Source organism: Hemiscyllium ocellatum, chromosome 46 (genome assembly GCF_020745735.1).
Source record: "Hemiscyllium ocellatum isolate sHemOce1 chromosome 46, sHemOce1.pat.X.cur, whole genome shotgun sequence".
Classification (NCBI taxonomy): domain Eukaryota; kingdom Metazoa; phylum Chordata; class Chondrichthyes; order Orectolobiformes; family Hemiscylliidae; genus Hemiscyllium; species Hemiscyllium ocellatum.
The window spans coordinates 11181392-11306567 of NC_083446.1; the positions used below are offsets into that span (position 1 = coordinate 11181392).

Below are 125176 nucleotides of genomic sequence, written 5' to 3' on the forward strand. Positions count from 1 at the left end.
GTGGGCACTAACAGATCCCGTGTCAGGGGGTGTGGGCACTAACAGATCCCTCGTATCAGGGGGTGTGGGCACTAACAGATCCCCGTGTCAGGGGCTGTGGGCACTAACAGATCCTCGTGTCGGGGGTGTGGGCACTAACAGATCCCCGTGTCAGGGTATGTGGGCACTAACAGATCCCCGTGTCAGGGGGTGTGGGCACTAACAGATCCCTCGTGTCAGGGGGTGTGGGCACTAACAGATCCCTCTTGTCAGGGGGTGTGGGCACTAACAGCTCCCCCGTGTCAGGGGATGTGGGGACTAACAGATCCATCGTGTCAGAGGATGTGGGCACTAACAGATCCCCGTGTCAGAGGATTTGGGCACCAACAGATCCCCGTATCAGGGGATGTGGGCACTAACGGATCCCTGTGTCACTGGATGTGGACACTAACAGATTCCTCGTGTCAGGGGGTGTGGTCACTAACAGATCCTTGTGTCAGGGGATGTGGGCACTAACGGATACCTTTATTAAGGCGGTGTAAGCACTAACAGATCACTCGTGTCAGGGGGTGTGGGCACTAACAGATCCCCGTGTCAGGGGATGTGGGCACTAACAGATCCCTAGTGTCAGGGGTGTGGGCACTAACAGATCCCCGTGTCAGGGTATGTGGGCACTAACAGATCCCTCGTGTCAGGGGGTGTGGGCACTAACAGATCCCGTGTCAGGGGGTGTGGGCACTAACAGATCCCTCGTATCAGGGGGTGTGGGCACTAACAGATCCCCGTGTCAGGGTATGTGGGCACTAACAGATCCCCGTGTCAGGGGGTGTGGGCACTAACAGATCCCTCGTGTCAGGGGATGTGGGCACTAACAGATCCCTCGTGTCAGGGGGTGTGGGCACTAACAGATCCCTCATGTCAGGGGGTGTGGGCACTAACAGCTCCCCCGTGTCAGGGGATGTGGGGACTAACAGATCCATCGTGTCAGAGGATGTGGGCACTAACAGATCCCCGTGTCAGAGGATTTGGGCACCAACAGATCCCCGTATCAGGGGATGTGGGCACTAACGGATCCCTGTGTCACTGGATGTGGACACTAACAGATTCCTCGTGTCAGGGGGTGTGGTCACTAACAGATCCTTGTGTCAGGGGATGTGGGCACTAACGGATCCCTTTATTAAGGCGGTGTAAGCACTAACAGATCACTCGTGTCAGGGGGTGTGGGCACTAACAGATCCTCGTGTCAGGGGGTGTGGGCACTAACAGATCCCCGTGTCAGGGGATGTGGGCACTAACAGATCCCTAGTGTCAGGGGTGTGGGCACTAACAGATCCCCGTGTCAGGGTATGTGGGCACTAACAGATCCCTCGTGTCAGGGGGTGTGGGCACCAACAGATCCCGTGTCAGGGGGTGTGGGCACTAACAGATCCCTCGTATCAGGGGGTGTGGGCACTAACTGATCCCCGTGTCAGGGGCTGTGGGCACTAACAGATCCTCGTGTCGGGGGTGTGGGCACTAACAGATCCCCGTGTCAGGGGATGTGGGCACTAACAGATCCCTCGTATCAGGGGGTGTGGGCACTAACTGATCCCCGTGTCAGGGGCTGTGGGCACTAACAGATCCTCGTGTCGGGGGTGTGGGCACTAACAGATCCCCGTGTCAGGGGATGTGGGCACTAACAGATCACTCGTGTCAGGGGGTGTGGGCACTAACAGATCCTCGTGTCAGGGGGTGTGGGCACTAACAGATCCCTAGTGTCAGGGGTGTGGGCACTAACAGATCCCCGTGTCAGGGGGTGTGGGCACTAACAGATCCTCGTGTCAGGGGGTGTGGGCACTAACAGATCCCTAGTGTCAGGGGTGTGGGCACTAACAGATCACTCGTGTCAGGGGGTGTGGGCACTAACAGATCCTCGTGTCAGGGGATGTGGGCACTAACAGATCCCTAGTGTCAGGGGTGTGGGCACTAACAGATCCCCGTGTCAGGGTATGTGGGCACTAACAGATCCCTCGTGTCAGGGGGTGTGGGCACTAACAGATCCCGTGTCAGGGGGTGTGGGCACTAACAGATCCCTCGTATCAGGGGGTGTGGGCACTAACAGATCCCCGTGTCAGGGTATGTGGGCACTAACAGATCCCTCATGTCAGGGGGTGTGGGCACTAACAGCTCCCCCGTGTCAGGGGATGTGGGGACTAACAGATCCATCGTGTCAGAGGATGTGGGCACTAACAGATCCCCGTGTCAGAGGATTTGGGCACCAACAGATCCCCGTATCAGGGGATGTGGGCACTAACGGATCCCTGTGTCACTGGATGTGGACACTAACAGATTCCTCGTGTCAGGGGGTGTGGTCACTAACAGATCCTTGTGTCAGGGGATGTGGGCACTAACGGATACCTTTATTAAGGCGGTGTAAGCACTAACAGATCACTCGTGTCAGGGGGTGTGGGCACTAACAGATCCTCGTGTCAGGGGGTGTGGGCACTAACAGATCCCCGTGTCAGGGGATGTGGGCACTAACAGATCCCTAGTGTCAGGGGTGTGGGCACTAACAGATCCCTGTGTCAGGGTATGTGGGCACTAACAGATCCCTCGTGTCAGGGGGTGTGGGCACTAACAGATCCCGTGTCAGGGGGTGTGGGCACTAACAGATCCCTCGTATCAGGGGGTGTGGGCACTAACAGATCCCCGTGTCAGGGGATGTGGGCACTAACAGATCCCTCGTGTCAGGAGGTGTGGGCACTAACAGATCCCCGTGTCAGGGGCTGTGGGCACTAACAGATCCTCGTGTCGGGGGTGAGGGCACTAACAGATCCCCGTGTCAGGGGATGTGGGCACTAACAGATCCCTAGTGTCAGGGGGTGTGGGCACTAACAGATCCCCGTGTCAGGGGTGTGGGGACTAACAGATCCCTAGTGTCAGGGGGTGTGGGCAGTAACAGATCCCCGTGTCAGGGTATGTGGGGTCTAACAGATCCATCGTGTCAGAGGATGTGGGCACTAACAGATCCCCGTGTCAGAGGATTTGGGCACCAACAGATCCCCGTATCAGGGGATGTGGGCACTAACGGATCCCTGTGTCACTGGATGTGGACACTAACAGATTCCTCGTGTCAGGGGGTGTGGTCACTAACAGATCCTTGTGTCAGGGGATGTGGGCACTAACGGATCCCTTTATTAAGGCGGTGTAAGCACTAACAGATCACTCGTGTCAGGGGGTGTGGGCACTAACAGATCCTCGTGTCAGGGGGTGTGGGCACTAACAGATCCCCGTGTCAGGGTATGTGGGCACTAACAGATCCCTCGTGTCAGGGGGTGTGGGCACTAACAGATCCCGTGTCAGGGGGTGTGGGCACTAACAGATCCCTCGTATCAGGGGGTGTGGGCACTAACAGATCCCCGTGTCAGGGGCTGTGGGCACTAACAGATCCTCGTGTCGGGGATGTGGGCACTAACAGATCCCCGTGTCAGGGTATGTGGGCACTAACAGATCCCCGTGTCAGGGGGTGTGGGCACTAACAGATCCCTCGTGTCAGGGGGTGTGGGCACTAACAGATCCCTCATGTCAGGGGGTGTGGGCACTAACAGCTCCCCCGTGTCAGGGGATGTGGGGACTAACAGATCCATCGTGTCAGAGGATGTGGGCACTAACAGATCCCCGTGTCAGAGGATTTGGGCACCAACAGATCCCCGTATCAGGGGATGTGGGCACTAACGGATCCCTGTGTCACTGGATGTGGACACTAACAGATTCCTCATGTCAGGGGGTGTGGTCACTAACAGATCCTTGTGTCAGGGGATGTGGGCACTAACGGATCCCTTTATTAAGGCGGTGTAAGCACTAACAGATCACTCGTGTCAGGGGGTGTGGGCACTAACAGATCCTCGTGTCAGGGGGTGTGGGCACTAACAGATCCCCGTGTCAGGGGATGTGGGCACTAACAGATCCCTAGTGTCAGGGGTGTGGGCACTAACAGATCCCCGTGTCAGGGTATGTGGGCACTAACAGATCCCTCGTGTCAGGGGGTGTGGGCACTAACAGATCCCGTGTCAGGGGGTGTGGGCACTAACAGATCCCTCGTATCAGGGGGTGTGGGCACTAACAGATCCCCGTGTCAGGGTATGTGGGCACTAACAGATCCCCGTGTCAGGGGGTGTGGGCACTAACAGATCCCTCGTGTCAGGGGATGTGGGCACTAACAGATCCCTCGTGTCAGGGGGTGTTGTCACTAACAGATCCCTCATGTCAGGGGGTGTGGGCACTAACAGCTCCCCCGTGTCAGGTGATGTGGGGACTAACAGATCCATCGTGTCAGAGGATGTGGGCACTAACAGATCCCCGTGTCAGAGGATTTGGGCACCAACAGATCCCCGTATCAGGGGATGTGGGCACTAACGGATCCCTGTGTCACTGGATGTGGACACTAACAGATTCCTCGTGTCAGGGGGTGTGGTCACTAACAGATCCTTGTGTCAGGGGATGTGGGCACTAACGGATCCCTTTATTAAGGCGGTGTAAGCACTAACAGATCACTCGTGTCAGGGGGTGTGGGCACTAACACATCCTCGTGTCAGGGGGTGTGGGCACTAACAGATCCCCGTGTCAGGGGATGTGGGCACTAACAGATCCCTAGTGTCAGGGGTGTGGGCACTAACAGATCCCCGTGTCAGGGTATGTGGGCACTAACAGATCCCTCGTGTCAGGGGGTGTGGGCACTAACAGATCCCGTGTCAGGGGGTGTGGGCACTAACAGATCCCTCGTATCAGGGGGTGTGGGCACTAACTGATCCCCGTGTCAGGGGCTGTGGGCACTAACAGATCCTCGTGTCGGGGGTGTGGGCACTAACAGATCCCCGTGTCAGGGGATGTGGGCACTAACAGATCCCTCGTATCAGGGGGTGTGGGCACTAACTGATCCCCGTGTCAGGGGCTGTGGGCACTAACAGATCCTCGTGTCGGGGGTGTGGGCACTAACAGATCCCCGTGTCAGGGGATGTGGGCACTAACAGATCACTCGTGTCAGGGGGTGTGGGCACTAACAGATCCTCGTGTCAGGGGGTGTGGGCACTAACAGATCCCCGTGTCAGGGGATGTGGGCACTAACAGATCCCTAGTGTCAGGGGTGTGGGCACTAACAGATCCCCGTGTCAGGGTATGTGGGCACTAACAGATCCCTCGTGTCAGGGGGTGTGGGCACTAACAGATCCCGTGTCAGGGGGTGTGGGCACTAACAGATCCCTCGTATCAGGGGGTGTGGGCACTAACAGATCCCCGTGTCAGGGTATGTGGGCACTAACAGATCCCCGTGTCAGGGGATGTGGGCACTAACAGATCCCTAGTGTCAGGGGTGTGGGCACTAACAGATCCCCGTGTCAGGGTATGTGGGCACTAACAGATCCCTCGTGTCAGGGGATGTGGGCACTAACAGATCCCTCGTGTCAGGGGGTGTGGGCACTAACAGATCCCTCATGTCAGGGGGTGTGGGCACTAACAGCTCCCCCGTGTCAGGGGATGTGGGGACTAACAGATCCATCGTGTCAGAGGATGTGGGCACTAACAGATCCCCGTGTCAGAGGATTTGGGCACCAACAGATCCCCGTATCAGGGGATGTGGGCACTAACGGATCCCTGTGTCACTGGATGTGGACACTAACAGATTCCTCGTGTCAGGGGGTGTGGTCACTAACAGATCCTTGTGTCAGGGGATGTGGGCACTAACGGATCCCTTTATTAAGGCGGTGTAAGCACTAACAGATCACTCGTGTCAGGGGGTGTGGGCACTAACACATCCTCGTGTCAGGGGGTGTGGGCACTAACAGATCCCCGTGTCAGGGGATGTGGGCACTAACAGATCCCTAGTGTCAGGGGTGTGGGCACTAACAGATCCCCGTGTCAGGGTATGTGGGCACTAACAGATCCCTCGTGTCAGGGGGTGTGGGCACTAACAGATCCCGTGTCAGGGGGTGTGGGCACTAACAGATCCCTTGTATCAGGGGGTGTGGGCACTAACTGATCCCCGTGTCAGGGGCTGTGGGCACTAACAGATCCCTCGTGTCAGGGGGTGTGGGCACTAACAGATCCCGTGTCAGGGGGTGTGGGCACTAACAGATCCCTCGTATCAGGGGGTGTGGGCACTAACAGATCCCCGTGTCAGGGTATGTGGGCACTAACAGATCCCCGTGTCAGGGGGTGTGGGCACTAACAGATCCCTCGTGTCAGGGGATGTGGGCACTAACAGATCCCTCGTGTCAGGGGGTGTGGGCACTAACAGATCCCTCATGTCAGGGGGTGTGGGCACTAACAGCTCCCCCGTGTCAGGGGATGTGGGGACTAACAGATCCATCGTGTCAGAGGATGTGGGCACTAACAGATCCCCGTGTCAGAGGATTTGGGCACCAACAGATCCCCGTATCAGGGGATGTGGGCACTAACGGATCCCTGTGTCACTGGATGTGGACACTAACAGATTCCTCGTGTCAGGGGGTGTGGTCACTAACAGATCCTTGTGTCAGGGGATGTGGGCACTAACGGATCCCTTTATTAAGGCGGTGTAAGCACTAACAGATCACTCGTGTCAGGGGGTGTGGGCACTAACACATCCTCGTGTCAGGGGGTGTGGGCACTAACAGATCCCCGTGTCAGGGGATGTGGGCACTAACAGATCCCTAGTGTCAGGGGTGTGGGCACTAACAGATCCCCGTGTCAGGGTATGTGGGCACTAACAGATCCCTCGTGTCAGGGGGTGTGGGCACTAACAGATCCCGTGTCAGGGGGTGTGGGCACTAACAGATCCCTCGTATCAGGGGGTGTGGGCACTAACTGATCCCCGTGTCAGGGGCTGTGGGCACTAACAGATCCTCGTGTCGGGGGTGTGGGCACTAACAGATCCCCGTGTCAGGGGATGTGGGCACTAACAGATCCCTCGTATCAGGGGGTGTGGGCACTAACTGATCCCCGTGTCAGGGGCTGTGGGCACTAACAGATCCTCGTGTCGGGGGTGTGGGCACTAACAGATCCCCGTGTCAGGGGATGTGGGCACTAACAGATCACTCGTGTCAGGGGGTGTGGGCACTAACAGATCCTCGTGTCAGGGGGTGTGGGCACTAACAGATCCCCGTGTCAGGGGATGTGGGCACTAACAGATCCCTAGTGTCAGGGGTGTGGGCACTAACAGATCCCCGTGTCAGGGTATGTGGGCACTAACAGATCCCGTGTCAGGGGATGTGGGCACTAACAGATCCCTCGTATCAGGGGGTGTGGGCACTAACAGATCCCCGTGTCAGGGTATGTGGGCACTAACAGATCCCCGTGTCAGGGGGTGTGGGCACTAACAGATCCCTCGTGTCAGGGGATGTGGGCACTAACAGATCCCTCGTGTCAGGGGGTTTGGGCACTAACAGATCCCTCATGTCAGGGGGTGTGGGCACTAACAGCTCCCCCGTGTCAGGGGATGTGGGGACTAACAGATCCATCGTGTCAGAGGATGTGGGCACTAACAGATCCCCGTGTCAGAGGATTTGGGCACCAACAGATCCCCGTATCAGGGGATGTGGGCACTAACGGATCCCTGTGTCACTGGATGTGGACACTAACAGATTCCTCGTGTCAGGGGGTGTGGTCACTAACAGATCCTTGTGTCAGGGGATGTGGGCACTAACGGATACCTTTATTAAGGCGGTGTAAGCACTAACAGATCACTCGTGTCAGGGGGTGTGGGCACTAACAGATCCTCGTGTCAGGGGGTGTGGGCACTAACAGATCCCCGTGTCAGGGGATGTGGGCACTAACAGATCCCTAGTGTCAGGGGTGTGGGCACTAACAGATCCCTCATGTCAGGGGGTGTGGGCACTAACAGCTCCCCCGTGTCAGGGGATGTGGGGACTAACAGATCCATCGTGTCAGAGGATGTGGGCACTAACAGATCCCCGTGTCAGAGGATTTGGGCACCAACAGATCCCCGTATCAGGGGATGTGGGCACTAACGGATCCCTGTGTCACTGGATGTGGACACTAACAGATTCCTCATGTCAGGGGGTGTGGTCACTAACAGATCCTTGTGTCAGGGGATGTGGGCACTAACGGATACCTTTATTAAGGCGGTGTAAGCACTAACAGATCACTCGTGTCAGGGGGTGTGGGCACTAACAGATCCTCGTGTCAGGGGGTGTGGGCACTAACAGATCCCCGTGTCAGGGGATGTGGGCACTAACAGATCCCTAGTGTCAGGGGTGTGGGCACTAACAGATCCCCGTGTCAGGGTATGTGGGCACTAACAGATCCCTCGTGTCAGGGGGTGTGGGCACTAACAGATCCCGTGTCAGGGGGTGTGGGCACTAACAGATCCCTCGTATCAGGGGGTGTGGGCACTAACAGATCCCCGTGTCAGGGTATGTGGGCACTAACAGATCCCCGTGTCAGGGGGTGTGGGCACTAACAGATCCCTCGTGTCAGGGGATGTGGGCACTAACAGATCCCTCGTGTCAGGGGGTGTTGTCACTAACAGATCCCTCATGTCAGGGGGTGTGGGCACTAACAGCTCCCCCGTGTCAGGTGATGTGGGGACTAACAGATCCATCGTGTCAGAGGATGTGGGCACTAACAGATCCCCGTGTCAGAGGATTTGGGCACCAACAGATCCCCGTATCAGGGGATGTGGGCACTAACGGATCCCTGTGTCACTGGATGTGGACACTAACAGATTCCTCGTGTCAGGGGGTGTGGTCACTAACAGATCCTTGTGTCAGGGGATGTGGGCACTAACGGATCCCTTTATTAAGGCGGTGTAAGCACTAACAGATCACTCGTGTCAGGGGGTGTGGGCACTAACAGATCCTCGTGTCAGGGGGTGTGGGCACTAACAGATCCCCGTGTCAGGGGATGTGGGCACTAACAGATCCCTAGTGTCAGGGGTGTGGGCACTAACAGATCCCCGTGTCAGGGTATGTGGGCACTAACAGATCCCTCGTGTCAGGGGGTGTGGGCACTAACAGATCCCGTGTCAGGGGGTGTGGGCACTAACAGATCCCTCGTATCAGGGGGTGTGGGCACTAACTGATCCCCGTGTCAGGGGCTGTGGGCACTAACAGATCCTCGTGTCGGGGGTGTGGGCACTAACAGATCCCCGTGTCAGGGGATGTGGGCACTAACAGATCCCTCGTATCAGGGGGTGTGGGCACTAACTGATCCCCGTGTCAGGGGCTGTGGGCACTAACAGATCCTCGTGTCGGGGGTGTGGGCACTAACAGATCCCCGTGTCAGGGGATGTGGGCACTAACAGATCACTCGTGTCAGGGGGTGTGGGCACTAACAGATCCTCGTGTCAGGGGGTGTGGGCACTAACAGATCCCCGTGTCAGGGGATGTGGGCACTAACAGATCCCTAGTGTCAGGGGTGTGGGCACTAACAGATCCCCGTGTCAGGGTATGTGGGCACTAACAGATCCCTCGTGTCAGGGGGTGTGGGCACTAACAGATCCCGTGTCAGGGGGTGTGGGCACTAACAGATCCCTCGTATCAGGGGGTGTGGGCACTAACAGATCCCCGTGTCAGGGTATGTGGGCACTAACAGATCCCCGTGTCAGGGGATGTGGGCACTAACAGATCCCTAGTGTCAGGGGTGTGGGCACTAACAGATCCCCGTGTCAGGGTATGTGGGCACTAACAGATCCCTCGTGTCAGGGGATGTGGGCACTAACAGATCCCTCGTATCAGGGGGTGTGGGCACTAACAGATCCCTCATGTCAGGGGGTGTGGGCACTAACAGCTCCCCCGTGTCAGGGGATGTGGGGACTAACAGATCCATCGTGTCAGAGGATGTGGGCACTAACAGATCCCCGTGTCAGAGGATTTGGGCACCAACAGATCCCCGTATCAGGGGATGTGGGCACTAACGGATCCCTGTGTCACTGGATGTGGACACTAACAGATTCCTCGTGTCAGGGGGTGTGGTCACTAACAGATCCTTGTGTCAGGGGATGTGGGCACTAACGGATCCCTTTATTAAGGCGGTGTAAGCACTAACAGATCACTCGTGTCAGGGGGTGTGGGCACTAACACATCCTCGTGTCAGGGGGTGTGGGCACTAACAGATCCCCGTGTCAGGGGATGTGGGCACTAACAGATCCCTAGTGTCAGGGGTGTGGGCACTAACAGATCCCCGTGTCAGGGTATGTGGGCACTAACAGATCCCTCGTGTCAGGGGGTGTGGGCACTAACAGATCCCGTGTCAGGGGGTGTGGGCACTAACAGATCCCTTGTATCAGGGGGTGTGGGCACTAACTGATCCCCGTGTCAGGGGCTGTGGGCACTAACAGATCCCTCGTGTCAGGGGGTGTGGGCACTAACAGATCCCGTGTCAGGGGGTGTGGGCACTAACAGATCCCTCGTATCAGGGGGTGTGGGCACTAACAGATCCCCGTGTCAGGGTATGTGGGCACTAACAGATCCCCGTGTCAGGGGGTGTGGGCACTAACAGATCCCTCGTGTCAGGGGATGTGGGCACTAACAGATCCCTCGTGTCAGGGGGTGTGGGCACTAACAGATCCCTCATGTCAGGGGGTGTGGGCACTAACAGCTCCCCCGTGTCAGGGGATGTGGGGACTAACAGATCCATCGTGTCAGAGGATGTGGGCACTAACAGATCCCCGTGTCAGAGGATTTGGGCACCAACAGATCCCCGTATCAGGGGATGTGGGCACTAACGGATCCCTGTGTCACTGGATGTGGACACTAACAGATTCCTCGTGTCAGGGGGTGTGGTCACTAACAGATCCTTGTGTCAGGGGATGTGGGCACTAACGGATCCCTTTATTAAGGCGGTGTAAGCACTAACAGATCACTCGTGTCAGGGGGTGTGGGCACTAACACATCCTCGTGTCAGGGGGTGTGGGCACTAACAGATCCCCGTGTCAGGGGATGTGGGCACTAACAGATCCCTAGTGTCAGGGGTGTGGGCACTAACAGATCCCCGTGTCAGGGTATGTGGGCACTAACAGATCCCTCGTGTCAGGGGGTGTGGGCACTAACAGATCCCGTGTCAGGGGGTGTGGGCACTAACAGATCCCTCGTATCAGGGGGTGTGGGCACTAACTGATCCCCGTGTCAGGGGCTGTGGGCACTAACAGATCCTCGTGTCGGGGGTGTGGGCACTAACAGATCCCCGTGTCAGGGGATGTGGGCACTAACAGATCCCTCGTATCAGGGGGTGTGGGCACTAACTGATCCCCGTGTCAGGGGCTGTGGGCACTAACAGATCCTCGTGTCGGGGGTGTGGGCACTAACAGATCCCCGTGTCAGGGGATGTGGGCACTAACAGATCACTCGTGTCAGGGGGTGTGGGCACTAACAGATCCTCGTGTCAGGGGGTGTGGGCACTAACAGATCCCCGTGTCAGGGGATGTGGGCACTAACAGATCCCTAGTGTCAGGGGTGTGGGCACTAACAGATCCCCGTGTCAGGGTATGTGGGCACTAACAGATCCCGTGTCAGGGGATGTGGGCACTAACAGATCCCTCGTATCAGGGGGTGTGGGCACTAACAGATCCCCGTGTCAGGGTATGTGGGCACTAACAGATCCCCGTGTCAGGGGGTGTGGGCACTAACAGATCCCTCGTGTCAGGGGATGTGGGCACTAACAGATCCCTCGTGTCAGGGGGTTTGGGCACTAACAGATCCCTCATGTCAGGGGGTGTGGGCACTAACAGCTCCCCCGTGTCAGGGGATGTGGGGACTAACAGATCCATCGTGTCAGAGGATGTGGGCACTAACAGATCCCCGTGTCAGAGGATTTGGGCACCAACAGATCCCCGTATCAGGGGATGTGGGCACTAACGGATCCCTGTGTCACTGGATGTGGACACTAACAGATTCCTCGTGTCAGGGGGTGTGGTCACTAACAGATCCTTGTGTCAGGGGATGTGGGCACTAACGGATACCTTTATTAAGGCGGTGTAAGCACTAACAGATCACTCGTGTCAGGGGGTGTGGGCACTAACAGATCCTCGTGTCAGGGGGTGTGGGCACTAACAGATCCCCGTGTCAGGGGATGTGGGCACTAACAGATCCCTAGTGTCAGGGGTGTGGGCACTAACAGATCCCCGTGTCAGGGTATGTGGGCACTAACAGATCCCTCGTGTCAGGGGGTGTGGGCACCAACAGATCCCGTGTCAGGGGGTGTGGGCACTAACAGATCCCTCGTATCAGGGGGTGTGGGCACTAACTGATCCCTGTGTCAGGGGCTGTGGGCACTAACAGATCCTCGTGTCGGGGGTGTGGGCACTAACAGATCCCCGTGTCAGGGGATGTGGGCACTAACAGATCCCTCGTGTCAGGAGGTGTGGGCACTAACAGATCCCCGTGTCAGGGGCTGTGGGCACTAACAGATCCTCGTGTCGGGGGTGAGGGCACTAACAGATCCCCGTGTCAGGGGATGTGGGCACTAACAGATCCCTAGTGTCAGGGGGTGTGGGCACTAACAGATCCCCGTGTCAGGGTATGTGGGAACTAACAGATCCCTAGTGTCAGGGGGTGTGGGCACTAACAGATCCCCGTGTCAGGGTATGTGGGGACTAACAGATCCATCGTGTCAGAGGATGTGGGCACTAACAGATCCCCGTGTCAGAGGATTTGGGCACCAACAGATCCCCGTATCAGGGGATGTGGGCACTAACGGATCCCTGTGTCACTGGATGTGGACACTAACAGATTCCTCGTGTCAGGGGGTGTGGTCACTAACAGATCCTTGTGTCAGGGGATGTGGGCACTAACGGATCCCTTTATTAAGGCGGTGTAAGCACTAACAGATCACTCGTGTCAGGGGGTGTGGGCACTAACAGATCCTCGTGTCAGGGGGTGTGGGCACTAACAGATCCCCGTGTCAGGGTATGTGGGCACTAACAGATCCCTAGTGTCAGGGGGTGTGGGCACTAACAGATCCCGTGTCAGGGGGTGTGGGCACTAACAGATCCCTCGTATCAGGGGGTGTGGGTACTAACAGATCCCCGTGTCAGGGGCTGTGGGCACTAACAGATCCTCGTGTCGGGGGTGTGGGCACTAACAGATCCCCGTGTCAGGGTATGTGGGCACTAACAGATCCCCGTGTCAGGGGGTGTGGGCACTAACAGATCCCTCGTGTCAGGGGGTGTGGGCACTAACAGATCCCTCATGTCAGGGGGTGTGGGCACTAACAGCTCCCCCGTGTCAGGGGATGTGGGGACTAACAGATCCATCGTGTCAGAGGATGTGGGCACTAACAGATCCCCGTGTCAGAGGATTTGGGCACCAACAGATCCCCGTATCAGGGGATGTGGGCACTAACGGATCCCTGTGTCACTGGATGTGGACACTAACAGATTCCTCGTGTCAGGGGGTGTGGTCACTAACAGATCCTTGTGTCAGGGGATGTGGGCACTAACGGATACCTTTATTAAGGCGGTGTAAGCACTAACAGATCACTCGTGTCAGGGGGTGTGGGCACTAACAGAACCTCGTGTCAGGGGGTGTGGGCACTAACAGATCCCCGTGTCAGGGGATGTGGGCACTAACAGATCCCTAGTGTCAGGGGTGTGGGCACTAACAGATCCCCGTGTCAGGGTATGTGGGCACTAACAGATCCCTCGTGTCAGGGGGTGTGGGCACTAACAGATCCCGTGTCAGGGGGTGTGGGCACTAACAGATCCCTCGTATCAGGGGGTGTGGGCACTAACAGATCCACGTGTCAGGGTATGTGGGCACTAACAGATCCCCGTGTCAGGGGGTGTGGGCACTAACAGATCCCTCGTGTCAGGGGATGTGGGCACTAACAGATCCCTCGTGTCAGGGGGTGTGGGCACTAACAGATCCCTCATGTCAGGGGGTGTGGGCACTAACAGCTCCCCCGTGTCAGGTGATGTGGGGACTAACAGATCCATCGTGTCAGAGGATGTGGGCACTAACAGATCCCCGTGTCAGAGGATTTGGGCACCAACAGATCCCCGTATCAGGGGATGTGGGCACTAACGGATCCCTGTGTCACTGGATGTGGACACTAACAGATTCCTCGTGTCAGGGGGTGTGGTCACTAACAGATCCTTGTGTCAGGGGATGTGGGCACTAACGGATCCCTTTATTAAGGCGGTGTAAGCACTAACAGATCACTCGTGTCAGGGGGTGTGGGCAATAACACATCCTCGTGTCAGGGGGTGTGGGCACTAACAGATCCCCGTGTCAGGGGATGTGGGCACTAACAGATCCCTAGTGTCAGGGGTGTGGGCACTAACAGATCCCCGTGTCAGGGTATGTGGGCACTAACAGATCCCTCGTGTCAGGGGGTGTGGGCACTAACAGATCCCGTGTCAGGGGGTGTGGGCACTAACAGATCCCTCGTATCAGGGGGTGTGGGCACTAACTGATCCCCGTGTCAGGGGCTGTGGGCACTAACAGATCCTCGTGTCGGGGGTGTGGGCACTAACAGATCCCCGTGTCAGGGGATGTGGGCACTAACAGATCCCTCGTATCAGGGGGTGTGGGCACTAACTGATCCCCGTGTCAGGGGCTGTGGGCACTAACAGATCCTCGTGTCGGGGGTGTGGGCACTAACAGATCCCCGTGTCAGGGGATGTGGGCACTAACAGATCACTCGTGTCAGGGGGTGTGGGCACTAACAGATCCTCGTGTCAGGGGGTGTGGGCACTAACAGATCCCCGTGTCAGGGGATGTGGGCACTAACAGATCCCTAGTGTCAGGGGTGTGGGCACTAACAGATCCCCGTGTCAGGGTATGTGGGCAGTAACAGATCCCTCGTGTCAGGGGGTGTGGGCACTAACAGATCCCGTGTCAGGGGGTGTGGGCACTAACAGATCCCTCGTATCAGGGGGTGTGGGCACTAACAGATCCCCGTGTCAGGGTATGTGGGCACTAACAGATCCCCGTGTCAGGGGGTGTGGGCACTAACAGATCCCTCGTGTCAGGGGATGTGGGCACTAACAGATCCCTCGTGTCAGGGGGTGTGGGCACTAACAGATCCCTCATGTCAGGGGGTGTGGGCACTAACAGCTCCCCCGTGTCAGGGGATGTGGGGACTAACAGATCCATCGTGTCAGAGGATGTGGGCACTAACAGATCCCCGTGTCAGAGGATTTGGGCACCAACAGATCCCCGTATCAGGGGATGTGGGCACTAACGGATCCCTGTGTCACTGGATGTGGACACTAACAGATTCCTCGTGTCAGGGGGTGTGGTCACTAACAGATCCTTGTGTCAGGGGATGTGGGCACTAACGGATCCCTTTATTAAGGCGGTGTAAGCACTAACAGATCACTCGTGTCAGGGGGTGTGGGCACTAACAGATCCTCGTGTCAGGGGGTGTGGGCACTAACAGATCCCCGTGTCAGGGTATGTGGGCACTAACAGATCCCTCGTGTCAGGGGGTGTGGGCACTAACAGATCCCGTGTCAGGGGGTGTGGGCACTAACAGATCCCTCGTATCAGGGGGTGTGGGCACTAACAGATCCCCGTGTCAGGGGCTGTGGGCACTAACAGATCCTCGTGTCGGGGGTGTGGGCACTAACAGATCCCCGTGTCAGGGTATGTGGGCACTAACAGATCCCTCGTGTCAGGGGGTGTGGGCACTAACAGATCCCCGTGTCAGGGGCTGTGGACACTAACAGATCCTCGTGTTGGGGGTGTGGGCACTAACAGATCCCCGTGTCAAGGGATGTGGGCACTAACAGATCCCTAGTGTCAGGGGGTGTGGGCACTAACAGATCCCCGTGTCAGGGTATGTGGGCACTAACAGATCCCTCGTGTCAGGGGGTGTGGGCACTAACAGATCCCCGTGTCAGGGTATGTGGGCACTAACAGATCCCTCGTGTCAGGGGGTGTGGTCACTAACGCATCCCTCGTGTCAGGGTATGTGGGCACTAACAGATCCCTCGTGTCAGGGGGTGTGGGCACTAACAGATCCCCGTGTCAGGGTATGTGGGCACTAACAGATCCCTCGTGTCAGGGGGTGTGGGCACTAACAGATCCCCGTGTCAGGGGATGTGGGCACTAACAGATCCCCGTGTCAGGGGATGTGGGCACTAACGGATCCCTAGTGTCAGGGGATGTGGGCACTAACGGATCCCCGTGTCAGGGGGTGTGGGCACTAACAGATCCCTCGTGTCAGGGGGTGTGGGCACTAACAGATCCCCGTGTCAGGGGCTGTGGGCACTAACAGATCCCCGTGTCAGGGGCTGTGGGCACTAACAGATCCTCGTGTCGGGGGTGTGGGCACTAACAGATCCTCGTGTCAGGGGATGTGGGCACTAACAGATCCCCGTGTCAGGGCGTGTGGGCACTAACAGATCCCTCGTGTCAGGGGGTCTGGGCACTAACAGATCCCCGTGTCAGGGGCAGTGGGCACTAACAGATCCTCGTGTCGGGGGTGTGGGCACTAACAGATCCCCGTGTCAGGGCATGTGGGCACTAACAGATCCCTCGTGTTAGGGGGTGTGGGCACTAACAGATCCCTCCTGTCAGGGGGTGTGGGCACTAACAGATCCCCATGTCTGGGGGTGTGGGCACTAACAGATCCCCCGTGTCAGGGGCTGTGGGCACTAACAGATCCCTCATGTCAGGGGGTATGGGCACTTAGAGATCCTAGTGTCAGGGGGATGTGGGCACTAACAGATCCCTCGTGTCAGGGGATGTGGGCACTAACAGATCCCCGTGTCAGGGGATGCGGGCACTAACAGATCCTTGTGTCAGGGGGTGTGGGCACTAACAGATCCCCGTGTCAGGGAATGTGGGCACTAACAGATCCTTGTGTCAGAGGATATGGGCACACTAACAGATCCTCGTGTTGGGGGTGTGGGCCATAACAGATCCCTCATGTCAGGGGGTGTGGGCACTAACAGATCCCCCGTGTCAGGGGATGTGGGGTCTAACAGATCCATCGTGTCAGAGGATGTGGGCACTAACAGATCCCTGTGTCAGAGGATTTGGGCACCAACAGAACCCCGTATCAGGAGATGTGGGCACTAACAGATCCCTCGTTTCAGGGTGTGTGGACACTAACAGATCCCCGTGTCAAGGAATGTGGGCACTAACAGATCCTTGTGTCAGGGGGTGTGGGCACTAACAGATCCCCGTGTCAGAGGATGTGGACACTAACAGATCCCCGTGTCAGGGGATTTGGGCACCAACAGATCCTCGTATCAGGGGATGTGGGCACTAACAGATCCCTCGTTTCAGGGCGTGTGGACACTAACAGATCCCTGTGTCAGGGGGTGTGGGTACTAACAGTTTCCTGAGTCAAGGGAGGTGGGCACTAACAGATCCTTGTGTCAGGGGATGTGGGCACTAACAGATCTCTCGTGTCAGGTGTTGTGGGCACTAACAGATCCCCGTATCAGGAGATGTGGGCACTAAGAGATCCCTCGTTTCAGGGTGTGTGGACACTAACAGATCCCCGTGTCAAGGAATGTGGGCACTAACAGATCATTGTGTCAGGGGGTGTGGGCACTAACAGATCCCCGTGTCAGAGGATGTGGACACTAACAGATCCCCGTGTCAGAGGATTTGGGCACCAACAGATCCTCGTATCAGGGGATGTGGGCACTAACAGATCCCTCGTTTCAGGGCGTGTGGACACTAACAGATCCCTGTGTCAGGGGGTGTGGGTACTAACAGTTTCCTGAGTCAAGGGAGGTGGGCACTAACAGATCCTTGTGTCAGGGGATGTGGGCACTAACAGATCTCTCGTGTCAGGTGTTGTGGGCACTAATAGATCCCCGTGTCAGGGGATGTGGGCACTAACAGATCCCTCGTGTCAGCGAATGTGGGCACTAACAGATCCCTCGTGTCAGGGGGTGTGGGCACTAACAGATCCCTCGTGTCAGCGAATGTGGGCACTAACAGATCCCTCGTGTCAGGGTGTGTGGGCACTAACAGATCCCCATGTCAGGGGATGTGGGGACTAACATCCATCATGTCAGATGATGTGGGCACTAACAGATCCCCGTGTCAGAGGATTTGGGCACCAACAGATCCCCGTATCAGGGGATGTGGGCACTAAGAGATCCCTCGTGTCAGGGCGTGTGGACACTAACAGATCCCTCGTGTCAGGGGATGTGGGCACTAACAGATCCCCCGTGTCAGGGGGTGTGGGCACTAACAGATCCCTCGTGTCAGGTGGTGTGGGCACTAACAGATCCCCCGTGTCGGGATGTGGGCGCTAACAGATCCTAGTGTCAGGGGGATGTGGGCACTAACAGATCCCCGTGTCAGGGAATGTGGGCACTAACAGATCCTCGTGTCAGGGGTGTGAGCACTAACAGATCCCCGTGTCAGAGGATGTGGGCACTAACAGATCCCCCGTGTCAGGGGATGTGGGCGCTAACAGATCCTAGTGTCAGGGGGATGTGGGCACTAACAGATCCCCGTGTCAGGGAGTGTGGGCACTAACAGATCATTGTGTCAGGGGGTGTGGGCACTAACAGATCCCCGTGTCAGAGGATGTGGACACTAACAGATCCCCGTGTCAGAGGATTTGGGCACCAACAGATCCTCGTATCAGGGGATGTGGGCACTAACAGATCCCTCGTTTCAGGGCGTGTGGACACTAACAGATCCCTGTGTCAGGGGGTGTGGGTACTAACAGTTTCCTGAGTCAAGGGAGGTGGGCACTAACAGATCCTTGTGTCAGGGGATGTGGGCACTAACAGATCTCTCGTGTCAGGTGTTGTGGGCACTAATAGATCCCCGTGTCAGGGGATGTGGGCACTAACAGATCCCTCGTGTCAGCGAATGTGGGCACTAACAGATCCCTCGTGTCAGGGGGTGTGGGCACTAACAGATCCCTCGTGTCAGCGAATGTGGGCACTAACAGATCCCTCGTGTCAGGGTGTGTGGGCACTAACGGATCTCTCGTGTCAGGGGATGTGGGCACTAACGGATCCCTTTATTAAGGCGGTGTAAGCACTAACAGATCACTCGTGTCAGGGGGTGTGGGCACTAACGGATCTCTCGTGTCAGGGGTTGTGGGCACTAACGGATATCCCGTGTCAGGGGATGTGGTAGTTACAAATCCCTCGTGTCAGGGGTGTGGGCATGAACAGATTCCCGTGTCAGGGGATGTGGGCACTAACGGATCCCTCGTGTCGGGGGTGTGGGCATGAACAGATCGTTGTGTCAGGGGGTGTGGGCACTAACGGATCTCTCGTGTCCGGGGACAAAGGCACAAACAGATCCCCCGTGTCAGGAGATGTGGGCAATTACAAATCCCTCTTGTCCGGGAGTGTGGGCACTAACGGTCCCTTTTGTCAGCGGGTGTGACCACTAATGGATCCCTTGTGTCAGGGAATGCGGGCACTAGCGGATCTCTTGTGCCAGGGGGTGTGGGCACTAATGGATCGCCCGTGTCAGGGGATGGGAGCACTAACAGATCCCTCGTATCGGGGTGTGTGGGCACAACCGGATCCCTGTGTCAGGGAGTTTAAGCGCTAACATTCCCTCATGTCAGGGGGTGCAGGCACTAACAGATCCCTCGTGTCGGCACTAACGGATCCCTTTTATCTGAAGGTGTAAGAACAAACAGATCCCTCATGTCAGGGGTTGTGGGCAGTAACGGATCCCTCGTGTCAGGGTGTTTGGGCACTAACGGATCCCTCGCGTCCAGGGTGTGGACACTAATGGATCCCTCATGTCAAGGGATGTGGGCACTAATAGATCCCTCGTGTCAGGTGGTGTAAGCACTAACAGATCCCTCATGTCAGGGGATGTGGCCACGTACACATCCCTCGTGTTAGGGGGTGTGGGCACTAATGGATCCCTTGCATCAGGGAGTGTGGGCTCTAACTGATCTCCCGTGTCAGGGGATGGGGGCACTAACAGATCCCCTATGTCAGGGGATGTGGGCACTAATGGATTTCTCATGTAAGGGGATGTGGGCACTAACAGACCCCTCATGTCGGGGATGTGAGAACGAACAGATCAGCATGTCAGGGCATGTGGGCACTAATGGGTGCCTGTGTCACTGGATGTGGACACTAACACGTCCCTCATGTCAGGGGATGTGGGCACTAACGGAACCCTCGTGTCAGGGGGTGAGGGCATGAACAGATTCCCGTGTCTGGGGATGTGGGCACTAACGGATCCCTTGTGTCTGGGGGTTTGGGCACTAACGGATCTCTCGGGTCAGGGGATGTGGGCAGTAACAGATCCCTCGTGGGTGTGGGCACTAACAGATCCCTCGTGAAAGGAGATGTAAGCATTAACAGATCCCTCATGTTGGCGTGCGGGCACTAACAGATCCCTCGTGTCAGGTGGTGTAAGCACTAACAGATCCCTCGTGAAAGGAGATGTAAGCATTAACAGATCCCTCGTGTTGGCATGCGGGCACTAACAGATCCCTCGTGTCAGGTGGTGTAAGCATTAACAGATCCCTCGTGTCAGGGGGTATGGGCACTAACAGATCCCAGTGTCAGGGGATGTGGGCACTAACAGATCCATGTGTCAGGGTGTGGGCACTAACATCCTTGTGTCAGGGTGTGTGGGCACTAACAGATCCCTCGTGTCAGGGTGTGTGGGCACTAACAGATCCCTCGTGTCGGGTGTGTGGACACTAATAGATCCCCGCGTCAGGGCATGTGGGGACTAACAGATCCATCATGTCAGAGGATGTGGGCACTAACAGATCCCCGTATCAGGGGATGTGGGCACTAACAGATCCCTTGTGTCAGGGGATGTGGCCCGAACTGATCCTCGTGTCAGGGTGTGTGGGCACTAACAGATCCCCCGTGTCAGGGGTTATGAGCACGAACAGATACCCCATGTCAAGGAGTGTGGGCAGTAACAGATCCCTCGTGTAATGGGGTGTGGACCCTAATGGATCCCTTGCATCAGGGAGTGTGGGCAAAACTAACTGATCTCCCGTGTCAGGGGATGTGGGCACAAACAGATCCCCCATGTCAGGGGATGTGGGCACTAATGGATTCCTCGTGTCAGGGGATGTGGGCACTAACAGACCCCTCGTGTCAGGGGATGTGAGAAGGAACAGATCAGCATGTCAGGGCATGTGGGCACTAACGGATGCCTGTGTCACTGGATGTGGACACTAACACCTCCCTCATGTCAGGGGATGTGGGCACTAATGGATGCATTGTGTCAGCGGATGTGGGCACTAACAGATCCCTCGTGTCAGGGGGTGTGGTCACTAATGGATCCCTCGTGTCGGGGATGTGGGCACTAACGGATCCCTTGTGTCTGGGGGTTTGGGCACTAACGGATCTCTCGGGTCCGGGGATGTGGGCAGTAACAGGTCCCTCGTGTCTGTGGGTGTGGGCACTAACAGATCCCTCGTGAAAGGAGATGTAAGCATTAACAGATCCCTCGTGTCGGCGTGCGGGCACTAACAGATCCCTCGTGTCAGGAGGTGTAAGCATTAACAGATCCATCGTGTCGGCGTGCGGGCACTAACAGATCCCTCGTGTCAGGAGGTGTAAGCATTAGGAGATCCCTCGTGTCAGGGGGTGTTGGCACTAACAGATCCCCGTGTCAGGGGATGTGGGCACTAACAGATCCCTCGTGTCAGGGGATGTGGGCACTAACAGATCAATGTGTCAGGGTGTGGGCACAAACATCCTTGTGTCAGGGTGTGTGGGCACTAACAGATCCCTCGTGTCAGGGAGTGCGGGCACCAATGGAAACCTCGTGTCAGGCTGTGTGGGCACTAACGGATCCCTTTGTCAGGGTGTGTGGGTACTAACTGATCCCTTTTATCAGGAGGTGTAAGCACTAACGGATCCCTCGTGTCAGGGGATGTGGTCACTAATGGATCCTTCGTGTCAGGGGATGTGGGCACTAACGGATCCCTCGTATCAGGGTGTGTGTGCACTAATGGATCCCCTGTGTCAGGGTCAGTGTGCACGAACGGACCCCTCGTGTCAGGGGGTTTGGGCACTAACGGATCTCTCGGGTCCGGGGATGTGGGCAGTAACAGATCCCTCATGTTTGTGGGTGTGGGCACTAACAGATCCCTCGTGAAAGGAGATGTAAGCATTAACAGATCCCTCGTGTCGGCGTGCGGGCACTAACAGATCCCTCGTATCAGGAGGAGTTAGCATTAACAGATCCCTCGTGTCGGGGTGCGGCCACTAACGTATCTCTCGTGTCAGGGGGTGTAAGAATTAAAAGATCCCTCGTGTCAGGGGATGTGGGCACTAACAGATCCCTCGTGTCAGGGGGTGTGGGCACCAACAGATCCCTTGTGTCAGGGGGTGTCGGCACTAACAGAGCCCTCATGTGAGGGGATGTGGGCACTAACGGATCCCTCGTGTGAGGGAGTGCGGGCATCAACGGAAACCTCGTGTCAGGCTGTGTGGGCACTAACAGATCCCTTTGTCAGGGTGTGTGGGTACTAACGGATCCCTTTTATCAGGAAGTGTAAGCACTAACGGATCCCACGTGTCAGGGGATGTGGTCACTAACGGATCCCTCGTGTCAGGGGGTGTGGGCATGAAGAGATACTCATGTCAGGGTCTGTGGGCACTAACGGATCCCTTGTGTCAGGGTGTGAGGGCACTAACGGATCTCTCGTGTCAGGATGTGTGGGCACTAATGGATCCCCTGTGTCAGGGTCTGTGTGCACAAACGGACCCCTCGTGTCAGGGCATGTGGGCACTAACAGATCCCTCGTGTAGGGGGTGTGGACACAAATGGATCCCTGTGTTAGGGGATGTAGGCACAAACGGAACATCGTATCAGGGGGTGTGGGGACTAACGGGTCCCTCGTGTCGGGGGTGTCGGCACTAACAGATCCCTCGTGTCAGGGTGTGTGGGCACTAACAGATCCCTCGTGTCAGGGTGTGTGGGCACTAACGGATCCCTCGTGTCAGGGGTTGTGGGCACTAACGGATCTCCCGTGTCAGGGGACAAAGGCACAAACAGATCCCCCATGTCAGGGGACGTGGGCACTAACAGATCCCCCATGTCAGGGGATGTGGGCACTAACAAATCCCTCATGTCCGGGAGTGTGGGCACTAATGGATCCCTGTGTTAGGGAGTGTGGGCACTAACAGATCCCTCATGTCAGAGTGTGTGGGCACTAACAGATCCCTTGTGTCAAGGGGTGTGGGCACTAACAGATTCCCAGTGTCAGGGGATGTGGTCACTAACGGATCCCTCATGTCAGGTGGTTTGGGCACTAACGGATTTCTCGTGTCATGGGATGTGGGCACTAACAGATCCCTCATGGTAGATGGTTTGGGCATTAACAGATCCCTCGTGTCAGGCTGTGTGGGCACTAACGGATCGCTTTGTCAGTGTGTGTGGGTACTAACGGATCCCTCGTGTCAGGGGATGTGGGCACTAATGGTCCCTTTTGTCAGCGGGTGTGGGCACTAACAGATCCCTCATGTCAGGGAGTGCGGGCACTAGCGGATCTCTAGTGCCAGGGGGTGTGGGCACTAACAGATCCCTCGTGTCAGGGGGTGTGGGCATGAACAGATCCTTGTGTCAGGGGTTGTGGGCACTAACGGATCTCCCATGTCAGGGGACAAAGGCACAAACAGATCCCCCATGTCAGGGAACATGGGCACTAACAGATCCCCCGTGTCAGGGGATGTGGACAATAACAAATCCCTAATGTCCGGGAGTGTGGGCACTAACGGTCCCTTTTGTCAGCGGGTGTGGGCACTAACGGATCCCTCGTGTCAGGGATTGCGGGCACTAGCGGATCCCTCGTGCCAGGGGTGTGGGCACTAATGGATCCCCCGTGTCAGGGGCTGTGTGCACTAACGGACCCCTCGTGCCAGGGGGTGTGGGCACTAACAGATCCCTCGTGTCGGGGGGTGTGGGCACAAACGGATCCCTGTGTCAGGGTTTGTGGGCACTAACAGATCCCTAGTGTCAGAGTGTGTGGGCACTAACAGATCCCTTGTGTCAAGGGGTGAGGCCCTAACAGATCCCTCGTGTCGGGATGTCGGCACTTACGGATCCCTTTTATCTGGAGGTGTGGGCACTAACAGTTCCCTCGTGTCGGGTTGTGGGCTCTAACATATCCCTGTGTCAGGAGATGTGGGCACTAACAGATCCCTCGTGTCAGGGGTTGTGGGCAGTAACAGATCCTTCGTGTCAGGGGTGCGGGCACTAACAGATCTCTAGTGTCAGGAGATGTGGGCACTAGCAAATCCCTCGTGTCAGGGGGTTTGTGCACTAATGGATCCCTCGTGTCATGGGATGTAGGCACTAACAGATCCCTGTGTCAGGGGATGTGGGCACTAACAGATCCCTCGTGTCAGGGGTTGTGGGCACTAACGGATCCCTCGTGTCCGGGGGTGTGGGCACTAACAGATCCCTCATGTCAGGGGGTGCAGGCACTAATGGATCCCGTGTCAGGTGGTGTGGGCACTAACGGATCCCTTGTGTCAGAGGGCGTGGGCACTTTAAGATCCCCGTGTCAGGGGATGCAGGCACTAACTGATCCCTCATGTCAGGGGTGCGGGCACTAACAGATCTCTAGTGTCAGGAGATGTGGGCAATAACAAATCCCTCGTGTCCGGCAGTGTGGGCACTAACGGTCCCTTTTGTCAGCGGGTGTGGGCACTAACGGATCCCTCGTGTCAGGGGTTGTGGGCACTAATGGATCTCCCGTGTCAGGGGATGTGGGCACTAATGGATCCCTCGTGTGAGCGAGTGCGGGCATCAACGGAAACCTCGTGTCAGGGTGTGTGGGTACTAACGGATCCCTTTTATCAGCGGGTGTAAGCACTAACGGATCCCTCATGTCAGGGGATGTGGTCACTAACGGATCCCTCGTGTCGGGGGTGTGGGCATGAAGAGATACCCATGTCAGGGTCTGTGGGCACTAACGGATCCCTTGTGTCAGGGAGTGAAGGCACTAACGGATCTCTCGTGTCAGGGTGTGAGGGCGCTAATGGATCCCCTGTGTCAGGGTCTGTGTGCACAAACGGACCCCTCGTAGTCAAGGCATGTGGGCACTAACAGATCCCTCGTGTCGGGGGTGTGGACACAAATGGATCCCTGTGTTAGGGGATGTAGGCACAAACGGAACATTGTATCGGGGTGTGGGGACTAACGGGTCCCTCGTGTCAGGGGTGTCGGCACTAACAGATCCCTCGTGTCAGGGTGTGTGGGCACTAAAGGATCCCTCGTGTCAGGGGTTGTGGGCACTAACGGATCTCCCGTGTCAGGGGACGAAGGCACAAACAGATCCCCCAGGTCAGGGGACGTGGACACTAACAGATCCCCTGTGTCAGGGGATGTGGGCGCTAACAGATCCTAGTGTCAGGGGGATGTGGGCACTAACAGATCCCCATGTCAGGGAATGTGGGCACTAACAGATCCTCGTGTCAGGGGGTGTGAGCACTAACAGATCCCCCGTGTCAGAGGATGTGGGCACTAACAGATCCCCCGTGTCAGGGGATGTGGGCGCTAACAGATCCTAGTGTCAGGGGCTGTGGGCACTAACAGATCCCCATGTCAGGGAATGTGGGCACTAACAGATCCTTGTGTCAGGGGGTGTGGGCACTAACAGATCCCCGTGTCAGAGAATGTGGACACTAACAGATCCCCGTGTCAGGGAATGTGGGCACTAACAGATCCTCGTGTCTGGGGGTGTGAGCATTAACAGATTCCTTGTGTCAGGGGATGTGTGCACTAACGGATCCCTCGTGTCAGGCTGTGTGGGCACTAATGGATCCCTTTGTCAGTGTGTGTGGGTACTAACGGATCCCTCGTGTCAGGGGATGTGGGCACTAATGGTCCCTTTTGTCAGCGGGTGTGGGCACTAACAGATCCCTCATGTCAGGGAGTGCGGGCACTAGCGGATCTCTAGTGCCAGGGGGTGTGGGCACTAACAGATCCTCGTGTCAGGGGGTGTGGGCACTAACAGATCCTCGTGTCAGGGGATGCGGGCACTAACAGATCCTTGTGTCAGGGGGTGTGGGCACTAACAGATCCCCGTGTCAGGGAATGTGGGCACTAACAGATCCACGTGTCAGAGGATATGGGCACTAATAGATCCTCGTGTCAGGGGTGTGGGCCGTAACAGATCCCTCATGTCAGCGGGTGTGGGCACTAACAGATCCCCCGTGTCAGGGGTTATGGGCACAAACAGATCCCCCATGTCAAGGGGTGTGGGCAGTAACAGATCCCTCGTGTAAGGGGGTGTGGGCACTAATGGATCCCTTGCATTAGGGAGTGTGGGCTCTAACTGATCTCCCGTGTCAGGGGATGTGGGCACTAACAGATCCCTTGTGTCAGGGTGTGTGGTCACTAACAGATCCCTGTGTCCGGCGGTGCGGTCACTAACAGATGCCTGTGTCAGGGGGTGCGGACACTAACAGATCCCCATGTCAGGGGATATGGGCACTAATGGATTCCTTGTGTCAGGGGATGTGGGCACTAACAGATCCCTCGTGTTAGTGTCAAGGTGTGTGCGCACTATCAGATCCCCGTGTCAGGGGTAGTGGTTACTAACGGATCCCTCGTGTCAGGGTGTGTGCGCACTATCAGTCCCCGTGTCAGCTGTTTTGGGCACTAACGGATTCCTCGTGTCAGGTGTTGTGGGCACTAACGGATCCCTCGTGTCAGGGAGTGTGGGCACTAACAGATCCCTTTTATCAGGAGGTGTAAGCACTAACAAATCCCTCGTGTCAGGGGGTGTGGGCAGTAACATCCCTCGTGTCGGGTTGTGAGCACTAACGGATCCCTGTGTCGGGATGTGGGCACTAACAGATCCCTCGTGTCAGGGGTTGCGGGCACTCACGGATCCCTGTGTCAAGGGGTGTGGGTATTAGCAGATCCCTCGTGTCAGGGTGTGTGGGCATGAACAGATCCTTGTGTCAGGGGTTGTGGGCACTAACGGATCTCCCGTGTCAGGGGACAAAGGCACAAACAGATCCCCCATGTCAGGGGACATGGGCACTAACAGATCCCCCGTGTCAGGGAATGTGGGCAATAACAAATCCCTCATGTCCGGGCACTAACGGTCCCTTTTGTCAGCGGGTGTGGGCACTAACGGATCCCTCGTGTCAGGGAGTGCGGGCACTAGCAGATCTCTCATGCCAGGGGCTGTGGGCACTAATGGATCCCCCGTGTCAGGGTGTGTGGGCACTAACAGATCCCTCGTGTCTGGGGGTGTGGGCACTAACAGATCCCTCGTGTCAGGGGGTGTGGGCACTAACGGATCCCTGTGTCAGGGAGTGTAAGCGCTAACAATCCCTCATGTCAGGGGGTGCAGGCACTAACAGATCCCTCGTGTCGGGATGTCGGCACTAACGGATCCCTTTTATCTGAAGGTGTAAGAACTAACAGATCCCTCGTGTCAGGGGTTGTGGGCACTAACAGATCCCTCATGTCAGAGGATGTGGGCATGTACACATCCCTCATGTTAGGGGGTGTGGACGCTAACAGATCCTTCGTGTCAGGGGGTGTGGGCGCTAACAGATCCCCTTGTCAGGAGATGTGGGCACTAACAGATCCTTCATGTTAGGGGGTGCAGGCACTAATGGATCCCTGTGTCAGGTGGTGTGGGCACTAACGGATCCCTTGTCTCAGAGGGCGTAGGCACTTTAAGATCCCCGTGTCAGCGGATGCAGGCACTAACTGACCCCTCATGTCAGGGGTGCGGGCACTAACAGATCTCTAGTGTCAGGAGATGTGGGCACTAGCAAATCCCTCGTGTCAGGGGGATTGTGGACTAACGGATCCCTCGTGTCATGGGATGTGGGCACTAACAGATCCCTCGTATCAGGGAGTTTGGACACTAACGGATCACTCGTGTCTTGGGATGTGGGCACTAACAGATCCCTCGTGTCAGGGGATGTGGGAACAAACAGATCAGCATGTCAAGGGTTGCGGACACTAACGGATCCCTGTGTCACTGGATGTGGACACTAACAGATTCCTCATGTCAGGGGGTGTGGTCACTAACGCATCCCTCGTGTCAGGGGGTGCGGGCACTAACGGATCCCTTTATTAAGGAGGTGTAAGCACTAACGGATCTCTCGTGTCAGGGGGTGTGGGCACTAACGGATCTCTCGTGTCAGGGGTTGTGGGCACTAACGGATCTCCCGTGTCAGGGGATGTGGGTAATAACAAATCCCTCGTGTCAGGGGTTGTGGGCATGAACAGATTCCCGTGTCAGGGGATGTGGGCACTAACAGATTCCTTGTGTCTGGGGGTTTGGGCACTAACGGATCTCTCGGGTCAGGGGATGTGGTCACTAACGGATCCCTCGTGTTGGGAGTGTGGGCATGAACAGATCCTTGTGTCAGGGGATGTGGGCACTAACGGATCCCTTAATTAAGGAGGTGTAAGCACTAACAGATCCCTTGTGTCAGGGGGTGTGGGCACTAACGGATCTCTCGTGTCCGGGGACAAAGGCACTAACAGATCCCTCGTGTCAGGAGATGTGGGCAATAACAAATCCCTCGTGTCAGGGAGTGTGGGCACTAACGGTCCCTTTTGTCAGCGGGTGTGACCACTAACGGATCCCTTGTGTCAGGGAATGCGGGCACTAGCGGATCTCTTGTGCCGGGGGTGTGGGCACTAATGGATCACCTGTGTCAGGGGCTGTGTGCACTAACGGACCCCTCGTGTCAGGGGATGTGGGCACTAACAGATCCCTCGTGTCGGGGTGTGTGGGCACTAACAGATCCCTGTGTCAGGGAGTTTAAGCGCTAACATTCCCTCATGTCAGGGGGTGCAGGCACTAACAGATCCCTCGTGTCGGGATGACGGCACTAACGGATCCCTTTTATCTGGAGGTGTAAGAACAAACAGATCCCTCGAGTCAGGGGTTGTGGGCTCTAACAGATCCCCGTGTCAGGGAATGTGGGCACTAACAGATCCCTCGTGTCAGGGGTTGTGGGCAGTAACGGATCCCTCGTGTCAGGGTGTTTGGGCACTAACGGATCCCTCGCGTCCAGGGGTGTGGACACTAACAGATCCCTCATGTCAGGGGTGTGGGCACTAATGGATCCCTTGCATCAGGGAGTGTGGGCACTAACTGATCTCCCGTGTCAGGGGATGTGGGCACTAACAGATCCCCCATGTCAGGGGATGTGGGCACTGATGGATTCCTCGTGTAAGGGGATGTGGGCACTAACAGACCCCTCGTGTCGGGGATGTGAGAACGAACAGATCAGCATGTCAGGGCATGTGGTCACTGGATGTGGACACTAACACCTCCCTCGTGTCAGGGGGTGTGGGCACTAACAGATCCCCCGTATCTGGGGATGTGGTCACTAACATATCCCTCGTGTCAGGGGATGTGGTCACTAATGGATCCCTTGTGTCAGGGGATGTGGGCACTAACGGATCCCTTGTGTCTGGGGGTTTGGGCACTAACAGATCTCTCGTGTCAAGGGATGTGGGCACTAACAGATCCCTCGTGTCTGTGGGTGTGGGCACTAGCAGATCGCTCGTGTCAGGAGGGGTAAGCATTAACAGATCCCTCTTGTCAGGGTGCGGCCACTAACGGATTTCTCGTGTCAGGGGGTGTATGCATTAAAAGATCCCTCATGTCGGGGATGTGGGCACTAACAGATCCCTCGTGTCAAGAGGTGTGGGCACTAACAGATCCCCGTGTCAGGGGCTGTGTGCACTAACAGATCTCCCGTGTCATGGGGTGTGGGCACCAACTGATCCCTCAAGTGAGGGGATGTGGTCACTAACGGATCCCGCGTGTCAGAGGTTGTGGGCACTAACGGATCCCTCGTGTCAAGGAATGCGGGCACCAACAGAAACCTCGTGTCAGGCTTTGTGGGCACTAACGGATCCCTTTGTCAGGGTGTGTGGGTACTAACGGATCCCTTTTATCAGAAGGTGTAAGCACTAACGGATCCCTCATGTCAGGGGATGTGGTCACAAATGGATCCCTCGTGTCAGGGGATGTGGGCACTAACGGATCCCTCGTGTCAGGGTGTGTGTGCACTAATGGACCCCTGTGTCAGGGTCAGTGTGCACGAACGGACCCCTCGTGTCAGGGGATGTGGGCACTAACAGATCCCCCATGTCAGGGGATGTGGTCACAAATGGATCCCTCGTGTCAGGGGATGTGGGCACTAACGGATCCCTCGTGTCAGGGTGTGTGTGCACTAATGGATCCCCTGTGTCAGGGTCAGTGTGCACGAACGGACCCCTCGTGTCAGGGGATGTGGGCACTAACAGATCCCCCATGTCAGGGGATGTGGGCACTAATGGATTCCTCGTGTCAGGGAATGTTGGCCCTAACAGACCCCTCGTGTCAGGGGATGTGAGAACGAACAGATCAGCATGTCAGGGCATGTGGGCACTAACGGATGCCTGTGTCACTGGATGTGGACACTAACACCTCCCTCGTGTCAGGGGATGTGGGCACTAACGGATCCCTTGTGTCAGCGGGTGTGGGCACTAACAGATCCCTCGTGTCAGGGGATGTGGTCGCTAACATATCCCTCGTGTCAGGGGATGTAGTCACTAACGGATCCCTCGTGTCAGGGGATGTGGGCATGAACAGATCCGCGTGTCAGGGGATGTGGGCATTAACGGATCCCTTGTGTCTGGGGGTTTGGGCACTAACGGATCTCTCGGGTCCGGGGATGTGGGCAGTAACAGATCCCTCGTGTCTGTGGGTGTGGGCACTAACAGATCCCTCGTGAAAGGAGATGTAAGCATTAACAGATCCCTCGTGTCGGCGTGCGGGCACTAACAGATCCCTCGTGTCAGGAGGAGTAAGCATTAACAGATCCCTCGTGTCGGGGTGCGGCCACTAACGTATCTCTCGTGTCAGGGGGTGTAAGCATTAAAAGATCCCTCGTGTCAGGGGATGTGGCACTAACAGATCCCTCGTGTCAGGGGGTGTGGGCACCAACAGATCCCTCGTGTCAGGGGGTGTCGGCACTAACAGAGCACTCATGTGAGGAGATGTGGTCACTAACGGATCCCTCGTGTCAGAGGTTGTGGGCACTAATGGATCTCCCGTGTCAGGGGATGTGGGCACTAACGGATCCCTCGTGTGAGGGAGTGCGGTCATCAACGGAAACCTCGTGTCAGGCTGTGTGGGCACTAACGGATCCCTTTGTCAGGGTGTGTGGGTACTAACGGATACCTCGTGTCAGGGGATGTGGGCACTAATGGTCCCTTTTGTCAGCGGGTGTGGGCACTAACAGATCCCTCATGTCAGGGAGTGCGGCACTAGCGGATCTCTCGTGCCAGGGGTTGTGGGCACTAACAGATCCCTCATGTCAGGGAGTGTGGTCACTAACAGATCCCTCGTGTCAGGGGGTGTGGGCATGAACAGATCCTTGTGTCAGGGGTTGTGGGCACTAACGGATCTCCCGTGTCAGGGGACAAAGGCACAAACAGATCCCCCATGTCAGGGGACATGGGCACTAACAGATCCCCCGTGTCAGGGGATGTGGGCAATAACAAATCCCTCATGTCCGGGAGTGTGGGCACTAACGGTCCCTTTTGTCAGTGGGTGTGGGCATTAACGGATCCCTCGTGTCAGGGAGTGCGGGCACTAGCGGAACCCTCGTGCCAGGGGGTGTGGGCACTAATGGATCCCTAGTGTCAGGGGGTGTGGGCACTAACAGATCCCTCGTGTCAGGGGGTGTGGGCACAAACGGATCCCTGTGTCAGGGTTTGTGGGCACTGACAGATCCCTCGTGTCAGAGTGTGTGGGCACTAACAGATCCCTTGTGTCAAGGGGTGTGGCCACTAACAGATCCCTCGTGTCGGGATGTCGGCACTTACGGATCCCTTTTGTCAGAGTGTGTGGGCACTAACAGATCCCTGTGTCAGGAGATGTGGGCACTAACAGATCCCTCGTGTCAGGGGTTGTGGGCAGTAACTGATCCCTCGTGTCAGGGGGTTTGTGCACTAACGGATCCCTCGTGTCATGGGATGTGGGCACTAACAGATCCCTGTGTCAGGGGTTGTGGGCACTAATGGATCCTTCGTGTCCGGGAGTGTGGGCACTAACGGATCCCTCATGTCAGGGGATGTGGGCACGTACACATCCCTCGTGCTAGGGGGTGTGGGCGCTAACAGATCCTTCGTGTCAGGGGGTGTGGGCGCTAACAGATCCCCTTGTCAGGAGATGTGGGCACTAACAGATCCCTCATGTTAGGGGGTGCAGGCACTAATGGATCCCTGTGTCAGGTGGTGTGGGCACTAACGGATCCCTTGTGTCAGAGGGCGTGGGCACTTTAAGATCCCCGTGTCAGGGGATGCAGGCACTAACTGATCCCTCATGTCAGGGGTGCGGGCACTAACAGATCTCTAGTGTCAAGAGATGTGGGCACTAGCAAATCCCTCATGTCAGGGGGTTTGTGGACTAACGGATCCCTCGTGTCATGGGATGTGGGCATAACAGATCCCTCGTATCAGGGGGTTTGGACACTAACGGATCACTCGTGTCTTGGGATGTGGGCACTAACAGATCCATCGTGTCAGGGGGTGTGGGCACTAACAGATCCCTCGTGTCAGGGGGTGTGGGCATGAACAGATCCTTGTGTCAGGGGTTGTGGGCACTAACGGATCTCCCGTGTCAGGGGACAAAGGCACAAACAGATCCCCCATATTAGGGGACATGGGCACTAACAGATCCCCCGTGTCAGGGGATGTGGGCAATAACAAATCCCTCATGTCCGTGAGTGTGGGCAGTAACGGTCCCTTTTGTCAGCGGGTGTGACCACTAATGGATCCCTCGTGTCAGGGAGTGTGGGCACTAGCGGATCTCTCGTGCCAGTGGGTGTGGGCACTAATGGATCCCCCGTGTCAGGGGCTGTGTGCACTAACGGACCCCTCGTGTCAGGGGATGTGGGCACTAACAGATCCCTCGTGTCAGGGGGTGTGGGCACAAACGGATCCCTGTGTCAGGGAGTTTAAGCGCTAACGATCCCTCATGTCAGGGGGTGCAGGCACTAACAGATTCCTTGTGTTGGGTTGTCGGCACTAACGGATCCCTTTTATCTGGAGGTGTAAGAACAAACAGATCCCTCGTGTCAGGGGTTGTGGGCTCTAAAGATCCCTGTGTCAGGGGTTGTGGGCAGTAACGGATCCCTCGTGTCAGGGTGTTTGGGCACTAACGGATCCCTCGTGTCCAGGGGTGTGGGCACTAATGGTCCCTTTTGTCAGCGGGTGTGGGCACTAATGAATCCCTCGTGTCAGGGAGTGCGGGCACTAGCGGATCCCTCGTGCCAGGGCTTGTGGGCACTAACAGATCCCTCGTGTCAGGGGTGTGCTCACTAACAGATTCTTCGTGTCGGGGGTGTGGGCATGAACAGATCCTTGTGTCAGGGGTTGTGGGCACTAACGGATCCCTTTATTAAGGAGGTGTAAGCACTAACAAATCCCTCGTGTCAGGGGGTGTGGGCACTAACGGATCCCTCGTGTCAGGGGATGTGGGCACTAACGGATCCCTTGTGTCTGGGGGTTTGGGCACTAACAGATCTCTCGTGTCAAGGGATGTGGGCACTAACAGATCCCTCGTGTCTGTGGGTGTGGGCACTAGCAGATCCCTCGTGTCAGGAGGTGTAAGCATTAACAGATCCCTCTTGTCAGGGTGCGGCCACTAACGGATCCCTCGTGTCAGGAAGTGTGGGCACTAGTTGATCTCTCGTGCCAGGGAGTGTGGGCACTAATGGATCCCCCGTGTCAGGGGGTGTGGGCACTAACGGACCCCTCGTGCCAGGAGATGTGGGCACTAACAGATCCCTCGTGTCAGGGGGTGTGGGCACAAACAGATCCCTGTGTCAGGGAGTGTAAGCACTAACAATCCCTCATGTCAGGGGGTGCAGGCACTAACAGATCCCTTGTGTCGGGATGTCGGCACTAACGGATCCCTTTTATCTGGAGGTGTAAGAACTAACAGATCCCTCGTGTCAGGGGTTGTGGGCTCTAACAGATCCCTGTGTCAGGGGATGTGGGCAATAACAGATCCATCGTGTCAGGGGTTGTGGGCAGTAACGGATCCCCCGTGTCAGGGTATTTGGGCACTAACGGATCCCTCGTGTCCAGGGGTGTGGGCACCAACAGATCCCTCATGTCAGGGGATGTGGGCACTAATAGATCCCTCATGTCAGGGGTTGTGGGCACTAACGGATCCTTGTGTCGGGGGTGTGGCACTAACAGATCCCTTGTGTCAGGGGATGTGGGCACTAACGGATCCCTCATGTCAGAGCATGTGGGCACTAACAGATCCTCGTGTCAGCGGGTGTGGGCACTAACAGATCCCCCGTGTCACGAGTTATGGGCACTAACAGATCCCCCGTGTCAGGGGATGTGGGCAGTAACGGATCCCTCGTGTCGGGGGTGTGGGCACTAACAGATCCCTTGTGTCAGGGGATGTGGGCACTAATGGATCCCTCGTGTCGGGGGTGTAGGCACTAACAGATCCTCGTGTCAGGGGGTGTGGGCACTAACAGATCCCTTCTATCAGGTGGAGTAAGCACTAACAGATCTCTCGTGTCAGGGAATGTGGGCACTAACAGATCCCTTGTGTCAGGGGGTGTGGGCACTAATGGATCCCTCGTGTCAGGGGATGTGGGCACTAACAGATCCCTCATCTCGGGATGTGGGCACTAACAGATCCCTCATGTCAGGAGTGTGGGCACTAACAGATCCCTCATGTCAGGGGGTGCAGGCACTAACAGATCCCTCGTGTCAGGGGAGGTGGGCACTAACAGATCCCTCGTCTCAGGGGATGTGGGCACGAACAGATCCCTTGTGTTAGGAAGTGTGGGCACTAACAGATCCCTCGTGTCAGGAGTGTGGGCACTAACAGATCCCTTGTGTTAGGAAGTGTGGGCACTAACAGATCCCCTGTGTCAGGAGTGTGGGCACTAACTGATCCCTCCTGTCAGGGGATTTGGGCGCTAACAGATCCCTCATGCCAGGGGGTGCTGGCACTAACAGAACCCTCGTGTCTGCCAGGAAAAGGTGGTTTAAAAGGTCTACAGTGGTGGTTGGTACTGATGGTTCCCAATTTAATTTAGACTGTGGGACACTGAATGAATCTGGATTCCTGCTGCCATCTTCACGCTGTGGCTAAGGGTTAAATAATGCCCCACGGCATCGAGTGCAGGGCACCATCACCCTCCCTCCCCTTTCTCACATTTTCTCTTTGAAAAGTCTGTCCAAGATCCCCCCCCTGGCTTTTCTATTGCTCTCATTTTATCCAATTTACTTCGGTAGGTCACGGTTGAACCTGTTTCCGATGCCCTTTCACCTCTGACTTCCTCGCTGTGCAACTTGGTGGGGTTGGTCGCACACCTCACCCCCAAATACATAGCACCATGTCGCATCGCTGGGTTTGAGGGGGCACAATTCCAGGCCGGCACCCCTCAGGGGCAGGACTGAGGGAATGCTGAACTGTTAGAGGTGCTGCCTTTCAGGCGAGGTGGTCAACCCTGGCTCCGTCTGCCCTTGCCCATCCTCCATGGTGCCCTCAGCCCAGTGTTTATCCCTCAGCCGGCCGAAGCAAATTATCCTTCGCCGTTGCTGGGAGGTGACTGTGCACAAATTATATGAAGCCATGGTTCTCTCCAAGACAACAGTGACTGCTTTTTCAGGTGTAGGGGCCCACCAGCTCAGTTCTCTAGTTTGTGCCGCTAACTGCGTGGGTTCAGTTCCTGCACCAGCTGAGTTTACCATGAACAGTTCTCCTTCTCAACCTCTCCCCTTACCTGGGGTGTAGTGACCCTCAGGTTAAATCACCAGTCATCTGTCTCTCTCCCTCCCCTTCCACTCTCTCTGCCCCCCCATCTCTATCTCCTCCCTGCCCCCTCTCTATCTCTCTCTATCCCCCCTCTCTCTCTCTTTCCTCTCTGCCCCAATCTCTATCTCTCCCTCCCTCTTCTCTCCCCGCCTCTCTCTCTCCCCCTTCTATCTCTCTCTCCCCCCTCCCCCCCTTCCCACTCTCTCTTCCCCCTCCCCACTCTCTTTCCCTCCTCTCACCCCACTCTCTCTCCCCCTGCTCTCTCTGTCTCTCTCCCTCCCACTCTCTCCCCCTCCCTTTCTCTCCCCTCTCTTCCCCCCCACTCTCTCCCTCTCTACTCTCTCTCCCCTCTCCCTCTCCCCTCCTCTCTCTCACCTCCTCTCCCCACCCCCCCGCACCGCTCCTCCCCCCTCTCTCTCCACCCTCGCCCCCTCTTTCTCCCCCTCCCGCCTCTCACCCCCCCCCTCTCTCTCACCTCCTCTCCCCCCCCACCCCACCCCACACCCCTCCTCCCCTCTCTCCCCCCGCTCTAATGAGAGAGCAGCCCGATGATCCTCTAGGGCAAGGCTGGCTTTTATACACTTCAAATAGTACTTAATTTACTGTGAAGCACTTTGAAATGCCCAGAAGTCATGAAAATGGCCGTATAAATCTTTCTCAATTCCCCTCTGCTGCATTTGTTATTTGCCTTACATCTGCATCTTCTGTTTATCACCCTCCTGCTGCTACTCTGTTGCAGAATTAAGTTTCAAAAATGTTATTAAATTTTCTCTCTGTCTTTTCTACCCTTAATCGCCCCCTTCTCCCTTCTCCCCACTTATCTCTGGTTTGTCATTCCACCAAAGCCCTTGGCGTTCTTCCTAAAGGTTGACTCTTGCTTTATTCTTGTAGAATTCCTGCAGTGTTCCCAATGCCGCTGAAAGCATTCACCTATCCGCTACCCGCGACCAGGTTTGTCCATGCAGGAAGGACCGTCTACAAACTGAAGATGCGTTACAGCTACCACATCAAGTAAGTTAAGGACTTTGTACCAACGTTCTCATGGTTTGGCTGCCTCAGTGATTCAGCCAGGAGATTCTCACATCGCAGACCGAGGCTCAGACAATGGTGAGGATATTCAAAATGCTGGGCCACTTGTGAGCTTCATAAAGGACTTCACCTCTGGCTCAGCTAATCTGCTGAATGAAAACCAAAAGAACTGCAGAACTGCAAAATAAAAACAGGAATTGCTGGAAAAGCTCAGCATCTGTGAAGAGAAATAGTTAAAGAGTTAACGTTTCAGCTCCAATGACTCTTGCTCAGAAAGGCCTGGACAGAGTGGACGTTGGGAAGATGTTTGCATTGACTGGAGAGCTGAAGACACAAGGGCATAGCTTAAGAGTAAAGGGAAGACCCTTTAGAACGGAGATATGGAGAAACTTCTTCAGCCAGAGAGTGGGGAAACGATGGAATTCACTGCCACAGAAGGCTGTGGAGGCCAGATCATCGAGTATATTTAAAGCAGAGATAGAAAAGTTCTTGGTTGCCAAGAGGTTAGAGGGGAGAAAGCGGGAAAATGGGGTTGAAAACCTTATCAGGAGAAAGTGAGGGCTGCAGATGCTGGAGATCAGAGTCGAGAGGGTGGTGCTGGAAAAGCCCAGCAGGTCAGGCAGCATCCGAGGAGCAGAAAAATCGACGTTTCGGGCATAAGCCCTTCATCAGGAATCCATTCTTGATGAAGGGCTTTTGCCCAAAATGTCGATTCTCCTGCTCCTCGGGTGCTGCCTGACCTGCTGTGCTTTTCCAGCACCACCCTCTCGACTCTGAAAACCTTATCAACCATGATTAAATGGCAGAGCAGACTCGATAGGCCGAATGGCCTAATTTCTGCTCCTATCTCTTGTGGTCTTATGATCCTTGTGGAACACCGTTGGTCGCAGGCCTCCAGTCTGAAAAGCAACCCTTCACCACCACCCTCTGTCTTCTATCTTTGAGCCAGTTCTGCATCTAAATACCTAGTTCTCCCTGTATTCTGTGTGATCTCACCTTGCTAAGCAGTTTGCCGTGAGGAACCTTTGACGTGACAATGGCAGGTTTTCCTAAAGGACAATCGTGAACCATTGGCTTTTTACAAGAATCAGTGATTGTGTGACAGTTATTATTTCCTGAGACTGGCTTTATATTCTAAATGCCAAGGTGAGATTGAACCCAGGTCCAGGGAGCATTGAGCTGAGCTGGATTACTGGTCCAGTGTCATTCCATTGTGGTGCCATATCATGTGAAGCACCATTGCAGGGTTTATAAGGTAACAGGTGCTAAATAGATATAGGTTGTTGCATATGATCATATACCTACTGTGTTCCATGCTGGGTTTGCTGGCTTAGAATATAGAACAGAGAACAGCACAGCACAGGAACAGACACTTTGCTGCGCAATGTTGTGCCAAACATGACGCCATGTTAAAGTAATCCCTTCTGCCTGTCCATATCCCACCATTCCTTGCTTATTCACATGCTTATCTAAAAGCCCCTTACATTGTGTCTGTCTCCAGCACTACCCCAAACAGCATGTTCCGGGCACCTTCTGTGTAAAAAGACTTGCCTCTTACATGTCCCTTTGAACTTTTCCCCTCTTACCTTAAATGAATGCCCTCTAGTATTACACATTTCAACCCTGAAAACAGATTCTTGCTGTCAACCTGATCAATGCCACTCATAATTTTATAAACTTATATTGGGTCTCCCCTCACCTGCTTTTCCTGAGGAAACAGCTCTACTTTGTCCACTCTCTCCTTCTAGCTCACACCGTCTAATCCAGGCAGCTTCCTGAGAAACTTCTTCTGCACCTCTCCAAAGCCTCCACATCCTTCCTGTAGTGTGGCAACCAGAATTGAATGCAATATTCTAAAAGGGCGGCCTAACTACACTTTTATAAGCTCACTTCCTGTCTCTTGTACTCAGTGTCTTGACCAATAAAGGCAAGCTTCCCATCCACTTTTCTTACAGCCCTATCTATGTAGCCACTTTGGACGATGGAGCTATGGACTAGAACCCCAAGATCCCTCTGTATATCAATGCTGTTAAGTGTCCTGCCATTAACTGTATTCTTTTCCTTAACATTATCACCTCACACTCGCTCGGATTAAACTCCATCTGCCTTTTCTCTGCCCATATTTGCAACTGATCTATATCCTGCTGTATCCCTTGACAATCTTCTACATTATCCATGACTCCATGTGTCATCTGCAAAATTACTAACCCATAGACCTTAAGACAAGGAGCAGAAATTAGGCCATTCAACCCATCAAGTCTGCTGCACCATTCAGTCATGGCTGATAAGTTTTTCAACCCCATTTTCTCACTTTCTGTCAGTAACCTTTGATCCCCTTGGCAATCAAGAACTTATCTATCTCAGTTTTAAACGTACTCAATGACCTGGCCTCTGCAGCCTTCTCTGGCAGTGAATTCCACAGATTCCCCGCTTTCTGGCTGAAGAAGTTTCTCCATATCTTCGTTCTAAATTCTTCCCTTTATTCTTAAGCTGTGCCGCAAGGTCCTCATCTCTCCTACCAATGGAAGCATCTTCCCAACATCCACTCTGTCTAGGCCACTCAGTTTTCTGTAGGTTTCATCGGATTCCCCCCACCCCCTATCCTTCTAAACTCCATCGAGTATAGTCCCAGAGTCCTCAAACATTCCTCATATGTTAAGCCTTGCATTCCTGGGACCGTTCTTGTGGACGTCCTCTGGACCGCTCCAGGACCAATGCATCCTTCCTGATGTAAGGGGTCCAAAATTGCTCACAGTACTCTAAATGTGGTTTGACCAGAACCTTATAAGCCTCAGAAGTACATTCCTGCTTTTATGTTTTGGACTTCTCGAGATGAATGACAACATTGTGTTTGCTTTCCTAACGACTAACCCAACCTGCCTTCTTCCAGACAGCTAATCTTCTATCCATGCTATTTCCTTGCCGCTAACACCATGGGCCCCACCTTACTCAGCAGCCTCTTGTGTGGCACCATATCAAAGGCCTACTGGAAATCTAGACAGATAATATCCATTGGCTCGCCTTGGTCTAACCTGCTCATTACCACCTCAAAGAATTCATGGCTTGGTCTGGTTAGCATCACTCTCTCTCCCCACTGATATGGAGGTGTCAGTGTTGGATTGGGGTGGACAAGGTCAGAGGTCACATGACACCAGGTTATTGTCATAGCATGGAAACAGGCCCTTTGGTCAAAACTGGTCCCTGATACCCACTCAGCCAGTTCCAATTGCCTGCATTTGGTCCAGATCCCTCTAAATCCTTCCCATTCGTGTACCTATTCAAACGTTTTTTAAATGATGCTATTGTACCTGCCTCAATCACTCTCTCTGGCAGTCCATTCCATTTACATTCACTGTGTGAATAAGTTGCCCCTCAGGTCTTCTTAAACATTTCCCCTCTCACCTTAAACCTACACTCTCTAATTTTCAATTCCCCCGTCCCTGGGAAAAAGACTATATACATTCATCCTGTCTATACCCCTCATGATTTTATACACATTAGTAAGATCACTCCTCATTCCAAGGAATGAAGTCCAACCTCTCCCTATAACTCAGGCCTACTAGTCCTGGCAACATCCTCGTAAATCTTTGTGCTCTTTCCGGTTTAACTATGTCTTTCCTATAACATTGTGACCAAAACTGTATGCAGCACTCCAAGTGTGGCCTCACCAACAACTTATACAGCTATAACATAGCATCCCAACTCCTATACTCAGTGCCTAGACCCATGAAGGCCAGCAAGCTAAATGCCTTATTCACCACCCTGTCTCCCTATGACGCTGCTTTCAAAGAATTAAGTACTCCTAAGTCCCTCTGTTCCACAACAATAGTCCACCTGGTTTATTTGGAGTCACAAGCTTTCGGAATGCTGCCCATTGTTAGGTGAAACGAGGAGAAGCATACAGGCACAAAACTTATAATCAGAGACCTCAAACAAATGGTGTGAGTGGAGTGTCCAGGCTGAGTAATAGATCTCTGCAGGTAATCTAGAGTGTCAGACAGTCTGAGTAAAGTGTTAACAGCCGAATAGCATACAAAGACATAATCTACAGTATAATCTGATGAATTGAGGCAGAGAGATAATTACAAAAAATTAAAAATAAAGTGATGCTGGAGACAAATTGAGTGACTAGAATAACCTGATAGGTATAAGAATTGTATGCCAAGGATCTAACCAAAGTAAAAGTACCCATCTTAATTAGTTTACACACTTTTGGATTGATTTGGGGATGCCGGTGTTGGACTGGGACGTACAAAGTGACAAATCACACAACACCGTTATAGTCCGACAGGTTTACCTGGAAGCACACTAGCTTTCGGAGCGACCCTCCTAGTGCTCCCGGTTAAACCTGTTGGACTATAACTTGGTATCGTGTGATTTGTCACTTTTGGATGAGTTGTTACTTTGGTATGCAATGTCACTCTTACACGTATCATATTATTCCAGTCACTCGGTTTGTCTCCAGCACCATCTTATTTCTAATTTTCTCTAATTATCTGTCTGCCTGAATTAATCGGATTATAGGTCATCCCTTTGCATGCTGTTCGGCTGTTGACACTTTACTCAGATTGCCTGATACTCTTGAATACCTGCAGAGATCTATTATTCAGCCTGTCAATACTGCATTCACACCATTTGTTTGAGGTCTCTGATTATAAATTCTGTGTGCTTCTCCTCATTTCACCTGACAAAGGGGCAGCGCTCTGAACACTTGTGATCTCAAATAAACCTGTCGGACCATAACCTGATGTTGTGTGACTTCTGACCTTGTCTCCACTGAGACAGGGATTCGAGTCCCAATCTCAAGAGTTGATGGCCAAGGAGCTTACATACATAATGCAGCCAGACAGCTGGAGAATCCACCTTTAAGTCCTAACAACAGAGGCCCATTGGCAGGTTGTAAATCCAGATATTGCCAGTCAGCCATTTGACGGAAAGAAATCAGTGCTTCTACTATCAGTGTCCATAGCTGCGGGATGCAGCATGCATGTAATGGTGTGCACTGCTACAGCAATGCAGCAGGGTGATGGTTCAGTTGGCCTGGATGGCTGGTGGAGATCGGTTTGGTGTCACCAGCTCCGGATTCGATCCCTGATCCAGCTGTGGTGAATTCAGGACCTACCTTCTCGGCCTACCCATGATGGCAATAACTGCACCATGATTTGGACCAGCAATTGGGGAGAGAACTCAAGAAGCGTGAGAGAGAAAAAAAAACGACCATTTCTGGAGCCTTTATTCTGTCATGTTATGTAGTCAGATTGTGCTTTTTTGCCGCCTTGTGACTCCATTTGCATAGCATTTCTATAAATCCCGGTACAAACCTTACCCACCTCCAACTCCCTAACAGTGGTGTATCCACAACACATAGAGTCATACAGCATGGAAAAGACCCTTCGGTCCAGTCAGTCCATGGCGACCATAATCCCAAACTAAACTATTCCCATCAACCAACACTTGCCCAAATATTTCATATTAATTTACTTACCTAAATGTCTTTTAAATGTTGTAACTGTACCTGCATCCACCACTTCCTCAGGAAGTTCATTCCACACACAAACCACTCTCTGTGTAAAAACAAAAAAAAACCCTCATGACTTTTTTGAATCTTTCTCCTCTCACTTTAAAAATAGATCCCGTGGTCTTGAAATCCCCATCCTAGGGAAAGGACACCGGCCATTCGCCTTATCTATACCCCTCATGATTATAAATCTCAATAAGGTCACCTCTCAACCTCCTACACTCCAGTGAAAAAAAATCCCAACCTATTCAGCCTCTCCTTATAGCTCAAACCCTCCATTCCCAGCAACATCCTGGTAAATCTTTCCTGAACCCTCTCCAGCTTGATAATACCTTTCCTATAACAGGGCGACCAGAACTGGACCCAGTACTCCAGAAGAATGCCCTGTACAACCTCAACGTGACATCCCAACAGGACTAGAGTGAGGGGTTGCAGAAGGCAGTTCACCACCACCGGGGACAATTAATGAGTGTCAGCCCAGCCAGAAAAGTCTACATCCCACAAACGAATAAAAAAAAAACTCCCAAGTCCCACAACTGTTTGACTCTTTCCTCCTCCGAATGCAAATTACTTGACTGGAACTATCTGCAGCAGTCTCTCTCCAACTTGAAAGACATTTGCACAAAATGCAAATCCAAGCTGGTGAGTTTTGGGTGAGTGGGCGATCCTAGTCACTCTTGTGTTATGAAGCACTTTATTATTTAAATTCTTTTTAACAATGCGTTTTTTATTCTGTCACACAAACTAGCACTGCTGCCCTTGCATGTGGGGAGACACAGAAAAATGTGGAAACTCACAGTTCAATCTGATAAATTGCTTTCTTTATCCCCAGGGCTCAGTAATTCTGCACCTAGTTGTTCAAACAGATGTGCAAAACCATTGCTGTTAATCCTGACTGTTTACCGTGTTACTCTTTCCATTGGTTTTTCCAGGGAGGACATGGGGATTGACAGAGAGCAAGTCAGGCAAGAATTGGAGGTAGGGAATTCATGTTCCACTACTTCAGAATACAGGTACAGGAAATTAGAAGGGAAGGATGTTTGACTCATTTCAAATGTACTACCAGAATAAAATGGGAAAGGTGGTATCTTTGAAAAGGTGGATTTCACAGATCATGACCTGGAGATGATTTCCCCTGAATTTGAGTGGAATTCACAGTAGAAGTTGGGTTTTCTGGCCACACTGACGAACCAGGTCAAATCAACGGTTCCTGGCCAGACGGGGAGAAGGGTGGGCTGTATGGATAAGATAAAAGACAAGAAACAATAAAGCACACTCTCTGATCCGGCTGACCTGTTGGACCACTCTTCTAACTGAAAGCAAAACCAAAAGCCTTCCTGGGTCTTTGTGAGTCCTCATCCTGCCCACTCATGAATCCTCTGTATCATTTTTTTAAATACAAAAACCACCCAGGGAGAACTCAAAGCTCTTTCCCAACTCCCTGTCTGAAGGAGATATTTCGGCGCCACCACATCTGCAAGAGAAACAGCACAGAACCACTCTTAAGATCAGGCTTATCACGCTTTCAAATTTCGTTACTATCCCTTTGCTCTCCCATCTAAGTATATATATTGTAAGAAGCTGAGGTTGCAGCACAGACTTCACATTGTCACATCCTGCCAATCTGAAATAGACCAATTTAAGGATACTGTTTCTTTTCTGCCAGCCAACCAATCTTACTTAGAATCCCTACAGTGTGGAAACAGGCTCTTTGGCCCAACAAGTCCACACCGAGCCTCCAAAAAGTCACCCACCCAGACCCATTCCCTTATTTCCTCTGCATTTCCCCTGACTAATGCACCTAACAGGCAATTTAGCGCGGCCAATTCACCTAACTTGCACATCTTTGGATTGTGGGAAAAAACTGGAGCACCCGGACGAAACCCACACAGACATGGGGATAACGTGCAAACTCCACACTGTCGCCCGAGGCTGGATTCAGACCCAGGTCCCTGGTTCTGTGAGGCTGCAGTGTTGACCACTGTGCCACCCCACTTCTGTCCATGCGAATATGCTGTCCCCTATACCATGAGCTGCTACTTTGTTCAGTAACATTTTATGCAATGCCTTGTCAAATGCCTTCTGAAAATCCAAGAACATTATGTCTACAGGCGTCCTGTATGTTACTCCTTGATAAAGCTTCAATAAATTAGTTAAACACGTTTTCCCTTCACAAAATCACGGTGGCTGTTCCCAAAAACCTTGGGTTATTCTAAGTGCCCAGTTACAAACTCCTATTGATCAATTCTGACAACATCCCCAAGATGGACATTAAGTAACTGGCATATAGTTTCCGTGTTTCCTGCCTTCCACACCCTTTTCAAACAGATGAGTTAGGTTTGCTGCTTTCAAATCAGATGGAAGCTTTCTGGAATCTAGCAAATAGAAAAATCAATACTAACCCACCAGTACCTCATTAAACATCACTTTTAAGACCCCGGAATAAAGTCCATCAGGACGTGGGGACTTGTCAGCTACAGCACCACCAGCTTGCCTAGAGATTGTAATTTCATTAGGTTTGACACTGCCTTTCATCTCTTGATTTGCAAATATAATTAGAATGTCTCTGTATCCTCAATAGTGAAGACAAATGCAAAATATTTGTTAAATTTGTCTGCTGTTTCTTTATTATCTACAATGACCTCTTCATCTCATTCTCATTCTCTGGCGAAGCAACACTCAATTGACATTTTTATTTTTACATGTAGATAAAACATCTTGCTATCTGTTTTTCTAGCTAGCTACCTCTCAGACTCTAATGTATTTATCCTTATTAATAATGAGACATTCTCTGCTGTGATGTATATTCTGTACCGTTATCTGATAGCCATTCAACTTTGTGCAATTATACACTTTTTTCGTAAGTTTAATGCTTTTCTTAGCTGCTTTCTGTAAACCTAGATGGTGGCTTTTCCCCTTATAAATATAATTGTTCTGACTATTTTGAAATGCCCCATTAAATGCCCTCAGTTGATCAATTCCGTAGCCAGGGTGCCAGGTCACTTTAGTTAACTCAGCTTTCCTGCACACATAATTGCATTTTATTTAAGTCTAAAATAACAGTCTTCTGCACTTCCCTGCATCTGTAACATTGTATTCTGCATTCTGTTCTGCCACCGTAATGCACTTCGTCCGCTTCAATCTCTCGATATAGGATACTTTTCACTGTATCTCGGCACATGTGACAACAACAAATCAAACTCAAACACTGTCTCCCTTTCAAACTGAGTGTGAATTCAGTTAGAGGTCTGAGGTCTTGAAATAATCCTGTCATATTACACAGTCCACCAAGTCTAGTATAATTTGCTGTCTAGCTGGTTCCAGAACATTCTGACTATTCCTAACGTCAACCCAAACCAATTCCATATCCCGATCTCCTGAACCAAGATCATGTCTAATTAATGCATTAGTTCCATCCTCGATTGACAATGCTTTCCTTCCACCTTTACCCAGCTTCCTATTCTTCTTGAATGTCATATACCCCACAATATTCAGGACCCAACCCCTGTCATCATTCAGCCAACTCTCACAGAAATGCGATCATATTTATTTTCTTCAGTGTGCATTATTGTTATGATCCCAGCTGAAGTTAAGTCTGGACATATCAGATCTCAGGGTGATAGATCGTACGTTTTAAATAATGGTTACCATGGTGGTCAGTCACTAAACAGTCACTAAACATAGTCAAGTGAGTCTGTCAGTGTCCTTTTAACAAAAGTACACAAAATAAAAAGCAAAGCACTGTATAAGATAATTTAGAAAGATCTTAGGCATAAACAAATCAAAAATCAACCCTTTTCCCAGTAATATTCTTTACAGTACATCAATCCAGTGAAGTCTCATTCCTATTGAATCTCTTTCATTTCTTATTTAATTGATGAGGTTATAAGCATTTCCTTTCAATTACTTTCTAAATATTCACCAGTTATGATTCTGGCATTTCCACCTTTTTCACTGACATTTACTAACTAAACTGGAAGGAAAACCTTGATTACTTAAACTGCAAAAATTATTTTAAGATTTCTTTCTAGCTTCGAAAGCATTGCTTTCCCCAAACTAAGCTGCCTTCCTGCTAGTGTGAGACTGCTCTCCTGAGCTCAGTCTACTAGTGGCCCCTGATATCAAACTTAACTACAAAATTCATCAATTAACTCCCAAGTAGTTGATATAGTCATTTAACGTAAGTCACAAATTTCCTTTGAAGAAGCTGTCTGAATGCATTGTTAAAAGATGACTTTCTAACCTACGTCAAGTCACTTTTACAGAACTGCAAGCTAAAATGCATTTTTCCCCCTCTTTCAAATCCAAGTTTCCAAATCATAACAACATCCTGCAAATAGTGGCTCAGAGGTTAGCACTGTTGCCTCATAGCACCAGGGACTCAGTTTTGATTCCAACCTCGGGCGACTGTATGTGTGGAGTTTGTACATTCTCCCTGTGTCTGCTCTTCCGGTTTCCTCCCACAGTATAAAGACGTGCAGGTTAGTTGAATAGCTATGCTAAAATTTTGCCCATAGTGTTCAGGGGCGTAAAGGTGAGATGCACTTCTCAGGATTAAATGCAGAGTAGTAGGGGGATGGGTCTGGCTGGGTTACCAGTCGGGCCTGTTGGGCCTGTTTCTACTTTGTAGGAATTCTAAAAAAAACTGCATCGTACTATCATTTTGTTTAATTTGCTATGAATGCTACGTGCATTCAGATACAGAGCCTTTACTTTTGTCTTTTTGTTGTTTTTGTAATATCTAGTATTGTATATTCTCAGGTTGGTTGTGTCTATCTCTTCCTAACCTTCATTTGCTGGATTATTATTTTGCATTCCTGCTTTTATGATACAGGGGGTCCCTGAGTTACAAACATCCAACTTACGAATGCTTGTACTTCCAAATGTGATCCCGTGTACAAGGGTGTAATTTTAAAGGCCCAACATTTCCTGTACCTCCTGTTGTGGGGAAAATCACCAGCCTTGCAGTCAGAGTCTGGGTTCAATGTCAGAGTTTGTTGTACAGGAGACAACCGGAGCTCCGGGGAGAGAAAGACACCAGCAGCACAGTGGTCAGTTGCGAGACTTCTCTCGACCCGGAGCACATGTCAAGATACTTCTATACATTTTGTGATAGAATAGATCAGTGATGAGGTTATTGCCTCTGTAACATAGTTTGTTTGTTGCAAACAATGCAGAAGCGTTGATAGTTTCATGTTAGTTCCAGCACAGCCTTTGTTAATTTCAGCACGGTTGTTGTCAGTTTCAGTGCAGACGTTGTAAGTTTCAATGTATGTGCGGACGTCCGTTGCTCTAGAAATGCAAGCCAATCACACTTCCTGAGAAGGACGAGTACTGCAGCCCTGGTTATTAGCACTTTGTATTGAGTCTGTATCAGACTGTTAGCATTTCTATCAAAGGTGTTGGCTGGACCCAGACACTTCGACAGGCAGTATACGCTACTCATGTGTAATCTCTCCCCTAACTGCCTTAAACTAATCAACTAGGTTGTGAGTGATTGTGCTGGCATTCTGGTAGCCCCAGACAGTGTGTGTGTTTGTTCTGCTGTCTCTCTCCATATTGTGGTCCGGTGGCCATCTTGTGTGTCAAGTGGCCAACTTATGTCTCAGCGGCCATCTTGTATGTCCATGTGCATAGTGTCACCCTGCCCCGTGCCATCTCCCACTTCACTATGAATAGCTGCTTTATATTGTCCTGCATTGTGTTCAGACTTCCGTACAAATGGACTCAAGACTGGAACCCGTTTGCAACCATTCCAGAGGGACTGCTTGGACCTTTGATTTCCCACATCAATCCAAACCTGATCCTTCACTCCTATTGTTTAATCTAAAGCCCTCTCTACTTCCCTAATATATTGCTTGCTGGATCATTGGTTCCAGCACAATTCAGGCACAGACCATCCCAATGGTGTAGCGCCAACTCTCTCCACTATAGATGCCAGTTTTCCATAAACCAGAACCCACTTCTTCCACAGCAGTCTTTGATGCATTTCTTGCAATACCTTATGCTCCCTCTGTAATTAGTACATTCTTCAAGTAATAATAGTACAAAGATTATTGCTTAGGAGTTTTTGTGACTTAGTTTAATGCCTAGCTCCTCATTGTATTTAAGCTGGATCTCTTTTAAAGTCCAGCCAATGTTGATGGTACTTACATGAATATGGCAACTGCATCCTCTCCCTCTCACTCCAAGTTCCCATCCAGCCCCTGTGCAGATGTCCTAAACCCCTAGCACTATGTAGCCTTCTGGACTCACTCAACTGAATGCACTAGATCAGTGTTTGTCCCACTCACTATGCGATCTCCTACTGCCACTACATTCCTTATTGTTCCTCCCAGTTAAAACCCTGAACCAAAGCGCCCTCTTATTCTTAAAACTGGAATATGCTACAATGTTCCATGAATATCATTCACAAAGAAATAGGGAAGTGTTTCAGCTTTTTCCATTAAAAAATGAACACTGCCAAGCACTGAATAGATTTGTTCTCTAATGTCTGTGCCATTAAGTTCACAGCTGGTAAACTCAGGTTACACTGCTGGCTGTGCACTGTATTTATTGAGCTCTGATGAAACAGATCCACTCAATGCATGCTTGACTTCATCAGTTTCTGCATCTGATTTCAACGTTCTGTGCAAGTATTGTTCCTCCCACACATTAAAACCATCTTTCGTCTGGGTGTTCAGCATCTGATTTTAATATTTTTTTGTGAGTATCCTTTCTCCTCTGATATTAAACCCACTTGTTTTACCATGTCTATGGGATTTGATTCCATTTAGTTTCCCTTGCTTAAGACCAAGGAATCTTCTGAAAGAACTCTTTACTCACAGCTTAATCCCTGTGCATTGGCTGAAAATTTCCCCTCCCTGCTAAGGTGACATGATAGGGTGAAAATGTTTTTTATAAGTTAGGTTCTCAACATTGAGAAAAGTTTTCCCAATTTTCCCCTCTTTGCCCTTAGCAATAACCAACTTATTTCCAAGTTATTTGCAACTCATTGAAGTTTCAACTTGCCCTATTTACTTTCCACCTGCAGTTCCTCTCTCCTTAATCGAGAAACTATACAATGCAAACTCCCAACATGTAAATCAGACAGGTACCCGGAAGCTGCAGTTTGCCAAGTGTCTGTCCCGGCCATTGTATTGCCACTCCCTAAGTGCAACATCCCAACATAGTCCATGACCAATGTCATCCATCGCCTTCCATCCACATCAGCAAACTGTCAGCCTCTCAAAAATCATCGAGCATGCTCACAGATCAATTCAGACACCCCTTCAGGCCTTCAACAATTTACACTGGAGCTAATGGACTTGCTTTGTGCTCAGGGGTTGCTGGGTTGCTTTGTGCTGGGTTGCTTCGTGCTCAGGGGCACCTCCGTCGCAGAGCTCTAAGCACTGACTCCCTTTAGTGTTTATTTAGAGGCTGCCGGCCTCTGTTTGCTTGTCACTAATTTCTTAGAACTCACTGACCTTACAGGCTGTCAGCCTCTGCTTGCTTCTGAGTGTCAGGGGACAGCTTGTGGTGGACCTACTGAGAGTTGTAGTCCATACGCCTTAGGGGTAGAGTTAGAGGGAATGCTCTGTCTGTAAGCGTAATGCAGCAGAGAGAAGATGGTGGTACTCACCCATAGAGAGTGCAGAAGATCATGGACCTACTTGTGGCATTACTGGGCATCCCGTCTGGCAATGGAGAGTTAGCTTGCCTTTCCTGTGAAAGATAAACATGGTCAAGAACTGTAGTTTGGGAAGTGGTTCCTGGCTTACAATGTTATGGACCAGGTCAGACCCCCTCAAAATATTTCAAGAAGTTAGCCTAGACCCTAACTGTTTCTTATTATAAAGGCTGATGTGAAGGAATATTCTAGGTTTGATGCAGCTGGCCAAACCACTCTGCTTTAAGCAAAACAGACTTTCTTTAAAGACTGCAGTTGAAACATGAACAAAAGAAAACGGAATTTAGAATAACTTAACTATTTGAAAACTCAACCGACACGATGTTGCAACTTACTAAGCAGCTGTTCCAACTCCCATAACATCCCATAAATGCACCCCTTGGCAGAAGATAAATTCAGACACAGGTTCTTACAGGCCAGAGATTTCAGAGAGAAAAGTCAGCCAGGGATCATCTGCTGAAGCATGGAGCTTTTCCTCGGCAGCAGCTTCTGCAGTACAACTAAACCAAACTAGGAAAAACCTGAACCAGGAGAACCGTTCACTCCCCTGACATTGTTAAAGTAGGCTCGCTTCCGAGACATTTCGGCACCTCTGCCTTTACGACCTCTCTTGATAAAAAGCCCAAGCCTAAAGTGACTTTGTTAAAGTGACAGTGTCGTCATGACAGCCTCTGGACTGCTGTGTTGCTGGATTTTAAAAATGCAGCCAGAGGAACCACAAGGTCTTGCCAGTGACGAGCACTTCCCCCTGTCTGCCAAGGCTATTCCCTGAGAAAACAGAGCCCCATAGCTCAGTTACATAATTAAAGAGGGAAAGCGTGGAAGCTTGCCTGAGGAAATCTGCCCTATGTCATAGAGTACTGGACAGAATGAAACCTCAGCAACACATTTTAGAGGTAAATAGTTTTCTTCGGACCCTGGTGGAGTTATTACTCCATAATAGTTCTCTCCAGACAGGCATTTGAGATGGACATCATCATTCTGCCATCAAGATCATTGCACATAATGTTACTGCTGACGCCATGATTTGACATCTCTTCATAAGTCTTTCGCCCCCTTGTCAGCACAACATGCATACCTCTACAGGAAGGAGAAAGTGAGGCCTACAGGTACTGGAGATCAGAGTCGAGAGTGTGGTGCTGGAAAAGCTCAGCGGGTCAGGCAGTAACCGAGGAGCAGGAGAATCGACATTTCGGCCATAAGCCCTTCATCAGGAATTAAACTTGTGCGTCAGGGCGGTTTCTCTATCTTTATGCCTATCTTTGGGTCAGACATTGAGCCCTGTCTCTGGGCCAGACACACAAACACTGAGCCCTGTCTCTCAGCTTATTCCTGATGAAGGGCTTATGCCTGAAACATCGATTTTCTTGCTCCTCGGATGCTGCCTGACCTGCTGTGTTTTTCCAGCAACACACTCTGGACTCTACCTCAACAAAAAGTCTCCATTGTTTCAGACATACAAACACAGAGCCCTCTCCCTGTGGACCAGAGAAATGCACACACACAAAAAGCGCCCTCTCTCTGAGATAGAATACACAGACACAGAGCCCTGTCTCTGGGCCAGACAGACAAAAACAAAGCCCTCTCTCTGGGCCACACACACAGACACAGAGCACTCTGACTCTGGACCAGACACACAAACACAGAGTCCTCTTTCTCTGGATGAGAAACACAGACACACAGCCCATTGTCTCTGGATCTGACACACACACACACACACACACACACACACACCACTCTCTTTCTGAACTAGACACAGAGCCCTCTTGACCAGGGAACACAGATACACAGTTTAGATCAGAGTGGTGCTGGAAAAGCACAGCAGGTCAGGCAGCATCCGAGCAGCAGGAAAATCGACATTTCAGGCATAAGCTGATGTGCATAGTGGTTAGCACTGCTATCTCATGGTGCCTGGGACCCAAGTTCGATTCCAGCCTCAGGCGACTGTCTGTGTGGGTTTGCTCTAGGTTTATCCCACAATCCAAAGATATACGGGTTAGGTGAATTAGATTCCCTACAGTGTGGAAACAGGCCCTTTGGCACTACCAGTCTACACTGACCCTCCAAAGAGTAACCCACCCAGACCCATTTCCCTCTGACTATTGCACCTAACATTTTGGGCAATTTAGCATGGCCACCAATTCACCTAACCTGCACATCTCTGGAATTATGGGAGGAAACCCACGCAGACACGGGGAGAATGTGCAAACTCCACACGGACAGTTGCCCAAGGCTGGAATCAAACCTGGGACCTTGGTGCTGTGAGGCAGCAGTGCTAACCACTGAGCCACCGTGCCGCCCTGCTAAATCACCCATAGTGTACAGGGATATGTAGGTCAGGGGAAGTGTGGGGGAGTAGGTCTGAGTGGATTACTGTTTGGAGGGCCGGTGTAGACCTGTTGGGCCTAGTGGCTTGTTTCCACACTGTAGAGATTCTATAATTCAAATACACAGACGCAGATTCCCTATCTGTGCTCTGGGTCAGATGCATAGACACAGAGCCCTCTCTCTGGGCCATGGTATGCAGACACTTGACAATCTCTCTCGCCCAAATTCGTTATTGCTGCAACTTGGCACAGACTCATGAGTATGAAAGGGAGTCTGCTCAGCCAACTTGAATCTCCAGTCGGAAATTATCTCTTGGTGACGGGCTCCCAGCTTGCATCTTTAGGATACTCCAGTGATGTCTGGGCCTGACTCCTAACTTACCTTCCTACTTTTGCATCGGTGTACCTTTATAGTTTCTTCACACTAATGGGAAACAGTGGCCAGGCTAATGAATCAAATTATGGTTAACAGGGAGTTGTTTCGGTGAACTGTGATAAGATAATTTTTTTTTGTAAAAGTGAATTTTATTTCAACACAGCTTCATCTGCTGTGACACTGAAATTTGATATTTCTGTCACATTTCTCACCTTTTGAAGACTATAGCTCCTGTCAGTGCTGAAATCAGGTACTGCAGCAGTTACTGTACTCAGCGATCCAGTGATAAACTCTGATACCAACCCTGGATGTAACAAGTCTCTTAAGACTTAGTTCCTGCCCACCTCCAAGATAACATACACTGTGCTTTTAATAGTTTTAAACGATATGGGATGTGTGCTCTCCTGAAAGTCAGGCCCTTGATTCATTATCCTGCGCTATTTCCTTGTCAGTGCTGGTTTTTCATTGCCTTCAATTCTCGAGGGCAGGGGAAGAAGTCTACGCAGCCAGAATGGGTATTGAACCTGTGATGTTGGCATCAATTCCGAAGCATAGTCCAAAGCCAAAAAGCCAACTTAATGAACCAACCTCAACGTCATTCATATAATTCATAATCATACTCAAATAATAAAACCACTCGTCCTGATGAAGAAAAAGATACAGTACCAGTAAGGATAATTATAATGCAATCAGTGTGGATGCTGTGAATTGAGAATCTGCCACCTTGTGCTATAATACGTTGATATTGGTTTGTTGCAGGATGCTATCCGTGCAGTACTTGGAAATCTGGACAGGTTAAAACCATTTACCACAGAGCACTTCACCATCTTCCCATGTATCCTTTGCAGCTTGATCAAAAGGGCCGTATCGAACTTAAGAGGGCGCTTCCACCCACTTACGAGTTAGAGAAAGAACATTACTAAGGTTATGAACAGCGTGATGCTCCACAACCTGGTTACCAGTAGCCACCACATTGGTAAATTATGTTAAACACTAGTAAAATTGTTTGGCTGTAACATACAATTGAGTGCTGCTGGTGCATGTCTTTATACAGCGAGGATTCAAAGGGAAACCTAGGACCTAGCATTGCTGAGGCAGAAGCAGGAAAATACGTTTCTGATGAAAGGAAGATAACTAGTGATATGCTCTTGGACAGAATGAGAGGAGGGGATCTATTTAAACCTTTCAAGGGTTTTGAGACCGATTAACTTCACTGGTTGAATGTCAAGAATAATATGTACATTTAGCATTAGCACTTAAAACAGAGAGAGGCAGGTCAGAAAGGAAATTTTCATCAAAATGTTATTAGAACGAGGGGTGCTCTGGTTATTGAAGCTTAACCAATCATGTATTCAAGAGGGAATTAGATAAAGACTGGAGGAAAATAGTCCGAGTTGTATGGTTAAAGCAGAGGAATAGAATTGGAGCAGCAGTAACTGGGAATTCGCTGCCTACAAGGATAGTACAAACAGAAACAAACTGTGATTTCAATTGGTTGAGCGTTTGAAGGAAGTAAGTGTACAGGGTATACAATGTGTGTGATTAACTGGATTACTCTACAGAGAGCTAGCATGGACACAATGGGTCAAATAGCCTCTTTGTGTGCTGTAATTGGTCATTGAGTGAGGGACGAGCACTCCTGTATGAGTCTGATGGAGCCAATGGTGTTTGTGTGGTAGACTACTGGACTAATGACCTGGAGGCCTCAATTAATGATTCAGATTTGAGTTCAAATCCCACATTTGAACTCAGTTCATTAATATCCTTAGAATTAAAGAGTTAGTTTCAGTAATGGTGACATTGAAACCATTGGATTGTCATAAAAAAACCCATCCAATTCACCACTGTCCTTCAGGGAGGGAAATCTGCCATCCTTCCCCATTCCAGACTGTATGTAACTCTTGACTGCCATCTGAAATGATCTGATAAACCAGTCAGTTATTTTCAAACGGGCAGCTCAACAGCAATTTCCTGAGGACAATGATTCCTGTCCTTGCAAATGATGCCCATGCTCTGTGAATCATTAAAAGAAGAGACACTGACAATGCGGGGTATTCAATGATTCTACGGAATCAGAAGTACAGAGGTGAGCCCATCTCCAGCTAGGAAAACTGAGGAAACGATCCATCTCAGCCTTCCCTGGAAGTCCCCAACATTACAGATACCAGTTTTCACCCCAATTCACTCCACATGATATCAAGAAACATCTAATGCCAAAAAAGCTATGAACCCAGAAGTGTATTGCCAGCAATTGTCTTTCAGAAGTTGACAGCTCCTTAGGCAAGTTGTTCTAGTACAACAACACAGGTATTTACCCACTAATGTGGAAAATTCCCCTGATATGAAAAGCAGGACAAACTCAGCGAGTTACTGCCCATCAGCAAACTCATAGTAATCAGTAAATTGATGGAGGGGTCATAAACAGAGTTATCAAGCATCAGTTGCCGAATAATAACCTGTTCCATGGCATCCAGTTTGGGTTCCGCAGAGCCACTCAGCCCCCGACCTTATTATAAACTTGGTTCAAACATGAACGAAATAGTTAAACTGTAGAGGTGAGTTAAGAGTGACTGCCCTTGACATCAAGGCTGCATTTGACTGAGTCTGGCATCAAGGAGGCCTAGAAACACTGCAGTCAATGGGAATTTTAAAAAATTCACTCACGGGATGTGCAACACCTCCAGCTAGGCCAGCATTTATTGCCCATCCCTAATTGCCCAGAGGGCAGTTAAGAGTCAACCACATTGCTGAGGGTCTAGAGTCACGTGTAGGCCAGGCCAGGTAAGGGTGGCAGTTTCATTCCCTAAAGGACATTATTAAACCAGGTAGGTTTTTCCCAACGGTTGGCAGTCATTACTAGACTACTAATTCCAGAGTATTTTTTTTGCTGAGTTCAAATTCCATCTGACATGATGAGATTTCAACTCAGGTTCCCAGAATATTAACTGAGTCTTTGGATTAGTAGTCTACCATTAGACCATTATCTCTCCATTCTTTAGAGTCATTCATAGCACAAAAGAAGGTAGTTGTGGTTGTTGGAGGTCATTTATTTCAGTGTCAGGATATCTCAACAGGAGTTCTTCAGAGTAATACTCCTTCCATCTCAATGCACTTTGTCAGGTCTTTTTGGCCAGCCATGCCTTCTTTTCCCATGTCGGGTGTCCATTCGGACTGCCCCTCCAACAGGGCGGATGGCCCTTGAGGTGGAATGCGTACCCGCTAGTTAGTGTCTGTTGTCACTCTGTGCCAGTGCCTTGTGTAACACTTCAACATTGGTGACGTTGTCTCTTCAAGTAATGCCCAGGACTTTACATAGGCAACACGAGTGGAAGGTAGGCGGTTTATACGGTACCTTTGCTACTCTCTTCCATGTCTTGTTGGCATTAGATGGGCAGTTTCAATGAATCTTTCAACGAGGGCACCATGGCCCAGTGGTTAGCACTGCAGCCTTACAGTACCAGGGACCCAGCTTTGGGTGACTGTTTGTACATTCTCCCTGTGTCTGTGTGGGTTTCCTCCCACAGTCCAAAAATGTGCAGGTTAGGTGAATTGGCCATGCTAAATTGCCCGTAGTGTTCAGGGGTGTGTAGGTAAGGTGCAGTAGCCAGGGGTAAATGTAGAATAATAGGGTAGGGGGATGGGTGTGGGTGGGACACCCTTTGGAGTGTCAGTATGGATTTGTTGGCCAAAGGGCCTGTTTCCACACCAAAAAAAAAGGGGTGGCTCAGTGGTTAGCACTGCTGCCTCACAACACCAGGGAACCAGGTTCGATTCCAGCCTTGGGTGATTGTCTGTGTGCAGTTTGCACATTCTCTCCGTGTCTGCGTGGGTTTCCAAAGATGTGCAGGTTAGGTGAATTTGCCATTCTAAATTGCTTGTAGCGTTAGGTGCTTTAGACAGCGGGAAATGGGTCTGGGTGTGTTTCTAGTCAGTGTGGACTTGTTGGGCCGAAGGGCCTGTTTCCACACTGTAGGGAATCTAATCTTCTAGCCCTGACGAGATGGGCCACGATGACAAAGTAGGTGAAGTCACATGACCAGTGAAAGGTTTCTTGCTGTCAATAGTAAAAAGTCCCATTTTTCAACCAAGTTTTGAACAGACAAACTTCTTGCTTGTGAAAGGCTAGAGGCTTATTTATATGTATTAGCATGTATTGACAGTTTGTATTATCCAAGCTTGCCTCATTAATAAGCACTTGAGCTGAGTCCTTGATTGGAGGCTATCACGGAGAAGCGAGTCCCTGGGATGGAGGTAAGACATGGATTGGAGGCTGTCACGGAGAAGTGAGTCCCTGGGCTGGAGGTAAGACATGGATTGGAGGCTGTCACGGAGAAGTGAGTCCCTGGGCTGGAGGTAAGACATGGATTGGAGGCTGTCACGGAGAAGTGAGTCCCTGGGCTGGAGGTAAGACATGGATTGGAGGCTGTTGTGGAGAAGTGAGTCCCTGGGATGGAGGTAAGACATGGATTGGAGGCTGTCACGGAGAAGTGAGTCCCTGGGCTGGAGGTAAGACATGGATTGGAGGCTGTCACGGAGAAGCGAGTCCCTGGGATGGAGGTAAGACATGGATTGGAGGCTGTTGTGGAGAAATGAGTCCCTGGGCTGGAGGTAAGACATGGATTGGAGGCTGTTGTGGAGAAATGAGTCCCTGGGCTGGAGGTAAGACATGGATTGGAGGCTGTTGTGGAGAAGTGAGTCCCTGGGCTGGAGGTAAGACATGGATTGGAGGCTGTCACGGAGAAATGAGTCCCTGGGCTGGAGGTAAGACATGGATTGGAGGCTGTTGTGGAGAAGCGAGTCCCTGGGCTGGAGGTAAGACATGGATTGGAGGCTGTTGTGGAGAAGTGAGTCCCTGGGCTGGAGGTAAGACATGGATTGGAGGCTGTCACGGAGAAGTGAGTCCCTGGGCTGGAGGTAAGACATGGATTGGAGGCTGTTGCGGAGAAGCGAGTCCCTGGGCTGGAGGTAAGACATGGATTGGAGGCTGTTGTGGAGAAGTGAGTCCCTGGGCTGGAGGTAAGACATGGATTGGAGGCTGTTGTGGAGAAGTGAGTCCCTGGGCTGGAGGTAAGACATGGATTGGAGGCTGTTGCGGAGAAGTGAGTCCCTGGGCTGGAGGTAAGACATGGATTGGAGGCTGTTGTGGAGAAGTGAGTCCCTGGGCTGGAGGTAAGACATGGATTGGAGGCTGTTGCGGAGAAGCGAGTCCCTGGGCTGGAGGTAAGACATGGATTGGAGGCTGTCACGGAGAAGTGAGTCCCTGGGCTGGAGGTAAGACATGGATTGGAGGCTGTTGCGGAGAAGCGAGTCCCTGGGCTGGAGGTAAGACATGGATTGGAGGCTGTTGTGGAGAAGCGAGTCCCTGGGCTGGAGGTAAGACATGGATTGGAGGCTGTTGCGGGAAGGCGAGTCACCAGCGTGAACTGGAGGCAAATGCCCGGACTGGAGGCAAAGCTTCACGTTTCAGAGTTTGGCATGGTCTGGAGACTTGGCCCGATCTGGTCTGGAGACTAGATGGGCTGGGGTGGAAGGACTGTGAATTATATACTTTTATTTTTTACTTTTCCTTTTTATACTTACGATAGAATTTGTACTTATTATGTTTCCTTTTTTGTATCAAGTATTTAAGTATCTGTCCTTTCCTGAAGAAGGGCTCATGCCCGAAACGTCAATTCTCCTGCTCCTTGGATGCTGCCTAACCTGCTGCGCTTTTCCAGCAACACATTTTCAGCTGTGAACTCCAGCATCTGCAGTCCTCACTTTCTCCTATTTAAGTTTCTGTACCTAGATATCTTGCACCTAAGATGGTGCCATAAGTAGCGACTTGTAAACTTTTCGCTGTACCCATTCAAGTACATGTGACAATAAAGCTAATTCAATTCTCCAACCCGCTAGATAGGAACTAGACTTCTCAGCACGAAAGGATAGGTCGGCTTCAGATTGAGGGCCGAAGGGCCTGTACTGCGATGGAATGTTCTATGTTGTATGAAGGTCAGAACGGTATCCTGGTTACTACAGCTCACTGCTTACTCCTCCAAGCCTCCACCTTGAATACCAAGCATCAACATCTCAGCCTTTGAAAGTCAATGGTGGGGGGAATGGTGGCGATATTATCAGGAAATACTGCCGTACTAGGGATGTTGGGGGAAATTGGTGCTTTGGATTGGAAGTGGCCGCCTAGGATGCAGAGGAGACAAGAATGAGGAAGGGGGAAAATTGGACATTTAAGAGGTTTAACAGTAACACATGGGAGGACATGCCATATTGTGGGAGCAGAGGTTAAGTGATCACCACAGCAGTGGCATAAATGTGGGAGCTGTGCTGCAGGATATTGAGTAAATCTATGCTACAGGGCAGAGATTCAGTGGGTCACAGTGAAATGTAATTCCAGGCATTAACATCTCAGGGTACATTCCACGGACAGCTATCACACACATTACCCATCCATGGACCTTGGAATCAGATACATATCAGCCTCACCACATCGTTGTAACCTCCAGTCCACTTATGATACAGTTATGCATTTTAAGTGGTCCACTTTGGATCACACATATGTTTTTCATTGCAATGCTGCTGCCAGGGCACTTTGCATGCAGAGATAGACCCCAATTGAACCAGGCTGCATCTCAAGGCTGCTCACTCACTCACTTTGTGCTTGCTTAAATACTCACAGCATCCTGCTTTTGTGCCAACTTGAATACTCACTATGTCCCTGCCTTTGGTGCTAGCTCCCTCACCAGAGCTTAAAGGCTCAAAGAATTTTGATCCTACCTTGCTATTTAGCTCAGACATAAAGATTGATGTAGTTTTCAGCATTGGTCAGATCAGACATGTTGCATGGCACCATGTTTTGCCAGTCTCAGATATACAGCATGTGCCAGCAGGCTAGGTAGCAAACGTGATTCATGTGCATAGTGCATAGCCCTGTCTCAAAGTTTAAGCAGAGTGGACCCAAGTCAAGTCAAGTCAAGGAGGCCTGCTGTCATTCAGATGTTCTGGCACAGAAAATCTTGCGCGTAGTCTAATCTCAGTCCAGGGGATGAAGAAAGTCAGTCTACCGCTGGACTGGACACAGTTAAGGGTTGTGTAGCACTTTAGTCTGTTGCTGTTTGAAGAGGCAAACACAGCTTCTATTCCTTTATTGTTCACTTCTGCTGTTGTTGAGTGAAAATGAATGTTTTGAACCGTTCGAAGGCTTCCCTGTATGTAATGGCCCCACATTAAGTAGTGGGAAGATTTTGAGTTACATTGGGCATTGGCGAAAGAGCAGCTGTCATTTAGGTAGGGTGTTGAGATGGGATAGGGCTACCTATGGATAACTGTGGCTTGCATCCTCAATAGCAATTGATGTGAAACTGTGGACTTGTGTGTGCAATGAAATGTCAGCTGAGCCTCTTATGTGTCCAGGGGAGTGTTGATTTGTGGTCGCTTTCCTGTTACATCCATGGTGAATAACAACTCAGGACTGCCAATGCTTGACTGACATTGGTGATGCCTCTTCTGGAGTTCTGGTCAGCCTGTTATAGGAAGGATATTATCAAGGGTTCGGAAAATATTAACCAGGATATTGCCAGGAATGGAAGGGAGAGGCTAAATAGGCTTGGGCGTTTTTCACTAGAGTGTAGGATGTAGAGGGGTGGCTTTATAGAGATTTTTTTAAATCATGAGGGGTATGGATAAGGTGAACGGCAGGTGTCTTTTCCCAGTGGTGAGGGATTTCAAGACTAGGGCGGCATATTTTTAAAGTGAGAGCAGAAAGGACATGAAGGACTACATTTTTACAAGAGAGTGGTTCATGTGTGGAATGGACATCCAGAGGAAGTGGTGGATGTGGATACAATTCGAATGTCCAAAAAACATTTGAATAAGTGGATGAATACTAAATGTTTGGAGGGATGTAGACCAAGCCTAGGCAGGTGGGACTAGTTTAGTTTGGGATTATGGTCGGCATGGACTGATTGGATTGAAGAATCCGTTTCTGTGCTGTCTGACTCTATGACTTGATATACGGCTGGGCTTCAAACAAGGTGCAAGCATCAGGGCCCGGCCACGTCCTGACAAGTGGCAGAATAGGATGTGCAGGTCACCATTGGGAGCATGGTGCATAAGGCAATGAGATGGGTATGAAACATTTGCGCTAGAAACCTGCTGGCCTCACAAAGAGAAATATACCGTGAGACTCATCAAAGTGGCACATGGTGGATTTCTGATACAGTTCAGCCATCAAGAGTTGCAGTTACACGTCTGTTTCAATGTTGTTGGGTGTCCACAGTGCATGGAGTTCTTTCTTTTTTACAACTGACACCTGAATGATTCTTTAGTGAAAAAAAACTTAGCTTCTACCTTTGAATCTTCAGTTTGATATAGTTTTGTATTAATTAGATTAGATTCTCTACAGTATGGGAACAGGACTTCAGCCCAACAAGTCCACACCGAGCAGTAACCGACCCAGACCATTCCCCCACTCTATATTTACCCCAGACTAATGCACCTAACATTATGTGCAAGTTAGCATGGCTAGTTCACCCTAACCTACACATCTTTGGACTGTGGGAGGAAACCAGAGCACCCGGAGGAAACCCTCGCAGACATGGGGAGAACGTGCAAACTCCACACAAACCCGAGGGTGGAATCAAACCTGGGTCCCTGGTGCTGTGAGGTAGCAGTGCTAACCACTTAGCCACCATGCTGCCCCAAATCAGTGGGGAAAAAAGTGCTTACCCCAATTTATCACATCTACCCTCTTAGTGCTTCTCTGTATTTCCATTTGCCCTTTTAAATAACTATTCTTTTCTGCACTGATTATTCCCATTCTTCTAATGTCTGTGACTCTTATTGTCTCTGCCTTCCTACATCCTTTAGGTGCCCTTCCTCAACTAACTACTATGAGTTATCTGTCATTTATTTCAGTGCTGCCTGGGGTCTTCAATGCGTGCATATCATTTGCCGTGTTTCCCTACGATACATTAGTAACTGGACTTCGGAAGTGACTCATTCCTGGAGTAAAAGGAAGTCCTTTTAGAAATTTCTTCAGCCGGAGAGTGATGAATCTATCATTGCCACAGAAGGCTGTGGAGGCCAGGTCATTGAGTATACTTAAGTCTGAGATGGACAGGTTCTTGAGTGTCAAGGGGATCTCCTTGGGGGAGAAAGTGAGAGACTGCAGTTGAGAAACCTATCAGCCATGATTGAATGGTGGAGCTATCCCGATGGGCTGAATGGCCTAATTTCTGCTCCCACGTCATGTGGTCTTATGGTCCAATTTTTTTGGAATACCCTGAGGTCGTAAAAGGTCTAATATAAATGCACCAAATCCTTTCTTTCATAAATGTGTGCTGTGTAATGTCTGTGTAGTTTTGCTGGAATGCCTTTTATTGAATTTCAGTATAACTGATGCCAAAGGGACAGCTTGCAACAGATTATGGCTTTCACTTTAACAGTGTACAAGATAAAAATGAATGGGAAAGATTTTCAGAACTTCAGTTTAAACAAGGTGACAAAATCCTCATCTCTTACCCGTACGTCTGTACCTTGTATATTGAATTAAGGTCAGATCCCCAGCATTCGTTAGCAGGTAAATGCATTTCTTTAAAATAAATGTTTAGAGTGTATGACTACAGGATTAAACAATATTACATGTATTCCCTTTTACTTAGCTTTCAATGCTTCCTTTCTAACTTTCATTTTCCTCTCCCTTTGTTACTCGTTGTCCATCCAAGAGATTATTTGGCAGACCGGAGCCAAGCCTCATCACTTCCTGTGGAAGCTCATTCCACACACTCACCACCCTCTGTGTGAAAACAAAATTGCCCCGTAGGTCCCTTTTAAAGCTGCTGTATAGGGCAAGCAAGGAGGCACACTGAGCTCTTAGAGCTGTACAGCATGGAAACAGACCCTTCCTTCCAACTTATCCATGCCGATCAGATATCCTAAATTAATCTAGTCCCATTTGCCAGCACCCGGCCCATATCCCTCTAAACCCTTCCTATTCATATACCCATCCAGATGCCCTTTAAATGTTGTAATTGCATCACTTCCCCTGTCAGCTCATTCCATACATGCACCACCCTCTGTGTGATAAGGTTGCCCCTTAGGTCCCTTTTAAATCTTTCCCTTCTCACTTTAAACCCATGCCCTCTAGTTTTGTACTCCCCCACCCCAGGGAAAAGATTTTGTCCATTTACCCTATGCATGTCCCCCATGATTTTATAAACTTCTAAAAGATCATTCCTCCGACGCTCCAGGGAAAACAGCCCCAGCCGATTGTTGATTGAACCATTACACCTTTACCCCCACTCCTCTGCTTCTGATCGGGTGGATCAGGATTTTGTTGTGGAAGGACCTATATGATTGTTTGGGTAACATTTAATTTTAAAATACCTTGTGCTTTATCCATTTTCTCCAATTCCCCAGCCCTTCACTCCTGATTGTTCTGCCTTTAGTCCCTTGATCAATTGGTCTGGAATTCTCTCTGTAAATCCCTCTGCCTGTTGGTTTAAGACCTCTCTCTTTTGAACCAAGCCATTCATCAGTCCAACTGTTCTTACCAGTTGTTTTCCTCCTAGGGATTAACACGTCTATCAACTCAGCACAGACTGAGAATTGAAATTGGACCCTCTGGTTACTTTAAATAGTAATGTAACCCTCAATAATTGAGAGACTTCTGCTAATTCTTTATTGTAATTTTTGAGAGCATGACATTTGTCAGTTAATACATTTCAAAATCAGACAGGGTATTGAGTACAAGAGTTGGCAGGTCATGTTACCTTATCACACAGAAGGTGGTGCGTGTGTGGAATGAGCTGCCAGAGGAAGTGGTGGAGGCTGGTACAATTGCAACATTTAAAAGGCATCTGGATGGGTATAAGACTTTGGTTCGGGCACATTTGGAATACTGCGTACAGTTCTGGTCACCACGTTACCAAAAGGATGTGGATGCTTTGGTGAGGGTGCAGAGGGGGTTCACTAAGATGTTGCCTGATATGGAGGGTGCTAACTATGAAGAGTGGTTGAGTAGATTAGGATTGTTTTCATTAGAAAGATGGAGGTTGAGGGGGGAACCTGATTGAGGGCTACAAAATCATGAGGTCTACACTATGGACAGGGTGGATTGCAAGAAGCTTTACCCCAGAGGGTGGGACTCTTACTAGGAGTCACGAGTTCAAAGTGAGAGAGGAAAAGTTTTGGGGAGATCTGTGTGGAAAGTTCTTTACGCAGAGGGTGGTAGGTGCCTGGAACACATTGCCAGTAGAGGATAGAGGATCAGGATCAGCACAGGCTTGTAGGGCCGAAGGGTCTGTCCCTGTGTTATAATTTTCTTTGTTCTTCGAAACAATGACAACAGCATGTTAAACTGTACATGTTGCAATTTTTGAAATCTTATGCTGTTGGAATTAAGTGAGATGACACTTTATTTTTGCAACATGAGTTCGACTGGGACAACACTATTATTATAGAACAAGCCAAACAGAGAACAGCCAGGGAATTCCTAGAGGCATGGCACTCATCCACAGATTCAATCAATAAGCACATCGACCTGGACCCAATATACCGACCACTGCAGCGGACAGCTGGAACTGACAACTGGAAGCGGCAGGTACAAACCACTACAAATGCTGGAGGAAACAACATAGAAGCGCCTCACAGGAGGCTCCCAAGCACTGAGGATGTCACCTAGACAGGGGATGAAACGTTGTTAGGTCATCTTCACAACATGAGCTATAGGGAGAGGTTGAATAGGCTAGGGCTGTTTTCCCTGGAGCGTCGGAGGCTGAGGGGTGACCTTATAGAGGTTTATAATATCATGAGGGGCATGGATAGGGTAAATAGACAAAGTCTTTTCCCTGGGGTGGGGGAAGTCCAGAACTAGAGGGCATAGGTTTAGGGTGAGAGGGGAAAGATATAAAAGAGACCCAAGAGGCAACCTTTTCACTCAGAGGGAGGTATGTGTATGGAATGAGCTGCCAGAGGAAGTGGTGGAGGTTAGTACAATTGCAACATTTAAAAGGCATCTGGATGACTAAATGAATAGAAAGGGTTTGGAGGGATATGGGCTGGGTACTGGCAGGTAGGACTAAATTAGGTTCGGATAGCTGGTCGGCATGGACGAGTTGGACCGAAGGGTCTGTTTCCGTGCTGTACATCTGTATGACTCTATGAAAACAAGACCCTGCCATTCTATCATTGTTGCTCATTTGATAAGTTGGAACTCTGAACCTAACTCTCTACCTACCTGCACCATGCAGAAGTTCAAGAAGGAATCTCAGACCACTTTCTCAAGCCAACTAGGATTGGGCAGTTAATGCCACTTCACCAATGACCCCCTACAATTTTTATTAAAGTTCAAAGGATGTGCTGAAATCTTTAAAGTTTGAGGATAGGTGGATTGCGTGTGAACACACTTAAAAACTGTTGAGGGTGTTCTGATGATGTGAAGGGCATTACTTAACTGTGCAAGTCCTTCTTTACTCTGTTTGCTTCAACGGCTTTTGTGAAAGTGCTGTCTAGAGTCCAGACCTGGTGACTGTTGTCATAACAAAACTGAGTGAAAGATGTTGACAGAAAAGTGTGACCAGAAATCACGCTATGGATAGAAGGAAAGTACCTTCATGCAGGTTTTAATTAAATGATGTGCGATGATGGTGGTCATTGTGGAGTGGAATGGTGCTCCAATCGATTTAATGTTATACAACCAGCTTCCTAGTTCGATTGGACAGCTCCTGCTCAATTTGGTTTCCATTTATGTGTTTTTCAAAAGTCTTACAAACTCACCTTTTCAAGTCTTAAAGTCCAAATTGAAAGCCATTTATCTCCTTGACTTTGAACAGGGATGAGTGACTTTTTGACTGATTTGTGTTTCCTTTGTTTCAGCTGCAAATGAATGCCATTTCGCTGATTGTGTAAGTAATCGTAATTGTAAGTAAAAATGATTGTAATTTTGCAACACGATCCTTGATATTCGCTGACAAGAAGCCACACCATTCCAAATAGTACTTTGTAGTGTGATGGGCTTGGAGCTGCTTCTGTGTAAAAGAGACTATAAAAATACAAGGTTAATTGCAGAAAAATGCCTGGCCTTCCCTTTCAGAAGGAAGAAATATAGAAATTAGGGGTTGGAAGAAGCCATTCACCCCTATGATCCTGCTCCATAATTCAGCAAGATCACGGCTAGTCTTCTACCTCAACCATCTATTCACACTATCTCCATATCCTTCATTCGCTGTGTCCCCAAAGATCTATTGACCCTGGTCTTGAATGTATCTAGCAACAGGTCTCTGGTATAGAGAGTTCCAGAGATTCACCACCTCTCACATCACAGGCCAAAATGGCTGGCCCCTCAGTCTGAGACTGTGGCACCGCATCCCAGACTTACAAGCCCAGGGAGACGTTGTGTTGGAAAAACACCGCAGGTCAGGCAGCATCTGAGGAACAGGAGAATCGTGGTTTCAGGCGTAAGCCCTTCATCAGGAATGTTCAGGCTTATGTCCAAAACGTCGCTTCTCCTGCTCCTCGAATGCTGCCTGACCTGCTGTGCTTTTCCAGCACCACACTCTCGACTCTGATCTCCAGCATCTGCAGTCCTCACTTTCTCCCAAAAATCAGATGGTAGTCCAACAGGTTTGTTTGAAATTGCAAGCTTTCGGAACTCAGCTCCTTCCTCAGGCATGGTATGATAGAGAGAAGGAAGACACAGTATTTATAAGCAAAATGTTAACAAGCTGAGGTCAGGTATTTTTTGACAGAAAAGAATCATGAATGAAATAATTCCGTGTGTGTGTGTGTGTCTGTGTGAATGTGTGTGTCAGAGAGAGAGAGAGTGTGTCACAGAGAGAGTGTGTGTGTCAGAGAGACAGAGAGAGTGTATGAGTGTGTGAGAGAGAGAGATAATGTATTAATGTGTGAGAGAGAGAGAGTGTGAATATGTGTGTCTGTGTCTGTGTCCGTGCCTGTATGTGTGTGTGTATTTGAGAAAGTGCAAGTGTGTTTCCCTTTTGAGACAATCTCTTCATTTCAGGGAACCAGTCAAATTAACTTTGGAAGAACTTCCTCAAAGGCAAGTAGTTCTTCCTTAGTGCGTGGGTTTCCTCCGGGTGCTCCGGGTGCTCCTCCCACAATCCAAAGATGTGCAGGTCAGCTGAATTGGCTCCGCTAAATTGCTCACTAGTGTTAGGAGGGAAATGGTTCTCGGTGGGTTACTCTTCGGAGGGTTGGTGTGGACTGGTTGGTCCAAAGTGCCTGTTTTCAAACTGTAAGGAATCTAATGTAATCTAATCTAAAGAGACCAAAACTGCATACATTAAACCATATGGCTTTATCAACATCCTGTATAATTGTTGTAAGACTCCTTTTGTACTTCAAACCCTTTCTAACTCAAGCTAACATAAGTTATTGTTGTGTTAAGTGTTGCACACTTTCTGTGATTCACATACAAGGATGCTCACATCCATCTGCAAGGGGAACTTGTCACCATTCAAAAGAATTCTACCTTTATTCCTAGCCAAGTAGAAAACTTCTTAATTCATTACATTCTATTCCATCTGTTATGCTCATTCCCACCTTTTCCAACTTAGTATTGTCAGCAAACTTGTAAGATGTTCCCCTCTTCCAAGTCATTGAATATAAAATTTATTATAAATAGCTCAGGCCCAAATGCTGATCCTTGCAGCAGTCTGCTAGCTTTAGCCTGTTAATTAATTCTCAATCTATGTTATTAAATTATCCGTAGTCCCAAGGCCTGTTTTTCTGCAATAGCCTCTTGTGTAATACCTTCTTAAGTGTCATTTTTAAAATCTAGCCTCACTACATGCACTGCTTACCCCCATAGGAGAATTGGTTGAGGACTCTGGATCTACACTCAGTGGAGTTTAGAAGGTTGGGGGGGAGGGGAGGGGGAATCTGATTGAAACTTACAGAATACTGATAGAGTAGCCTGGATAGAGTGGAAATGCAGGAGATGTTTTCACTAATAGGAGAGACTCGGACCTGAGGGCACAGTCTCAGAGTGAAGGGCCCTTCCTTTAGAACTGAGATGAGGAGAAATTTCTTCGGCCTGAGGGTCACAAATCTGTGGAACTCCTTACTGCAAAAGGCTGTGGGGGACATGTCATTGAGTATATTTAAGATAGATAAGTTCTTGATTAGTAAGGAGATCAAGGGTTACCGAGAGAAGGCCGGGGTTGAAAACTATCAGCTATGATCGAATGGCAGAGCAGACTCAATGGGCTGAATGGCCTAATTCTGCCCCTGTATCATATGGTGTTTTGATCTTATCTATCATACTAGCTACATCCTCAGAAAAAACGAATAGATTTGCATACACAATTTCCCTTTGATAAATCTGTGTTGACTTTGTCTAATCATATGATTTTCAGGTGCCTTGTTGCCACATTATTAATAGGCAATTCTTAACATTAATAGACAAGCTTTGCCTGCTACTAATAGTGGGCTAACTGCCCTGTAGTTTCTGTTTTCTCTGTCCCTGTTCCCTTAAATAATGAGGTTACTTTTGCGAGCTCCCAATCCGTCAGTCTTAGAATCTAATTCTGGAAGGTCAAAGTCAAAGATCAATGCATCCTCTATTTCTGCAACCACTTGTTGGAAAGCCACTGATTTCACCAGTGCTGTACGTTTACTTGGACAGGTTTCTTTGAGTTCCTTATTCTTGCTAGACACTTGGTTCACATTAATTCACCAGACTCAGAGCTATCTTACACTTGCTTTCTCCGTTTTCCCTTTGTCAAGTTCTTGCTCCGCTTTCCTGAATTGTAAACTCCCGTAGCCCTTCAGCATTACTAATCTTTCTGGTAACATCTTGGATCAATAATATCTTATGGCCTCACTTTTACTGTGAGGTCTTTGTGTGGCTCAGACGGAAGCATATTTGTTACAAATCATGAATGAATTCCGTAAATATTAAGGAATGTGGCTTGTCTAACTGCGTGTATTCCAATATGGTTTTCTAATCTACCTCAGTCAACTCACCCTCAAACCGACTAGATGGCATTGTGTGAATTTAAATCCCCAGTCACTTTTAAGCTGAACGTAACTGCTGTTATATTATAATCACTATTGGAGGTCAAATCTGCTAGCCCTTTCACAATAAACTATGCTGGTAACAAAATAGTCTGCTTTCTATTTGGTTCTCCAAATTACCGAACTAAAAAAACTATCTTGGTTTCTCATGTTCCTCTTGTTGGTCTTTTTGTTAAATACCCTCTAAATTACCAACCCTCTTGCCACTGGAATAGTTTCTCCTTATTTATAGTATCAAAGCCCTTTATAATTTTTGCCACCGACACCGAGGCTCCCAAAATATCCCTCCGCTCTCAGAAGAGTTCCATGTAACTGAACTCCCTGATTCCTCATCACATCCAGGAAATCTCTTCTGTACCCACCCCAAGGCCTTGTCATCATTCGTAACGTGTGTGGTGAGGAGAATTTAAATTGTCCCATCGTTTTTCCTCTCTCTACTTCTTTTAATAAAGCCACTGTTCTCACATGCTTCTTCTAAATGTGTCTTTCTGCCTTCATTTGTAAATGAGCAACTTTGTTCATTCAGCATCTTGGAAGTTGTATCATTTAGTTAATCTTGTCTTTTTGTGTTCTTCCTGTTGTTTGCACAGTCTCCCCGTGTCTGCGTGGGTTTTCTCCGGCAGCTCCGGTTTCCTCCCACAGTCCGAAAATGTGCAGATTAGGTGAATTGGCCGGGCTAAATTGCCCGTAGTGTTAGGTGAAGGGGTAAATGTGGGGGAATGGACCTGGGTGGGTTGCTCTTCGGAGGGTCGGTGTGGACTTGTTGGGCCGAAGGGCCTGTTTCCACACTATAGGTAATCTAATCTTTAAAAAATGTAAGTAATCTAATTTAAACTAATCATGTCGAATGCTGTCTTTGCTTACTACATTTTCAAGTTTCATCTCATCTGCAAACTTCTAAATTATGCCTTGTATTCTCAAGTCCAGATCGCTTAACTGATGTTAAAATGTGGAGTAGTCCTCGTGCCAACTGTGTGGATCATCACTGTACTTTCTGGAATAAAAATCAGCTGTTCACCATCATTTTCTGTCCTGTTGACAAATTTGTATCCATGGAAATGTCATGGGCTTTGTTCCAATAATGAATCTATTGTCCTACCTATTAGGAGTGTTCTACAACACCACTATTCTGCTCCTTGTGTCTGTGCTGGGATTTTCAAAGAACTAGTCAATTAGTTCCACATCATAATGACTCACTTCCTAATAGAATTCACATCTGCCTTCTGACTCCAATGTCAATTACATGAATTCCTGTCTTCTGGGTTACCAACGCTCCTACCAGTACAAACAGCTCCTTATTTACCAATTGCTTCACAGATTTGAACATCACTATCAAATCTTTCAGCACTGCTGCCTCACAGCACCAGGACTCAGGTTTGATTCCAGCCTCGGGCAAATGTCTTTGTGGAGTTTGCACATTCTCCCCGTGTCTGCGTGGGTTTCCTCCGGGTGTTCCAGTTTCCCCCCACCATCCAAAGATGTGTAGGTTCAGTGAATTGGCCGTGCTAAATTGCCCCATTAGCCCAGGGATGTGCAGGTGAAGGTGGATTGGCCATGCTAAATTGTCCCATAGTGTCCAGGGATGTGCAGGTTAGGGTGGATTGGCCGTGCTAAATTGCCCCATAGTGCCCAGGGATGTGCAGGTTAAGGTGGATTGGCCGTCCTAAATTATCCCATAGTTTTCAGAGGTGCATTAGTCAGGGGAAATGTAGAGTAATGGGGTTAGGGAATGGGTCTGGGTGGGTTACTCTTCGAAGGGTTGGTGTGGACTGGTTGAGCCAAAGGGCCTGTTTCTACACTGTAGGGATTCTTTCTTTAATCTTCCTGTTCAAGGACAGCAAAGGCCAATTCTCCAGATTTAATTAGGTAGACATACAGAGCATGTTCCCAGCAAAAAAAAAATCTAGGGCCTGTAAGTATAAGATTTACTAATAAATGCACTGTGGAATTCAGGAGAAATCCTTTTACACAGAGAGTGTGGAGCTCACTACCATGAGAAGTGGCAGAATAAAATAGCATGATTGCATTAGAAGGGAGTCAAGGCAAACACACGCAGGAGAAGGGAACAGAAGGACATATTATCAGGTTGGATGGAAAGGATTTGGAAGAGGCTAATATAGAGCATAAAAACAGCAATGATCAGTTGTGCTGAAAAGGACTTTATGTGGCATTTTGCCAACCAGAGCATTATCTGCATTACCTGTATCGACTTCTTCCATTATTTCATCAAAAACGTCGATCAACCTAATCAAAAATGCTAGGTGCAGACTTTTATTATTTGCCCACCCTTTGACAAATTTACGATTGTGTTCCATGTACCGGAGCCCTCCAAATCGTAAATACTAAACTATGAGCGTGGTTTTTTTTAAGTGTGGGGAATCTTTTTTTTTAGGTGGTGATGAACATGCAGAGATAACTCACCAGATTTTCCCATCGCTCAGCTCATTCGGAGCTGACAGGCAGAACAGAGACAAGTGTCTCACCCTAACGCAGGAAGAAGTTGGTAGAAGCTTACATCTCAGGGGATTCATCAGAAAAAAATGTACCCCTTTTATTTTCCCTTCAGAGGGGTCGAGGGTTGCAGGCTGAGGGGGCCAGGACAATTGGAAGCAAGATCAAGCAGATGCACCTTTCTGAGGTCATCCTCTTGGTCATCACTCGGGCCTCAATTCCCCCCATATTGGAGCAGTTAGAATCCCCCAACCCCACCCCATTCCCCAGATGGATCATCCTGCCTTCTTAACCAGGAAACTATCTACCTCTCATCTTGCTTGGGGAGGCATGTGAGGAGCGAGTTGGGGAGTTGAGGCCCTGACCTGATTGGGAATTGACCTCTTAAAGGCCTTAACGGCTGGTAGATTGGGAAAGTCTCCAGTGGACCCCCATTGGTGAGTTGCTCCCTAAGGCCAACGTGTTCCGTCATTTCAAAACTGAAAGAACGATGGATGCTGTAAATCAGAAACAAAAACACAAACGACTGGGAATGCTGCTGTCAGAGCTTTTCCAGCAGTTTCTGTCTTGTCCCGTTATTTTCCCTTCTTGCCACTTCCAGGGAGGGAAAATCACAGCGTTGGCTCTAGCAATGGAATCCAGTTATATCAATGCCTTCCCTGTAGCTAGAGGGCAGACTCCCATGACGTGATGACTATTTATCACCTATGACTTTAATGCACGAACAACCATTTCTTCTGGTCCCTTTTCTGGTTCATGGGAAATGTACCTGTCACCCCAAATATGTGAGACTGCCTAGTCCCCGACAAAAGATAACATGATACAATTTATTCTTTATTTAACGATTGTCTCTTTGGGAACTTACCTGAGACGATGTGTAGCAATCTTGATAGTGGTAATTATATTAAGATAGCTCAAAGCCACTGAAGTCTAATGAACTCTTCAGATTGAGACTGAACCCAAGCCAAAGAGCCAATTTAAATTGAAAAGTGATTAAAATAGGATCCCTCATGCAAAACACACAAAACTAGACTTTTAAACTGGAGACTGCTTGCAGGCTTTGAAAACAATGCTGTCTCACAATCTTAGATTCCCTGCAGTGTGGAAACAAGCCCTTCAGCCCAACAAGTCCACACCGACCTTCCAAAGAACAACCCACCCAGACCTATTCCCTTGCATTTACCCCTGCACCTAACACTACAGGCAATTTAGCACGGTCAATCCACCCTAACCTGCACATCCCTGGGCACTATGGGACAATTTAGCACGGCCAATCCACCCTAACCTGCACATCCCTGGGCACTATGGGACAATTTAGCACGGCCAATCCACCCTAACCTGCACATCCCTGGGCACTATGGGACAATTTAGCACGGCCAATCCACCCTAACCTGCACATCTTTTTGTGGGAGGAAACTAGAGCAAACTCCACACAGACAGTGGCCCAAGACTGGAATTGAACCTGGGTCGCTGGCACTGTGAGGCAGCAGTGCTAACCACTCGGCCACCGTGCAACTCCAGATACAATCGCAATTAAGTCATCAAAATAACTGCATTCAAATCTCGAGAGTTGATATTACAGTGCAATGAACCCTAAACCAGCAAACCAAATATTCACATCAGAGAAATAAAAGCTTGGTGTTTCTTTTTAGAACAGAGATCCTGTATGACTCTAATTGTAATTTTTCACATTGTAGTTGTTGAAGAGGGGATAGTGGTACGGGCCTAATATGTTGAGAACCCTCTTGCTGTGCTATAATTTTAATGATTCTATAAGTTACAGTGACTCCGTGCAAATGGAGCCCTGAGCAGTAACCTTCATTTCCTGCAAGTGTATAACAGCACACTTCCAGCTGCTGAATAATTTTCTGTGTTTTGAAGACTTCCTGTACTGCAACTGTGCACTGTTTATGCAAATTGAAGTGCACAGTAAGTTCATGAATTAAAATTTTACTTTTAATTTGAAGCGTCCTGTAGAAAAGCTGACGGAAAAGACGGCAGCATTCCCAGGAACAAAAGACGCCAGTGAGGAGAAACCAGAGAGATCACATTTACGGTCGAACAGGAAAAGGTCAGTGATGTAGAAGCTACAGCACAGAAATAAGACACTCATCACATTGTGCTATGCAGCTTTGGTCCAATCATGAGGAAAGAGCTGTATTCAAGAGGTGAGCTGAGTAACTGCCTTTGACAGCGTTTGATTGACAGTGGCATGAAGGTGTACAAGCAAAACAGAAGTCGGAAGGCATAGAGGAAACCTTTCTAGAGGTTGGTGTCATAGCCAGTCAAAGAAACATGGTCGTTGGAGGCAATATATTGCTATCCAAGCACTGCACAATGTCCCTTGGCCCAACCATCAACGGTCACTTCACTAATGACCTTCATACTTCCCACCCATCTTGAGTTCTAATCTGGGGTTCCTGTCACCGTGAACTCTAGTCTGGAGTTACTGTCATTGTGAACTCTAGTCTGGGGTTACTGTCACCGTGAACTCTAGTCTGGAGTTACTGTCACCGTGATCTCTAGTCTGGTGTTACTGTCACCGTGAACTCTAGTTTCGTGTTACTGTCACCGTGAACTCTTGTCTGGGGTTACTGTCACCGTGAACTCTAGTCTGGGGTTCCTGTCACCGTGAACTCTAGTCTGGAGTTACTGTCACCGTGATCTCTAGTCTGGGGTTACTGTCACCGTGATCTCTAGTCTGGGGTTACTGTTTCCGTGAACTCTAGTCTGGGGTTACTGTTACCGTGAACTCTAGTCTGGTGTTTCTGTCACCGTGATCTCTAGTCTGGTGTTACTGTTACCATGAACTCTAGTCTGGGGTTACTGTCACCGTGATCTCTAGTCTGGTGTTACTGTCACTGTGATCTCTAGTCTTGTGTTAATGTCACCGTGAACTCTAGTCTGGTGTTACTGTCACCGTGAACTCTAGTCTGGGGTTACTGTCACCATGAACTCTAGTCCCCTGTTACTGTCACCGTGAACTCTAGTCTGGGTTACTGTCACCGTGATCTCTAGTCTGGTGTTACTGTCACTGTGAACTCTAGCCTGGAGTTACTGTCACCGTGAACTCTTGTCTGGGGTTTCTGTCACCGTGAACTCTAGTCTCGTGTTACTGTCACCGTGAACTCTTGTCTGGTGTTACTATCACCGTGAACTCTAGTTTCGTGTTACTGTCACCGTGAACTCTTGTCTGGGGTTACTGTCACCGTGAACTCTAGTCTGGGGTTCCTGTCACCGTGAACTCTAGTCTGGAGTTACTGTCACCGTGATCTCTAGTCTGGGGTTACTGTCACCGTGATCTCTAGTCTGGGGTTACTGTTTCCGTGAACTCTAGTCTGGGGTTACTGTTACCGTGAACTCTAGTCTGGTGTTTCTGTCACCGTGATCTCTAGTCTGGTGTTACTGTTACCATGAACTCTAGTCTGGGGTTACTGTCACCGTGATCTCTAGTCTGGTGTTACTGTCACTGTGATCTCTAGTCTTGTGTTAATGTCACCGTGAACTCTAGTCTGGTGTTACTGTCACCGTGAACTCTAGTCTGGGGTTACTGTCACCATGAACTCCAGTCCTCTGTTACTGTCACCGTGAACTCTAGTCTGGGTTACTGTCACCGTGATCTCTAGTCTGGTGTTACTGTCACTGTGAACTCTAGCCTGGAGTTACTGTCACCGTGAACTCTTGTCTGGGGTTTCTGTCACCGTGAACTCTAGTCTCGTGTTACTGTCACCGTGAACTCTTGTCTGGTGTTACTGTCACCGTGAACTCTAGTTTCGTGTTACTGTCACCGTGAACTCTAGTCTGGAATTACTGGCACCGTAAACTCTAGTCTGGGGTTACTGTCACCGTGAACTCTAGTCTGTGGTTACTGTCACCGTGAACCCTAGTCTGGGGTTACTGTCACCGTGATCTCTAGTCTGGAGTTACTATCTACTTGTTCAGATTTTTGTCACCATGAACTCTAGTCCCCTGTTACTGTCACCGTGAACTCTAGTCTGGGTTACTGTCACCGTGATCTCTAGTCTGGTGTTACTGTCACTGTGAACTCTAGCCTGGAGTTACTGTCACCGTGAACTCTTGTCTGGGGTTTCTGTTACCGTGAACTCTAGTCTGGTGTTTCTGTCACCGTGATCTCTAGTCTGGTGTTACTGTTACCATGAACTCTAGTCTGGGGTTACTGTCACCGTGATCTCTAGTCTGGTGTTACTGTCACTGTGATCTCTAGTCTCGTGTTACTGTCACCGTGAACTCTTGTCTGGTGTTACTGTCACCGTGAACTCTAGTTTCGTGTTACTGTCACCGTGAACTCTAGTCTGGAATTACTGGCACCGTAAACTCTAGTCTGGGGTTACTGTCACCGTGAACTCTAGTCTGTGGTTACTGTCACCGTGAACTCTAGCCTGGAGTTACTGTCACCGTGAACTCTTGTCTGGGGTTTCTGTCACCGTGAACTCTAGTCTCGTGTTACTGTCACCGTGAACTCTTGTCTGGTGTTACTGTCACCGTGAACTCTAGTTTCGTGTTACTGTCACCGTGAACTCTAGTCTGGAATTACTGGCACCGTAAACTCTAGTCTGGGGTTCCTGTCACCGTGAACTCTAGTCTGTGGTTACTGTCACTGTGAACTCTTGTCTGGTGTTACTGTCACAGTGAACTCTAGTCTGGGGTTACTGTCATCGTGAACTCTAGTCTGGGGTTACTGTCACCATGAACTCTAGTCTGGTGTTACTGTCACCGTGAACTCTAGTCTGGGGTTACTGTCACAGTGAACTCTAGTCTGGAGTTACTGTTACTGTGAACTCTAGTCTGGTGTTACTGTCACCGTGAACTCTAGTCTGGAGTTACTGTTACTGTGAACTCTAGTCTGGTGTTACTGTCACCGTGAACTCTTGTCTGGGGTTACTGTCACCGTGAACTCTAGTCTGGGGTTCCTGTCACCGTGAACTCTAGTCTAGAGTTACTGTCACCGTGAACTCTTGTCTGGTGTTACTGTCACAGTGATCTCTAGTCTGGGGTTACTGTCACCGTGAACTCTAGTCTGGAGTTACTGTTACTGTGAACTCTAGTCTGGTCTTACTGTCACCGTGAACTCTAGTCTAGAGTTACTGTCACCGTGAACTCTTGTCTGGTGTTACTGTCACAGTGATCTCTAGTCTGGAGTTACTGTCACCGTGAACTCTAGTCAGGGGTTACTATTACCGCGAACTCTAGTCTGGAGTTACTGTCACCGTGAACTCTAGTCTGGAATTCATGTCACCGTGAACTCTTGTCTGGAGTTACTGTCACCGTGAACTCTAGTCTGGGGTTACTGTCACCGTGAACTCTAGTCTCGTGTTACTGTCACCGTGCACTCTAGTCTGGAGTTGCTGTCACCATGAACTCTAGTCTGGGATTACTGGCACCGTAAACTCTAGTCTCGTGTTACAGTCACCGTGCACTCTAGTCTGGAGTTACTGTCTATGTGAACTCTAGTCTGGTGTTACTGTCACCGTGAACTCTAGTCTGGAATTACTGGCACCGTAAACTCTAGTCTGGGGTTACTGTCACCGTGAACTCTAGTCTGTGGTTACTGTCACCGTGAACCCTAGTCTGGGGTTACTGTCACCGTGATCTCTAGTCTGGAGTTACTATCTACTTGTTCAGATTTTTGTCACAAACGTTAATGGTATATTATCTAATTTTACTCTTTACTGTTTTTATTGTGGTTTAGCTGGGTGTTTTTTTTTTACTGTTCTCCCAAATCTTCATTTAATCATACATTCCCTGTGAATTATGCTGCATTTCTTTTCATAAGTCTTTGGATTGGATGAGACTAATAAAAAAAATTAACTTAAAGGAGTAAAAATACCCTGATGAAAAGCATCAATAAAGAAAACCTGGTCGGCTCTGGGACAATGAGGGAAAAGCAGAGGAAGGTAGGTTTGTTAAAGAGCCAATCTATCCATGGTTTCTGTAACACTACTTTGTGAGATCTATATTCCAAATTTTCAGCATACTGAGTAACAAAATCTTTTCAAAATCAGCAGAAAATGTAATATTCCTGAACTTTTAGTATTTGCATCTTGATCAACTATCCTGACCCACTGAAAGGTGATCTTTAGCTTTATTCAGTACTGTTTTGAAACTATTTCAAATGTGTGGCAACTGGGATTTATCCCTTCCTCAGTGACCATGTAACTGTGCACAACTCAATTTCAACATTAGAATTGTATGGTTACATTTAATTAATTTGTACTAGTTCTGATTTCTTATCATATACACACTGTAAGCATTCTGTTTCATATTAGCAACAAAAATCAAAATACCACATGCTGGAAATTTGACATATAAGCAGCTAATTCTGAACAAATTTTTTCTTCTTCCATTCCCTTCCCTGCTTTTTTTTTGTCACATCCCAGTTTTGATGATAATTTATTAACCTCTTATTTCATATTTTCAGTGTCTGCAGTTTGTTTTTACGACAATGCATGACACGTCCAAACAAAACTGAATCAAGAATTACTAAACCATGCGTCGGATGCTCATTTGTTTATAACTTTCTCGAGATCACTACTGGGGAAGCAACAACGGCTAAGATTCTGCGGGCAGTCAACTCATGTACTGGGACCAGAGAGGGTTGGTGTTCTGGATGTAATAGGAAACAATTGTTCAGAGACATTCTTGCCAAAGGTTGACAGCTCAGGAGCACAGAGAGGGATGGGGTAAATTACCTTGGTGTAGCGCCTCCTTTGTTGCTGTCGCTTTACTGAATATGTAATGGAGACAGTGTTACCTCCATCCTGCTACAGGACAGCAGAAGTTCCAGGAAGATATCCAATCCTGCAAAGATGCTGAAATGTTTAGAGTTAAGATGGAGAGAAAGCTTATAAGAAGTGTAAGGGTAAGTGATCCTAGGAGGTTAAAGAAGGAAGAGGACAGAATGGTCTGTTTCTGTGCTCTGACTCCAACAGGCTGAGCTTGAGTTTTGTCGAGTCTGTGGGCACAATTGGTGAAAGAGGTGATGAGAAGGGAGAATGGTGGGGTGAGTTAGCTTGGGCATATACTTGCCACCTTGTCAATTATGTCATTGGGAACCTTCTTGAACTGTCAACAAGTAAGGCCCTTAAGTGGTCAATTAAGGGCCACTCAAGGGCGTCAACTCACCACCTCCCTGATTTCCTGTTTTCCCGGTAGGTGAGAAAGGTGACTGGTTACCCAGTTAGGGAACTAGGCTTCCCTGGTAATGTAAAGTGGTCTAACGATTTCCTCCTCATAGAGCGTTTGGTAATTCTTTTCTTGAAAACTTATTTCCAATCTTCTGACCTACCACCTATCTTTGCACAATTATATGTTCTTTAATACTATGTTTGACTCTGGATGTAGGTTTGCTCGCTGAGCTGGAAGGTTTTCAGACATTTTGTCACCATACTCGGGAACATCTTCAGTGAGCTTCTGGATGAAGCACTGGTGGTGTAGCCCACTTTCTGTTTATAAGTTTGAGTTTCCTTGAGTCGGTGATGTCATTTCCTGTTCTTTTCCTCAGGGGCTGGTAAATGGGATCCAAGTCAATGTGTTTGTTGATAGAGTTCCGGTTGGAATACCATGCTTCTAGGAATTCTTGTGCATGTCTCTCCTAGGACAAACCAAACAGAGACATGCACGAGAATTCCTAGAAGCATGGCATTCCAACCGGAACTCTATCAACAAATACATTGATTTGGATCCCATTTACCACCACCTGAGAAAAAGAACAGGAAATGACATTGCCATAGGAAATGCCGTGACCACCAGAAATGGTATCACCAACCCAAGGAAACTCAAACATATAAACAGAAAGCGGGCTACACCGCCAGTGCTTCATCCGGAGGCTCACTGAAGATGATACCTAGTCTGTTGATGAAATGTCTGAAAACGAACCTTCCAACTCAGCGAGCAAACCTACACCCAGAGCCTCAACCTGAGCTACAAAACTCGCTAACTATCTTTGACTTTTTCGATTAATCACAGATGGCAGATTTGTCCCTTCAGATTTTTCTTACGTATTAGGATGTATCTGCTGTGCGCTTTCTGGGATAACTCCTTAAATGTTTTTGCCACTGCATCCCTATTGACCTATAATTCCTTAACTTATGCATTTGGAGGTCCATATACGATACAACAAACACAGTACTCTCATCAGTGCTCCCTGCTATCAAAAACCTCGACCAAATCAGCACATTAGCTGCCTTTCTCAAGCTCATGCTGGTTTTTTTTATGAATCCACGTTTGTTTGAGTGTTCTGTTAATTTTGTCCCGACTTACTGTTCCAAAAATCTTTTCTACCAAGGTTAATCTGACTGGCCTGTGGTGGCTGGACTTATTCTCTTAGCCCTACTTAAACAAGGATGTACCCGTACAGTTCTCCAGTCACCCGGCATAACCCTGGAGAGGAGGATCAGAGGATTATGGCCAGAGTCTCTGCAGTTTCACTTACTTCTCTCAGTACCATTAGATGTACTTCATCTGTCCCTGATGACCTATCAACATTAAGTACAGCCGGCCCAATTAGTATCTACTCTTTATTCATTTCTAGTCCATCTGGTGTCTTAAACTCCACTTCTTTCACCATGGTTTGGGTAGCATCTTCTTTCTTAAAACAGGGGCAATGTATTCATTTAGTATCTCAACCAAAACTCCACTAGTATGTAAGTCTCTTCTTTGATCTCTGGTTGAATTCACTCTCCTTCTTAACGATATAAATGCCTGCAATGGACTTCTACCTTGTCATTTATATGAGCTACCGGTCTCTTGTCAGACCCTATCATTGCTATTCTTTCTTTATGATACACAACCTAGCTCTGAATTGTATTATCCACCTGACATCCATCATATGCAAACTTTTTCCATTTTAATTTACTCTTTATCCCTTTTGGAATTTAGGGTCTCTGAATTTCTTGACCAACAAGGGAAAGGATGAGGCAATGTTTCTAATCTGTACCTCAACGGTTCCTCTTTCAAGGCAGCTTCATGTTTAGTTACAGCTTTTCTGACAAATACTTTTGTTCGAGGTCAGGCCATCCTATTAAAGGCAGCTCCTAAATGTTCCTGGGCGAGTTGGGGTGGAGGAAGGGATCACAGCCCAGATATTGGCAATGGGGCTAGGCACAAATTGGAAGCCGGGAGGGAGGAGAGGACACGGCTTGAAGGTGGGGGAAGGGGAAAGCTTACAACTTGGGAATGAGGGAGACCACAACACAGAGGGGAGGGAACGATTGGGGGCTGCTTCGTGGAATGTAAGGAGTGGGGAAACACCACAACTGTGAGGCTGGGGAATGGGGAATGGCCACTGCATCCTTGGGTTGGGAGGCGGAAAAGGCCACAACTCTGAAATCGCGGAGGGAGGGAGGCCCCAACACAGAGGCCGCTAATAGTGATCCGGAGGCCGGTAATAAAGAAGGCCGCTTTGGAAGTGAGTAAGACAACAGAACCCAGAGGTTGGGGAACACCAGAGGCTGCAACATGGAGGACATGAAGCAGAGAAGCCCCCAACCAAGTCAGTTCGTGGGAAAGTATCAATCAGGTCAGCAAGAAATGTGTCAAAATGAGTCTTACGATTCTTGACAAGAGTACAGGTGTCATTAACTTACACCATTAAAGCAAAACAATAAATAGGGCAACTTTAAATAAGGAATTTACTGTAATTAAATTATAATCCCTCAATGGTTCTTGCACCCCTCTGTAATTTCCTCGTGAATTTGTTTCTCTATGTAACTTTTCTACCAGTGTTTGGACTAACGTGTCTATTCCTGAAGAAGGGCCTATGCCTGAAACGTCGAATCTCCTGTTCCTTGGATGCTGCCTGAGCTGCTGTGCTTTTCCAGCAACACATTTCTAACATGTGCCCAGCCATGAAATGGTAGCTGTTTTGTTCCTTAGCTCCAACCAAATCAATTCTGTCCTTGATGCTTCTAGGAACATCCTCCTTCCGGAATTCCCTCCCTAATGACATTGTGGGTCAATCTATAGCAGGTGGATTGGAACGGTTCATTATTAATCTTCTGATTAGATTCCCCACAGTGTGGAAACAGGCCCTTCAGCCCAACCAGTCCACACCAACCCTCCGAAGAGTAACCCACCCAGACCCATTTCCCTCTCACTAATGCACCTAATACTACAGATAACTTAACATGGCCAGCCCGCCCTAACCTGCACATCTTTGGACTGTGGGAGGAAACTGAAGCACCCGGAGAAAACCCACGCAGACATGGGGAGAATGTGCAAACTCCACACAGACAGTCACCCAAGACTGGAATTGAACCCGGGACCCTGGCGCTGTGAGGCAGCAGTGCTAACCACTGAGCTACCGTGCTGCCCCAAGGGCAACTTGGGGCGAGCAGTAAATGTTGGCCATGACACCCATGCCCCGCAAGTGAATAAAAATTCTTCAGTTTTGGAACATTCTCTTCAGTCAATACTGTTACACCCTTTTTTGCTTCTTCCTACTCCGTCCTGAACACCTTTTATCCAGGAATATGTAGCATCCAGTCCTGTTCTTCAAACATTGAGTCTCCATATTGTCACAATAGCATATTTCCACATGACTATTTGTGTGTACCTTATTTACAACACTTCACTCATTTACCAAGTTGTTACAATTTTGGCATTATTACATTCCCTTCTAACCTGATCTCACCCATTCCCTTTCTATTTCCTACTGTAAAGATAATTTTTCTAATTCTCTGCACACATTGGTTTTCCTGTCTAATATTGCTTCCTGTCTCCCACATTCTGCCATACTAGTTTGGAGCCTTTCTGATGGTGCTAGCCAACCACTCCATCAGAATGCTTGTGCCAGTTCTATTCAAGTGCAACCTGCCTGGTCTGTACAAATCCTATCTTGCCCAGAACTGGCCCCTGTATCCCAAGACACTTCAGCAAGGCATTTGATAAGGTTTGCCATGGTAGGCTGATTCAGAAGGTCAGGAGGAATGGGATACAGGGGAACTTAGCTGTCTGGATACAGAATTGGCTGGCCAACAGAAGACAGCGAGTGATAGTAGAAGGAAAATATTCTGCCTGGAAGTCTGTGGTGAGTGGTGTTCCACAGGGCTCTGTCCTTGGGCCTCTATTGTTTGTAATTTTTATTAATGACTTGGATGAAGGGATTGAAGGATGGGTCAGCAAGTTTGCAGACGACACAAAGGTTGGAGGTGTCGTTGACAGTATAGAGGGCTGTTGTAGGCTGCAGCAGGACATTGACAGGATGCAGAGATGGGCTGAGAGGTGGCAGATGGAGTTCACCTGGGTAAATGCGAGGTGATGCATTTTGGAAGGTCAAATTTGAAAGCGGAGGACAGGATCAAGGATCGGATTCTTGGCAGTGTGGAGGAACAGAGATCTTGGTGTGCAGGTACGTAGATCCCTTAAAATGGCCACCCAAGTGGAGAGGGTTGTTAAGAAAGCATATGGTGTTTTGGCTTTCATTAACAGGGGGATTGAGTTTAAGAGCCGTGAGATCTTGTTGCAGCTCTATAAAACTTTGGTTAGACCGCACTTGGAATACTGCGTTCAGTTCTGGTCGCCCTATTATAGGAAAGATGTGGATGCTTTGGAGAGGGTTCAGAGGAGGTTTACCAGGATGCTGACTGGACTGGGGGGCTTATCTTATGAGGAGAGGTTGTCTGAGCTCGGACTTTTTTCATTGGAGAAAAGGAGGAGGAGAGGGGACCTAATTGAGGTATACAAGATAATGAGAGGCATAGATAGAGCCGGAGACTATTTCCCAGGGCAGAAATGGCCTACACGAGGGGTCATAGTTTTAAGCTGGTTGGAGGAAAGTATAGAGGGGATGTCAGAGGTAGGTTCTTTACACAGAGAGTTGTGAGAGCATGGAATGCGTTGCCAGCAGCAGTTGTGGAGGCAGGGTCATTGGGGACATTTAAGAGACTCCTGGACATGCATATGGTCACAGAAATTTGAGGGTGCATACATGAGGATCAGTGGTCGGCACAACATTGTGGGCTGAAGGGCCTGTTCTGTTCTGTACTGTTGTATGCTCTATACTGCTTCCCTCCCTCCTACATCATCTCAGCCAGCATGCATTTATCTGCTGTATTCCTCTGATGTCTAACTTCAGGAATTCTTGGAGTGTGCACGGGACGGTTTTCTTGACTGATATGTGGAGGGACCAACCAGAGAGCAGGCCTTAGACTGGGTACTGTGGAATGAGAAGGGGATTATTGCCAATCTAGCTGTGCGAGACCCCTCTGGGATCAGCGACCATAACATGATAGAAGTTTTTTATCAAGATAGAGAGTGAGGTAGTTGATTTGGAGACTAGAGTGCTGGAACTTAATAAAAGAAACCATGAAGATATGAGGTGTGAGTCCGCCGTGACAAATTTAGGAGAGTTACTTAAAGGGATGACAGTGGATAGGCAATTAGGAGAAAGCGAGGACTACAGATGCTGGAGATCAGATTCAAAACTGTCGACTCTCCTGCTCCTCAGATGCTGCTTGTTCAGCTGTCCTTTGCCAGCACTACACTTTTTGACAGTGGATAGGTAAAGGCAAACATTCAAGGAAAGCGTGGGGGAACTGCAAACGACTGTTTAGGGATGGAGGTTTAATCGCTGAGCTGGAAGATTCGTTTTCAGATGTTTCATCACCATACTGGGTAACATCCCAGTTTGAGGAGAGATTGATGAGGTTCGGATTGTTTTTACTGGAGTCCAGATGAATGAGGGGGATCTCACAGAGACTTATAAAATTCTAACAGGACCAGTCAGGGTAGATGCAGGGAGGATGTTCCTGATAGTGAGTGTGTTCAGAACCAGGGGGCTCACAGTCTGAGGATTCGGGATAGACCATTTAGGACAGAGGTGAGGAGACATTTCTTCATCCAAAGTGTGGTGAGCCTGTGGAACTCATTACCACAGGAAGGAGTTGATGCCGAAACATTGAATGTATTCAAGAGGCGGCTGGATATAAGCCCCCCCTCCCCCTAATCCTGAATGAATGAGCTTGTGTAGATGGTCACTGGTAACAATGGGTGTGAAGGTTGGGTTTCTGCACTGAGAGGCAGTGATCCGTCACTCCAGAAAAATACCAGGGGCAGCAATGTGGAGAAGTGGCAAGGGAGCAGATAAGCTGACTGGTCATATCAAGAGATAGAGCAGAAGCAAAGGATAGCACTGGTGGTGCTAGTGGGGGGGGGGAAATAGATTTAATTGGAACCGTGCTTGATGCTGTTCCCTCAGTTACTTCGGAAGATTTTGCCTTGATCCAGTTTAGGAATTAATTTTCCAACGACCTGTCACATATTTACCACACCATTTTCTAGCAATTAACCAAACTTGGCGTACCATCAGTAATGTCTTGTTGCACACACTAATGCGCCCAGGCGTTCGAGTTCTCCAGAGCTCTGTAACTGTGCATTGACTCAAATATTTTTATTTTTATAATCTAGAAACGAGCAAAGACATCTACCCAAGCAAAATGTGAAACCACCCTGCAGCCTGGCTCATGGGGTTCAGGTTGGTACACTCTCCTTAAGCCAGGAGGATTACTTGATGTTCACAGCACACAGTGCACAACTTAGTTCCATAGTTTAGGGGCCTTCTAAGCAACAACATTCTCCAAACCCATTAAGGTAACTCTTCCACTAAAATGGCAGGCAGAGGTTGTGAGAAATATTACAGCATTGCAAACATTGGCTGAACAAAGAAGGGCACACTGATTCGATCTTGGTGTGGTGTGAGGGCAGCTCACACCGGCAGCTATATCCCCGGATCCTGACTTGGATCGGTGCTGGGTCCACTACTTTTCGTCATTTATAAAAATGATTTGGATGTGAACATAGGAGGTATAGTCAGTAAGTTTGCAGCTGACACCAAAATTGGAGGTGTAGTGGACAGTGAAAAAGGTTACCTCAGATTACAACAGGATTTTGACCAGTTGGACCAATGGGCTGAGAAGTGGCAGATGGAGTTTAATTTAGATAAATGCGAGGTGCTGCATTTTGGGAAAGCAAATCTTAGCAGGACTTATACACTTAATGGTAAGGTGTTGCTAAACAAAGAGACCCTGGAGTGCAGGTTCATAGCTCTTTGAAAGTGGAGTCGCAGGTAGATAGGATAGTGAAGAAGGTGTTTGGTATGCTTTCATTTATTGGTCAGAGTATTGAGTACAGGAGTTGGGAGGTCATGTTGCGGCTGTCCAGGACATTGTTTAGGCCACTGTTGGAATATTGCGTGCAATTCTGGTCTCCTTTCTATTGGAAAGATTTTGTGAAACTTGAAAGGTTCAGAAAAGATTTACAAGGATGTTGCCAGGGTTAGTGGATTTGAGCTACAGGGAGAGGCTGAACAGGCTGGGGCTGTTTTCCCTGGAGCGTCGGAGGCCGAGGGGTAACTTTACAGAGGTTTACAAAATCATGAGGGGGCATGGATAGGATAAATAGACAAAGTCTTTTCCCTGGGGTGGGGGTGTCCAGAACTAGAGGGGCATAGGTTTACGATGAAAGGGGTAAGATATAAAAGAGACCTAAGGGGCAACTTTTTCAACAGAGGATGGTACGTGTATGGAATGAGCTGCCAGAGGAAGTGGTGGAGGCTGGTACAATTGCAACATTTAAAAGGCATCTGGATAGGTATGTGAATAGGAAGGGTTTGGAGGGAATTGGCAGGGCGCTGGCAGGTGGGACTAGATTGGGTAGGGATATCTGGTTGGCATGGACGGGTTGGACCGAAGGGTCTGTTTCCGTGCTGGACATCTCTATGACTCTATGATTCTAATCGAGGGCCATCAGCTTCAATTCAGGTGGGAATGTCATCCCTTCTAACTCACAAGATGATTGCAAATGGCGGATGACACAGAAGGATTCTAACAAATTTGTAGGACAATTTGCTCAGAGGTTAGAGACCAGCAAGGTTTGTGATGCACCCAAGGGCACAGCCATATGTGTAAGTGGGCACATGGCGGTCCCAGCTGTGAAGATCAGTGCCCCATTGAGAATAAGCCCCACAGTTAGCTATTCAAAGTCACTGGGTTAGGATTAAATTTACACTGTCCGTCAACCAGTTATCCTGGGGCTGTTTTTCACTCTCACCAGGTCAGCCTGGAATCGCAGCACACAGCAGGAATGAAGATGGCGTGAAGGAACAAACCACCTCAGATCAGAAACTGGGATGTGATGCACCACAGGCAGCCGCAGGAGGAATGCTTCAATTTTTACTCAGGTAATCAATTTAGACTTCTGCAAATTAACTGTTTGAAACGCTATCTCAAATCTAGCAGTCTTGGCTGAGCCAGACTGTGTTAATTCAAAATTAAAACACCTTAATACAATGACTAGGGAATTTCGGAAAACCAGTTGAGATGATTGCAAATTAAGCACGTTAGGTTTAATGACCTTGTCACTGTTGATATTAGATTAGATGACCTACAGTGTGGAAACAGGCCCTTCGGCCCAACAAGTCCACACCGACCCTTCGAAGAGTAACCCACTCAGACCCATTCCCCTACATTTACCCCTTCACCTAACACTACGGGCAATTTAGCACGGCCAATTCACCTAACCTGCACACTTTTGGACTGTGAGAGGAAACCAGAGCACCCGGAGGAAACCCACGAAGACACGGGGAGAATGTGCAAACTCCACACAGATAGTTGCTTGAGTCGGGAATTCATATCTCACACAATGATTTTAATAACTGTTTTGTGCTCGCCCCAGTTCCCTCCATCAGCCATACCTGCTCAAAATGAGAAAAAAAATTCAATTTTAAAAAAGGTTAACATTTCAAATCCAATTATCCTTCTTCAAAACAGTGGACTTGAAATCTTAACTCTGTTTCTGTCTTCATTGCGAAAAATGAGTCATTAATTTAAATCTTGACATCTGACATCGGAGAGCAGGGGTTTCTGGGAAACGAGAGACCTTTTTTTTCTCCTCAGCAACGTAAGTGAGTGTTTTCTAAACCCGAGACCCTACCCTTGTAGGGCGTCCCACCCATCCACCTCCTGTAACCTTAAACACCAGGGACACTTCAGGTAAGTTTCTCTCATTTTTTACTTTCTGATAAGGGGACTAGCAGGGATGACAATGCAGGGAGAGGAATGGTCCTCCTGCATGATGTTTGAGGTGAGGGACGCCATTAGTGACCCATCCAAGTACATCTGCAGGAAGTGCATCCAACTCTTGCTCCTCCAAGACCGCGTTCAGGAATCAGAGTGGGAGCTGGATGAACTTTGGATCATTCGGGAGGCAGAGGCTGTGATAGATAAGAGTTACAGGGAATTAATTACTCCTAGGCCCAAAGAAAGCTGGGTAACTGTTAGAAGGGGGGAAAATACAGTCAGTGCAGAGATCCCCTGTTGTCATTTCCCTGAAAAACAAATATACTGTTTTGGATACTGTTTGGGGGGAGAATGATTTACCAGGGGCATGCAGGTCTCTGGCACCGAGTCTGCCCTTGTTGCACAGAAGAGAAGGGGGGATAGGAGGGGAGAGTGTGAGACTGAATATTCATTGGAGACTGAATATTTAGAGGGTCAGGTAGAAGGTTTGTAGGGAACGAACGAGACTCACGGTTGGTGTGTTGCCTCCCAGGTGCCAGGGTCCGTGATGTCTCGGATCGTACCTTTGGGGTCCTGAAGGGAGAGGGTGACCAACCCCAAGTTGTGGTCCACATAGGTACCAACGACGGAGGTAGAAAGAAGGATAGGGGTGTTAGGCAGGGTTTCAGGGAGCGAGGGTGGAAGCTGAGAGCTAGAACAGACAGAGTTGTTATCTCTGGTTTGTTACCCGTGCCACATGATAGTGAGGCAAGGAATAGGGAGAGATATCAGCTAAACACGTGGCTGCAAGGATGGTGCAGGAGGGAGGGTTTCAGATACATCAATAATTGGGGCTTATTTTGAGGAAGATGGGATCTCTACAAACAGGACGGTCTTCACTTGAACCAGAGTGGTACTAACATCCTGGGTGGGAAATGTGCTTGTGCTAATCGGGTGGGTTTAAACTAGCTCAGCAGGGGGATGGGATCAGTTCCAGTGCACAGGAGGATGAGAGTAGGGAGGACAGGAACAGGATTTCACAGTCATAGGAGTGTGCCGGCAGACAGCAAGCTGGTTTGAAGTGTGTCTACTTCAACGCCAGGAGTCTGGAATAAGATAGGTGAGCTTGCAGCATGGATAGGTACCTGGGACTTCGATGTTGTGGCCATTTCAGAGACATGGATAGAGCAGGTTGAGGAATAGATGTTGCAGGTTCCAGTGTTTAGATGTTGAATTAAAAACAGGCAAGGCGGTAAAAGAGGGGAAGGTGTGGCCTTGTTAGTCAAGGACAGTATAACGGTGGCTGAAAGAACTTTTGACGAGGATTTGTCTACTGAGGTGGTATGGGCTGAGGTTAGAAACAGGGGAGGAGAGGTCACATTGCTGGGAGTTTTTACTAGGCCTCCAGAAAGTTCCAGGGATGTGAAGGAGAGGATTGGCAAAACGATTCTGGGCAGGAGTGAAAGGGACAGGGTTGTCATTATGGGAGACTTTAACTTCCCCAACATTGACTGGAAATGCTATAACTCTCGTGTGTCGGATGGATCAGTTTTTGTCCAATGTGTACAGGAGGGTTCCCTGACACAGTATGCTGAAGGGCCGACAAAGAGGGGAGGCCACCCTGGATCTGGTACTTAGTAATGAACCAGACCAGGCGTTTGATTTAGTGGTAGGTGAGCACTTTGGAGAGAGTGACCATAATTTGGTTACATTTAGTTTAGCGATGGAAAGTGATAGGTACATGCCACAGGGCAAGAGTTATAGATGGGGGAAGGGCAATTATAATGCGATTAGGCAAGACTTAGGAGGCATAGAATGGCACAGCAAAATGCAGGGGATGGGGTCAATCGAAATGTGGAGCTGGTTTAAGGAACAGATATTGCGTGTCCTTGATAGGTATGTCCCTGTCAGGCAAGGAGGAAGCGATAAGGTAAGGGACCCGGGGTTTACTACAGAAATTGTATCTCTTGGCAAGCGGAAGAAGGAGGCTTATGTGAAGTTGAGACGAGATGGTTCAGATGAGGCGACGGAGAGTAGCAGATTATCTCAGAAGGATTTAAAGAGAGAGTTAAGAAAAGAGAGGACATGAGCAGTTCTTTAGCACATAGTATAAAAGAGAACCCTAAAGCTTTCAATACGTATGTGAAGAATAAAAGGATGACCAAGGTAGGAATAGGGCCAGTCAAAGACAGAAGTGGGAAATTGTGTGTGGACGCTGTGGAGATTAGAGAGGTGCTAAACGAATATTTCTAATCTGTTTTCACTCAGGAAAAGGAAAATATTGTAGAGGATAAGAATGAGGTATGAGATATTAGACAGTAAAGGATTGAAGTTAGTAAGGAGGTGGTGTTATCAATTCTAGAAGGTGTGAAAGTAGATAAGTCCCCTGGATTGAATGGGATTTATCCGAGGATTCTCTGGGAAGCTAGGAAGGAGATGGCAAAGCCTTTGGCCTTGATCTTTGTGTCATCATTGTCTACAGGTTTAGGACCAGAGGACTGGAGGATTGCAAATGTTGTGCCCTTGTTCAAAAAGGGCAGTAGAGATGACCCAGGTAATTATAGACCAGTGAGCCTTACATCTGTTGTAGGAAAGGTTTTAGAAAGGATTATAAGAGATAGGATTTATAATCATCTAGCAAACAACAATTTGATTGGAGATAGAGTTATAGAGATGTACAGCATGGAAACAGACCCTTCGGTCCAACCCGTCCATGCTGACCAGATATCCCATATCCAACATGGTTTCGTCAAGGGCAGGTCCTGTCTCACAAACCTGATTGAGTTTTTTGAGAAGGTGACCAAGCATGTGGATGAGGGTAGGGCAGTTGACGTGGTGTTCATGGACTTCAGTAAAGCCTTTGATAAGGTTCCACATGGTAGGCTGTTGGAGAAAATGTGGAGGCATAGGATTGAGGGTGATTTAGCAGTTTGGATTAGAAACTAGCTTTCAGTAAGAAGACAGCGAGTGATGGTTGATGGAAACTATTCAGCCTGGAGTCTGGTTACTTGTGGTGTGCCACAAAGATCTGTTTTGGGACCACTGCTGTTTGTCATTTTTATAAATGACTTAGACGCAAGTCGGTGGAGTAGTGGACAGTATGGAAGAATGTTACGGGTTGCAGGGAGACTTGGATAAACTGCAGAATTGGGCTGAGAGGTGGCAAATGGAGTTCAATGCAGATAAATGTGAGGTGATGCACTTTGGGAAGAATAACAGGAAGGCAGAGTACTGGGTCAATGGAAAGATTCTTGATCGTGTGGATGTGCAGAGGGATCTTGGAGTCCATGTACATAGATCCCTGAAAGTTGCCACCCAAATGGATAGTGCTGTTAAGAAGGCAGATGGTGTGTTAGGTTTTATTGGTAGAGGGATTGAGTTCCGGAGCTGTGATGTCATGCTGCAACTATACAAAATGCTAGTGCGGCCCGCACTTGGAATATTGTGTACAGTTCTGGTCACTCTATTACAGGAAGGATGTGGAAACATTGGAAAAGGTGCAGAGGAGATTTACCAGGATGTTGCCTGGTCTGGAGGGAAGGTCTTATGAGGAAAGGCTGAGAGACTTGGGTCTGTTCTCATTGGAGAGAAGAAGGCTAAGGGGGGATTTAATAGAGACATATAAGATGATCAGGGGATTAGATCGGGTGGACAGTGAGAGTCTTTTTCCTAGAATGATGATGTCGGCGTGTATGAGGGGGCGTAGCTGCAAATTGAGGGGTGATAGATTTAAAACAGATGTCAGAGGCAGGTTCTTTACTCAGAGAGTGGTAAGGGCATGGAACGCCCAGCCTGCCAATGTAGTTAACTCAGCCACATTAGGGAGGTTTGAACAGCCCTTAGATAAGCATATGGATGATGATGGAATAGTGTTGGGGGATGGGCTTAGATTAGTTCATAAGTCGGCACAACATCGAGGGCCGAAGGGCCTGTTCTGCGCTGTATCGTTCTATATTCTCTGATGCTGCCAGACCTGCCGAGTTTCTCCAGCAATTTCTGTTTTTGTTTCTGATTTCCAGTATCTGCGGTTCTTTTGTTTTATGAGAAACGACGACTAGTTTTTTTGCACGTTAGTTTTTCAGTATCTGGATTTGATTGAGTGTACTGCATTTTAAATCTGCTCCAGCCCTCAATTATGTAAGGAGGCGTTTTTACTAATTTTGCGAGGGTCCTGGGCTAAGTGACCTGTTGTGCATTCAGGTGCGTGTTAGCTCTCCAGGGTTTAATAGCAAGCATTTTTGCTTGTGCCGCCTGTCCCTGTGCCATTATCTATACCCGAACCAATGTCAAGTCCAATTCAGCGATTAACCCATATTCTCTGACCTAGCTGGGCGTCCAGTCCAGGAACACCCAATATAAAATGCTCATTTTCTCACTTTTCCAGGCCATTGTCCCTTCCCCATCTCTGAGTAATGTTCTACAAGCTGATGGCCCTCATAATAATGCAGTCTTCCAACTCTGACTTTGCAATTCATATAAATTTAGGATTAAGTGTTATTAAGCAGAGTGTTTCCTTGAGTGCAGTTCAGTGTTGTGAGTTATAGAGTCGTACAGCATTGAAGCAGATGTTGTGGCCCAACCAGTCCACACCAACCATGTTCCCAAACTAAACTAAACCTTTCCTATTCATCGACTTATCCAAAAGTCTTTTAAACATTGTAAGTGTGTCTGCATCCACCACATTTTCGAGTAGTTCATTCCACACACGAACCAGTCTGTGTACAAAATGTTGGCCTCGTCATTTCTAAAGGTTTCTCCTCTCTCCTTGTAATTTTACCCCCTAGTTTTGAACTTCCCACCCGAGGGTAAAGACCTATTCACGTTACCTGTGCCCCAGATGATTTTACATCCCTCAATAAGGAATGCCCTCAATCTCCTATGTTCCAGTGAAAAGGTCTCAGACATTCCAGGCATTTTAGACCTCAAACACTCCATTCCTGGCAACATCCCGGAGAATATTTTCTGAACCCACACCAGTTTGATAATGTTCTTCCGAATGGTTGCAATGAAAAAGTGGTGCAGATTGCAAGAATCTAAATGTTTTAATATATCATTTCCAGTTTCATGGATTGGCAGCAATCAGGCAAACTGGCTCCCATTCACACTCCCCCTGGTGTCCTGCCCCCACCCCCTCAACTCATACAGAGACCCCTCCCCATTCACACTCCCCCTGGTGTCCTGCCCCCCCCTCAACTCATACAGAGACCCCTCCCCATTCACACTCCCCCTGGTGTCCTGCCCCCACCCCCTCAACTCTTACAGAGACCCCTCCCCATTCACACTCCCCCTGGTGTCCTGCCCCCCCCAACTCATACAGAGACCCCTCCCCATTCACACTCCCCCTGGTGTTCTGTCCCTCGCACACAGTGACCCCTCCCCATTCACACTCCCCCTGGTGTTCTGTCCCTCACACACAGTGACCCCTCCCCATTCACACTCCCCCGGTGTTCTGTCCCTCGCACACAGTGACCCCTCCCCATTCACACTCCCCCTGGTGTTCTGTCCCTCACACACAGTGACCCCTCCCCATTCACACTCCCCCTGGTGTTCTGTCCCTCACACACAGTGACCCCTCCCCATTCACACTCCCCCTGGTGTTCTGTCCCTCGCACACAGTGACCCCTCCCCATTCACACTCCCCCTGGTGTCCTGTCCCTCACAGAGAGAACCCTCCCATTCACACTCCCCCAGTGTCCTGTCCCCCACCTCGCACAGAGACCCCTCCCCATTCACATTCCCCTGGTGTCCTGTCTCTCACACAGAGACCCCTCCCCATTCATACTTCCCCTGGTATCCTATTCGCCTCACCATCATACATAGACCACTCCCCATTCACACACCCACAGGTGTCCTGTCCCCTCACTCACACAGAGACCCCTCCCCATTCACACTCCCCCTGGTGTCCAGTCCCCTCTCACACAGCGACGTCTCCCCATTTACACTCCCCCTGGTGTCCTGTCCCTCCACCTCATACAGAGACCCCTCCACATTCACACTCCCCCTGGTGTCTTGTCCCCCCACCTCATACAGAGACCCCTCCCCATTCACAATCCTCCTGGTGTCCTGTTCCACCCCCCTCACACAGATACCCCTCCCCATTCACAGTCCCCCTGGTGTCCAGTCCCCTCTCACACAGAGACCCCTCCTCATTCACGCTCCTCCTGGTGTCCTGTCCCTCACACAGAGACCCCTCCCCATTCACAGTCTCCCTGGTGTCCTGTCCTCCCTAACACAGAGGGACCCCTCCCCATTCACTCTCCCCCTGGTGTACAATCCCTCACTCAGAGACCCCTCCCCATTCACACTCCTCCTGGTGTGCTGTCCCCTCCCCACACAGAGACCACTCCCCATTCACACTCCTCCTGGTGTCCTGTCCCTCACACAGAGACCCCTCCCCATTCACATTCCCCCTGGTATCCTATTCGCCTCACCATCATACATAGACCACTCCCCATTCACACACCCACAGGTGTCCTGTCCCCTCACTCACACAGAGACCCCTCCTCATTCACACTCCTCCTGGTGTCCTTCCTCCCCCACACACACACACACACCCCTCCACATTCACACTCCCCCTGGTGTCCTGTCTCCCCCTCACACAGTGACTCCTCCCCATTCACACTCCCCCCGGTGCCTTGTTCCCCTTAGAGAGAGACCCCTCCACATTCACACTCTCCCTGCTGTCCTGTCCTCCCTCTCACACAGAGACCCCTCCCCATTCACACTCCCCTTGGTGTCCTGTCCCCCCTCACACAAAAACACCTCCCTATTCATACTCCCCCTGGTGTCCTGTCCCACCCATCACACATAGACCACTCCCCATTCACCCTCCCCCTGCAGTCCCGTCCCCCAACTCTCACAGACACCCCCCCCCATTCACACTCCTCCTGGTGTCCTGTGCCCCTCCCCTCACACAGTGACCCCTCCCCATTCACATTGCCCCTGGTGTCCTGTCCCTCACACCGAGACCCCTCGCCATTCACACTCCCCCTGCTGTCCTGTACCCCTCCCCTCACACAGTGACTCCTCCCCATTCACACTCCCCCTGGTGTCCTGTCCTTTCCTCACACAGAGACCCTTCCCCATTCACACTCCCCTTGGTGTCCTGTTCCCCCCCACACACAGACACCCCTCGCCATTCACACTCCCCCTGGTGTCCTGTCCCTCACACAGCGACCCCTCCCCATTCACACTCCTTCTGGTGTCCTGTCCCTCCCTCACACAGAGACCCCCTCCCCATTCACACTCCCCCTGGTGTCCTGTCCCTCACACAGCGACCCCTCCCCATTCACACTCCTCCTGTTGTCCTGTCCCCCCCTCACACAGAGACCCCTCCCCATTCACACACCCCCTGCTGTCCTGTGCCCCCCTCACACAGAGACCCCTCCACATTCACACTCCCCCTGCTGTCCTGTCCCCTCTCACACAGAGACCCCTCCCCATTCACACTCCTCCTGGTGTCATGTCTGCCCCACCTCACACAGAGACCCCTCCCCATTCACACTCCCCCTGGTGTTCTGTCCGCCCCTCCCCCTCACACAGCGACCCCTCCCCATTCACACACCACCTGGTGTCTTGTCCCTCCACGCACAAAGAGACCCGCTCCCAATTCACACTCCCCCTGGTGTCCTGTCGCCCCCTCACACAGAGACCCCTCCCCATTCACACTCCCCCTGGTGTCCTGTCCAACCCACACACAGAGACCCCTCCCCATTCACACTCCCCCTGGTGTCCTGTCCCCCCACACACAGAGACCCCTCCCCATTCATACTCCCCCTAGTGTCCTGTTCCCCTCATCTCACACAGTGACGCCTCCCAATTCATACTCCCCCTCGTGTCCTGTCGCTCACACCGAGACCCCTCCCCATTCACACACCCCCTGCTGTCCTGTCCCTCACACAGAGACCCCTCCCCGTTCACACTCCCCCTGCTGTCCTGTCCCCACACTCACACAGAGACCCCTCCCCATTAACACTCCCCCTGGTGTCCTCCCCTTCACACTGATAGCCCCCAACATTCACACTCCTCCTGGTGTTCTGTTCCCCCCTCACACAGTGGCCTTTCCCAATTCCCACTCCCCCTGCTGTCAGGTCCCTCACACAGAGACCCCTCCCCATTCACACTCCCCCTGGTGTACTGTTCCCCTCCCCTCACACAGTGACCCCTCCTCATTCACACTCCCCCTGCTGTCAGGTCCCTCACACAGAGACCACTCCCTATTCACACTCCCCCTGGTGTCCTATCAGTCACACAAAGACCCCTTCCCATTCACACTCCCCCTGGTGTCCTGTCACTCACAGAGTGACCCCTCCCCATTCGCACTCCCCCTGGTGTCCTGTCACTCACACAGTGACCCCTCCCCATTCGCACTCCCCCTGGTGTCCTGTCGCTCACACAGAGACCCCTCCCCATTCACCCCCCCCGGTGTCCTGTCGCTCACACAGAGACCCCTCCCCATTCACACCCCCCCCTGGTGTCCTGTCCCCCCTCACACAGCGACCCCTCCCCATTCACACTCCCCCTGGTGTCCTGTCCCCCTCACACAGCGACCCCTCCCCATTCACACCCCCCCTGGTGTCCTGTCCCTTCCTCAGACAGAGACCCCTCCCCATTCACACTCCCCCTAGTGTCTTGTCCCTCACACAGAGACCCCTCACCATTCACACTCCCCCTGGTGTCCTGTCGCTCACACAGAGACCCCTCCCCATTCACACTCCCCTTGTTGTCCTGTTCCCCCCACAACACACAGACACCCCTCCTCATTCACACTCCCCCTGATGTCCTGTCCCTCACACAGTGACCCCTCCCCATTCACACTCCTGGTGTCTTGTCCCCCCACTCACAGAGAACCCTCCCCATTCACACTCCCCCAGGTGTCCTGCCTCCCCCTCCCCTCACACAAAAAAAACCCTCCCCATTCACACAACTTCTGGTGTCCTGTCCCTCCCTCACACATAGACCCCCTCCCCATTCACACTCCCCCTGGTGTCCTGTCGCCCTCACACAGAGACCCCTCTCCATTCACACTCCCCCTAGTGACCTGTCCCTCCCTCAAACAGAGACCCCTCCCCATTCACACTCCCCCTGGTGTCCTGTCGCTCACACAGAGACCCCTCCCCATTCACACTCCCCTTGTTGTCCTGTTCCCCCCCCAACACACAGAACTCTCCCCATTCACACTCTCCCTGGTGTCCTGTAACCCTCCCCTCACACAGTGACCCCTCCCCATTCACATTGCCCCTGGTGTCCTGTCCCTCACACCGAGACCCCTCACCCTTCACAGTCCCCCTGGTGTCCTCCCCTTCACACTGATAGCCCCCAACATTCACACTCCTCCTGGTGTTCTGTTCCCCCCTCACACAGAGACCCCTCCCAATTCACACTTCCCCTGGTGTCCTGTCCCCCCCTCATACAGAGACCCCTCCCCATTCACACTCCCCCTGGTGTCCTGTCCCCCCCTCACACAGAGACCCCTCCCAATTCACACTCCTCCTGGTGTCCTGTCCCCCCTCACACAGAGACCCCTCCCAATTCACACTCCTCCTGGTGTCCAGTCTCCCCTCACACAGAGACCCCTCCCCATTCACACTTCCCCTGGTGTCCTGTTCCCCCTCACACAGCGACCCCTCCCCATTCATACTCCCCCTGGTGTACTGTTCCCCTCCCCTCACACAGTGACCCCTCCCCATTCACACTCCCCCTGCTGTCAGGTCCCTCACACAGAGACCACTCCCTATTCACACTCCCCCTGGTGTCCTATCTCCCTCCCATCACACAGAGACCCCACCCCATTCACACTCCCCCTGGTGTCCTGTCACTCACACAGCGACCCCTCCCCATTCGCACTCCCCCTGGTGTCCTGTCACTCACACAGTGACCCGTCCCCATTCACTCTCCCCCTGGTGTCCTGTCGCTCAGAGACCCCTCCCCATTCACACCCCCCCCCCGGTGTCCTGTCCCCCCTCACACAGCGACCCCTCCCCATTCACACTCCCCCTGGTGTCCTGTCCCCCCTCACACAGCGACCCCTCCCCATTCATACTCCCCTTGGTGTCCTGTCCCTTCCTCAGACAGAGACCCCTCCCCATTCACACTCCCCCTGGTGTCCTGTCGCTCACACAGAGACCCCTCCCCATTCACACTCCCCTTGTTGTCCTGTTACCCCCACAACACACAGACACCCCTCCTCACTCACACTCCCCCTGATGTCCTGTCCCTCACACAGTGACCCCTCCCCATTCACACCCCTGGTGTCCTCCCCTTCACACTGATAGCCCCCAACATTCACACTCCTCCTGGTGTTCTGTTCCCCCCTCACACAGAGACCCCTCCCAATTCACACTTCCCCTGGTGTCCTGTCCCCCCCTCACACAGAGACCCCTCCCCATTCACACTCCCCCTGGGGTCCTGTCCCCCCTCACACAGTGACCCCTCCCCATTCACATTTCCCCTGGTGTCCTGTTCCCCCTCACACAGTGGCCTTTCCCAATTCCCACTCCCCCTGCTGTCAGGTCCCTCACACAGAGACCCCTCCCTATTCACACTCCCCCTGGTGTCCTATATCCCCCCCATCACACAGAGACCCCACCCCATTCACACACCCCCTGGTGTCCTGTCGCTCACACAGAGACCCCTCCCCATTCACACTCCCCCTGGTGTCCTGTCCCCCCTCACACAGCGACCCCTCCCCATTCATACTCCCCTTGGTGTCCTGTCCCTTCCTCAGACAGAGACCCCTCCCCATTCACACTCCCCCTAGTGTCTTGTCCCTCACACAGAGACCCCTCCCCATTCACACTCCCCTTGGTGTCCTGTCACTCACACAGACACCCCTCCTCATTCACACTCCCCCCTGATGTCCTGTCCCTCACACAGTGACCCCTCCCCATTCACAGTCCTGGTGTCCTGTCCCCCCACTCACAGAGAACCCTCCCCATTCACACTCCCCCAGGTGTCCTGCCTCCCCCTCCCCTCACACAAAAAAACCCTCCCCATTCACACAACTTCTGGTGTCCTGTCCCTCCCTCACACAGAGACGCCCTCCCCATTCACACTCCCCCTGGTGTCCTGTTCCCCCCTCACACAGAGACCCCTCCCCATTCACACTCCCCCTAGTGACCTGTCCCTCACTCAAACAGAGACCCCTCCCCATTCACACTCCCCCTGGTGTCCTGTCTCTCACACAGAGACACCACCCCATTCACACTCCCCCTGGTGTCCTGTCCCCACACTCACGCAGAGACCCCTCCCCATTCACACTCCCCCTGGTGTCCTGTCCCCACACTCACGCAGAGACCACTCCCCATTCACACTCCCCCTGGTGTCATGTCCAACCCTACCCCTCACACAGTGACACCTCCACATTCACACTCCCCCTGGTGTCCTGTCCCCTCCATCACACATAGACCACTCCCCATTCACACTCCCCCTGGTGTCCTGTCCCCCCGCTCACGCAGAGACCCTTCCCCATTCACACTCCCCCTGGTGTCCTGTCTCCCCCTCAAACAGTGACCCCTCCCCATTCACACTCCTTCTGGTGTCCTGCCCCTCCCTCACACAGAGAGACCCCTCCCCATTCACTCTCCCCTGGTGTCCTGTCCCACCCATTACACATAGACCCCTCCCCATTCACACACCCCTTGCTGTCCTGTCCCCGCCTCACACAGTGACCCCTCTCCATTCACTCTCCCCTGGTGTCCTGTCCCCACCCATAAACAGAGACCCCTCCCCATTCACACAGCCCCTGCTGTCTTGTCCCTCACACAGAGACCCCTCCCCGTTTACACTCCCCCTGGTGTCCTGTTCGCCCCATCACACATAGACCACTCCTCATTCACTCTCCCCCTGGTGGCCTGTCCCCATCACACAGCAACCCCTCCGCATTCACACCCACCTTGGTGTCCTGTCCATACCCTCACACAGAGACCCCTCCCGATTCTTACTCCGCCTGGTGTTCTGCCCCCCAACACACGTAGACCACTCCCCATTCACTCTCCCCCTGCAGTCCTGTCCCCCCACTCTCACAGAGACCCCTCCCCATTCACACTCCCCCTGGTGTCCTGTCACTCACACAGAGACCCATCTCCATTCACACTCCCCCTGGTGTCCTGTCGCTCAGAGACCCCTCCCCATTCACACCCCCCCCCCGGTGTCCTGTCCCCCCTCACACAGCGACCCCTCCCCATTCACACTCCCCCTGGTGTCCTGTCCCCCCTCACACAGCGACCCCTCCCCATTCATACTCCCCTTGGTGTCCTGTCCCTTCCTCAGACAGAGACCCCTCCCCATTCACACTCCCCCTGGTGTCCTGTCGCTCACACAGAGACACCTCCCCATTCACACTCCCCTTGTTGTCCTGTTACCCCCACAACACACAGACACCCCTCCTCACTCACACTCCCCCTGATGTCCTGTCCCTCACACAGTGACCCCTCCCCATTCACACTCCTGGTGTCTTGTCCCCCCACTCACAGAGAACCCTCCCCATTCACACTCCCCCAGGTGTCCTGCCTCCCCCTCCCCTCACACAAAAAAAACCCTCCCCATTCACACAACTTCTGGTGTCCTGTCCCTCCCTCACACAGAGACCCCCTCCCCATTCACACTCCCCCTGGTGTCCTGTCGCCCTCACACAGAGACCCCTCTCCATTCACACTCCTTCTGGTGTCATGTTCCCCCCTCACACAGAGACCCCTCCCCATTCACACTCCCCCTGGTGTCCTGTCGCCCTCACACAGAGACTCCCTCCCCATTCACACTCCTTCTGGTGTCATGTTCCCCCCTCACACAGAGACCCCTCTCCATTCACACTCCCCCTAGTGACCTGTCCCTCCCTCAAACAGAGACCCCTCCCCATTCACACTCCCCCTGGTGTCCTGTCGCTCACACAGAAACCCCTCCCCATTCACACTCCCCTTGTTGTCCTGTTCCCCCCCCAACACACAGACACCCCTCCTCATTCACACTCCCCCTGATGTCCTGTCCCTCACACAGAGACCCCTCCCCATTCACACTCCCCCTGGGGTCCTGTCCCCCCTCACACAGAGACCCCTCCCCATTCACATTTCCCCTGGTGTCCTGTTCCCCCTCACACAGTGGCCTTTCCCAATTCCCACTCCCCCTGCTGTCAGGTCCCTCACACAGAGACCCCTCCCCATTCACACTCCCCCTGGTGTACTGTTCCCCTCCCCTCACACAGTGACCCCTCCCCATTCACACTCCCCCTGCTGTCAGGTCCCTCACACAGAGACCCCTCCCCATTCACACTCCCCCTGGTGTCTTGTTCCCCCCCACACCCAGCGACCACTCCCCATTCGCACTCCCCCTGGTGTTCTGTCCGCCCCTCCCCCTCACACAGCGACCCCTCCCCATTCACACACCACCTGGTGTCCTGTCCGTCCACGCACAAAGAGACCCGCTCCCAATTCACACTCCCCCTGGTGTCCTGTCTCCCCCTCACACAGAGACCCCTCCCCATTCATACTCCCCCTAGTGTCCTGTTCCCCTCATCTCACACAGTGACGCCTCCCAATTCACACTCCCCCTCGTGTCCTGTTGCTCACACCAAGACCCCTCCCCATTCACACACCCCCTGCTGTCCTGTCCCTCACACAGAGACCCCTCCCCGTTCACACTCCCCCTGCTGTCCTGTCCCCACACTCACACAGAGACCCCTCCCCGTTCACACACCCCCTGCTGTCCTGTCCCTCACACAGAGACCCCTCCCCGTTCACACTCCCCCTGCTGTCCTGTCCCCACACTCACACAGAGACCCCTCCCCATTAACACTCCCCCTGGTGTCCTGTCCGCCCCATCACACAGAGACCTCTCCCCATTCACACTCCCCCTGGTGTCCTGTAACCCTCCCCTCACACAGTGACCCCTCCCCATTCACATTGCCCCTGGTGTCCTGTCCCTCACACCGAGACCCCTCACCATTCACAGTCCCCCTGGTGTCCTCCCCTTCACACTGATAGCCCCCAACATTCACACTCCTCCTGGTGTTCTGTTCCCCCCTCACACAGAGACCCCTCCCAATTCACACTTCCCCTGGTGTCCTGTCCCCCCCTCACACAGAGACCCCTCCCCATTCACACTCCCCCTGGGGTCCTGTCCCCCCTCACACAGTGACCCCTCCCCATTCACATTTCCCCTGGTGTCCTGTTCCCCCTCACACAGTGGCCTTTCCCAATTCCCACTCCCCCTGCTGTCAGGTCCCTCACACAGAGACCCCTCCCTATTCACACTCCCCCTGGTGTCCTATATCCCCCCCATCACACAGAGACCCCACCCCATTCACACACCCCCTGGTGTCCTGTCGCTCACACAGAGACCCCTCCCCATTCACACTCCCCCTGGTGTCCTGTCCCCCCTCACACAGCGACCCCTCCCCATTCATACTCCCCTTGGTGTCCTGTCCCTTCCTCAGACAGAGACCCCTCCCCATTCACACTCCCCCTAGTGTCTTGTCCCTCACACAGAGACCCCTCCCCATTCACACTCCCCTTGGTGTCCTGTCACTCACACAGACACCCCTCCTCATTCACACTCCCCCCTGATGTCCTGTCCCTCACACAGTGACCCCTCCCCATTCACAGTCCTGGTGTCCTGTCCCCCCACTCACAGAGAACCCTCCCCATTCACACTCCCCCAGGTGTCCTGCCTCCCCCTCCCCTCACACAAAAAAACCCTCCCCATTCACACAACTTCTGGTGTCCTGTCCCTCCCTCACACAGAGACGCCCTCCCCATTCACACTCCCCCTGGTGTCCTGTTCCCCCCTCACACAGAGACCCCTCCCCATTCACACTCCCCCTAGTGACCTGTCCCTCCCTCAAACAGAGACCCCTCCCCATTCACACTCCCCCTGGTGTCCTGTCTCTCACACAGAGACACCACCCCATTCACACTCCCCCTGGTGTCCTGTCCCCACACTCACGCAGAGACCCCTCCCCATTCACACTCCCCCTGGTGTCCTGTCCCCACACTCACGCAGAGACCACTCCCCATTCACACTCCCCCTGGTGTCATGTCCCACCCTACCCCTCACACAGTGACACCTCCACATTCACACTCCCCCTGGTGTCCTGTCCCCTCCATCACACATAGACCACTCCCCATTCACACTCCCCCTGGTGTCCTGTCCCCCCGCTCACGCAGAGACCCTTCCCCATTCACACTCCCCCTGGTGTCCTGTCTCCCCCTCAAACAGTGACCCCTCCCCATTCACACTCCTTCTGGTGTCCTGCCCCTCCCTCACACAGAGAGACCCCTCCCCATTCACTCTCCCCTGGTGTCCTGTCCCCACCCATAAACAGAGACGCCTCCCCATTCACACACCCCTAGTGCCCTGTCCCCCCCCACCTCACACGGAGACCCCTCCCCATTCACACTCCCCCTGGTGTCCTGTTCCCCTCCCCTCACACAGAGACCCCTCCCCATTCACTCTCCCCTTGGTGACCTGTCCCTTACACAGAGACCCCTCATCAGTCACAGTCCTCCTGGTGTCCTGTTCCCCCACTTCACACAGAGACCCCTCCCCCTGGTGTCCTGTCCCCATCCTTAAACAGAGACCCCTCCCCATTCACACAGCCCCTGCTGTCTTGTCCCTCACACAGAGACCCCTCCCCGTTTACACTCCCCCTGGTGTCCTGTTCGCCCCATCACACATAGACCACTCCTCATTCACTCTCCCCCTGGTGGCCTGTCCCCGTCACATAGCAACCCCTCCGCATTCACACCCACCTTGGTGTCCTGTCCCCCCTCACACAGAGACCCCTCCCAATTCACACTCCTCCTGGTGTCCTGTCTCCCCTCACACAGTGACCTTTCCCCATTCCCACTCCCCCTGCTGTCATGTCCCTCACACAGCGACCCCTCACCATTCACACTCCCCTGGTGTCCTCTCCCTCACACAGAGATCCCCTCCCCATTCACACTCCCCCTGGTGTCCTGTCTCTCACACAGAGACACCACCCCATTCACACTCCCCCGGTGTCCTGTCCCCACACTCACGCAGAGACCCCTCCCCATTCACACTCCCCCTGGTGTCCTGTCCCCACACTCACGCAGAGACCACTCCCCATTCACACTCCCCCTGGTGTCATGTCCCACCCTACCCCTCACACAGCGACACCTCCACATTCACACTCCCCCCGGTGTCCTGTCCCCTCCATCACACATAGACCACTCCCCATTCACACTCCCCCTGGTGTCCTGTTCCCCCCATCACACATAGACCCCTCCCCATTCACACTCCCCCTGGTGTCCTGTCTCCCCCTCAAACAGTGACCCCTCCCCATTCACACACCCCTAGTGCCCTGTCCCCCCCCTCACATGGAGACCCCTCCCCATTCACACTCCCCCTGGTGTCCTGTTCCCCTCCCCTCACACAGAGACCCCTCCCCATTCACTCTCCCCTTGGTGACCTGTCCCTTACACAGAGACCCCTCATCAGTCACAGTCCTCCTGGTGTCCTGTTCCCCCACTTCACACAGAGACCCCTCCCCCTGGTGTCCTGTCCCCGTCCTTAAACAGAGACCCCTCCCCATTCACACAGCCCCTGCTGTCTTGTCACTCACACAGAGACCCCTCCCCGTTTACACTCCCCCTGGTGTCCTGTTCGCCCCATCACACATAGACCACTCCTCATTCACTCTCCCCCTGGTGGCCTGTCCCCATCACATAGCAACCCCTCCGCATTCACACCCACCTTGGTGTCCTGTCCATCCCCTCACAGCAGAGACACCTCCCCTTTCACACTCCCCCTGGTGTCCTGTCCCCCCTCACACAGAGACCCCTCCCAATTCACACTCCTCCTGGTGTCCTGTCCCCCCTCACACAGAGACCCCTCCCAATTCACACTCCTCCTGGTGTCCTGTCTCCCCTCACACAGAGACCCCTCCCCATTCACACTTCCCCTGGTGTCCTGTCTCCCCTCACACAGTGACCTTTCCCCATTCCCACTCCCCCTGCTGTCATGTCCCTCACACAGCGACCCCTCACCATTCACACTCCCCCTGGTGTCCTGTCCCCCCTCACACAGAGACCCCCTCCCCATTCACACTCCTCCTGGTGTCCTATCCCTCCCTCACACAGAGACCCCACCTCATTCACACTCCTCCTGTTGTCCTGTCCCCCCTCACACAGAGACCCCTCCCCATTCACACACACCCTGATGTCCTGTCCCTCTCACACAGAGACACCTCCCCATTCACCCTCCCCCTGGTGTCCTGTCGCTCATACAGAGACCCCTCCCCATTCACACACCCCCTGGTGTCCTGTCCCTTTCTCAGACAGAGACCCCTCCCCATTCACACTCCCCTTGTTATCCTGTTTCCCCCCCCACACACAGACACCCCTCCCCATTCACACTCCCCCTGGTGTCTTGTCCCTCACACAGAGACCCCTCACCATTCACACTCCCCCTGGTGTCCTGTCGCTCACACAGAGACCCCTCCCCATTCATAGACCTCCTGGTGTCCTGTCCCTCTCACACAGAGACACCTCCCCATTCACACTCCCCCTGGTGTCTTGTACCCCCACTCACAGAGAACCCTCCCCATTCACACTCCCCCTGGTGTCCTGCCTCCCCCTCCCCTCACACAAAAAAACCCTCCCCATTCACACTACTTCTGGTGTCCTGTCCCTCCCTCACACAGAGACCCCCTCCTCACAATCCCCATTCACACTCCCCCTGGTGTCCTGCCCCTCCCTCACACAAAGACCCCACCTCATTCACACTCCCCCTGGTGTCCTGTCGCCCTCACACAGAGACCCCCTCCCCATTCACACTCCTTCTGGTGTCCTGTCCCTCCCTCTTACAGCGACCCCATCCCATTCACACTCCTCCTGTTGTCCTGTCCCCCCTCACACAGAGACCCCGCACCATTCACACTCCCCCTGGTGTCCTGTCCCTCCCTCAAACAGAGACCCCGCAACATTCACACTCCCCCGCTGTCCTGTCATTCACACTGAGACCCCTCCCCATTCACTTTCCCTCTGGTGTCCTTTCACTCACACAGAGAGACCACTCCCCCTGGTATCCTGTCTCTCACGCAGAGACACCTCCCTATTCACACTCTCCCTGCTGTCATGTCCCTCACACAGAGACCCCTCCCCGTTCACACTCCCCTGGTGTCATGTCCCACCCTACCCCTCACACAGCGACACCTTCACATTCACACTCCCCCGGTGTCCTGTCCCCTCCATCACACATAGACCAGTCCCCATTCACACTCCCCCGGTGTCCTGTCCCCTCCATCACACATAGACCAGTCCCCATTCACACTCCCCCTGGTGTCCTGTCCGCCCCACCTCACGCAGAGACCCCACCCCTTTCACACTCCCCCTGGTGTCCTGTCTCCCCCTCAAACAGTGACCCCTCCACATTCACTCTCCCCCTGGTGTCCTGTCCCTCCCTCACACAGAGAGACCCCTCCCCATTCACACTCCCCCTGGTGTCCTGTCCCTCCCTCACACAGAGAGACCCCTCCCCATTCACTCTCCCCCTGGTGTCCTGTCCCTCCCTCACACAGAGAGACCCCTCCCCATTCACACTCCCCCTGGTGTCCTGTCCCTCCCTCACACAGAGAGACCCCTCCCCATTCACACTCCCCCTGGTGTCCTGTCCCTCCCTCACACAGAGAGACTCCTCCCCATTCACTCTCCCCTGGTGTCCTGTCCCCCCACTCACACAGAGACCCCTCAACATTCACACTCCCCCTGGTGTCCTGTTTCGCCCCCCGCCCCAAAACAGTGACCCCTCCCCATTCACACTCCCCCTAGTGCCCTGTACCCCCCTCACACGGAGACCCCTCCCCATTCACACTCCCCCGGTGTCCTGTTCCCCTCCCCTCACACAAAGACCCCTCCCCATTCACTCTCCCCTTGGTGACCTGTCCCTTACACAGAGACACCTCGTCAGACACCCTCCTCCTGGTATCCTGTTCCGCCACTTCACACAGAGACCCCTCCCCCTGGTGTCCTGTCCCTGTCCTTAAAAAGAGACCCTACCCCATTCACACAGCCCCTGCTGTCTTGTCCCTCACACAGAGACCCCTCCCCATTCACACTCCTCCTGGTGTCCTGTCCCCCCCCACGCAGAGACCCCTCCCCATTTATACTCCCCCTGGTGTCCTGTCCCCCCTCACACATAGACCCCCTCCCCATTCACACTCCCCCTGGTGTCCTGTCCCCCCTCACACATAGACCCCCTCCCCATTCACACTCCCCCTGGTGTCCTGTTCCCCCCTCACACAGAGACCCCTCACCATTCATACTCCCCCTAGTGACCTGTCCCTCCCTCAAACAGAGACCCCTCCCCATTCACACTCCCCCTGGTGTCCTGTCCCCACACTCACGCAGAGACCCCTCCCCATTCACACTCCCCCTGGTGTCCTGTCCCCACACACACGCAGAGACCACTCCCCATTCACACTCCCCCTGGTGTCCTGTCCCCACACTCACGCAGAGACCCCTCCCCATTCACACTCCCCCTGGTGTCCTGTCCCCACACACACGCAGAGACCCCTCCCCATTCACACTCCCCCTGGTGTCCTGTCTCCCCCTCAAACAGTGACCCCTCCCCATTCACACTCCTTCTGGTGTCCTGTCCCTCCCTCACACAGAGAGACCCCTCCCCATTCACTCTCCCCTGGTGTCCTGTCCCACCCATTACACATAGACCCCTCCCCATTCACACACCCCTTGCTGTCCTGTCCCCGCCTCACACAGAGACCCCTCCCCATTCACACTCCCCCTGGTGTCCTGTTCCCCTCCCCTCACACAGAGACCCCTCCCCATTCACTCTCCCCTTGGTGACCTGTCCCTTACACAGAGACCCCTCATCAGTCACAGTCATCCTGGTGTCCTGTTCCCCCACTTCACACAGAGACCCCTCCCCCTGGTGTCCTGTCCCCGTCCTTAAACAGAGACCCCTCCCCATTCACACAGCCCCTGCTGTCTTGTCCCTCACACAGAGGCCCCTCCCCGTTTACACTCCCCCTGGTGTCCTGTTCCCCCCATCACACATAGACCACTCCTCATTCACTCTCCCCCTGGTGGCCTGTCCCCATCACACAGCAACCCCTCCCCATTCACACCCACCTTGGTGTCCTGTCCATCCCCTCACACAGAGACCCCTCCCGATTCTTACTCCGCCTGGTGTTCTGCCCCCCAACACACGTAGACCACTCCCCATTCACTCTCCCCCTGCAGTCCTGTCCCCCCACTCTCACAGAGACCCCTCCCCATTCACACTCCCCCTGGTGTCCTGTCACTCACACAGAGACCCATCTCCATTCACACTCCCCCTGGTGTCCTGTCCCTCCTCACACAGAGACCCCTCCCCATTCACACTCCCTCTGGTGTCCTGTCCCTCCTCACACAGAGACCCCCCCCCCATTCACACTCCCCCTGGTGCCCTGTCTCCCCTTCATCAGAGACCCCTCTCCATTCACACTCCCCCTGGTGTCCTGTCCCCACTCACACAGAGACTCACTCTCCATTCACCCGCCACCTGGTGGCCTATCCCCTCAGAGACCCCTCCCCATTTCCACGTTTCCGGGTATCGTGATCTGCTCAGAAAGACACGTCCCCGTTCATACTCAGCCTTGGGTCTCAAGGTTCTCTGAGATGCTCCAGAAATGCTGTCTCCCTCAGGGAGACCCTACCATGGCCCAGTCGTTCCAGTGTACTGCTGGCCTTAGAGACATGCTCTACATTCATGGCACGTCCACTTACCTGCATCAGGCCGCAATCGCTGCATTCACATTACTCAGTGTACCTTGTCGCCCATAGATAGTATAGCCTCAAACCAACATATTCACCACTAATCCCTCTGCCTCACTTAACGTGTGCTCCATCCCTCACCGCGTGCTCCATCCCTCACCACATCCTCCATCCCTCACCGTGTGCTCCATCCCTCACCACATCCTCCATCCCTCACCGTGTGCTCCATCCCTCACTACATCCTCCATCCCTCACCGTGTGCTCCATCCCTCACCGCGTGCTCCATCCTTCACCGTGTACTCCATCCCTCACCGTGTGCTCCATCCCTCACCGCGTGCTCCATCCCTCACCGTGTGCTCCATCCCTCACCGCGTGCACCATCCCTCACCGCGTGCTCCATCCCCCACCGTGTGCTCCATCCCCCACCGTGTGCTCCATCCCTCACCGCGTGCTCCATCCTTCACCGTGTACTCCATCCCTCACCGTGTGCTCCATCCTTCACCGTGTGCTCCATCCCTCACCGTGTGCTCCATCCCTCACCGTGTACTCCATCCCTCACCGCGTGCTCCATCCTTCACCGTGTACTCCATCCCTCACTGTGTACTCCATCCCTCACCGCGTGCTCCATCCCTCACCATGTGCTCCATCCCTCACCGCGTGCTCCATCCCTCACCGCGTGCTCCATCCCTCACCGTGTGCTCCATCCTTCACCGTGTGCTCAATCCCTCACTGCGTGCTCCATCCCTCACCGTGTGCTCCATCCCTCACCGTGTGCTCCATCCCTCACCGCGTGCTCCATCCCTCACCACGTGCTCCATCCCTCAACGCGTGCTCCATCCTTCACCGTGTGCTCCATCCCTCACCGCGTGCTCCATCCTTCACCGTGTGCTCCATCCCTCACTGCGTGCTCCATCCCTCACCGCGTGCTTTATCCCTCACCGCGTGCTTTATCCCTCACCGCGTGCTCCATCCCTCACCGCATGCTCCATCCCTCACCACGTGCTCCATCCCTCACCACGTGCTCCATCCCTCACCGCGTGCTCCATCCCTCACTGCGTGCTCCATCCTTCACCGCGTGCTCTATCCCTCAGCGTGTGCACCATCTCTCAGCACATCCTCCATCCCTCACCGCGTGCTCCATCCCTCACCGCGTGCTCCATCCCTCACCGCGTGCTCCATCCCTCACCGTGTGCTCCATCCCTCTCCTTGTGCTCAATCCCTCACCGCGTGCTCCATCCCCCACCGTGTGCTCCATCCCTCACCGTGTGCTCCATCCCTCTCCTTGTGCTCAATCCCTCACCACGTGCTCCATCCCTCACTGCGTGCTCCATCCTTCACCGTGTGCTCCATCTCTCACCGTGTGCTCCATCCCTCACCGCGTGCTTCATCCTTCACCGCGTGCTCCATCCTTCACCGTGTGCTCCATCCCTCACTGCGTGTTCCATCCCTCACCATGCGCTCAATCCCTCACAGCGTGCTCCATCCCTCACCGTGTGCCCCATCCTCACCATGTGCTCCATCCCTCACCACGTGCTCCATCTCTCTCTTTGTGCTCCATCCCTCACTACATCCTCCATCCCTCACCGCGTGCTCCATCCTCACTGTGCTCCATCCCTCACTGTGTGCTCCATCCCTCACCGCGTGCTCCATCCCTCACCGCGTGCTCCATCCCTCACCGTGTGCCCCATCCCTCACCGCGTGCTCCATCCCTCACCGTGTGCTCCATCCCTCACCGTGTGCTCCATCCCTCTCCTTGTGCTCAATCCCTCACCGCGTGCTCCATCCCTCAATGCGTGTTCCAACCCTCACCGCATGCTCCATCCCTCACCGCATGCTCCATCCGTCACTGCGTGCTCCATCCCTCACCGTGTGCTCCATCCCTCACCGTGTGCTCCATCCCCCACCGTGTGCTCCATCCCTCACTGTGTGCTCCATCCCTCACCACATCCTCCATCCCTCACCATGTGCTCCATCCCCCACCGTGTGCTCCATCCCTCACTGTGTGCTCCATCCCTCACCACATCCTCCATCCCTCACCGTGTGCTCCATCCCTCACCGAGTGCTCCATCCCTCACCGTGTGCTCCATCCCTCAGCGCGTGCTCCATCCCTCAGCGCGTGCTCCATCCCTCACCGCGTGCTCCATCCCACACCGTGTGCTCCATCCCTCACCGCGTGCTCCATCCCTCACCGTGTGCTCCATCCCTCACCGCGTGCTCCATCCCTCACCGAGTGCTCCATCCCCCACCGTGTGCTCCATCCCCCACCGTGTGCTCCATCCCTCACCGTGTGCTCCATCCCTCACCATGTACTCCATCCCTCACCGCGTGCTCCATCCCTCACCGTGTGCTCCATCCCTCACCGTGTGCTGCATCCCTCACCACATCCTCCAACCCTCACCGCGTGCTCCATCCCTCACCGCGTGCTCCATCCCTCACCACGTGCTCCATCCCTCACCGCGTGCTCCATCCCTCACCGTGTGCTCCATCCCTCACCGTGTGCTCCATCCCTCACCACATCCTCCATCCCTCACCGTGTACTCCATCCCCCACCGTGTGCTCCATCCCTCACCGAGTGCTCCATCCCTCACCGTGTGCTCCATCCCTCACCGTGTGCTCCATCCCCCACCGCGTGCTCCATCCCTCACCGCGTGCTCCATCCCTCACCGAGTGCTCCATCCCTCACCGTGTGCTCCATCCCTCACCGTGTGCTCCATCCCTCACCACATCCTCCATCCCTCACCGCGTGCTCCATCCCTCACCGAGTGCTCCATCCCTCCCCGTGTGCTCCATCCCTCACCGTGTGCTCCATCCCGCACCACATCCTCCATCCCTCACCGTGTACTCCATCCCCCACCGTGTGCTCCATCCCTCGAGTGCTCCATCCCTCAGCGTGTGCTCCATCCCTCACTGCGTGCTCCATCCCTCACCGTGTGCTCCATCCCTCACCACATCCTCCATCCCTCACCGCGTGCTCCATCCCTCACCACGTGCTCCATCCCTCACCGTGTGCTCCATCCCTCACCGCGTGCTCCATCCCTCACCGTGTGCTCCATCCCTCACCGCGTGCTCCATGCCCCACCGTGTGCTCCATGCCCCACCGTGTGCTCCATCCCTCACCGTGTACTCCATCCCTCACCGTGTGCTCCATCCCTCACCGTGTGCTCCATCCCTCACCGTGTGCTCCATCCCTCACCACATCCTCCATCCCTCACCATGTGCTCCATCCCCCACCGTGTGCTCCATCCCTCACCACATCCTCCATCCCTCACCACATCCTCCATCCCTCACCGTGTGCTCCATCCCTCACCGTGTGCTCCATCCCTCACCACATCCTCCATCCCTCACCGTGTGCTCCATCCCTCACCGCGTGCTCCATCCCTCACCGAGTGCTCCATCCCTCACCGTGTGCTCCATCCCTCACCGTGTGCTCCATCCCCCACCGCGTGGTCCATTCCTCACCGTGTGCTCCATCCCCCACCGTGTGCTCCATCCCTCACCGAGTGCTCCATCCCTCACCGTGTGCTCCATCCCTCACCACATCCTCCATCCCTCACCGCGTGCTCCATCCCTCACCGAGTGCTCCATCCCTCACCGTGTGCTCCATCCCTCACCGTGTGCTCCATCCCTCACCGTGTGCTCCATCCCTCACCACATCCTCCATCCCTCACCGTGTGCTCCATCCCTCACCGAGTGCTCCATCCCTCACCGTGTGCTCCATCCCTCACCGTGTGCTCCATCCCTCACCACATCCTCCATCCCTCACCGCGTGCTCCATCCCTCACCGAGTGCTCCATCCCTCACCGTGTGCTCCATCCCTCACCGTGCGCTCCATCCCTCACCACATCCTCCATCCCTCACCGTGTGCTCCATCCCTCAACGTGTGCTCCATCCCTCACCGTGTGCTCCATCCCTCACCACATCCTCCATCCCTCACCGAGTGCTCCATCCCTCACCGTGTGCTCCATCCCTCACCGCGTGCTCCATCCCTCACCGCGTGCTCCATCCCTCACCGCGTGCTCCATCCCTCACCGAGTGCTCCATCCCTCACCACATCCTCCATCCCTCACCGTGTGCTCCATCCCTCACCACATCCTCCATCCCTCACCGCGTGCTCCATCCCTCACCGAGTGCTCCATCCCTCACCGTATGCTCCATCCCTCACCGTGTGCTCCATCCCTCACCACATCCTCCATCCCTCACTGCGTGCTCCATCCCTCACCGAGTGCTCCATCCCTCACCGCGTGCTCCATCCCTCACCGTGTGCTCCATCCCTCACCGTGTGCTCCATCCCCCACCGTGTGCTCCATCCCTCACCGAGTGCTCCAGCCCTCACCGTGTGCTCCCTCCCTCACCGTGTGCTCCATCCCTCACCACATCCTCCATCCCTCACCGCGTGCTCCATCCCTCACCGAGTGCTCCATCCCTCACCGTGTGCTCCATCCCCCACCGTGTGCTCCATCCCTCACCGTGTGCTCCATCCTCCACCGTGTGCTCCATCCTTCACCGTGTGCTCCATCCCTCACCACATCCTCCATCCCTCACCGTGTGCTCCATCCCTCACCGCGTGCTCCATCCCTCACCGTGTGCTCCATCCCTCACCGTGTGCTCCATCCCTCACCGTGTGCTCCATCCCCCACCGTGTGCTCCATCCCTTACCGTGTGCTCCATCCCCCACCGTGTGCTCCATCCCTCACCGTGTGCTCCATCCCTCACCGTGTGCTCCATCCCTCACCGTGTGCTCCATCCCTCACCGTGTGCTCCATCCCTCACCGTGTGCTCCATCCCCCACCGTGTGCTCCATCCCTTACCGTGTGCTCCATCCCCCACCGTGTGCTCCATCCCCCACCGTGTTCTCCATCCCTCACCGTGTGCTCCATCCCCCACCGTGTGCTCCATCCCTCACCGTGTGCTCCATCCCCCACCGTGTGCTCCATCCCCTGTATTTGGCCTGTTGGACTCTTGCCAACATTGCTTTGCTTTGATTATCACATTGAAACAGGGGTGCTTCCCCTTGGCAGACCCAAGACCAGCTCAAAGAGCTGCAATAATCTCCAGAGCTGTGGTGAGCCTCTCTCCGGCTGGGTGCCCCGGTTCAGAGGGGATCGAACCCATGACATTTCCCAACTTGAAGCTCCAGTTATTGTGCAGACAAGGTTGTCATGTTGCGTTCAGGTTATCACAGGCCAGAGGGATTGAGTATCCAAAATGTCAGGTTTTTTTCAATAAACTTTGCGAGCGAGATGTTCTGGGGTGAATGATGCAATGCTTTTTAAATAAAGTACATTAAAGCCCTGTGAATTATCCTGATTACCAGAGGATCTGATCTCTTTTCGCAGTGCTTTGTTTCCATTCCATTTGCTATTTGCCAGGAGGCAGTCGAAATAGCAGCTTCAGTCTGTCTCTCGAACGATTAAGTCAGCGAGTAGCGACTTGCTATCACACTCAGGATTCCACGATTCGCTGTGGCATTGAAAGTGTTCATTGTTCGACAAGATGTTTACTGCTGTCATAAGTTCTGCTCAGTATGTTTGGAAATGTAATAACTGTGGTTTAAAGTTGTTAAGTGGGATTGCCAGCAGCCTTGGGTCATGTTTTATTACTCTCTGACTGTCAAACATGTTTGATGTTGAAGGTGCAGGGTGCACTCCAGCAGGTTATTTCAATGTCACCATCTCACAGCCAAGTTCCATCTTAGTATGGACCTATCCAATTCCCCCAGTGCTTCACTCTCACCAGGGGGCAGAAGGTTGGCTGATTTATTAATCAACCTCTCTTACTATCTCTGACATAAGGGGCTGAATTCCCACCCAACCACCAGTCTCTCGGTCCCTGTGACCCTTGGGGAAGGCAGCCTGGCTCCTGCCTACTTTAGCTCTCTCTCTCTCTCTCTCTCTCTCTTTCTGTGACACTGGAAACTGGAGACTGACTAAATTCTATCCCTTCCCCCAACCTCCCGGTCCTGCTGCATCTGTCCCTGACTATCCCCCTCTCTCTGTGACCCAGCAACACAGGGGAGCAGGACCCTGACTTTAACCAAGCCTCACGCTCCCTCTCCCCTTATCACCGAAGCGTCCTGAGGCTATTTCAACTGTTGACCTAGCAAACCTGCCATAGGTCAGTAGGTGCCGTGGATCAGAGGGGATCGAACCCATGACCTTTCCCAACTTGAAGCTCCAGTTATTGTGCAGACAAGGTTGTCATGTTGCATTCAGGTTATCACAGGCCAGAGGGACTGAGTATCCAAAATTTTCAATGTAGTTTCTAATAAACTTTGCGAGCAAGATGTACAGTGTTATGTGTTGTGATATCTCTCTATGTTGTCGTCCAGTTTACCATCCACACAACTGAAAACATTTTGAGCAGCTCTGCGTTTCAGAGGGTCCGTTCTGCCTGCCCAACAGTGTGTGCTGGGACCACTCCACATTAGCTTCCTTTTGCCTCACCACACTCAGGGCCGAATCTTTCAAACCCCTGAACCAAGTGGACGCTAGTGAGTCGGTTGTGAAAAGGTGGCGAGATTGGAAAAGTGAGAGTCCTGATGGTGGGGAAGAGACGTTTGATTGGACAACCCAAGCTGGGGTGAGAATCTCACCTGTGAGCAGCAAGAGGCTTGTCTGTATCCAACTTCGTGCATTAACCTAAACTTACATCATCAACATGCAGTTTCCCATTCTCCCTTCCATCTGACAGAAACCAGACAAGCAATAATTCACACATCTCCAATCCAGAGAGGATGCCTGAGTAAATAAAGGGTGTCTTGGTGATGGGATACAGGCCTCTGTGCAGTTATTTCAGTGGGAGAAAACAATATGTACCTGAAGAACATTAGCTCACAGCAGTCATCTTAGAGTTAGCATTTCTGGCATCACGCCTTTATTTGGAAAACTTGACTCATTTGCTGTTGAAGACTGGGCCCAGTATGTGGAAAGGATGTGTGTTTTTTTCCAGACAAATGATATGGGGGTAGGAAAAAAAGCAATGAGTAATCCTTCAGACTGCTTTCGGAATGGCAGGCAGTGACCAGTGGGGTACCGCAGGGATCAGTGCTGGGACAGCAGCTTTTTACAATATATGTTAATGATATAGAAGATGGTATCAGCAATAACATCAGCAAATTTGCTGATGATACAAAGCTGGGAGGCAGGGTGAAATGTGATGAGGATGTTAGGAGATTACAGGGTGACCTGGACAAGTTAGGTGAGTGGGCAGATGCATGGCAGATGCAGTTTAATGTGGATAAATGTATGGTTATCCACTTTGGTGGCAAGAACAGGAAGGCAGATTACTACCTAAATGGAATCAATTTAGGTAAAGGGGCAGTACAGAGAGATCTGGGTGTTCTTGTACACCAGTCAATGAAGGTAAGCATGCAGGTACAGCAGGTAGTGAAGAAGGCTAATAGCATGCTGGCCTTCATAACAAGAGGAATTGAGTATAGAAGCAAAGAGGTGCTTCTGCAGCTGTACAGGGCCCTGGTGAGACCACACCTGAAGTACTGTGTGCAGTTCTGGTCTCCAAATTTGAGGAAAGACATTCTGGCTATTGAGGGAGTGCAGCGTAGGTTCACGAGGTCAATTCCTGGAATGGCGGGACTACCTTACACTGAAAGACTGAGCGACTGGGCTTGTATACCCTTGAGTTTAGAAGACTGAGAGGGGATCTGATTGAGACATATAAGATTATGAAAGGATTGGACACTCTGGAGGCAGGAAACATGTTTCCGCTGATGGGTGAGTGCCGAACCAGAGGACACAGCTTAAAAATACGGGGTAGACCATTTAGGACAGAGATGAGGAGAAACTTGTTCACCCAGAGAGTGGTGGCTGTGTGGAATGCTCTGCCCCAGAGGGCAGTGGAGGCCCAGTCTCTGGATTCATTTAAGAAAGAGTTGGATAGAGCTCTCAAAGATAGTGGGATCAAGGGTTATGGAGATAAGGCAGGAACAGGATACTGATTAGGAATGATCAGCCATGATCACATTGAATGGCGGTGCAGGCTCGAAGGGCTGAATGGCCTACTCCTGCACCTATTGGCTATTGACCTGCAGCATTTTTGTTTATAAGGGGCTTAACTTTCCCAGAGGCACCAGACACTAAAAACTTCTAAGAGTTGACGAATTTGGTTAAGGAATTTTACGGCCCCAAACCTCCACTAATTCTGAGATGCTATCAGTTTTATTCAGCTGTTAAGAGAATCGGGGGAATCTGTTTTGGGTTTTTCGGTGAGGTTGAGATGACTAGCAGAGGCATGTGACTTTGGGTTAACCCTGAATGAGATGCTGAGAGACGGTTTGGTATGTGAGATTAATGACGTAACGGTACCAGCTGATGCCCAAGTGGACTTCAGATGGGCACTGGCTTTGTCCTTAGAAGATGTGGCAAGTGGAGCATGGGAACTATAGGGCATCTCAGTGGAAGTGGGCACCCTCACCCTGTCCAACTGAGCTTGAGGAACACCACTTGAGTGTAGGCAAACCCAGAGCCTCAGGCAGGACATATCCTGAGCAGAGGGACCCTAGGCCAGCCCACAGCAGATACCTCACAACAAATCCAAGCCTCAGTCAAGTGGCTAAAAAGTTCTTCAACATCTGGACCACAAGTCATTGTAGGTGTTGACTTGAGACAGCAAATGAGTCCTGCAAGCCCTGACTTGAGTAAGAAATCTCCTGTTTTGAACACAAGGCTGTGCCACCCATAGCTTCCTAGAACTCAGCATTGGACCCTTATTCTCAGCTTGTACAAGTGCAAACTAGAACATCGTCCAGGAATCCAAGTGGGTAATGCAGAGGCCTTGAGCCACTTCCCACTGACAGATACTCCACCGGTGGTGCCTCCCTTGGAAGAGTCCATTTTGGTTTTAAACCTCTTGACAGCTTTCCAGTCACCACTGACGATATCTGACTGTGGACACACAGCCATCATGTCCTAGCAAAACTAAAGCAGCTGGTGGTATTGGGGAAAACAGAAGGGCCATCACAACCAGGACTGAAACCTTTTGGACCACGCAACACCAGATCACTGTAGAGGACGGCGTATGACTATGGGGAGCAAGAGTAATTAAAGGTTACCACAAGATACCAGGGTCTCCCAAGATGAAGATGCTAACAAGAAGCTATGGGCCTGGTGGCCAGGGTTTGATTACATTAGATTACTTACAGTGTGGAAACAGGCCCTTCGGCCCAACAAGTCCACACCGAGCCGCCCAAGCATAATCCACCCAGACTCATTCTCCTACATTTACCCCTTCACCTAACACTACGGGCAATTTAGCGTGGCCAATTCACCCAAACCTGCACATTTTTTGGATTGTGGGAGGAAACCCACACAGACACGGGGAGAATGTGCAAACTCCACACAGAGAGTCGCCTGAGGCGGGTATTGAACCCGGGTCTCTGGCGCTGTGACGTCAGTGCTGCTGACGTCATTGCATTGGCGATGCCCCAGTGTGCCAAGATGGACAAAAATTGTCACCAGCAGCACCTGCACATTCGGTGGGACTGGCTGGGTAAACCCAGTCGCGTGTCGATTGTGCCGTCCCATTCATGGGCTCAATGTTCCTGGTCATTGTGCGGGCCCAATCTCAGTGGTTGGATGTGCATAAAGTTCGTTCAGCAAACTCAGGGATGTTTGAGAAGCTGCGAGCATTGTTTGTGAAACATGGACTCTTGGGAAACATGGTCGTCATTTCCCAGCAGGGAATTTGAATATTTCCTGAAGTCAAATGATGTTCAGTACATAAGGACAGCTCTATACCATCTATCATCCAATGGTAAAACAGAAAGGGTGGTCCAAATGTTGAAGGTAGGCTTAAAGAAGCACCCTACAGTGTCACTGGATATTAAACTGTTCCCATTCCTGTTTAACTATTGGATCACCCTGTATGGAACTACAGGGATAGCTAATGGGGACAAGACTCTGTACCAGATTAAACCTGATATTCCCAGACCTGTGGTGGGGAGGGAGGGCGGGCAGTAGGAATGCCGACATGCCTCTTGTAAGCAAGAGAGGCAATTTAACGCAGGGGACGAGGTTTGGTGCCGGAACCATGGAAATGGTCCTGTATGGGTATGAGGCCATGTTGATGTGGGGTCAGGTCCCGTGACTTAGAAAGTTCAGGTAGTCCTGAACAAACACGTGGGTCACCTGAACACTGTTACCTCACAAACAGGGGCAGGAACAAAACATATGCGACCCCTCAGAACAGCCAGAAGGTCAGTCAGAAACAGGAAGTTCTCTCCTCCCATCTAGTGTCGAGGAAACCTCAACAGTCCGAGGTGGATGCAGCCTCGAGACCGCTACCGCCGGAAGGAGACGAGGAAACTCTCCCGAGATGCTGTGGACGCAAGAGACGGGCTATGGTCAGGTACACGCTGCCTGTGTCAGAGTCCCAGTCAGAGGGACCTGACCCAGGGGCAAACACATCGCAGGAAAAAGCTACAGGAGAAAGACTAGGCCGACCTCCCCACACTTGGGAGGGAGGGCGGAGGGACGTCATGATGGGTCATGTTGACTACAAGCTCCTTGATTTGGGTCAGTGATCTGGACCAATCAGGAAAGCCCTGGCTGACCAATATTAACAGGAGTCAGGGACTGACTCGCCACGGTCAGCGTACAGTGCCCAAGTAAATAAAGGATGACCTGGTGATGGAATACTAGCCTCCAAGCAGTTATTTCAACACTAAAACCATGCAGACCCTCCCAGTGCGTTGCGTGAGTAGAAGCCAATTCTTCTCTCTCCCCTCCAATTCCAGTTTTAAAATCTCAACCCTACAACTCCACAAGGTCGAGCACACTCACTCCAGTATGTTTCTCTGACAAGTTATGATTTGGAGATGCCGGTGTTGGACTGGGGTGTACACAGTTAACAATCACACAACACCAGGTTAGAGTCCAACAGGTTTAATTGGAAGCACTAGGTTTCAGAGCGACGCTCCTGTGTCACCTGATGAAGGAGCGTCGCTCCGAAAGCTAGTGCTTCCAATTAAACCTGTCGGACTGTTCCTGATGAAGGGCTCTGGCCCGAAACGTCGAATTTCCTGTTCCTTGGATGCTGCCTGACCTGCTGTGCTTTAACCAGCAACACATTTTCAGCACTGTTGGACTCTGACCTGGTGTTGTGTGATTTTTATCTCTGATAAATGTTTAATTGTCTATGGCCTCTTAAAGCATATTTATTTAAGAATTTAACAAAAAAAAACATATTGGGCTCAAAGTGTTAACCCACTTTGTTACTCTCTGCCATAGTTTTGTTTTTGTTTCTTCAAGACATGATTTGATTGAGTGGAACTGCAGTACTTTAAGATTTTTAATTCAATAGGAGACCATTGGCTTTTTTTTGGTTAGGTCGTGGGATATCAGCAACATTGAACAGGTCAGCATTTATTGCCCATCCGGAGTTGTCCAAGAGTAGTAAAGGGTCACCCACATTGCTGTGGGTTTGGATTCACATGGAAGCCAGTGGATGTGAACCTGACAGGTTTACTTTCTTGAACACCACTAGTGAACCAGACGGGCTCCGATGACAGATTGCAATCAGATTATCTTTTGCTCCAAGAAAGAAATTCAAGTGTCTCCATCTGCCGCTGGGGGATTCAAACCCTAAGCCTCAGAAACATAGTGTGGGAACAGGCCATTTGGCCCATTCAGTCTGCCCTGACCTTCTGAAGAGCATCCCATCCAGATCCCTCCCCCGCCACTCCCAGTAACTCTGCATTTAGCATCGTCGGTCGATCTAACTGCACATCTTTGGACTGCGGGAGGAAATTAGAATACCTGGTGGAAACCCAAGCAGACACAGGGAGAAAGTACGAAATCTGTGCAGGCAGTTGCCAAAGGCTGGAATTGAGTCTGGGTCCCTGGTACTGTTAGATAGCAGTGTTAACCACTGCTCCCCCCCCCCCATGGAACTGCAGGTCTAGCATTGTTATCTGCTCATTGTGTTCATACCAGCTCTTAACAAGCAACCCAAGATTGTTTCCATGCTGTCTCTCTCTCTTTCTCTCTCGTATTTATAGTATGTACCAGGTATGGTGACAGTGGTGTCTCAGACACAGTCACACTCACTGAGTCATATTCAACAGAAAAGGTCAGACTGTTGCTTGACTAGTCTGTGGGTCGGATCTCCCAATTTTAGCAAAAGGTCCAACGTCTATTCAAATTTCAATAGAAAGAAGCCTCTGTCTCTGCCTCATCTACTCTGAGGTACCTCGAAGCTTGTTACCACTCACTCGAAATGGCATGAACATCAGACACCACATTTCTAGAAGGTGTATAATAGTTTAGGACTAATATCCAATTGAGACATAACTGACAGCTTTTTCCCATTACTGCACAAACTATCTCTTTAACAGGAGTGAACTTTTCACTTTTAAGTTTGGGATTGATACAGGGCTATGGGGAGAGAGTGGGGCAGTGGGATTAGTTTGGGGATTGATACAGGGCTATGGGGAGAGTGTGGGGCAGTGGGATTAGTTTGGGGATTGATACAGGGCTATGGGGAGAGAGTGGGGCAGTGGGATTAGTTTGGGGATTGATACAGGGCTATGGGGAGAGAGTGGGGCAGTGGGATTAGTTTGGGGATTGATACAGGGCTATGGGGAGAGAGTGGGGCAGTGGGATTAGTTTGGGGATTGATACAGGGCTATGGGGAGAGAGTGGGGCAGTGGGATTAGTTTGGGGATTGATTCAGGGCTATGGGGAGAGAGTGGGGCAGTGGGATTAGTTTGGGGATTGATACAGGGCTATGGGGAGAGAGTGGGGCAGTGGGATTAGTTTGGGGATTGATACAGGGCTATGGGAGAGAGTGGGGCAGTGGGATTAGTTTGGGGATTGATACAGGGCTATGGGGAGAGAGTGGGGCCATGGGATTAGTTTGGGGATCAATACAGGGCTATGGGGAGAGAGTGGGGCAGTGGGATTAGTTTGAAGATTGATACAGGGCTATGGGGAGAGAGTGGGAGAAAGTAAGGACTGCAGATGAAGATTCCTGAAGAAGGGTTTATGCCCGAAACGTTGATTCTCCTGTTCCTCGGATGCTGCCTGGCCTGCTGCGCTTATCCAGCACCACACTTTTCAACTATGGGGAGAGAGTGGGGCAGTGGGATTAGTTTGGGGATTGACACAGAGCTATGGGGAGAGTGTGGGATTAGTTTGGGATTGATTTAGAGCTATGGGGAGAGTGTGGGGAAGTGGGATTAGTTTGGGATTGATACAGGGCTATGGGGAGGAAGTGGGGCAGATAGATTAGTTTGGAGAATGATACGGGGCCATACAGAGAGTGGAGCAGTGAAACTAGTTTTGGGATTAATAAAGGGGCTGAAGGGGAGGCAGAAGTGCTAATTATAAGTCGGAAGGGGAGCTGATATGAAGAAACTTCCTCACTCAAGGGACAGTGGAAATTTGGGACTCAGTCACCCCACTACAAAACTAGATGCCAGGTGTGAATTCAAACATTTGTGGCTGATAAAATAGTTGTAGGGTTCGGATATCAAGAGATACGGGATCTGAGATGAACAGAGATTGGTTAGAGGTTAACCACCATCTTGTTTAAGGGAAGGTACCAGTGTGTTTCACTGCTGCTCTGAATAGGGCCCTGTAAAGATCAGCAGGGCTGCCTACGTGTGGAACTGCAGGAGATGGGGAGATACTAAACGAGTGTTTTGCATCAGTAGTTACTGTGGAGAAAGATATGGAAGGTAGAGAACTTGGGGAAATGAATGGTGACATGTTGAATAATATCCCAATTACAGATGAGAAGGTGCTGGATGTCTTAAAAAGTATGAAGGTGGATAAATCCCTGGGACCTGATCCGAGGAGCAAGAGAATCAACGTTTCGGGCATAAACCCTTCTTCAGGAATCTTCATCTGCAGTCCTTACTTTCTCCCACTCTCTCCCCATAGCCCTGTATCCATCTTCAAACTAATCCCACTGCCCCACTCTCTCCCCATAACCCTGTATCAATCCCCAAACTAATCTTACGGCCAGGGAAGTGATTGCTGGGCCCCTCGCTGAGATATTTGTATCGATAGTCACAGGTGAGATGCCAGAAGGCGGGAGGTTGGATAATGTGGTGCCACAATTCAAGAAAGATGGTAAGGAAAAGCCAGGGAACTATAGACCAGTGAGTCTGACATCGGTAGGCAAGTTGTTGGAAGGAATCCTGAAGGATAGAATTAAATGTATTTGGAAAGGCAAGGACTGATTAAGGGTGGTTAACATGGCTTTACGCATGGGAAACAGATTCCTGAAGAAGGGCTTATGCCCGAAATGTCGAATCTCCTGTTCCTCGGATGTTGCCTGACCTGCTGCGCTTTTCCAGCAACACATTTTCAGCTCTGATCTCCAGCATCTGCAGACCTCACTTTCTCCTGCATGGGAAACAGTGTCTCACTAAGTTAATTGAGTTTTTTGAAGAAGTAACAAAGAGGACTGATGAAGGCAGAGCAGTGGGCATGATTTATATGGACTTCAATAAGGCGTTCAACAAGGGTTCCCCATGGTAGTTTGGTAAGCAAAGTTAGATCACATATTGTGAAGTTGGATCGAGTAACTGTAGATTGGGAGACAGGAAGTTAGTTAGAACTTGGTGTTTGTTAAATTGTAAAGTGGGGAAAGCATTGCATGGTCCCTTTAAAAGATCACATGCTTTTTCTGTGCTTAGGGACTTAAAATGGAAGTCTGTGAGCAGCAACTTGAACATTTGCTGGTACACAGAGAGCCAGAACTGAAAGATTTGTATTGAAAGGCAGTTTTTACCAAAACAACAGGCTTTCGAATTTAGCCAATCAATTTGAACCAGGTAATGAGATACCAAAAACCAATTAAATTTAAATCTGATGGGTTTGACAACAGAGAACCAATCCTATTGTAGAAATACTGGTATGTCATCTCGAGTATAAGAGAAAGGGGGCAGTTGGACAAAGCCCCTCAGAACGAGCTGCCATCCCCAATAGCTAACGGCCCTGGGCTCTCAAGAGAGAATCGTTGACTCTTACAGCCTCATCTGTGTCTTTGAGAAAGTATCATCTAAATAACAACAGTACCAATGACAGAGAAGACATTCCTGACAGAAGGATCAACAGAGAGAACACAGAACATTCTGGAAGATGAATAACCTAGCTATAATTCCGGGAGACTAAATTCTATTCTTTTGTGGGTCTTGTTTTATTGGAACAGCATACCATTAGAATCTTGCTTTATTTGGGAATAGTTAGTAGAGAGAGGGATTTATTTGGTTTGTTAATAGTTCACTTAGAGTTAGATTAAAAGAAAGATTGTTACTTGTTGATTTTAAAGTGAGTGTCTGGGGTTTATTTTATTTAACCACTAGAAGTTGCTGAAAGACAGTTTACACCACCGTCTCACACTCCCTTTTACTGATGAGGTGAAGTGGTCCTCTTTTGGTGTTTCAGTTTTAGTTCTCAGAGCGGGGCCAACCTCCACTTTGTAACACACAGAATACCAGGAGACCTAGCCATTTGGATGCAGAACTGGCTTGAAGGTAGGAGACAGAGGGTGGTGGTGGAGGGGTTGTTTTTCAGCCTGGAGGCCTGTGACCAGTGGAGTACCACAAGGATCAGTGCCGGGTCCACTACTTTTTGTCATTTATACAAATGATTTGGATGTAAACATAGGAGATACGGTTAGTAAGTTTACCAATAACACCAAAATTAATGGTGCAGTCAAGAGCCAAAAAGGTTACTTCAGAGTTCAAGTGGATGTTGATCATATGGGTCAAGGAGTGGCAGATAGAGGTTAATTTGACTAAATGTGAGGTGTTGCATTTTGGAAAGGACTTATACACTTAATGGTAAACTCCTGGGTGTATTGCTGAACAAAGAGATCTTGGAGTGCAGGTTCAAAGCTCCTTGAAAGTAAAGTCACAAGTAGACTGGATAGTGAAGGAGGTGTTTGGTATGTTGGCCTTTATTGGTCAGTGCTTTGAGTACAGGAATTGAGTGGTCATCTTGTGGCTCAACAGGACATTGGTTAGGCCATTTTTGGAATACTGTGTTCAATTCTGTTCTAGGAAGGATGCTGTGAAACGTAAAAGGGTTCAGAAAAGATTTACAAGGATGTTGCCAGGGTTGGAGGGTTTGAGCTACAGGGAGAGGCTGAATCGAGTGGGGCTGTTTTCCCTGGAGCGTCGGAGGCTGAGGGGTGACCTTATAGAGGTTTATAAAATCATGAGGGGCATGGATAGGGGTGAATAGACAAGGTCTTTTCCCCCAGGGTAGTGGAGTCCAGCAGTAGAGGGCGTAGGTTTAGGGTGAGAGGGGAAAGATTTAAAAGAGACCTAAGGGGCAACTTTTTCACACAGAGGGTGGTATGTGTCTGGAATGAGCTGCCAGAGGAAGTGGTGGAGACTGGTACAATGACAACATTTAAAAGGCATCTGGATGGGTATATGAATAGGAAGGGTTTTGATTAATTTTGGATACTTGGTTGGTATGGACGAGTTGGACCAGAGGGTTCTGTTTCCATTCTACACAACTCTATGGAGTCACATATCTCTCAGTGCAGGGGAGATGTTCCACATAGCACAGAAACCACACAGCCTCGCCTGGTAAAGAAAACGAGGAGATTACTCCCTCAGTGATCGCTGCCTCTGACCCTCTAACTGGGATTCAAGCATCTCGCTGGAGAAATGTTGCAGAGAAGAACAGGGGCTTATATCCACCCTTGTTGAGAGTGTGTTGCTGGAAAAGCACAGCAGGCCAGACAGCATCCAAGGAGCAGGAGAATCGACGTTTCAGACTGGAGTCTTTCATTAGGAATTATATCTTTATATCCACCCCTCTCCCCTGACCCAATCTGACACATTCACTCCATACAAACTCTCTTTGACTGGTTTGGTTGTAGCCAGTGGAAACAGGCAGCATTGCTGGAAAAGGTCTCATGGCACAGTGGGCAGCGTCACGGCCTCAGAGCTAGGAGCTCTGGGTTCGAGCCCCACTCCAGGCCTTGTTAGCCAGGGAAGCTGCCGATCCTTTTGGCAGGCAGGAAGGAAGCCAATTTCGAGGTGGTTCCTGATCAGTAGTACCTAACTCCAGGCTACAGAATGCTCATAAAATCACCGTAACCACGACGACGACAAATACAAAATGGGAAATAGTCCACGGCTCTGGCACCATCTGTGGTGGGAGACATCTCATTCTCTCTCTGTACTCCCCCCAAAATAGTCTGCCAGCTAGATAATAGCACGTGGCCCTTTACTGCAAAGAAAATGGAGTGTAAAATTTTGCTCAGACCATCGTGTTTTAGGCCCTGAAAGATAGATTGGCATTGGTGACAGTCCAGGCATGTGGTTGATCCCAGGGTGGGGAGTGACTGTCTTACGACGAGAGGTTAAGTAGATTGAGCTTCATTG

General features: G+C 51.0%; 1 protein-coding gene across 1 annotated transcript; it reads left to right on the forward strand.

The window, feature by feature from the left end:
* Positions 1-36574: 36574 nt before the first annotated feature.
* On the forward strand, positions 36575-114054 carry LOC132836196 (membrane-anchored junction protein). Its single transcript, XM_060855524.1, has 10 exons — positions 36575-36675; positions 43144-43189; positions 53343-53418; positions 62032-62157; positions 65454-65482; positions 73034-73137; positions 76903-76981; positions 84492-84558; positions 86136-86262; positions 113145-114054. The coding sequence occupies exons 1-10, from the start codon at positions 36575-36577 to the stop codon at positions 113191-113193; spliced, it is 804 nt and encodes a 267-aa protein (XP_060711507.1). The 3' UTR covers positions 113194-114054.
* The last annotated feature ends 11122 nt before the right edge of the window (positions 114055-125176 follow it).

Excerpts from the sequence above, each read along its gene's own strand:
- LOC132836196 (XM_060855524.1), top strand. The coding sequence starts at position 36,575 with ATGCCGCTGAAAGCATTCACCTATCCGCTACCCGCGACCAGGTTTGTC. Across the intron at positions 53,419-62,031 it reads GCACTTCACCATCTTCCCAT|ATAAAAATGAATGGGAAAGA; the intron begins GTATCCTTTGCA and ends ACAGTGTACAAG. Across the intron at positions 62,158-65,453 it reads TCCCCAGCATTCGTTAGCAG|CTGCAAATGAATGCCATTTC; the intron begins GTAAATGCATTT and ends CCTTTGTTTCAG.